At 50.6% G+C, this 109173-nt stretch overlaps 1 protein-coding gene across 3 annotated transcripts; it reads right to left on the bottom strand.

Moving 5' to 3' along the window:
- Positions 1-5611: 5611 nt before the first annotated feature.
- Positions 5612-91118, bottom strand: Parvb (parvin, beta). Of its 3 annotated transcripts, none has more exons than XM_039079611.2 (13): positions 66159-66322; positions 52066-52155; positions 49949-50019; positions 42690-42792; positions 31836-31976; positions 29656-29771; positions 26994-27052; positions 22678-22697; positions 17150-17211; positions 16686-16754; positions 12034-12135; positions 8365-8437; positions 5612-8219 (listed from the first exon to the last, which is right to left on the bottom strand). In XM_039079611.2, coding segments are annotated over exons 1-13 (984 nt in total). In that variant the 5' UTR covers positions 66160-66322; the 3' UTR covers positions 5612-8142. The 3 variants fall into 3 exon arrangements, with proteins under 3 accessions (XP_038935539.1, XP_038935538.1, NP_001128252.1); XM_039079610.2 differs by having other exon boundaries at positions 66053-66204; NM_001134780.1 differs by lacking the exon at positions 66159-66322 and adding an exon at positions 90975-91118 and having other exon boundaries at positions 7273-8219.
- Positions 91119-109173: the final 18055 nt, after the last annotated feature.

Below are 109173 nucleotides of genomic sequence, written 5' to 3'. Positions count from 1 at the left end.
GTCTTCAGGAACAGGTCCTGGGGGTTGGCTTCTCTCTCTGGTGGATTTAAATGCATGAGAACCGAGTAGCCACGAGAGAAGAATTCTGGGTGAGCCCCACAGACATCATCCTTGGGAAGTCACCTACAGCTAAGAGTCTATAGCCTTGGCTCAATTGGGAGCTTCTGCACAAAATACCATGAGTGAGGCTATTCCAACATTGTGTTGGGCATGCTCTTGAGGGCTCCTGGACAGCCTAACACATAGGAAGAAGCAGCCTAGGCTTTGCCTGCTCAGCAGAGCTCTGGTCCGCACACCAAGACTTACGATGGTGCTAACAGTGTCCCTGTGTCAGGGTTGCAGGGCAGATGCAGCTGGAGAAACGGGTGTAGAACCTCAATCTGTGAACTATGGAACTGTGACACAGACTAAAGTCACAGCTCACCAAGTCCCCACAGGAAGACAGGGCAATGTGTACAGAAAGAGAGGACCTAAACATTCCAAATCCCAGGAAAGGTCTTGTAACCATGAGTCACACCCCAGATCAACAGAAAAAGACCCTGCCCACCCTGAAAAGTCCCAGCAGCCATCTGAGGTGTCTTCCCTACAGAGAATGCCTATCTCCTCCCTCCAGGCTCCATAACCCCACACCTCCAGACTCACAATGTCATAGGAACCATTCAGTCTGGGAGCTGATAGAGCCCCTCTTTACTGTACAGTTTTGAGTAAGCTGAGCAGGGCTGGGCTGGCTAGCGCGGCCCTGACTGGCTCTCTCCACAGATGTAGCCAGCTGGCAGCTGATTATAAGAGCTTCTCTTCCAGGCTCCGGTTAAGCAGGGTTTATGGCTGTTGACTGCATGACCTTCATTCCCCAGCAGGGAAGACAGAGCCCAGAGACTCTTCAAATCTCCTTTAGTGTCACTTTTTGTTATTGTCCCTTTGGGCGAAGCAAGCCAGACTGCCAAGGCAAGAGTCCGCACAGGAAGGTGTGTTACCCCAGGGCATGGAATGGGGGTGAGGAATGGGCTAAGATTACACCGGTGGGAGGAAATGAATTTGGGCACTGTGGTAAGGGTCAGGGCTGTGCTCAACAGGGTCTAGCCCAGAGCCATCAGGCTGGGGACAATTGATCCAGCACGGAAACAGATGACCAACCACTGAGGATCGACTCACTCAACAGCAGAGAAAGCTAAGCCAGTCCAGTAGCCTTGAGTGCAGCTACCAGTAACAGAGGATCATATTAAACCAGTCCCAGACCAGGGTCCACAGAATGGCTTGCTCCCCTGGGGGCGGGGTAAAGCATTTGTTTTAAAAAACAAAACAAGGCCAGGCCCTGAGATCTCCATCTTTGCCCAATCTGAAAGACAGATCGAAGCTCCAAGGGTGCATCCACTGCCTCTTCAGAGAAAGATCCAGAGGGAGCCTCGCCAGGAGAACTCCAAGGACATCAGCTGCTTCCATGCGACCTTCTTACCAGACCCTCAGCTCTTCCCCTGAAGCTCAGTCAGCACGTGGGATTCTTGTTTAAATCAGCCCAGAAGACAGGCGCTCTCTCAGGACAGGCAATACACACAGGCGCATGCGTGCATGAACACACACACACACACACACACACACACACACACACACACACACACACACACACGCAGAGGCTGCAGCAGAGAGGGCCTCCTCTACGAGACACCTAGCTCTTCTCTCTTATGACTGCTATCAAGTCAACAGGAGCCCGTGGACAGGTCGTAGCAGGTAAGCTTCCCACGTACGCACGGCTCGCAGTGTGCTAATGCATTGCTCCCCCTGGTGCACAGGGCAGTCAGAGGGTTCAAGCTCGTCATTGAACCTATAAGAGATTATCTATACATCCAGTGTGCTCTGAACTTTCTATTTCTGTTCATAGACCCCCCCTGTCATGGCAACAGTGGGCAGCCCTGTTCTAGATGCCTTGTGGGGACACCTGTACGCTAGTCCATGACCCTCTAGAGATCTACTTGTCTAGAAATCTAAGGACAATCCCTCCCAAATGAAACTGTAGGGGTTGACCCTTCTCTTGCAGCTGAGGAAGAGGCCTTGTGTGCTTGGTGATAGAGGCTCCTTGGACGCCAAGGCCACATATGCCAATGCCTGGACCTCAGTGTTTGCGAGGCTGCCTGCTGGGGAGAGAGGTCTATAACTGACCCTAGCGGTAGTGACCACAGCCCAGGCACCCGGTTCTTCTGAGCCAGTGGGTCCACAGAGGCTCCTGAGCGCAGAGTGCACGAGGATGTTAGTGCAGATGTCTCAGTCCTGTCTTCAGAGCTGTGGGTGCAATGGTGCCCAATTATTTCACAACTTCCTCCTGTTGAGAAACTTGACCCACGCCCCAGACAGCTTGCTAGCAAGTTTTAGGATAGACTAAAACTTGAGCAGGCTGTGGTTTGAACGTGTCCCTCACCAAAAGTTCACAAGTTGAGACTGATCCCCAGTCACATGCTAATGGTGTTTGGAGGTGGGGCTTAAGGGAAAGAGACAGGATTAGATGATATTCTGAAAGTGGGGTTTTCAGGCTTGGTGCTGTAAGAAAAGGGAGGACCTAAGCTAGAACCTTTATTCTACGTCTCCATAAACTGTGCTCTACCCTCTTGTCCTGGAAAGGCCATAACTGATGTCAATTCCACTGGAGAACGCACTCCCCAACCTCTAGGACCAGGAGCCAAACCACCTCCGTGTTTTATAAATTACCATCTTAAGACATTTTGTCATAACAACAGAAAACAAAACTGAGACCGTACCCCAAGCAACCGTGGACGCTGAATTGTTCACCAGGCACTACAAGTCATTTGATATGTCGGTCCACAAAGCCAGTGAGTCAAAATGTTCCATGTGTTCAGTGCAGAGAGATACACACCAGGCCAGACTCCAACCGTCCCTCATCACTGGAGTTCATGAGCAAGTGTGGCACAGCATAGATGTTCAGTAAATAGTTCCTTCTGTGTGGGACCAGCATAGGGGTCCCCACACCTTGCCCAGTGCAAAGACCACCCTTGATGGTGATGAAGCTGAAGCGGGGGCTCTACAACAGGCCTCACCTTCCCAGCTCTAAGAGATTGTCCGAGGTTAGCAGCATCCCGGCTCTAGCCTGGGAAAGGTTGCACAGGTCACAACATGTGTCCCCTTCCTGGTCTGAATTCCCTGTGGTCACAATCCCCAGACTGGTGGTGACAAAGGAAGGAGGGACCCCACACAAGCCCAGAGACTCCTGAACTGGGGAGTCTGACAACAGACAGCCCAGGAGAATGGAATAAAACATTTCTGTGAGGAAAAAAAAAGGGATACAAAAGCCTGGGCAACCTGTGGAGCCCTCAGCTCTGTGTCCTCTTCTGAGCTGGCTTTGAGCTCCTTTACATGCTTAACCACACCGTGCTGCGCTCTGTCACCCTAGTTGACTAGGAGCCATCCATACAGTCTCCTGATCCAGAACTCAGCTGACTCTGATCAATTAGGACACCCCCTACACCCTAGGAAAAGACCCTATGAGAATAACCAATCAGAAGGTCCCTGGAGGATCACATGTCACAGCTGGTCTCAAATCATTAGTGTCTAGCATGTGATCTTTAGAAGTTTTTTTTCCCCCCAACTTGACACATTCTTGAGTCAACTTGGCACATACTAGAGTCATCTGGGATGAGAAAGGCTCAATTGAGAAAACACCTCTATCAGATTGACCTGTGGGACATTTTCTTGATTAATAATTGATGGGACACGGGCCAGCCCACTGTGGGCAGTGTCACCTCTGGACAGGTGTTGCTGGATTTTATAAGAGGGCTGAGCAAGCCATGAAGAGCAAGCCGGTAAGCAGCATTCCTCTACAGCCTCTGCTTCGGTTCCTGCCTCCAGGTTCCTGCCCCGCTTTAGAACCTGCCTTACTTCTTTCAGTGAAAGTGTCAGGTAAATTAGAAGCTGAATTAAATCCTTTTTTTTTCCTCCAGGTTGGCTCTGGTATCTACCACAGCAATAGAAAGCGAACTAAGACATCACACACACACACACACACACACACACACACCCCTACCTATTCCTTAAACAGGGTCTCATGTAGCCCAGGTTAGTTTGAACTCACTGTACAGCAGAGGGTAATTTTGAATTCCTCATCTCCCAGCCTCCATCCCCCTGGTGCTGAGATGATAGACCTACGCCACCGTGTGTGATCTATAGTGTTGGGGCTTGATGTTGTAGTCCGGTCTGCTCTTCAACTCGAGGCTCTCTTCCTGTCTCAGCTTCCTAACAGAGACCTGGAGTATCTAGACAAGGATTCTACCAACTGATCTGTGGCCCCGACTGCTGAGGAAAGATCCCGCCCCCTTCATCAAGAGTAACAGATAATACAAAAGAAGATGAACTGACTACCCCAGGAACTGGCAGTTTACCTCAGGGTGTCCCAGACTGAGCACAGTAACATTTGGGAACACTAATTCTTTCTTGTCCAGTGAACTGTAAGACGCCAGTTGCAAGCCAAGCCTCCCCAACAGGCTGGTAGCTCAGAGTTGTGAGAAGCAAACCATAGCCAGACATTACAACACATCGCCTAGGGACACGGTGTTGGAGATGGCTGGTTTCTCTCCTTCAGAATTGGAAGGCTCTGGCGAATTAACCTACCAGCAGTCACTGAAAAACAATGCTGGGCTGGAGCCCAAGAAACCATCCAACGCCTAAATCCTTCCCAGCCACAGTGTGACATTTTTAGCTAGCCTTTTAAAAGAGTCTACGTGTGTGCACACATGTTCCTTTTTGTTGTGAATCAGGGTGCACAAACGTCATAGCATGTGCGAGCAGTCAGGGATCAGCCTCGGATGTCAGCTCTCAGGGATTCTGATGTTCCGTGCTGTGTTCACCAGGGTAGCTGGCCCTTGAGTTTCCAGAGAGTCTTTCTCATGGACTCCCAATACCTCACCCAATAAATAAAGCTGGAGATTCAAATTCAGGTCTTCCCAATTATACAACATGCACCTTACCCTTGGGCTATCTCCCAACTCTGTCTGTTTAAATAGTATTAGTCGCTTGCTGTCCAGGCCAGCTATGCATTTGTGAGCAGGGGAAAATGTTTTGAGACAGGCTCTCACTCTATAGCTAGGGCTACCCTGAACTATGTAGCCCAGGCTGGCCTTGAACTCTTTGTTTCCCAGTGAGCATCACTCTGTAGAGAAAATGGACCAGAAGCATGGGACTTCTTCAAAGGAGGGGGGAACAAAATGCCAAGTTAAGGTTGCCATCACAGGCTGGCTTCGACTTCCTACTCCTTCCACAGAGAGAGCAGGGGAGCCCATCCCCCATCCCTCCTGCTCCTCACCGATATCTTTTATCAGACTCCGCCTGGGAACATCAGAGGGAGAGTTCAAGCCAGCCTGGCAATGTGAAGTGATGCAGTCCCAGCTCTGGGCAGGGAGAACGGACAGGAAATGTGTGTGAAGCAGCTCTGCAAAGAGCCAGGGGCCAGCTGGTGTATCGGAGCTCATAACTAGAGTAATTCGGAGCACACTGTGACACCCCCCAGCTCCGTCTCCCGCCTGAATGTCTGGCACAGGAAGCCACGAGTTTGAGCTGTCGCAAGCACGCTGTCCCTGCTGTCTGCCAGGAGGGTCTGATCAAAGCACAGCCGGGGGTTTAGTGGTTTTTATTTAATATCCAGAAATCCAAAGGACACGTTGCTTCAAACAATTAAAAAGACAATGAAGTATTACTGCACAGGGGGGCGTCACCGATTTGGCTGCTTGGATATAAGATTCCCCCTTTGTTGGTTGGCCTGCGATGAGGATGCAGGGGCCCGTGAGCTCAGGGCTTGCACGACTGGGTGCAAAGTGGGCACGAGAGCTGCCTGGAGGTCCACAGAGGTCTGGAGAGCTGGAGGGGATGCGCCAATCAGTACAGGACAAAAGGGAGCAGCTCCAGCCTTGGCCTGCAGACCTGGGGGCAGGAATGCAGACCTGCCTGTCCCTTCCTCAAGACCCCAAGGGAGTGACAGATGATGACATTTCTACCAGTTTCATTGACCAGACCTCTCTTCAAACAAACAGTATCAGAAGAGAATGAAGATCCAAGCAGTAGAAAGTTCCAGAACTTCCTTGAATTAGCAGCTCAAAGAGAGGTTTTTGCATTCCAGGGGACCCCAGGGAGAACTGTGGGAAAGTTTGGGGGTGGGCACTGGTTACATGGAGGGGGTACTCCCTTTTTTCTGTCAAGAAAGCCTTGCCTTACATGGGTGACCCTGGAGTTGGCCTAGAAATCTTACTTATTGGTGCCTTTGTCCAGACTATGGTTTGAATGCCAACTCCATAGGAAGAGACAGCGAGGACAGCCCTTCGCTGGTGTGTAAGAACCACACTTCCATGCTCAGTCAATGGGGAAGGTCACGCCTTCATGGAACCCTGGCTTCCCGAGTCCTGCAGACAGGACCAGGCAGAGGAGCCTGCTTGGGTTCCAAGGGGGACATGTGTCCTCCAGATAGGGAATCCCAGAGAACCACCACCCTTCCCAGGACAATCCTTCCCTTCAGCAGCACCAAGCTCCCCGCCCCAAACCACCTGTGAGCAGAACAAACCGGACCCAGCAGCTCCCAGATGCTGCAGTGGTTCCGAGCCTGTGAGGAAAGCGGCACAGAACCTTCCAGTCCCGGATATTTTGTCAGTGTGGCTCTTTAATGTCACCGCATCCCACGGGGAGACACGGTAATGCCGTTTTAATTATCTCTCTCCCCTACTGGGAAGCCTCCTTCACCAGAGCGGCTATTCCAAGCCCTGTCCCCAGCTTAGCAACAGCGGAAGCAAGGGGAGACATTAAACTGTTTTCTGGAACTTCACTGTTGGTGTTCAGTTCAGTATCAACACCTCACCCTACAGCCCCGGTTTGTGGTAAGGTGGGGATCAGGAAAGGAAGGCTCCCTGTAGCTGCACGGATCCTGTCATATGGCAGGTGAGAGGGAGGAGTATCATGAGAGGGGGAGTGAACCATAGAAGCAGGATTCCTGAGACAAGAGCCAGCCCACCTCCAGAGTCAAGGGGAGTGAGTGATGAATGGCTTGAGGAGCAACAGGGTTTTCTCTCATAGGCTGTGTTGCAGAGGATGCCAGCAGCATCTATGAGGGATGTGGGCATTTCGTATGTCCCACTGCCAGTTAAGACACACCCCACAAACCTACTCCTGGCTGGTTGGAGGGAGGCTGCACTTGGAGACGGGGGTCTTGCAGATATCATGGGGTCATCAAGGTCATACAGGGGATGGTTCCACTTCGAAATGAAGAGGAGACTAATACAGGAGGAGGAATGGTGTGAAGGCAGAGAGAGGCAACCTGCCAGCACCTCTGTCTCCTACTCTCAGCCTCCAGAGCTGCCAGACGCACGCCTCTGTAATTCTGGCTGCCGGTAGCCTGTGGTCAGGCAGCCCTCATAATGGATTCCCTCCCTCTTGTAAAGTCTCTAAAAATGTATCCATTCCCTAACAGGGCCTCAGAGATGGAAGGTTCCAACTCCGAGCCGGCTCAAGCTGCATGTTCAGAGCCAGCAAGAGACCCAGACATGCCCTTGTACAAGCTGCCCTGGGGCCCCAAGGCATTCTGGGTCCTGAGAGTTCATGTAAAAGGTCAGTTAAAAATCAGCAAACCGCAAGACAGGATGGGGGTGGAGACACATGTCAGGAGTCTAAATCTTCTGAGATTCAGGAAAGAAAAAAACCCGAGAGGATCTTTTTACTGAGGCGAGACCCTGCTTCCAGGGAGAGCCCAGCCCAGGGGATTCCTGAGGACAAATGGGGCGGAGTCCCTGGAGCCAGGGCTGTTGCTGTAATTGCTCCGTGGGTTGGAGCACAGGTGGACAGCCCTTTCCAGCTGAGGGCTAGGCTGGGCCTTTGTTCTCTTTCATCTTCAGGGGAGGCAGAGAAAAAGAGGAAGTGAGGCCTCAAACTGGAGTGGGTGTTTGAAGCACCAAGTTCTCAATGATCTAATCAGCTAGGGAACCACAAGGGAAAAGGGTTTAAAACCAAACCAGGCAGGGAGCAGAGAGCAGAGGCATTACACAGCTAGACCTGGGAAGCCTGAGGCCTCCCTGAGGAGACGGTTCCTGGGAAATCAGGGACTGTGGATGGACACGACCATTTTTTTCTTGTCTAAAACTTGTCCCTGAAGAACCGGCTGCTCTGTCACTCGACGTCCTTGTACTTGGTGAACAGTGTGTAAAGGACCCGCAGAGTGGACTTGAGGTCCAAGTTCACGACGTCTGCAAAAAGAAATAGAAAGTGTGGACTACACATGCAGCGGGAAGATGCCTGCCATCTATCCACAGGACTTGAAGGCTGCCTGGGGCCACCCTGCCTCCTGCTGTCTCTCTCTCTACGCTCTGAGCTGCTCTGGTGGGCTGTTACCTTCAGGGCGTGCCTTGGGCTTCTTGAGTCCCCCGTCCAGCATCAGTTCAAAGGCAAAGGCCACGTTGTGCACCTGCCAGGGGTAAGACAGGAGCAGGGTCAGTGACATTAAGGTCCACGCCCCCCAACACCCGACCATGTTCACCCAATGCTTCCTTCTACACAGAACTGACTCTTTCTCTTTGTACAAAGCCCGCTAGGACACGGGACGGGACACAGGGAAAAGCACACACAGGGATAACTCAACATTTCCTCTTCCCCTAATCAGAGATCTGGGTTCGATGGAAGAATGGCAGCTCCCAGCCTGCCCTCCCCCCACACAGGATCCTAGCCAAGTGCTCCCTCTGAGCCAGAATCTACAACACGGTGAGAAATGACAGAGAGGGAGACTGAGGCTGAGAGAAGACAAGTCCCTGGCAAAGGCGCTCAGCCCCTCAGGGTGCTCCTCTGAACACAGGGCAGCTTTGTGCTACCTGGTCAGATAACTAAAGAGTTGTGCGATCCGGGCATTCCTGGCTGTGTTTCTGTGGGGTAACCGGCCCTTGAGGTAATTGGGGACCCTGTTGGAATTGAGGTTAGCTCAAGGACCAGCATGGAGGCCCCTGGCCCTGGCCCCTAATCACCCTGCCCTGCCCATCCAATTGGACACTCAACTGAGGCTTCCATTCTGCTAACGTCGGCTGGAGAAGCTCCAAGTGGGAGCCTCTTTGTCTGATTTAAAGGCTACAGGAGTCAAGGCCAACCAGACCTGCCCTGAGCAAAGGAAGATGGAAGACGGACCATCAAACCAGCAAGTGCGTAGCCGCCAGCTGGACAGGCCTCAGGGTTCACAGTGACCAACTGTCTCTCCAATGGTACACTGTCTGTCACTCCACCCTGAGTGAGCCAGGAATGCCAGCCATGTCCGTTATGCATTAACAGAAGGCAGGAACCCACAGGGTTGCCCAGTCTTGTGGTTCACTCCAGCCCCACCCCCCACTCCCACCCCAGTGCTAAGAGTGAATCCTGGGTTTCCTGTGCAGTTGGCAAATGCTCTCTGCCTTGAAGCTACTCCTCCAACCTAACGCTTGCTTTTGCCTTGTGGTTTTTTTTGTTTGTTTGTTTGTTTTGTTTTGTTTTTTTGTTTTTTTCTGAAACATTCTCATTTAGCCCAGGCTATCCTCAAACTAAGTACAGGAAGATAGCTTTTGACCTTCTAATCTTCCTGCTTCTGCCTCTCGAGTGCTGGGATTACCAATGTTTATCACTGTGCCTGTTTATACAATGCCAGGGCGTGTGTTTGCTGGACAGGTACTCTACCAACTGAGCCACACTCCCCAGCCCAAGATCTTTGGTTAATGATTCTGCTATTGCTTGAGGGAGAACCCCTTACACACCCCCACTCTGCTTGCCAAATCTTTGCCTCCTTCAACATTCTTGAGATGCCACCAAGATGCCTGGGGCCAGAACAAAGGACCTTCAGCTTCAGGTCTCAGAGCTGATCAGAGAAACTGCCTGCCTCAGTCCGGTGTACGGTCCTCCCAGCCCTTGGGACCAGGAGACAAAGACAGGTCAAGGTTTATAGAGGTGTGACAATCACTGCCATGGTGGCCCTCACCATGACCCCCAAGAGGAAGAGGTCAGAATAAATATGTGAATGTGTAAGAAAGGGACCCAATCCTCATGCCTGCCTGAGGAGGAGGCCCCATGTGCCTGCACAGTCCAACACCCTGACCTCCCGTCTCCCTGTATGCTCATCACCAGAGGTTTCCTTGACTTGTAGGGCAGGGCAGTGACCTGCATGGCTGTTCATCCTGATTTCAAAGAGAGAAAGCCAAGCTGAGGAACGTGGCTTCTGCCATCTGGACAAAGCCTTGTTTGGACAAAGACCCAGTTCTACTGGTTAAATCCACTGTTCCCAGCAGCCTCCTTAATACAGCCACATAGTGGTCTGAATATGCAAGAACCTGTTCACCAGACAGTCTGACCTCTGGTTTCTACAACTCCAGGAGCTCCGTGGTCCTAACAAGCTCTGTACCGTTCATCCTCACTGTATTCATTCTCCCTCCATCCCCAATATGGACTCCAGCATGCCAAGACCTCTCTAATCTGTCCAATTCTATCTCCACAGGCACGATAGGAACGGCATTTGGCCATGAGCAGACAGACTGCTTGGTGCCAGGAACCGGCAGATTGATAAACACTGGCCCGTTCGTTCTCGGCTGTCACCCTGGCTCCCACTGCGGTTGCCACCGTCTGCCTCCGTACCTCATGGGCCTCGCACTTTGGAAAAATAAAGTGGCAGGTGCCATGAGTCCCAAGCAACCCAGACTAGTCTCTGCCAAGTCCCCAGAAGTGAAGCACTAACTCTTCAGTGACAGACCTCACTGCAGAGAGCCTGGGAAGGACGGAGGGCATGGGAAGAGCAGATACGGGGGCATGCTCAAGGCTGGCTCAAAGCTCAGAAATAAAATATACATGCATACACACAGTCCCACCACACACACATATACACAGACATGTATACACACAAACACATACATACACACACATACACAAACAGGCGTATATGAGGATACATACACACATACATAAATACAGAAACACATATACACACATACATAGACATGCATACTTATAAAATGAATGCACATACATATATATACATACATGAGTATATATACACTCATGAACACAGAGACATATATATACATATGTAGACACACATGCTTATACACAGACACATAAATGTATATACATATACACATATACATACGTACACACATTGACACACACAATCATGTATAGATACACACAGGAACATACACATATATAGACATACAGACACATACACACACATACACACACACACACACACACACGGAGCTTCAGATGACACCAACTTTAGATAGACAGTGTCTGGGGACTCTGCAGCATACTGAACCTCCACCATTGCTCCCTAACAATACAGAATGCAGCTACTTTGCACATCATTTGCATATTTGCATTAAGTATCATAAGCCACCAGACAGGATTTAACATCTACGGGAGGAAGTGCGTAGGCTTTATGCTTTATGCAACACTTCACTTGTGGGACTTGAGCATCTGCCTGCTTCGGTACCCAAGGAGGCCCTGGATCTGGTCCCCAGAAGATTCAGAAGGACTATTGTAAATATTTGAGAAAAAGCCCAGTGTGGCAGGAGGAAAAATAAAAGAAAATTGACATAACAGGAGGCATGTGCTGCAAAGCCACATGTGTCATCCTGGGACATGACATTTGGAGGCTCCCAAAACAGCGAAACCAAGGGGGCTATGACCAGCATCATTAAAAACAATATTAACCTGGGGGAAAGACATGTTAGGGACATGACCAAGCAACACACTTGCATCATATAGTGGCATGCACGCCACAAAGGGGTTTCCCAGTCTGTCTCCAGGGAGCTCAGATTGAATCCCAGATGTTGTGAGGCTTCACATTCTAAAGGATACCGATAAACACACACAGACACACACACACACACACACACAGACACACACACACACACACACACACACACACACACACGGAGCCTCAGATGACACCAACTTTGGATAGACAGTAACACAGTTGTTCATTGTCAGCAAGGGACATTCCTTCTACCTACCCCAGTGAGCATGGCTGGGGCCACTCCCAGGAAACAGGACACTTACCTTCTGGTCAAAGCTGTCAGGAGTCAGGTAGAAGTTGTGGAGGGGGACAAAGTAGTCTTCAAGGAGGCCCAGGAGTAGAACCAGGTACACACCATCTGCAAACTGCAGGCAAAACTCAATGACAATTCTGGGGCATGAGTGAGATGGACAGACACCCTACGTGTGTGCAGGAGAATGCGGGACTACGCTATAGGTTGCAGTGCCCGCTCCAGGACCCCAACTCGACCCAGCAGTCCCACCCTATCCTGTGAACCCTCAACAGAGTTCAAGAAAAGAAGCCACAGGTTGGGGGAACAGGGGGGAAGGGGAGAGGACAGGGTGGGCAGCAATCTGGATGTAAAAATTAATAAATAAATTCATTGAAGAAAAGGAAAGGAAAAAAGGAGAGGAGAGGAGAGGGGAAGGAAAGGGAGGGGAGGGAAGGGGAGAGGAGAGGAGGCCAGTGCCCTAAGACACCACAAGAGGGGACCAGGGGTACAGAACAAAGGACCTCACTCTCGACACCTATGTTCCTCTTTGAGCAAGCCAGGAAGAAGCAACAGCTCCATTTGCAAAGGTAGCAATTAGTGCCTGAGATTTATTACACCAAATTAACCGTTTAAAACAGTTTTTAATACTTTTTAAGATTTACTTTATATGAATGAAAGTTTTTTCCCTGTGTGTACATGTGTATATGTACCACATGTGCCCACAGAGGTCCAAAGAAAGTATTGGATACCCTGGAAATGGAGTTACGTACAGTTGTGAGCTGTGTGGGGACGGGAACTGATAACAGGAATATGAACCATCGGCCTCTGTCTCTAGGGGTTTTATTCTTGGGGGACCTCACACATGTAGGTCACATGGCACCTGTCCTCTCACACCCCAACTTCTGTTGACTTCTTCCCCTGTTTAACCATTTTAACTATGGTGACTTATACATCTTCACTGCTTAAAGTAGACAAGGTTTGTGTATGCTCCGCCCAGAGAGTGGCACTATTGGAAGGTGTGACCCTGTTGGAGTCAGTGTGGCCTTGTTGAAGGAAGCGTGTCACTGTGGGCGTGGGCTTTGAGACCCTCATCCTAGCTGCCTGGAAGTCAGTCTTCTGCAGCAGCCTTCAGATGAAGATGTGGAACTCTCAGCTCCTCCTGCACCATGACTGCCTGGATGCTGCCATGTTCCCACCTTGATGATAATGGACTGAGCCTCTGAACCTGTAAGCCAGCCCTAATTAAATGTTGCCCTTTATAAGACTTGGTCCTGGTGTCTGTTCACAGTGGTAAAACCCTAACTAAGACAGCTGGTAACCTCACTACTGTGCAAGAAATATTCAGAAGTCTTGAGTTTGAATCTATTTTTAAAATTTTTTTAGAATTTTTTTGTGTATGAGTGTTCTATCTATATGTATGTATGTATGTATGTATGTATGTATGTATGTATGTACCTATATGCATGCCTAATGTCCACAAAAATCAGAAGAGGACATTGGATCCCCTGGAAATTAAAAATGGTTGTGAGCCACTGTGTGGGCACTAGGAACCAAACCCAGGTCCTTCCTCTACAAGAACAACAACTTCTCTTGACTGCTGAGGCATCTCTCCATCTCCCTTGATTCTTTTTTATTTATTTGTGCACACACACACACACACACACACACACACACACACACACACACACACACACTATGGTGCACATGTGGAGGTCAGGATCAAACTCAAGTTGTCAGGCTTGGAAACGAGTGTCTTCACTGACCATTTTGATGAACCATTTTGCTGGGCCCTGAATTTGGCCCTTAAAAACCTATTAACATGCAAAAGGCAGCTTCCAATGGGACCGGTACTCATTGCCAGTGACTCCGGGAGAGAATGGCATGCCCACAGAACACCTCCACCAGACTTCCGGGATGCCCAGGCTGAACTCCGGAGAGGTAAGAGGGATGGGAAGCCTTGGAGGCCTTCAGCTTCCAGAGACTCCAAATAGGTAAGTGAGAGCCTGAAGCAGGGCAGGCGTCCCTCTGGAGACACTCACCCGACGGCGTTTACATGGAAAAGGGAACATCACAAATGCCTGATTTTAAAAGCCAGGAGCCTAGGGGGAAATCATCTCTAACAAGCAAAGGGCATCAAGTCATTGGTTAGCAGGTGGCAGGCCTTCTAGGAGACCACTCGGGGACCAGCCACCAAGCACAGATTTAAGTGGATTCCAGGGACAGCTAAAGCAGACTTTACCAACCTTACATTGTATGGTAGCCCGGAAGGAAAAAAAGAAAAGAAAAACAAGCAAAAAATGCAGATTTTTCCCCTGAGCAATGGCACCCTGGCTGTGTGTTCTGCAGGGTCACATAAGAGATGCTGGACGGGCTACAGCAGGCGTGGGTTAGCTGCCCACACAGTGCCAGTTTCCATGACCAGACCTTCGGAGGCCTCATGGTGCGTGCTGCTTTGTGCCTACAACTCCGTGTCTGATTTCATTTCTAGATGTTAACCCCCTGAGGAAACAGACAGGGCACAAATAACTGGGCTGTTCGCCTGCCATGCAGCATCCAATCCCAGGGCTGCTTTACTCCAGTGCAGGCCTCACACCTGAAGGGAAGGGAATTATTTCAACAGGGCTGGGGAGGGAACCAAGGGCCTTGAACACGCTCAGCAAATGCTACCAACTGAGCTGCACTCCCAACCCACGAAGGCTATTGTTGATAAAAAACAGTGCCAGGCATAGTGGTGCGTGTCTATAACCCTGGCACTCAGGAGGCTGAGGCAGGAGGATGACCAAAAGTTTAAGGCCAACCTGAGCTACAAAGTGAACCCAGGGCAAAGGAGAATCCCCTGTCTGGAGGAGACGGAGGGAGGGAGGGAAAGAGGGAGAGGATCAATATAACTGACAGACTGAACAGCAAAATAGCTTCAGACAGAGACATCCATCTCTCGCAAGAAGATGCCCATGTATTTAGGGAGGAAAAAAAAAAAACAACGCATTACACAACAGCTGTCCGGTGTGATCGACTGTTATTAACGGGAGTGTGTTGTTTTATGCATGAGCACTTTGAAACAGACCCAGGCGGAGTTGCGGGTGGGGGGACAGCAGGGAGGGAGGGAGACAGCTTTCCACTTTAGCTTCCCGAGCTTCAGAAAATCTAAAGTGTCACACAGCCAGTGTGCTGCATGAGCAAACAGCCAAGAATAAGTGATGAGCTTGCAAAGCACACACACATACATGCACAGGCAAGGCGTGCACGCACACACACAGACACACACACAGACACACACACACACACACACACACACACAATCTGCACTGTCTTGCAGACCACACGGCCTACACCCAGAATACCCAGGAGAAGTGCTTGGAACAAAGCCAGGGGTGCAGCGCCCTGGGGGTGATAGATGAGGGCAACTTTTGTTTATTTTCTTTATCTTCATTTTCAGACATTTCTACGATGAACCTGAATTACTTTTTTTAATTAGAAAAGCAAATGAGAGAAGTTAAAGAAAGAGGAAGCAATAGAAGAAAATGCCCAGGGGTTTAGGAGGGATCAACAGCATATTAGGGATGTCTGCACCATGGATTCCAGCTCAAAACCCAACCACACAACTAAGCTGGGGAAAATTCAGTTGGGCCTTCCAGGCATGTTGTGTGCTTGGAGACGGTCACCACACCACAAGGGCGCGTCTGACTTGAGGAAGGAGTGTTTGAAGTACAGATAGATGGCAGAAGTGTTTGGTCCCTAGTCCCCAAATGGAGGCTAATTTTATTACTATTCCTGTAACATGTACGACATATGGGGCAGGGCATCAGGTTAGTGTCACAGTCCCTAAGTAATTTGAGGACAGCTTGCAGGAGCCAGTTGTCTCCCTCTACTCTGTGTGTCCCTGGGGATCAAACTCAGGTCATCAGATTTCTTCAGCAATTACTTTTACCAGCTGAGCCATCTTGCTGGCCCCAGGTCGGATGGGGCATTATTTCCACACTGTCACGGGATCAAACGTGAGGCCACCGTGTCTCCCCCACTGAAGCAGAGGGCACAGAACGTTCTAGACTCAGGGACCCTCACAACAAAGGACATGTGACAGGGTTGGATGAATGCTAAAAGTTGAACTGTCTCTCTCCAAAATAAGTTGGAATCCTAATCCCTAGACCCTGTGCCTGTGACATCATTTGGACACAGGGTCTCAGTTTGCCCTTGTGTCCTGAGGGTGGGCTCTATTCAAGCATGACATTTCCTTGCTCTCAGGCATCCATTTCTGGACCCTAACTCGGGGAAGCAGACGGGCACAGACAACCTTGTGCAGCACGCAGACGTGCAGACACAGATGCAGACACAGGAGGAGGCCACAGAAGATGGAGGAAACACATCTATGGATGGGAGAACACGGGACCCTGCCTGCAGAAATGCAGCAGAAGCCGTGGCAAGAGTGGGAAGGAGCTAGCCTGCCCACACTGTGACTCTGGACTCCCAGCCCCTGGCTTTGGCCTTCCATCTCTGGTTGCCACAGCTCCAGAAAGCAGAGGGTCCAAGCATCCAGCTTGCTAGGGCTGGAGCAATACCGTGAGCTACACTCTGGGAGCTCCTCCTGAGAGAAACAAGGTGGTTCCGCCTATTCCCGCACCCCACCTGGGTTGAAAGCTGCTAGAAGCATAGGCCAGAGGGACCCTCCACCGAAGCCCCGCTTACCTGGGTCTCCAGGTCAGTGACCTCCAAGTTTAGCTTGTTCAGGTGTTTGTTCACAAACGTGATGAGAGACTGACGAGGCAGAGAGGTAAGGGCATCAGCAGCCTTCTCCAGACACCCTGACCTGAACCCCCAATATGGCAGGCTGACATACTCCAAACCCTCCCTCCTCTGATGGCTATCACAAAAAAGGTTGTGTCGAGCTCTGTGCTCTAAGCCAGCCCTAGTTTTAATGGCCCAGTGCCAGCCAGCACCAAGCTGTACGTTCCGTCTGGTCTACATGACCCTACTGTAAGAGAGCATGGCCACAGCACACATTGCTGAGAGGGGTCAAGGCAAACTTTAGAGATGTCAAAGGTCTCTCTCATCCCCATATCTGGGCCTGCCTTGGGTCTGCAGAGAGTCTAGACAGAGTCTGCAAAGGCACAGGTCCCATGGGGGGCAGGCTGGGGAGGGAGATAATCTACCTTCTTCACAAGGTTGAGCTTGTCCGGCGCGTGGTCGAAGAGCGTGTCGAAGGCATCCCGCTCTGCGTGACATGCAAGAGAGAACACAGAGAGTTCTAGAAAGGACTCCGCCTGCCCTGATCCCAACCTTCGACTATCGGCTCTAGAAATAGCCACTCTGCTCTCCCCGGATGCTCTGCCTTGGGGTTCCAGCTTGATCCCTCTGGTTTCTGCCAGAGCGGAGGAGCCCTCAGGTTGACCCTGCCCCCGAGCATAAGTGAAGCAGAAGTCGCAAGCTGTCTAGTGAACAAGGGCTGCGTGAGGCTGCCTTGGTAGCAGGAAAGCTTTGGGTATGGGCTACCAGGTCGCACGTGGGCACCCGCATGTTCTCATCACTCGAAGCATCCCTGACTCTCTTTTCCTAAACGCTCACTGTGACCCCCACTTCTTCTCTTGGCCACAGGTCTGCTGCCCCCATGCCTGATCCACCTCTTACCTCTGGATGGCCACAGCCTCTAGCTCCACTGGCCTCCTCTCCCTCCGCAGCCAGAATCTCTAAAAGTGCAGCCGGACAGCTTCTCACCACTGGCCCATCAAAACCCTGCCTCTCATGCTCTTAGACCAAGGCCCGTCCTCTCCCTCATGGGTATAAGGAGATGGCCACGCTCCTACATGTCTCCCAGCCTTTACAAGATGTCCTCTAGGCCCACCTGCATCCCTCAGGCACTAACATGCCCCCAGGGTCTTTGACAGAGCCTCACTGCACCCCCCCACCAGTTTGCTCTCCAAGGTCACCTCCTCTGAGGGACCCAGGCTTGTACTTAGCACATCTTGAAAATACAGTTTCTCCTTGCATGCTGTCTGCTGCACTTTCAGCTCTTAACTCTCCAGGAGAGGTGGATGATTCTCTTACTCCTGGCCCTGCCTCTGACTCCTGCGACAGGGAAAGCTCAGAGAGGGGCTGCAAGGCGGCTCACTTCTCCCTGAGGTACACCATGACCTCCCTCTTCCCCGGTGAACCACGACCTGCTCACTCTAACTGCCACATGTGTGCAAGCTGCCGCCGGAAAAGAATCAGCACAGAAGTCCCCATCCTTCCCTACTTGAGGCCACCCGAGGACAAAATTAGCATCTAAGAAGAACAAGTTGGGGAACAAAGGGGAACACTGGAACCCCAAGACTCCTCCCTAACCACAATGGACACCCCCAGCCCACCAGGGATGACAACAAAAAACAAATTAAATCTGAACATCTGCGTGTGCCTCTGGCTCAGGACACAGGCATTCCAAAGTGTCTTCGGGTGGCCTGGGGCTCATTGTATCAGTGTGGCACGCCCCTGGGGGCAGATTATAATGCTAGTGAGACGTGCTGACACATGAGTTTGTGTGAACTACACGTGACAAACACACACTCAGAAAAGCCTACTCTATGCAAATGAACCAAAATACCCTCGCTATGCAAAGGAGGGGAAAGCCTACTCTACCATAACAGGAAAGCCTCAGTTCTGCACTGGGAGGCGCCACTTTCTCCCTCGGAAGCGGATGTTCCTTAGTCGGCCCTCGGCCCTCGCTGCTGACTGTGTGTCTCGGCTCTACTCTTTGTTCAGGGACACAAGAACCTGGAATCCCTCCAGAGGTGCCCTCTGAACCCAAAGGTCTGCTTAGATAGATGACTGGAGCCCGGGTCAAGCAGAGGCCAGAGGACTCCAGGGCCAAGAGCATGCGGTATCGGGGGAGGGGAGGCACTGAGAGGGACCTGGGCTCTGACTTCTGTCTTCTCGGTTCTTGGGGAACTGTGCTTCTAAGAAGGAGCTAGCAGAGAGGCCTTCCACTTCCAGCTCCAACACAGAGAATTCTGGCGGGAAGGGCACAGGGAGACTTGTCCCACCTCGGGATAGGGGTTGCTGAGGAAGAAGAAGGAGGGGAACAAAGAAGGCTGGGGTGAGCTGAGAAAGCCAGGGTTCCTGGGAGAAGAGCCAAACAGAACAGTCTAAAAGAAGGCCCCTACCAACCTAGCCCCAAGATGGTGTCAGATTCCAGCTCCATCCAATCTGAGGCCTCTTCCTCAGCCTGGGGGAAGGTGAGAAGCTAAGTGAAGAGAAGAGGCCTTTTGAGTCCGCATGTGTTCATGAGCATGTGTCTGTCAGGGGAAGGGAGGCAGTGCCTTGCTCTAAGGGCTGGTGGGGACAAAAAGCCACCCTCAGTTAGCACCAGATGTCATCCATTTCCATAATCAGCTAAGTCAGATTATCCCCCAGAAAACAATCTGTAAAGGGGCAAAAGGAGCTTAGTCCTCTCAAAGCGGTGCAGCCCTGCAAAGCGGCTTAGGCAAAGCCCCAAGAGCTCAGACTCTTGACGTCACTGGTTTATTTAGCAGGGCCACTGCTGGGCAGGCAGAGTGTGTGTGGGAGGCTGCTGGGCGCCTCCCACGCTGGCTGCTTACCTGGGCCTAAAGGACCCACCATGTGACTCCATAGCCAGGAGGAGGGACCAGAGGTTCTAAAAAAAAGGATGGTGGGGACAGGGCAGAGCTGGGTTCAGATCCTCACTGTGTAACTTGAAAGCCCACAGACTTTAAGTCATTTCCCTAGCCAAAGAGCTCTTCCTCTGTAAAGCAGGGACAACTGCGTCTGTTCCCTACTACCCCTGTGAGCATCAAGAGTCAGGGTGGGGCCATTGGGACAAGCCCAACTCCCACGCATGTCTGGGTCCCCATCAACTTCCCTCCTGCACTGGAGAAGTCAGTAACTTAGAAAGTCATAGACAGGAGGGTCCCAGATCTGTACCCGGAGCCTAACTCAGCCTCATTTAGACTAGAAGGTTCTCCCTGATTTATGTTTCTGACTCCTCTTGAAAGCAGAGGCTGGAGCCATAGTGAGCTACATAGCCACCTGGCATCAAGGTGCTGCCCCCAGTACAAGGATGGGGGCACCTGCTTTCTACAGGTCCCCTCCTATAACCTTCAGCTTCTGGGGTTTGGCCAACTGTGTCAGGCTGGTCTCTGGCAGCATCCAAGTTTGCACCCATGGGCAAGAGGTTGGAAGAAAGAGTCTGAGCCAGGCTGGGTGGAGAGATGGGAAGAGGAAGGGCATTGTAGCCAGAGTGAACAGAACATGCAAAGAGAAACACCCAGAGCTAGAGTCGATTCGAGAGCAGGGTGGCCTGGGAGGGAGGCTGACAGGAATCGCATCCTTTAGCAGTGACCAAGGTGTGAACATCAGGTCAGAGGTTTGCTCTGCTGGAGTGGTGAATGGGAAAGACTGGGTCACAGCAAACTGAGCCTGGGATGAGGAGGGAGCCTCAGCCCTTGCCCACCCGATCCTGCCAGCATCAGAAAGGGCTCCCGAGTCGGGGAACCAGGGAGGAAGGGCCACTAGCTAGAGAAAAGGCAACCGGCAAAGGCGTTGCTATGGAGACCAGGCTCTAACCTCCTAGCTCCCAGGAGACTGGTTTCCAGGGAGAGAAAAACCTGATTGTACCTCGGGCAGGACAAGATGCTGATGGGAAGAGGCTGGGCACCCTTTAACCTTACTGGCCTTAGGGCAAAGTGACCAGAGAGGACACACTCCACCTTTGCACAGCACTCGAAGGCCAAGGAGGCTGAGGGAACTTGTTCAAGCAAAGCTCAGCTTAGGGGGATCAGCCTGTTGGCTTGGAACCTCCTCACACCCGACAATGGTTCAGGGAGGGCTGCTGATATGATACAGGCTTGGGGTGAGCGGCTGCCTACAGGGTACTCCAAGAGCCCTGAAGAAGGGAAGATGCGTCTCCATGTGCCCACAAGCATAACACTTGCACCAGAGTCCCAGGGCAAGGGAGCACACACACAAACCCTGAGGCTCCCGGGAGCAGGGCTGGCTCAAAGTTTGTCAAATGACTGTAGACATTACAAAGACAACCCAAGGGTGGTGGGGAGGGTGCATGCTGGTCTGTGTCTGGGGATCCCTGGTGAGCGACAGTTAAGCCAACACAGGAGAGAACCCTGGGTAATTTAGCAGGAAGGCATCTTAGGCTGAGAGGAGTGGGAGTGAGAGAGTCACAGGGTTGGGCCTGGACTCCCAGGAGGTGAGAGAACAAGACCACAGGGGATGTGATATCTGGAACATCCTTAAAGACCGCCATAGGAGACTGTGGACAGGAAACAGACATGACAAGGGGTGCTTTGACCTTCCTCCTCAACACTGTGTTCTGAAGCCAAAAGTAAATGCTGGGTGGAAATAAACAATGCACCAATGGTAGGAGTGTGACCAGACTCTGGCAGAGCAATGAGGCCAGAAGTGACCAGAAATCCTGGGACAGCCATGTGCTACTCCCCCAAGAGGATGCCTGGGAGCCCAGGGACTCACTGTACCAAAACTAAGGCTGTCAGCCGCGTAACCGGGAGACCTCCTTGCGTCAGCACAAGTGCGAGGCGGGGGCGGAACTAATTGCCTGTCACTGGCTAATAGCCTGCTTCATCTTATGCAGAGCCGGCAAGAAGTGAAGTGCGTACAGCCTCAGAGGAGGCTTCTTGTGGCCTCAGATGTCCCCAGCACTGTGACTGAGTCCTGGTGCACCTGGCTCTCCCCTCGGGAGACACACGCTGTGCACCTGACCAGGTGTTCTGACCAGCTGTCCAGCTCCCAAGATACCTGGCCCAGGCTCACCTCCCCCAGGCCAAGCCAACTCTTTTCAAACCCCCTGAACCTGAAACAGGGCCAACCCGAACACAGAAGTGACAACTCCACTCTCAGGTCCTCAGTCGTCATCTTCCAGCCTCTGAGATCCCCCGGGGGGTTCAGAGCCTCCTCTGTGTAGAGGAGGTGACAGGGAGAGACTGATCTCTAAACTAGCCTGCACCTGGACACCAGCAGGGGTCCCACATGACCCATGTCTGCCACCCCCCCACCCCCACCCCCGTCTCCCCTGGGAATTTTCCCAGCAAGCAGAGCACCTGTCCATCGGAAAGGCTCAGGAGCCACATGGCCACAGCTTTCTCTCAAACGCAAGACCTTCCTGACTATCAGAGCTTTCTGAGGAGATGGCTCATCCTTTATCCCTCCTTTACAAGCTCCAGGTCAGAGAAGGGTTTTGGAGGTGACACTTGCACCTCCACACCCAACCCCAAGGATTCCTTAGGGTCAGACACACACACACATCTAGAAATGAGCTGGGAGCTTCTATCTGGCTTCCATTTATTTTTTCCTCTAACAGCCTTTCCCCTTCCTGCCTGGCTGGAGAACACTCTACTGTAGCTTTCAGTCTTAAACTTCTCCCCAGCCTGTGCAGCCAGGCTTCACCTCTGGGAATTTAAATGAAGCCACAGGTTTTTGATCCCTTTGTCTGCCCTCTCTTGCCCAGGAGACAGGGTCAGGTGACTGGGTAATTACCTCCTTTTCTCCCTCCCTCCCTGCGGGTAAGCTAGAGACTTTCTCCAGGCTATCCCCTCCCTCCCTACAATCTCGCTCCTCCCACCCAAGTTCACGTGCACAAACTTGAGAACTCCAGAGCTTTCTGGACTGTGCGTGCCTAGGGGTCTCAGCTTGTCCCACCCCAAGCCAGGGTACTTACCAAACCGGCCCATCATGATCCTGTGAACAAGAGGAAATGGTCAGATGGTGACTTGGACCAAGTCTTATGAGGGGGACCAGTAGAGTCAACCAGACCCTAGCACTCAGCCTCAAGGCCCCCAATAGGAATGGACACCCCACCCCCATCCCGCTCTAGCCTCAAAGAGGTGAAGGGCGTGTGCAGGTGACTGATAATCTGCACAAGAGTGACAGCAAGCTGCCCTCATTCCTGACACAGTGATCACCCTGGATACCATTTGGAGGGGACAAACATAATGGATCATGGGAACCGGGAGCATGTGGACTCTGGCAGCCACGCCCATCAGATAGAGCAGTGTTTCTCAACCTATGAGCTGAAATCCTTCTAGGAGTGGAATGACCACTTCACCAGGATCGCATATCAGATATTCACATTATGATTCATAACAGTAGCAAAATTACAGTTGTGAAGTAGCAACGAAAAATAACTTTATGGTTAGGGGTCACCACAACATGAGGAACTGTATTAAAGTTTGCAGTGTTAGGGAGGTTGAGAACCACTGAGATAGAGGGCGGATGTGGAAGGAACTTGGGGCTAGAAAAAGCCATTTGAATGCTAAAGATGAGCGAGAATTTGTGAGAACTTGGAAAATAGGCTGGGAGACCTGGCTGGTGACGTTTCAGAGGGAATTTTAAGAGTCCTTCAAACACTCTATGGGGGTATTTATGTGATATTTTAAAGATAATCTGTGGCTCTGGTCAGCTGGGACTGAAGGATCAGCCATGATAAACAAGGGACCAGCATCATTAAGGTGAAATTTGGGAAGTGTTTCCTCAGGGCCAGCATTCAGAAGCTGTGTTCCAGAGGCTGCCTCTGGGGCTGGCATCTGACGTTGGTAATGTGTAAGAGGTGGTGCTGGTTTTGAAGGCAGGAAGGGGTCATGGAGAACAGCTGAGGCTTGGCACTGTGAAAGACCAGATGAGGCCATTGATGAAGGGACAGCCTCCACTACAGTAGAAGCCCTAGGATTGAAGGGGTCCTGGGGAAAGGCCGAGGCTTGGCAAAAAGTGGTAGGGTTAGAGTCCCTGAAGAGAGGCCAGAAGGCCATGAAGACCACAGCATTTCAGAAATGCCAGTACATGGGATGAGTACCAAGGACATTGGCAGGGGTGGAATGGAGTCAGAGTGAGCTGAGGAGACAAGCTGTGTATGTTGCAGAGAAGTGAGGTAGAGCTGGCCAGGCTCCTTGGAGCCCAGAAAATAGAGAGTCCCACATGTCAGACACTAAGCTATTTGCACTGCTGGAGTTTAGTTTTCCTTTAGGTTCTCTGTGACTGTGACCTGTATTGTCTGAGAAAGCAGGTTGAACAAGCCAGTGAGCAGCATTCCTCCATGGCCTTGGCCTCCACGTTTCTTCCTTGAGATCCCAACCTGACTTCCCTCAGTGATAGACTTCAACTGTAAACTGAGCTAAACCATGTCCTCTCTAAGTTGCTTTTGGTCATGGTAGTTTAAATAGGTATGGCCCCCATTGACGCATATGTATGCATGGCCCATAGGGAGTGGCACCGTTAAGAGGTGTAGCCTTGTTGGAGGAAGTACATCACTGGGAGGGGGCCTCCTATGCTCAATCTCCATCCAGTGTGGAACACACAGTCTCCTGCTTGCTACATTCTGATCCAGTTGTGGAACTCTGAGCTCGTCCTCCAGCACCATGCCTGTCTGCACACTGTCAGGCTTCCTGCCTTGATGAATGTCTTAGCTCATTATTGAGCTAAACCTCTGAAACCTTAAGCCAGCCCCCAATTAAACGTTTTCCTTTACAAGAGTTGCCATGGTCATGGTGTCTCTTCACAGCAATAAAACCCTAAGACAGTCATGGTGTTTATTTCAATCATGGAAAGTAAACTAAGATCGTTTGGCTACAGCTAACCTAACCATCACTTCTGCATTCCCTGGTCACAAGAATAGGGGTGGGTTAGACAGAACAAACCCTAAACTGGGGGTTGGGGGGGAGAGAGGAGGCTGACAGGCAAACAAAAAATAATCTAAAAACCCTCAGCTACTTCTTTCACTACCTATAACAGTCTTTGTCTACCTAGAACAGTCTTTGTCTACCTAGAACAGTCTTTGACTACCTAGAACAACCTTTGACTGCCTAGAACAGTCATTGTCTACCTAGAACAATCTTTGACTACCTAGAACAGTCATTGTCTACCTAGAACAGTCTTAGACTACCTAGAACAATCTTTGATTGCCTAGAACAGTATGTCATCCAGCAGAAATGGCTCAATAGATGTGTCTCCCTCCCTGACTCCAGGATGCTCCTGCCCCTGAAAAAGCCACTGTGGTTACAGAACTTTCCAAGCCCCCACCCTGGGCCTGATTTTACATTCTTCCCAATCTTCTTCTTGTCAACCTGACCCCCTCTCCCCAGGCCTGGAACAGAGGAACCATAGTTAGCATGCACCCTGCTCCCATGACCAACTCCAACGTGCACACACCAGAGTGCTGGACACAGCTGCTGGGCTGTTAGGACTGCATCAACCAACCCCTGTCTCTCTCTCTTTCTTCAGGTTTTGATGCCCAATGATTGTGGAGCCCCCAGCACCTTTTGCTGCCTTCTCTGGTCTCCCTCTCCCTAAGCAGACTGCAACAGACAGATTTGGCTTCCCACAGTTGTGCAGGTCCCTGGACTACTTGTTCAAAAGGTGGAGTCTGTTTTCTCAAATCTCTGACCCAAGATGACTTAACTCTTACCCACAGAGAAAAAAAGAAATGGTCCAGGAATCCAGGATGAGGGGACTCAACCTCTCAAAACATGACAGGAACTGGAGAGGAAGCTCAACCCATGAGGACAAAAGGCAGTATACAAAGCTACCTTGGTCCACCAGACTCTGGGAAGCCCTCACGGACATATCACAGGACCCGCTACAGCAAGGTTAGCAGGACCGCCTGGCTGAGCCATTCATATGGCTGAGTGCGGGCTTATGAGGAGATGCAATGACTTAGGGGTGGTGTCTCCAGAGACAGGCCAAGTCCCCACCAAGTCCCCACCCCACTCTCCATTCCTGAACTCACACTTCTGCAGCCACAGACACACAGTGCTGTCACAACACACATTGGCCTGCCTCCCTACACAACCCTACCTCCCCAGCTACCTGCCCTTCCCTGGACCAGAACACACACACACACACACAGATGCACACATGCAAGCACGCATGCACTCACACACACAGAGAACATGTCTTCAGCTTATCTGACAGCCCACTTGCCATGCCTGAGTGGATTCTGTACCAGCCAGCTGCTGGAAGGCTATACTGAATACACGGCCTTAGCATCTCTGCGAATGGAACTGGTGAGCTAGCCGACACCGTCCATGTTTTAAACACTGAAAAATATTTCATCAGAAGAAGCAGAGGTGTTGAGTTCCTAGGGTCCATTCTGGGGTACCATGGGGTCGCACACATGGTACGCTATCTGGTTGGCTATGAGAAGGTCAAGTCTCTCTAGGCTTTTGAAAAGTCTGGCTTTCTCAGAGACCAGAGGACTCAATAGTGTCCACCTTAGGACAGTTCTGACTGGTCACACGGTCCCTCCCTCTAAGAGAGCAACTGTTGATAGACAAGAGAAGAGAAAGACCAGGAAAAAGCAGGAAATGACCGGCCTGTGTGAGCTTGAGCCTCCGAGGCCATCCTGAGCTAACACACGTGGCAACCCCTGACATTCTTTCAATTTTTTTACTTGTGTATAATGTTTGTGGTGGTGGTGGTGTGTGTGTGTGTGTGTGTGTGTGTGTGTGTGTGTGTGTGTGTGTGTGCATGTACAGGCCAGAGACTGACTCTTCGCCTTATTTTTGAGACAGGGTCTCTCATTGAACTTGAAACTCACTGTCTGGCTAGAAACACTGACTGATGGGCTCCAAAGATCCCCCTGTCTCTGTCATCCCCATGATGGGGTTATAGATATATAAGCCTGTACCTGAATTGTTTTTTAATTGTTTTTTAATTTGGTGCTGAAGATTGGGTCCTCGTGCTCACACAGTGAGCACTTTTCTGACTAACCCATCCCATCAGCTCACCTCCTAAAATAAGGAAAATTAGGAACGAGAGACTCTCTGAGGTGAGAGACTGACATAGAAAACCTGGGAGAAACTGTGTGGAGAAAGAAGGCAGGCAAGTACTTGCACAAAGAAATCACACACTAAGACTAAAGAGTATGGAGGAATACAAGCTCCCATGTCCCAAGGCTCCCTGGGGCCTTGCAGGAGGCATGGGTCCCTGAGGGTCAGTTGGCATGAGGTACAGAACCCTGAGGAGCAGCCGCCATCCACTTACTCTGTGGTCGTGGTCAGCTCCTCTGAGATGTGGCTGGAGTGCAGCAGGCCTTCCCGCTTCTGAAAACCCCAAAGCAGACAAATCATCAAGACACAAACCACAGGGCAGGAGCAATGTAGAGAACACACATTGATCTCATGGGAAATCCCCTCGTGGGTGACCCTGGGCAGGACGCCAGCTTAGAAAGGACCACACCCCAGTGTACACTCCACACCTGGACAGGTATACTCCAGATGACCACAAGGGAGACCCTTTCAGTGCCTGGGACTACCCCCAAATTGTTCTCCAGGGTATCCTGCGATATGGTCACTAAACGAGACTTGAGAGAAAGATCCCAAGCAAGAAACACCAAATAAAGACCATATCCTGTAGTTGAGGCAGGAGAGATGAGTAGTTCATAAGTCATGCTGGGGAGACTCCAGAGGGGAAAAATTTGGGCAACTGGTCAAACAAGATCCCCCTAACATGTCTACCCAGGACTTCGGAACCTGCTTTTCCTTCGCGCCTTCCGATGCTAGCTAAGAATGGCCACATAGTGATCAGCTCTGCAGCTGGGGTGAATGGGCCACCCCAAAAGAAAAGAACAGAAGCAGAGGGCCATGGCCATGAACCAGGGACACTGAACACAGCCATCCTAGGGAGAAATAGAACAGGGCAAAGAGGGCTGCTTTCCTGAAGCTGGCAGTGCTAGGAAATCCACCTGCCACCCGGAGGCCCTAGTTAGTGGTCCTTCACCCCAGCAACTGTGGCAGGCACACAGGGGCAGCCCACATACATCAGGGGTTCCCAGAGGCTAGCCAAAGTAGCCACAACCACAGCTCCCTACTTGAAACACCTGAGGGACAAGACAGGAACCTGACTCCTAACTAGGCAGTCCTCTCACCCTTCCCTGAGCTGGCCCTAGGGATCTGGTAGTCTGGCCCTTGTTAACAAGTAAATGCAGCTGGAGACTTTGGCGTGGCTCACTCTCAGTCTCATTCCAACTGGCACTCTACAGAGCCCACCAAGGAAGACTCTGGGTATTTGGTTCACTTATTTGCATAAGCATGAATGAGGTGCCTGTTGATTGCTAGGCATTGGCGAAGTCATTGGTAAACTCAGAGACGGATAATTGAAAGGCTAGCAACATCATCCCAAGTCCATAGGCCGATCCTGAAGCCCTGAGAAATCAAGAGGTCTGCCCATTTCTTCCAATGCTGGGGGGCTGGGGTGGTAAACAAGGCTTGGTTCTCATGCCTTCCAGCCGTGAAATGCTACATGCCTGGCCTTGCCCCATCTCAAATAAGCTGGTGGGTCACCCAAGGAAGCACACAGACTGTCCAGAGGACCTCAGGAGAGGCAGAAAGAAGCTCTGAGTAGGGACTGGGGGACTGAGAAGCTGCTATCTAGCTGGACCTCCTTGCCCAGTTTCTTCTACTTTGGGCTCAGTGTAGACAGCCCAGGAAGTGCAGTCAAGGCACGGTATGCTGGAGGGGGCTTGCAGGGGCAGTCAGATTTTCCAAAAACCCAAGCTTGTCTTGGACCAGCGTGTAAGACTGAAAGAAAATACCCAGATGGTGAGGCCGCTCAGTACTCTTGAGGCCTGGGCTGACGTAGGTAGGTTTAGGAACCGTTTTCCCATGTGTCCTTGGGAAGCCTCTCCCGGCCCGCTGCCTATGAGCCAGAAGCCAAGACTAGGGCCGCAGGAATGGTCCCCCTGAGTCTGCGTCACTCTCGCTGACCACAAACATCCTGATTGGGAAGGAAGCAGGGAGAAATGGCAGGTGACCTTCCGCTTAATGTCAGACAGGGCTTTCCCAGCAGGGGACCACTAAGTTCCCAAGGCAGTGGAGAGGTCGGAATGGCTTCAGAAAACACAGGCTCAGCCAGGTCTCCGTGGACCACAGACCACAAAACAGATAAGTTAAAAATTCAGAGAACAGAATGTAGCTGAGTGTCTCCAGACGCATAAACACCGACCTACAGGTCCCAAATGTGACCGCAGCCCTTTGGCAGATAGGATGGTTCTTCCGGGCCAAAACGGGTTATCCTCACTCAGGGTCCCCAGCAGTTCAGGCCCATGTCTGGCATCCAGTAGGTGCTTAATACATGATTCCTGGTGAAACTGTGCCAAGTGTGGCCCACCTGTGTGCTCGAACACTAAAGCACACAACAGTACACACAGCAGATCCACTCCTGCCTCCCACCCCCATTAACAGGACCCCAGGTCCTGGCTCCCTTCTCTGAGTAAATCAAGAGAAATGAACCTTAAAAAAAAGAGATAATGGGAGATGATGGCTTATAATACAGAGCCAATGTGGAGAGCCTTTAATTTGGGCGTCGATTTCATTCTGCCGGTCACAGCCTCCTCCAGTGAGTAATAAGCACATTCAAGGGGATTGAATTCCGACTCGGTGGCTCTGGAGAGAAATGAACGCTGTCTCCAGAAATCTGGGAAATTAAACCTCAACACCCGTGTGCCGCTCTTGAAATCAACGCCATTGTTCCCGCTCCAATCATTTCTCCGAGAACCAGGGTGAGGTATGCATTTTGTCAAGAGCGGAAAATAAAAGGTAGGCTCTCGGGATGCAGGGGAGAAAAAAGCTGAAAAACCGTAAGGAGAAAAAAAGTCAGCTTGCCTCGGCTGGCGGAGATGGGCGACGAGACGGCCCAGCGTACTCACCCGGACGACCACCACCTGCACGGTGACGTGTTCAGGAAGGTGGATGGGGGCCCTGAAGTGCATGGCCAGGGAGACGAGGAGGTGCAGAATGGACACCAGGTTCTTCCCGTGGATAGCTTTGGGATGGAGAGGGAAGGAAACAGAGGCCTCGAGTCAGAAGCTGTAGAGAGCAAGGCACGCATCGCAAGGGTCTCTCTCTCTCTCTCTCTCTCTCTCTCTCTCTCTCTCTTTAAGACTTTATTTATTTATTTATTTATTTATTTATTTATTTATTTATTTATTTATTTTATGAGTACACTGCCATTCTCTTCAGACACACCAGAAGCGGGAGGTTGGATCCCATTACAGATGGTTGTGAGCCACCATGTGGTTGCTGAGAATTGAACTCAGGACCTCTGGAAGAGCAATCAGTGCTCTTTTTTTTTTTCTTTTCTTTTTTTCGGAGCTGGGGACCGAACCCAGGGCCTTGCGCTTCCTAGGCAAGCGCTCTACCACTGAGCTAAATCCCCAACCCCTCAGTCAGTGCTCTTAACTGCTGAGCCACCTCTCCAGCTCCTTAAGGGGACCTCTAGGGAAGGACAAAGAGACTCCAGATACACAGGGATGATAAGGGGCTTCTGCCTGCCGATGCCTGACTTGTCTCTGTCCCATTCTGGTTGCTACAAGGCAACTTGACAACCGTGGTTTTATTTTTTTTGTTTTGTTTGTTTGTTTGTCTGTTTTACAGCAGGGTCTTACTATATAACCCTGGCTGGCCTACATCAGCTGGCCTGAAACTCACAGTGATTCACCTGCCTCAGACTCCTGAGGGCAAAGATTAAAGGTGTGTGACACCATGCCAGGCCCTGAAACCACGTTTAAGAGCACTGCGTCTTTTGAAGAGAATGGCAGGTTACAGAGAGAAGGACACGTCACAGTCACACACCCACCATAATAACACATGTCATTATCATTGACAATGGGCTAACTTCTGCTGCTAGGCAATCGGCAGCCCCCATGGGGATGGGTGACAAGGATAGGGACTGCTCTAGGCTGCAGTCAGTCCTGGCTGTCTGCCCTGACTCCCCGAATGTAAAATTTCAGACTGGGTTGGAGTACACCTTTGGAGGGATTTGCAGCTGGTGGGACATCTCCTACCCACAGCCCCAGCAGCTGGGGAAGAAAGATGGGTCAACCCAAAGTTATGCCAAGAAAGCAGGGGCAGATTTCTTCCATCCCCATAGCCAAGACCTGGGCTCCCTATGCAGTCCCCGGAAACCTGGCCCTGAAAGGGCAGTCTCTGGCATCCTACCACATCATACCTGCTGTGCAAAGCGACAGAGGAGGTAGGGACATAAACAGGACAGAAGCCATCACCTTTTTAGTCATCTCATCCCTTCCTGCTCCCTCTGTGATGACACAACCCCCTCAAGCCAACTGACAAGTGACATTCCTGAGCTATCATGACCTCTTGGGCATCTACCTCAGTGGGCCACCCCCAAATAGGTTCACTTTGTGTAACTGTACTGGGTATTTGGTGGCAAGTCCCAACAAGAATTCCTTGGGCTAGACATAATCCCAGCATTCAGAAGGTAGAGACAGGAGAATCTGGAATTCAGGGCCAGCCTTGGCTACATATTGAGTCCAAGGCTAGCCTGGGCTACATGAGACTCTCAAAATCAAAACAAGGCCTGGGAAGATGACTCAAGTTCATAAAATCCTGCCACGCAAGCATGAGGACTCAAGTTGGAGTTAAAACAAGCCAACTGTGGTGCCACGCCCTAGTAATCCCAGCACTGGAGAGTTGGCAGTGGAAGGATCCTGAGCTTGCTGGCCAGCCCCACCTCACCGCTGGTGAGCTGCAGGTCTCAATGAGAGACCCTGTCTCACAACAAACGAGGTGCATGGTTCTGAGGTTGACCTCTGACCTCCATACACGTGCACTCGGACCCACACAAAATAAATCCTAGAGCTGTACCTCTGAAGGACAGACGGTCGGGGTGGGGAGCACCGTGCGTTGGTATATGATTGTGCCCGTAACTGGGTGCTCCCCAGAATAGCTTCCCCAGACCTCTCTTCTGCCACTGGCCTCTGGCAGAACAGATTGAGAGGGTACATTGATTCTTAATCACAAGACTACCTGGGATGATCAATGACAGATGACGCCTCCAACAGTCCCTCCCCACACAGAGGCCACTCACAGTCCACATTCCAACGCAGCGGCCAGCCGTGGGGCCGGAGCAGGTCTTGCACGGCTTCCAGAACTGTCTGCAACTTCTGCTTCTGCCCGATCTCAGACTGCGTCACCTCTGCCACATTCAGCTTGCAGTGTGCCAGCTTTTCTGTGGAGACAAGGACACTTGTCATTAGGCACAGTGTCAGAGCGGGAGGGGCTGGAGCAGGGGCAGTAGGGATCCAGCCTCTTAGCCCAAACCCCTGGGCCAGTAGTGCTGTGCTGAGCCGGGAAGCTCTGGACTTGGGAGGCCATTTCTACTGAGAGAAAGTTACACTGCAAGTGAAGGGGAAGCAAGGTTGAAGGCAGGGAACAGCTTATGTGCAAGAAATGGAAAAGAATCCTTCAAGATGTAGCTGGGGAGACCAAGTATGGTGACAGCCAAGCACCAGAAGCCTCGGTAGACGGAGAGAGATGGCTCAAAGGTTGGCCTCTGGCCTGCTGTTAGCTGGTACCTTTTAGATTTGCCTGGAAAGCTGGACCTATGAAACCGCAACCTCATGGCTGAGACCTGACCGTGACAGCACCAGCTGACATGACAACACGGATGGAGATGCCTCAACCCCTCCCCCCAGGTGTAGAGCCACAGGCTGCTGAGAGAAGGAATACCAGTCTTCTCCCGGGAGATGGAGCCCCTAACTGGTTATTCAACACCAAGTGGTCAGCCTTGAATGCACACACACATGAACAGCAGAAAATGGAGTCATTATGTTACATGCACGTGCACATGCACATACACACACACACACACACACAAAGAGAGACAGACAGACAGACAGAAAGACAGAGAGACAGACAGACAGACAGAGATAGAGGAGGGATAAAAATAATAAAGAAGTAGTCATGAACTTGAGAGGGACTGGGGGACACGGGAAGGTAGAAATGGTATAAGATAGTACTCATGTATGAAATTCTCAAAAAACAAAACAAAACAAAACAAAACTTACAGAGGTGGATTTCTGTGAGTTCCAGGTCAGCCCGAACAACATAGCCAACTCTGGGTCTGTCAGGGTTACATAGTGAAACCCTGTCTCAAAAGGTTGTCATCGGACCCCTACACATACACACACACTCCCCCTACACCATACAGTACCCCTACTATTGGTAATAATTTTAAAGCAAAAGATGCAGTCGGGGGTGCAGAAGAGGAGGTTCCTGGGGTGACTGATGCCCCGAGGGTGTGAGTAGGGGAAGGTGTCAGTGGTGTCCTACCCTGCGGATTTTCATTAACACAATAAGAAAATCTTAGCGCTGCCTCCCTGCACTCACAGGCGCTCACAGTCTCCCCTTCTCCCGGCTCTAACATTTTCACACCGTATGAAGTTTGATTGGAGATTTGCCGAGTTTGTGACTGTGTCATTTCTAAGAGCAAGCAGGAAGAGCTCTGGTGAGAACTGTCACATTCACTCGGAATTCAATTACCTGGACGAGACCCAGCCGCCTTCAATTCCCTTCGGGAGTGGGGGAGGCAGCAGGTGAGAGCAGGTAGCCACAGATACAGCAGCCAGCGCTCCGGGGGCTCAAGCTCAAAGTAGGGAGCCCTGTTCCCCCTTAGTCTTTAATTCCAAGATGCGATGTTTCCTGACAGGTCTCCTCTGCCAACCAGCAAAGGCTCAGACCCGGGGTGACTGCAGGCAATTTTCTAGAGTGTGATTACAGCGTCCTTAGCCAAGGATGCATGGCTGCCATCAGCCCCATTGTCACTGAGATCGTGAACCCCCCCTGAGGTCACACAAAGCTCTGCCCGACACATTTTAACTGGGCCCAGGACTTCAGCGTTCTTGTCCCCCGATTTCTGGCTCCTGCAGTTGGCAGGGCCAGCTCTTCTGCAGTCCTCAGGGTGAGATGGCACATGACCATCTACCACACACAGGACAGCCTTGCCACCACACACGTTCACTACACAAACAGCTACTGGGCTAGCCTAGGTGCTGGGAAAGCATGAACAAGAGAGGCCCTAACTGGGGAGACAGATGGATGTGACAATTGAGGACAGTAAAGAGACACGTGACAGTTTGGGCAGAGGTGAGCGTGAGGGAGAAAAACACTGGTGATCCCACGCTGCCTCTGGGGATAGGAGTGCCTGCGTCCATGGATTCTCACTACCTGTCACCTGTGTCACAGGGACACCCACAGCTACATGTGGGAACAACAAGAAAATACACAGCAAGCCACGCCCACAGGGGTGCAGCAACCAAAGGGCATCGAGCAAAGCAGAGCATCGGGGAAGGAAACAGGGAAGGAAGGTCAAAGAGAATCCAGAACGCCCTCTTGTCCCTTGCCACCAGCCATGTCACCTGGAATGACCAGGAGGAGGCAGAGAAGGGGAAGAAACTGAGAGCTTTGGGGAAGAGCAGAGCAGTGGCCTACAGGGGCTCCTCCCAGCTCTGAGGTCCGAGGTCTGAGACAAGGCGTTGGCTGTTTTCTTCCCGTGGCTTCTCTCCGTGTCCCCACATGACTGTCCCCACTGTGTACAGCTGTGTCCTAAGCTCCCACCCACACATGTTTTTTATGAGTCAGGGTCTCCCTATGTAGCTGAGGCTGGCCTTGAACTCTGGGTCTTCCTGCCTGAGCATCTCAAGTGCTGGGGTTGGGTGTGCAGCACTTCCCCATCCAGTCTCTTCTCCTAAGGGCCCTAGTCACACTGGCATCATTACCACCTCGTTCCAAATCGATTACTTCCTTGAAATGTGTCTCTAAATGCAGCCACATTCTAAGGTCTGAGAGTTAGGGCGATGTCTTAGTTAAGACTGTTATATTATCGCCGTGGTGAAACACCGCGCCCAAAAGCAGCACCAGAGGAAAAGGTTTATTTCGAGATACATCCCAGTCATAGTCTACCCTCAATGGCAGTCGGGGAAGGAATTCAAACAGGGCAGGAACCTGGAGGCAGGTGCAGATGCAGAGACCATTGAGGGGTGTTCCTTATGGTTTACTCGCCCTTCTTTTTTTCTTTTCTTTTCTCTTCTCTTCTTTTCTCTTCTTCCTTCCTTCTTTTCTTCCTTCCTTCCTTTCCTTCCTTCCTTTCCTTCCTCTCTCTCTCTCTCTCTCTCTCTCTCTCTCTCTCTCTCTCTCTCTCTCCCTCTCTTTCTCTCTTTCTCTCTCTCTCTCTTTCTTTCAAGACATTACATAATCCTGGCTGCTCTAGAACTCACTCTGTAGACCAGGCTGGCCTTAAACGCACAGAGATCTGCCTGTCTCTGCCTCCCGAGTTCTGCTTTCTTATAGAAGCCAGGGCCACCAGCCCAGGGGTGGTCTCACTCACTAATTAAGAAAGTGTCCTAAAGCAGTGGTCCTTACCCTCTCTAATGCTGCAACGTTTTATGCCGTTCCTCCTGTGGTAGTGACTTCCAACCCCCAACCACAACATTATTTTCATGGCTACCTCATAGCTGTGATTTTGCCACTGTTATGAATCACAATGTGAATATTTTTGGAGCTAGACGTTTGCCGGAGGGGTCACAACCCACAGGTTGTGCACCACTGCCCAGTAGTCTTGCCTACAGTCCAATCTTGTAGAAGCACCTTCTCTCAGATGAGTCCAGCCAGAGTCAGTGGACATGAAAACTAGCCAGCACTGACGTCAATATATGAACGTGGGATTAGGGGATATGACCTAGCCCCAGAAAGCTGGCCTTGCACCCCTAAGCGTCCATGATGCAGTAACTCTACAAAGCAGGGAAGAGAGAGTTCTCTGAATATCAACCACACATTGATCTGGTTGGGACGGCGGATGTGTCATCTTCCGACACAGAAGAGACAGAGAAAGGTTAAGGTGACCCTAGAGCACAGCATGCAACTGGGGGTGAAAGCGTACCTCAAAAGGGCTAAAGGTGTTCCAGTGAGTACCAGCTAGCCCAGGAGCTCCTAAGTATCCTACAAGGGCACTCCACCCAGCCCACCGCCTTGAGGTAAAGCCCAGCCCTGCCACAGGGATCCCCAGCTGTCCCCAGCACTCCTTCTCAAGAACAGGAGCTCTTCTCGGTGCTCTGATGGCTCAGCCTTGATGAATGCCACACTTCCAAGTCCAAAGGCCCATGTCCTCCACTTGAAACATCTCCTCAGGCCGGGGACGGGACTCAGCAAGCGACACGCCTGCTCTGTGAAGTGTGGGAAACTGAGTTCCATCCCAAGAATACAAAAGGCCAGATGTGTCCATGCACGTGCGCGTACATCTGTGTCCCAGCATACATCTGTGCATACATCTGTGTCCCAGCATACATCTGTGCACATACATCTGTGTCCCAGTATACATCTGTGCATACATCTGTGTCCCAGCATACATCTGTGCATACATCTGTGTCCCAGCATACATCTGTGCACATACATCTGTGTCCCAGCATACATCTGTGCATACATCTGTGTCCCAGCATACATCTGTGCCCCACCATACATCTGTGTCCCACCATACATCTGTGTCCCACCATACATCTGTGTGCATACATCTGTGTCCCAGCATACATCTGTGTCCCAGCATACATCTGTGTCCCACCATACATCTGTGCCCCACCATACATCTGTGTCCCAGCATACATCTGTGCATACATCTGTGTCCCAGCATACATCTGTGCCCCACCATACATCTGTGTCCCACCATACATCTGTGTCCCAGCATACATCTGTGCGCATACATCTGTGTCCCAGCATACATCTGTGCGCATACATCTGTGTCCCAGCATACATCTGTGCGCATACATCTGTGTCCCAGCATACATCTGTGCATACATCTGTGTCCCAGCATACATCTGTGTCCCACCATACATCTGTGTCCCAGCACACATCTGTGTCCCAGCATACATCTGTGTGCATACATCTGTGTCCCAGCATACATCTGTGTCCCAGCATACATCTGTGCCCCACCATACATCTGTGTCCCAGCACACATCTGTGTCCCACCATACATCTGTGTCCCACCATACATCTGTGTCCCACCATACATCTGTGTCCCAGCACACATCTGTGTCCTACCATACATCTGTGTCCCAGCATACATCTGTGTCCCAGCATACATCTGTGTCCCAGCACACATCTGTGTCCCAGCATAGATCTGTGTCCCAGCATACATCTGTGTCCCAGCATACATCTGTGTCCCAGCATAGATCTGTGTCCCAGCATATATCTGTGTCCCAGCACACATCTGTGTCCCACCATACATCTTTGTCCCACCATACATCTGTGTCCCAGCATACATCTGTGTCCCACCATACATCTGTGTCCCAGCACACATCTGTGTCCCACCATACATCTGTGCGCATACATCTGTGTCCCAGCATACATCTGTGTCCCAGCATACATCTGTGTCCCAGCATACATCTGTGTCCCAGCATACATCTGTGTGCATACATCTGTGTCCCAGCATACATCTGTGTCCCAGCATACATCTGTGTCCCAGCACACATCTGTGTCCCAGCATACATCTGTGTCCCAGCATACATCTGTGTCCCAGCATACATCTGTGTCCCAGCATACATCTGTGCCCCACCATACATCTGTGCCCCACCATACATCTGTGTCCCAGCACACATCTGTGTCCCAGCACACATCTGTGTCCCACCATACATCTGTGTCCCACCATACATCTGTGTCCCACCATACATCTGTGTCCCAGCACACATCTGTGTCCCACCATACATCTGTGCGCATACATCTGTGTCCCAGCATACATCTGTGTCCCACCATACATCTGTGTCCCAGCATACATCTGTGTGCATACATCTGTGTCCCAGCATACATCTGTGTCCCAGCACACATCTGTGTCCCAGCACACATCTGTGTCCCAGCACACATCTGTGTCCCAGCATACATCTGTGTCCCAGCATACATCTGTGTCCCAGCATACATCTGTGTCCCACCATACATCTGTGTCCCAGCACACATCTGTGTCCCAGCATACATCTGTGTCCCAGCATACATCTGTGTCCCAGCATACATCTGTGTCCCAGCATACATCTGTGTCCCAGCATACATCTGTGCCCCACCATACATCTGTGTCCCAGCATACATCTGTGTCCCAGCATACATCTGTGCCCCACCATACATCTGTGTCCCAGCATACATCTGTGTCCCAGCATACATCTGTGCCCCACCATACATCTGTGTCCCAGCATACATCTGTGTCCCAGCATACATCTGTGTGCATACATCTGTGTCCCAGCATACATCTGTGTCCCAACACACATCTGTGTCCCACCATACATCTGTGTCCCACCATACATCTGTGTCCCACCATACATCTGTGTCCCAGCACACATCTGTGTCCCAGCACACATCTGTGCCCCAGCATACATCTGTGTCCCAGCACACATCTGTGTCCCAGCATACATCTGTGTCCCAGCACACATCTGTGTCCCAGCACACATCTGTGTCCCAGCATACATCTGTGTCCCAGCATACATCTGTGCACATACATCTGTGTCCTTTAGGAGCAAGAATCAAGGCGCAAACAGGAGAAGCCCCTAAGGCTGATGAGCCATCTATCCTGGAGGGAGCAAAAGTAAGCGAAGAAACCCTGCCTCACACACAGAGGAAGGAGAAATGACACCTGAGTTGTCTTCTGACCTCCAGGTGTGCACCATGACACACACCTACATTCACATGTAGACACACATGCAAAAAAATATAATTCAAATAAGTAAAGAATGCTTCCTCCTCCTACTCCCACACACTCCTCAGGGTCCCACATGCTGATCTCACCGGACTTCTGGCTGCCCCCATCATCCTGACCAGTCCTGGCTCCACCACTGAAATCAGCTTGGCCCTGTTGTTCAGCCAACGCCACTTTATTTGCTCTGTCTCTGCTTACATCAGAGCCACCAAGAGGTCACTGCTTCCATCAAGGTCACTCCTGGGATCTCTGGTCTCGGGGCCTCGTGAGGTACCACTGTTGCCCACACGGCCGGGCAAAGGATACGCGGACATCCTCTCAGCCTCCAATGCTCTCCCCACTGTCCTTTTCTCTGTCCAACCCACTCCACACAAGAGGCTTACAAGCTGCTTCTTTCAAGTACCGACTGGAGATATTCAAATGAGAGGGAATAACAACCACTTCACAATACAAAGGAAGCAGAGCCCCGGGCAAGCATCGAGCCTCGCAGGACAGGGCCTGGAGGAGCAACTGAATGCGAGTCACAGCGGTTTCGACTTCAGGCCGGGCAAGCAGAAGGTGGAACCAAAAAAGATGAGCCCAAGAGGTCACCAACACCTGCCTGCCTCTCAAAGATGGAGGCTGGTCAATTGATGGCGACCAACCACGGCCAGTAGACGCAAAGCCAGAAGTCGTCCAGCAATGATGAGAGGTGGCACCGCCCGGAGGGATTGCTCCCATGAAACAGCTTTGCTATGGTGAGTGTGTGTGTATGGGGGAGGCAGGGTCAGAGGCTGAGAGTGCTTGCTGCTCAGTCACGAGGACCAAGTTCAGATTCCAGCACCCAAGTCAGGTGGCTCAAAAATATCTGAACTCAGCTCCAAGAGGAAAGTCTGGGTGTGGCAGTGCCCACCTGTATTCCCGGCTGCAAAGGTGGAGACAGGAGGCTCCCTAGAGCTCACTGGCCAGTTAATTTTGCCAAACTGGTGAACTTCAGGTCCAGTGAGAGACCATGTCTCAAGAAATAAGGTGGATGGCAAAGACATCTAACAATGACCTCTGACCTCCACTCATACACACATACATGCATACATGCACCTGTGTACACACATGCAAACACACACACACACACACACACACACACACACACACACACACTCAAGCCTTGCCACCACCATCTCAATCACCAGGTCCAAGAGTCAGAATAGTGCCTCGCTCAAAGCTCTGGAGAAGAAGCGAGTGGACCACCCGGGGTAGCCTCACCATCCATTGTGACCTTGTGACACACCATTCAGAGCTCATCGTGCTGCCTTGGCCTCACTTGGGGGTCCATCATCTCAGATGCTCAATCTGAACATGTGGTAAGCAGCTGGCAGCAGATGGAGCCGAGTATGTGTTTACCAAGGTTTCTGGCACACGAGTGCCCGTAGGAGAATATCAAAGAGCAAAGTTGAGCTCCAACGTTTCACCACAAAACCACAATGGCATCTTCAAAACCATCCTCACGGTCCAGCTGCATCCTTTAAATCTAATTATTAATTGGGCAATAGTTGCACACACCTTTAATCCCAGCACTCTGGAGGCAGAGGCAGGCGGATCTCGGAGTTCCAGGCTAGTCCGGTGTCTAGAGCAAGTTCCAGGACAGTCAGGGCCACACAGAGAAACCATGCCTCAACCTCCCACCTCAAATTAACGAATGTATTAGGTGTGGGAGAGCCTGTGTTTGCAGGCATGCACACAGCAGCATACACGTGAAAACCAAAGGTTAGCTTTCGGAAGTCAGTTCTCCCCTTACACCAGAGAGATCTCAGGTATCAAAGGCCGTCAGCTTAGGGCAAGCACCCTTCAAGCATCTTACTGACCCTCCAGCTTGATTCTTGAACCACAAAACCTTATTTGAAAGTTCTGGATTTGAGGGTTCTTAACCAAACATCCACATTCACTCTTGATCATTCGGTATTCAGCCCACTGAGGAGTTTGGAACCCCTCTCCAGGGAACGGTTGGTTCTGCTGTGCTAAACATCACCTCTGGGTGGCTGCTCTCGGCAGCAGGCTCCACACAGACAGACTCCCCAAATCTTCACCCATCATTCACTAGCTGCTCAGTCCATATCTCTGGCCTCCATGCTCCATTCCTATGGCAGCTTTACTCTCCAAAATACCTGTCTATGTCTGCATTCCACTCGGCTAGAGCCATTTCTGAAGCCTGGTTGCTTGGCAAACAGCTCCCTGAGTCTCGCCCCGCTCCGACCCCAAACCCCCATCCTATCCACTCTGCACCCAGAAACCTAAGTGACCTTTGTAAACACAGATCATGGTATGATCTTGTTCAAACCCCCAGTAGCTCTTGTGATAGACATGGAAGAAAAGCCCGTGTCTACCAGGTCTGACCCTGTCTATCTTCCCAGCCCAGCCAAATTCTAGATCTCATCTCCCTCCCTGCTCCACAAACCTGCCTCAGCCTCTGTGCCCTGCTTGCCTGGCCACAGACCCTCTGCTTCTGAGGTTAGATATGGAACTCTACTGGGCTGTGAGCTCCCCAGAGAGGCTACCTCGGCCACCCAGGCATTCAGCACCCTCTAATATCACTACTCCCTCCTTTGCCAATCATCACCTTGGCTAAGAATCTGACCTTCCCTATCGGCTGACCCTGTGCGTGTACAGCAAGGTGAAGCTATGGGCTCTGCACTGGTCCTGGCAAAAAGGCATACTCGGTAACACTAAGGAAAGCACATCAAGGCTGGAGTGATGACTCAGCCATTAAGAGTGCTGGCTGCTCTTTCAGAAGATCTGGGTTTAATTCCCTGCATCCACAGGGCAGCTGGCAACCGGCCATAAACTACAGTTCTAGGGGGATCTGATGCCCTCTTCTGGCCGCCACAAGTACTGCATGCACGTGGTACCCAAGACACCTGTGCAGGCAAAGCATTCATCACTTAAAATCAAAATAAATAAACTTTTAAAAAAGAAAAATAGACGAGTGATCTACATTGGTCCATCTTCTATAGGACAAGATTCCCAAGACCTTCAAAGATATCATAAGAGACAGAAGAGAAAAGGGGGAGGGATATTAGGGCAAAAGAACAGGGTAAAGTGATCGGTATTCACTGGATGGAAAGGCATTTGGAGAGGCTGGGTCCCTGGGCCTGCCCTTGTGCTGCTGTGGTAAGGAAAAACAGGACCTGTATGAACAGGACCTGTGCCCAAGGCACCCGATAAACAGCTGAGAAAGAGAAGCCAGTGGAACCTCAAGAGCCTCACCCCCGACCCCAGCCACCAAGGCGGCCAGAGATGACATCATAGCCCACAAGACATGCTCACGACAGGCCCAGCCCTGTAAGAGCCAGTCCTGGGACTGTGTCGTCCACTGTTTTTCTTTTTGAGAGAAGCTTTGGTATGAGGGCTAGGCTAGTCTTAAACTAGCAATCCTCCTGCCTCAGCATCCCAGGTGCTAGGACGACAGGCATGAATCACCGAGCTAGGGTGAGGCATCGTGAATTTAGGGCACTGCCGTTCCTCAGCCCCGACTTCGTTCTCCATTCTGGCCACTCTGCCCTCATTTCCCCCTGAGGCTCAGACCCCAGTGCTTCACATGGCCACCCACTTTAGCCAAATGGCACCCATATGGCCTTTAAATACCCTGGAGACCCACAGCATCTGTCACTGTCTGCTCAGACAGACCGAGTGCCCCAGAAGGGTAGGGTGGATCAATGTCTGCTTCATGACTCGCTGACCTAGAAGCCAGTGTTCAGCAAGGCTCAGGAACATTTGATGGTGAGGCTGTCTTCCTGACCATCCTTCCTTCCGCCCATCTCTCCTGAGAACGCACTCAATCATCCTCAGACAGAACTTGGGGGGACAGCAAAGCTGGGAGCACGAGTCAGGACAGTGGCATGTTCTCTCACACGGGTTTGTTGGAGACCAGCCCTCTGCTCCCCTCCCCCATCCTGATGGTGTTTATAACTAAATGAAACGCCAGTGGCCTGAGAGATGACATAAGGGACCTGACTTCTCTCTCTCCTCTCTGAACCCCATTTCTTTATCCGTGATGGCATGAGCATCCGAGAGGACCTACTGCAGCCCCAGGGCTGGGTACACAGGTCCAGCAGAGAAACCATGGAGACAGAGAGCAGTGAACCCACAGAGGGGCCACTAGGAGGTATAAGCCAAGCTTTGGGTCTGTTCCTAAGAGCCCAGGGCATGAAGGATGGTGTTACATGGCGGGGTCCTGGCACTCACCCAGAAGTTTCTGTAGCACCTGGCCATCGTACAGGTCCTCCTCCAGCTGCTTCACAATGATGCGCTCCTCTGCCAGCACGTCGTTGATCCAGTCCAGAAGCACCTGGGAGAGGAGAGAGGCGCTGTCAGAGTTGCTAGATAAAGCCAGGGTCAGGGCAGGTTCAGGTGGGCAGCGGACCAAACACACTAGGGCTACAAGACACCTGCCTGGTGACCTCGGAAGACAACAGGTGTCTCTTGGTCCACGGCCAAGGTAGGAGTAGAGAGCTAGACCCACACATGGAGCTAGGACTTCCTAACAGCTCCCAGCAGACCCTGGCAGGACCAGGCAGGCTGGGAACCTGCAGAGACCGTGGGTAGAAGATGACACCTATCTCCCAGCAGAAGAGCTCACAAGTCCACCTTCAAGGACGGAGCGCTTGAAGGCGTAATGTTTTTGTACACTGTGTGAAGTTTACCCTTGGGTTATTCAAATACTGAGTTCTCTGCCCTCGGATCTTGTTTCAGTCTGGACACGGCACTGTAAATGCTTACACCAAGAATCTCCTGTCTCACGTTTATGTAAACAACTCTTACCATTTATTCTCTGCCTTGTCAATAAATGCTGATCACCCAATGGCTGGGCAGAATAAGGAATAGGGTGGGACGTCCGCCAACCAGAGGAGGGAGAGAAGGAGAGAGGGAGAGAGGGAGGCTCAGATCAGCGAGGAGGGTGTAGGATTTGGAGCCGTGAGGAAAGGGTCTGGTAAGAGATCATGGAAACACACCTGAAGCCCAAAGAGCCAGATCAATAGTAATCTGCAAGTGTCATGGGATGTGTCTGGGAGTTAGCAGGCTAGCATAGAAGTTTAAATTACATCATTTAACTGCTCAGCTATGGAGGCGCAGTTTTAAATAAATAATTGGTTTTTCTGTGTGGTTATTGGGGAATAGTGTGAGGTAAAGAAATACAGACACCAGACTCATGAACTGCTACGTTTATATTGAAGACGTTCTACTTGCAGGCGCTAAATGAGCAAGTGCTGGGAAGAGAGAGGAAAGGGGGCCGTGAGCCATTACCCCCACCTGTCCCCTCCTAGCCTGCACTTCAGCAGCCCTGAGTCCAGAGTCCCGGCATGGCTTCTGTTCACCACACCCTGTAGACTGTTTGGCCAATGGAGAACCAACAGACTGCACCGCTCAGATCCCAGAGCTGTGTGATGGTCACCCCAATCCACTTTAGAATGTCTCCTGTCCCTGTAGAGAGACCAGGCCTGCCCCCTACCCCAATCTCCCGTAGTCAATGAGATTACACAGTATGCAACTCCTCCCTCATGCCCGGCTTCTCCCTCAGCGCAGTGTTTGAAACCCGTCCCCATTACAACCCCTATCTCTCCCCAACTTCTGCCCGAACCCTTTACCACCGCATGACACAAATGTAGGTACATTTTAGTTGTCTTCCCCACCGGCGGACCATTGGGGTTGTGTAACTTTCTGCGAACCCTCACAGTCAAGGTTTCCATTTTTCCAGACCTGACTCCACTCAGTGCATTGGGAGACATGCTACGGTAGCAAGCCACCTGCACTGTTGAGTGTCTCTTGGGCAGGGGGCTTCTCAAGGACAGCACTCATTCACTGTCAACTCCCAGAATAAAGCAGATGCCTGCCCAGGTTGCAGCCACGACTCTCAGACTGTGGCTTTTCCATGCCAGCCAAATGAATTAAGCTATCTAGTCGGACACCTTAGCCTCTAAGAGGGGGAGGTCTGTGACCACTCTCAGAAATATCAAAGTGCTCAAGATCCAAACGCAGTGTCTCATTACTCCCCGACACAGCAGTGATCTGAAAAACTCATCACAAAGTCCTGACCCATCAAGTCCTGACTAGCTTCCGAGTGACCACTGAAGACTAGCCCAGACCGATGCTCACAGGGAGCACAGAGCCTATGACACACGAGTGTCTAGGGTAAAAGGTCACACAGCCTTGTAGCCCCTGTGTCCAAGCACGAGGGGGAGGGGACAGAGTCGGAGCCCTCTCCAGCTCTCTGGCTGAGTGGACTCCAGTCTGGCTTGTGTTCTTTGGCCACTGGGCTGTCTCCTCTGGGCAAGGAAAGCTAGGAGGTAGGGCCTGGCTGGAGGAAACAGGTTGCAAAGGGTCATATCCTGGATGCCTACTTGTCCTCATGCTCAAGAGTCTAAGGTTTGCTCTCACACTGAGGGCTGCAAACCACAGCAAGGATTCCTGTTACAAAATGGTAAGATCTCAACTTCACAAGGAATGAAAAAGTGATGGCGTGACGAGGTCACCGTGGTTACTGTGGCGGCTTTCATCAACTGTGCACAGCCAGAGTCGCCTGGAAGAGAAAATGCCTCCACTAGCTTAGCCTGTAAGCAAACCTGTGGTAGATTTTCTTGATTGGTGATTGACATGGGAGGGCCCCGCCCACAGTGAATAATGCTACACCTGGGCAGGTGGCCCTAGGTGCAGTAGGAAAGCAGGCTGGGCAAGTCAGTGGAGCAGCACCCCTCCACGGCCTCTGCATCAGTTCCTGCCTCCAGGTTCCTGCTTTGAGTTCCTGCCCTGATCTCCCTAGACAATGACGGACGAGCTGTAAGTCTTCCCTCTCCAAGGTGTTGTTGGTCATGGTGTCCAGCACAGCAACAGAAACCCTCAGAGGACAGGAAAGGGTGAGTCTTCTCTGCCTGCTGTCAAGAAGGGAAAGGAAGCATGTGCCCGACTTCCTTCCCACCTCCATCTGGGAAAGCTGCTAAGCCCTTATTTCTAGGGTCTCCCCTGAGGATAAAACACGAGTTAGTGTCCACGCCAGGTGCCACCCTGGGCAGTGAGGATGAAGAGAGATGCAGTGCAGTCCCTGCCCACAAGGGCAGTTACCTGTCCTGGGTGTTAGGCTGAGAAGGGTGCAGGCATGGAAGGTGGACCTCTGTCGCTGTGTCTCTCTGGTCACTGCCCGACATGCTCACGAGGCTCTTGTCACTCTGCCCATCTCAACAATCACCAGAACATGCTGAACCCCTGTGTGCCACAGGACCTTTGCACCTGATGTTGGGCGGTGGGCTATGATGTTTGCCTAGGTACTGATTAAGTCTGCTTAAACACCACCTCCCTGACTTCTTTGCAGGGAATGGCAGAAGGGAGTGAGGGTTGGAGGTGCCCCCTTGCTGCCTAATTGCATTGCATATTCACTTGGCTCTCGTCATGCCTGTCTCCCAGGTACACTGCATGAGCTTGGTGAGTGAGCCATTTTGCTCAGCACTTGTCCCCAGAGGCTACGACAGGAGCAGACTCAAGGTCTCGAACAAACCAAAGAACCGCCTGGGGAAATTCACATCTAGAAAGGGCGTAGACCTTTCTATAGGACTTTGCTTCCGGATGCTTCCTTCTTCAAACGCAGTCCTGCTAGGAAATCTCGAGAGAATGCTTCCTCTACGCGCAAATCGAAAAGTTAGGGAAGGAAAACTAAAACGAACAAAAACCCCATATTTAGATCTCTGACCTGCCCCAAGCCCAAAAGCAAGAACAAAAGGCCAAAAGCTCAAAGAAAAAGAAGAAAAAAGTCTACACAATGGCCCAGGCTTTCAGGTCCAGGAGGCAAAAAAAATCCTCTCTGGTCTCACCGCCACCCCAGAAGAGGTGGAACTGACTTGGGGACACCACCCATCACCCCATCATTCTGCTCCCGGCCATCCTTCTTAATCTTTCGTTTTACAAAAGAGCTGTTAAAGATAGCATCAGCCATTCTTTTGGGGGAGGCGCTCGTCTGCGAGCTCCAAGTCCTGAGGGCGAATGAGGAGGACATATATTAATTACATCTTTACGCAGCATTCGATCACGGCCAGCTCTAAGAGCTTTGCTCTAACCAGAATAAAAAATTACTTTCCCCTTAGTTCCCTCTGAATTATAATCGGGTCTGCAGTCTGTCTTCCCCAGAGCCATGACAGTTACGGTTTAATCACTTCCAAACAGAGTCCTGGCTGTGTTGTCCCCCGGGGTATGGGGATGCGGACACCTTACAGAAAGGGGTGGGAGTCCGTGCGCCCTGACTATGGCAGAGCAACTTCACAGGACCCTAAGGGGAGAAAACAGCCACATGACAAGGGTAAACCTTTCCCAGTAACTGAACAGCGAGATATGAAATCTGCTTTTGGAAGGAGGCACAGTCCAGCGTGAGGTATCTTGATGCTTCTGGCTAGCGTGCTTAATAAAGGACTGCGTAATTGTGTTGGGTTTTTTCTTTCCAACACCAAAAGGCATCACCCCAACAGTAATTCTCTGACCTCAGGGGTCTGTGGTCAGCGTGCTATGACTCACTGCCCAAAGTCAAGCACCCCAGGTTACTGGCTCAGTCATTGATCATCAGAAAAAGAAAAAAAAAAAAAAAAAAAAAAACACCCTCCAAACGGCTTCCCTCCCAGAGATCAACAGTGCTAAGCCCTTGACCTCATGCATGCATGGGTCCCCTTAGGATCATCCTGCATCGGAAGCTAACTGGGGACTCTCCAAATGCCCTCATTAGCAGTGACCTGGGTGTGACCAAGAGTGTGTGCTGCAGAGATCTCACACTCAGGCAACTCTGAGGGTTCCCGAGCTCTGTGTCAGGCCCTAGGGACAAGGTCCAAATCAGACACTGAGCACAGAGGCCTAGCAGAAAAGTGCAGGACACTTTTAACAGAACAGTTAATGCCATGAAGTATCTCAGCCATAAGCCTCCAACACTGTCTACCTACAGGGAATCTGGTTGGTTCCAGCAGCACTAGAATAAACGGCCACAGGAAGAAACGCCAGCAGAGGACACCAGGGTCTTTGAGGCTCCTGGGCCCACAGAATACAGACAGGTCCATTTCTAAAGAGATGCCCATGACCAGCTCCCCATCAGACCTGGCCCCTCTCCGTACCCATCATCAGATAATGAATGGCACTCCACTTTCCTCTGAGTTGGGACTGGACCTTCACCCTTTAATAACCCAACAAGCACGACAGATGCTCAAAATAGTTTTTAATAGTCAACCTCATTCCAGCGCCTGCCCAGCCAGGGCCAGGGACTTCAGACAAAAGGCAGAGGGCAGCTCGCAGCACTGCAAACATGATAGTCGTAAAGTAGTGGGCGACAGAGAAGGCCACCGAGACACCAGAGGGAAGTCAGGGAGGGCAGACACCAGGAGAGGGAGAAACAAAGCCAGCCAGGCTTCCTCAGAAACTCAGCCCTGGTCCCAAAGACTCCGAGGGTCTGTGAAGGACAGACGGCCACAATGACCATGTCCAGCAGGACAAGACTGTCAGCCAGATTGTCCTCTGACCTGCTCAGACCAACATACCAGAGAGGTTTTAAGTTTTAAAATACCTCCATGGGGGTGGGGGCAGGCGTATGGGTCAGCAATGGAGCAGAGTCCTGGGTGCCTGGGTAGGAGATGGCAAAAGGCAAAAAACTGAACAGCACCCCCACAGTGGGTACCCATGGAGGTATGGCTGTCTGAGAACTCGCTCTGTAAACAAGGCTGGCCTCAGACTCAGAGATCCACCTGCCTCTGCCTCCAGACTGCTGGGATTAAAGAGGTGTGCCACCACTGCCCAATGCAATGGTTAATATTAATTGTCAACTTGATACAATCAAGAATCAACTGAGAGGAATGCTTACATCGGTTTGGCCTGCCGGCATGTCTGTGAAGGACTGTCTTAATTAGTAAGTTGATGTGAGAAGATCGAGCCCACCGTGGGCGGCACCAACCCCTAGACCTAAGGGGTCCAAATAGGATAAGAGTAAAGAAACCAGCTGAGCACATCAGGCAAGCAAGTAAGCATGCCTACATTCATCCTCTCCGCTCTCACTGTGGATGGGACTAGCTGCTTCAAGCTCCTGCCACCTTGGCTTGCCCACAGTGTTGGACTATAATCCAGAACTACAAACTAAATAAACTCCTTGTCTCCTACATAGTGAGACCCTGTCCAAAGGGGGAAAAAAGGAAAAAGAAAAAGAAATCACCATCTTTGGATAGCTGTAACAGACATTTCCAGTTCATGTTTCTACAAGGGCATAGCTGGCACGCAACCTTGATTCCCCTGAATCAGCCCTTATGAAAGCTCAGTCACAAGCGGTGGCCTGAGCAGGCTCTCTGCTACAGTGAAGGTGGGACAGCCAATAGAGAGCCATCTATTTCAGGACACTGTCTGTCACATGCAGCATTTCAAAGCACCTGGTCACCCAAGCCAATTCTGGATCTCCAAGGCAGGACACCATCTGCTTGCCTCTGTCTCTGGTGGGTGGCCTTCAGGAGCCCTACTATGGCTTAGATCTGAGCAATCAAAGCCTCAGGCTGTCCCTGGACGGGATCAGCCATGTGCTAGAGAAGAGCAGGCAGATGTCCCTGGCAGCCACGGAGACACAAAGCCACCTGCCTGTTACTGTGACCTTTGTGAACAAAGCCTTTTGCTGTCCCACCTGGCTCCTATTCACACTACCACACATGGTCCCCAAGTGTTTCAGTTTCATTCTGTCACTGTGTGAAAACATTCTGGTTAAAGGCAGTTGAGGGGAGGAAAGAATTTATTGACTCACTCTACCAGCTCAATCCATCTGAGGGAACTCAGAGCAGAATTCAGCTCATGAAGGAGCCTGAAGCAGAAACCATGGAGGGACACTGCTTGTTGGGTCACTCACAGGCTCATGCATAGCTAGCATTCTAATATAATCTAGGACTGCCTGCTGAGGGAATGGTGCCACCCACAGTGGGCTATGTCTACTGATATCAATTAACAACCAAGACCATCTCCCACCAACTACAGGTCAAGTCTGATCTTTGAAATCCCTCAATTGAGACTCCCTTTTCATGTAACTCCAAGGCTGAGTTAAGTTGACCATTAACTAGCTAACTTGGACACCAAGGCCTCTTCAGATGAGACTCCAATAGGGGGAGACAACAACCTGTTCCCCAAAACAACTTAAATCCACACCTCATGAAGCTACAGACAACCAAGTATGTAGGTAGGATATATTGGCTCAAAACAGACTCAACACAGTTCTTATGAGGACCATGTGACAGCCTGTAAAGGCCCTGGTCAGCATGCCCTAGCATGGGAGCACCTAGAAGACTCAAGTTCCATCCATTCTTCAGCCCACACTCTATTCCTCACCACCCCTTTCTAATGTAGCCTCGAAGACACTTTCAGGAGGCTCAAGTCTTTCTTGTATCCACAGGAGTCCGGATCCCCCAGAAGAAGGCCCAGAACCAACAGGGATGGTCCAACCACATCAGACTATGACTCACCTTGACCAACTCCTTGAACTTGGGGTCTTCTCTAGAGGTGGGATCGATCATGGTGCGCTCCTCATTCTCCTCTGCCGAAGACAGAAAGGACCAGAGTGAATGGGGGTTGGGGGAAGGGTTGACAGGGATGCCAGGGGTGAACTCCCTGCTCACCCACATGAATCAGGAGGCTGGTGGAAAAGCAGAGACCATCATGTTCTCTGTGAGAACAACTCACATGGCTCTGTCAGCCAGACAAGATCGGAGATAAATCATACGGGACAGCTGGTGGAGATGAAGCCAGACTCTAGCTCCTCAGTCTTGGGCTCCAATTGCTCTGGCAGCAAGTCTGAGCCACGACGGCATGAGTAGAGAAAAGACAGAGTAGCCTCAAAAATGCTCTACCGGAACCAGAGAGCTGAAGAGAGCTTTGAGCATCAGTACCTGGGTCACTGTTCAACTAGTCATACAGGAGGCTGCGTGGTGCCTCGGAACACAAGGAAACAGACGGGCAGGCAGTAACATATACAAAACAGTATTGCACAGAAGTACTAGAAACAGCCAAAACACGCAGAAAGATGACATTTTACCCCTTTCCCCTGTGCGTTCCCCCTCCATGCCTGGCTCTGACAGACAAAAGTCCGGTGGAGTTCACGGGGAGAGCAGGACAGGAAGGTGGGGAGGGAATGAAGGCAGAGTAGCCAGAACAGAAAAGACCAGTGTCCCACAGAAGCCAGGGTGCCGTGGGCTCGCTGACCACAGTGGGGGCTGGGAGGAAGTCCAGCTTCCCAGGCAAATAGCCCGGAAGCACCTGCTGCAACAAGCAGCTGCAGAAGCCGTGACAGAGGCATGCCCTTCTGTGGGGAGAGACATCACGAGCCAGTGGTCTTGGGTACCAAGCCATCTCTGGGCCACACCTGCTTCCGCCATGAGACCCTAAACGGCCTTGTCATGGAAAATCTGACTAGACGGGGATCTCCCTCTGAACCAACGTTTAGAAATAAGCAGTGTCCCAAACCTGCCGTCCACAGTGACTTGCTGCCAGAACAGCAAAGTCAGGAAAGAGTACCTTGGCTGACGCCCTATCAGCAAGCTGCAAGGACCCAAGGTTCTTCCACAATCACAGTTCCCACATGGCCAGCCACAGGTCCAGCATGGATGGATGGCTCTTTGTGGTAGCCAAGGAGATGTATAGGGAGTTTGGGATATGTGCCTAGTTTTTTAATTTCTTCGTGCTTTGAGACCTCATTGTCCTGAACTGTCTGGTTTTGTGTGTCAGCTTGACACAAGTTGGAGTTATCACAGAGAAAGGCGCCTCCCTTGAGGAAATGCCACCATAAGATCCAGCTGTAAGGCATTTTCTCAAGTAGTGATCAAGTGGGGAGGGCCCAGCCCATTGTGGGTGGTGCCATCCCTGTGCTGGTGGTCTTGGGTTCTATAAAACAAACTGAGCCAGCCAGGGGAAGCAAGCCAGTAAGCAGCATTCCTCCATGGCCTCTGCATCAGCTCCTGCCTCCAGGTTCCTGCCCTGTGTGAGTTCCTGTCCTGACTTCCTTTGGTGATGAACAGCAATGTAGAAATGTAAGCTGAATAAACCCTTTCCTCCTCAACTTGCTTCTTGGTCATGATGTTTTGTGCGGAATAGAAACTGTGACTAAGACAGACCCACTCATCCCAGGGAGACTGTCCTCCAAGGGTGACTGTCCCCTAGCCTCCTCTAGGGGATCATTGGGTTCCACACCCTGAGCCAATCAAGACTCATCTTTTCTCATCTCCTAGATCAGCTATCCGCTATCTCAAGCCAGAACCTTGGGCCTGGCGCTCCTAGAGTTACACTATCCAGTCCTCAGCTCAGTAACCAATATAACTCTTCCTCCCTCTCCTCCACTGCTTACCCAACCATGCCTAACCACCCCCCACCTCCCAACCCCCTGGGATCTGTGACCGTAAACAGTCATGTTCCCAATGCTAAGTCATCTACACCTGCATGCCAATAAAATCTTCCCCGGAAGACTGGGGTGGAAGCCTGCTTCTCCCTAGAGATCTAGGAATTAAGACTCCAGTTCTCAAGCATCACCCACCCACATAGGGTCTCACACCAGGGATGGACACCGAAGGAGGCCAAGTGGCCATGTTACCTAGCTGGGTGTCTTCAGGGTGAATGTCCACCAAAGCCGGGGCCATTGGAGAATTGATGGCGCTCTTGCCTTCTTCCTGCAAGTCGGTCACTGTGGGACAAAGAGAGACCAGGTCAGTATGCAGGGAGCCCAAGAGAAAAGTCCCATGCTTCTAACCTGCTGCTGACATGGGCATCCCTTCCTGTTGGGAAGCCCAGAGCGGCTGGGGAAAATACTCCCAGCCCAGACACCTGCCATTTTGCTTGACATCGAGCGGTTCTTGTTGCCTCCCAAGCATGACCAGTCTGTCCACACTGTTCTTTGAAACATGGGAGCTTCTAATGGTTCCCAGACCTGCCTGAGGCTGCTTTGATAGACAAAGCTTAGACACCCCCCCACACACACCCAGCAAGACCAGAGAAAATGGATGGAAGTTCTTTCTCTCTCTGGATCTGGGGTTCTAGACTCGAGGTGCCAACAGGCCTACTTGCACTCCGGGTGGTCAGAATTTAAAGTGTGCCACGTCCTTTAGGATGGACGTCTGATGAAGGTGCCGTGAACTCTTACATCCTGTACTTTCCTTAGAGGCTGGCATCTCAGATCAGAAGCTGCCTCAGCTGGACACAGCTCTCTGCTCTGGGAACAGTTAACCTCCTAGAGGGTATCCACCCACAGTCAGCCTGTGATGTCCCCTCTCACCTCCTCACTTCCCACCTTGACTCTGCAGTCATAACAGCCAGCCCTCAGTTGCTGATACTTGGGCCTGCATGGAAATCTGCTTGGACGATGTCCTGAACCCAGGGAAGGCACGTCCACACCCCTTTTTCTCCCCAGACACCCCACAAATTCTGCAGGTGCACGCACACATGTGCTCCAGGTGATAAGTTACTAAATCTTTATTACCGTCTCAGTCTCTCCTGGCCCCTGGATGGGCACGCTTCCTCCTAACATCTTAAATCTCTATAGAAGGTCATAGGATTGGGATCAGGGCCAGTGGGCAAAAGAAGAGACTAAGGAAGTGAGCCCAGAGTCTATGTTGGCAGTTTATGGGCCCTGAGGCTGCTATCTGCTCATAAGCAGTAGGTATACAGGCTGGGGGAGGGAGCAGTTGTAGGGTTCAGACTGTGCACCCCAGTTCTATGGCAACACACAGGATCCTTCATCTCCCCAGAAATTCCAATGGCCCTTGGTCACAGCTATGAGGTATGTGTGTGCCCAGGGAGACACAATATGACACAGGAGCCTGTACAGATGCAGGGCTTGGCCCTCAGATCCAGAGGTGACAGCCACAGCACCGCCTGCCACTTTTTATAGCCCTGAGAGAGGCACGAATCACTTGCTGGCCACACATCCTGCCTGAGATCTCTGGGAGCAGGTGTCCCACCATTTTGTACCTCCATAGTGGAACTCATATAGAGACAACCCCTCTAAATTCTAAAAGGAGACCCTCTTGTAAACCCATGTTCAAGGCCATGTTATTCACAACAGCCAAAAGCAAAATCAGCACAACTGTTCATGGATTTAAAAAACAAATACCAGTCACCTCAACACTTCAGCACCTTACGTGCTGGTCACCCAGCACCTACAACAGCAGGGGACGGGGACAATATCATGTATACCACAAAGGCCTGTAGGAGCAGGGGGCCCTACCCTGATGGCTGGGAGACCCCAAGCCAGTCCTGTTCACCCCTCTGACCCTACTGCCTCAGGTGGAGTTTCCTGTTTGCTCTGTTAGGTCTCCAGGCAGGCTGACAAACACCAATCCCCAGCTTGGAACAGGACACACGACAGGCTCTTGGGACGTGGCTGTGGATGCAGCTCTGGGGATAACCCATCCTCTGCCTCCAAAGGACAGATGTCAGCTCTAACATCATCAAAGACCCTGACGTTCAGGATTTTTTTTTTTGAAAAGGAGACCCTCTTGTAAACCCATGTTCAAGGCCATGTTATTCACAACAGCCAAAAGCAAAATCAGCACAACTGTTCATGGATTTAAAAAACAAAACAAAACAAAACAAAACAAAACAACAACAACAACAACAAAAAAACAGGAAAAATCATGATGGCCACACCCATGGGGATCCATAAATGTGACTCAGTCTTGAGAAAGCTCTTCATTGTTGAGCCATCCCTCCAGTCCCTACTAATCATTTCTTAATCCCCCAATCCTCACTGTGTGTGCGTGTGTGTGACTCTAGAGGGAAGCGTGCAAACATCAAACAGCTCCGTGAGTCAGTGACCACCAAGGGGTGTGGACTCCCCTTGCCCCACCTCCCAAAGATCCATCCTGGGGCACCAGAAAGCAGACCCAATTCCAGCAAAGCCCTGCACTTCGTAGGTGAGATAGAGAGTACCAGAAAGAGGCAACCACAGCACCCTGGTGACCAGCGGTTCCACCCCGCTAACTTCTCAGAGAAGAGAACAGCAGGTCCCCTATGCTGAGGCCACGTGCAGTGGCTAGAGTAACAGTCAAAGAAGAATAAGAGTTTTGGTTGAGAATAAAGTTCTCCAGGGAGACTTCAGTGAACCACACAGGAGAATCACACGAAGGAGCCACCATTCCTCTCAGAAAGACCCCAGAGCATGGGGCTAGAAAGACAGCTTGGTGGGCAAAGTGTTTGCTGAGAAACCATAAGGGGCCGAGCCTGAGCCCAACAGTAAAAATCTAGCTGGCACTGGTGGTTCAAGCCTTTGATCCCAGCATTGAGGAAGCAGAAGCAGGTGATCTCTGTGTTCAAGTCCAGGCTTGGTCTACAGAGTGAGTTCCAGGACAGACAGCCAGGGCTACACAGAGAAACCCTGTCTCAAGACAAAAACAGGTAAACAAAGTCCCCACAAAAAAAATTCAGGCATGATGGCCCCTGTAATCCCAGGACTAGGGAGGCTAAAATGGGTGGCTCCTACCTAGGCAGGGGCATGAAGCCTAGGGCTGGGGGAGAAGGATGCAGGGTTGGGGGGTAGAGGGGTGAGGGGTGAGGTCGGAAATCTCAGTTGGTGACGTGCAGTGGAATGCCATTATCAAAGCACAGAAACTAGGTCACATAAAACAAAAATTTCCGTGCTGCCCTTGAACATCAAAAACAACGCTAAACAGGGCCAGGCACTGCGTGACCTTAATAAACAAGAAGTGCACACCAGAGCCTGCCAGGCTGTGAGCCACACGTTCTCCCTGGGGTGGTCCTTCCTGTTCAAGGCCTTGGGGAAACAGACTCAGAACCTAGGAAAAGTACTGAGAACTTGGCCAAAGCCACCAAGTCCCAACTCAAACCTTACTCTGCCTCAGGCAAGCCCCCTGCATCTCACTGTGCCTCAGTTTCCCCACTATAGCACAAAGGTGGGAAGGAGTCCCTGCTTTCTCTTCAGAGGAAGGTCTGGAGCCCTCTGCACCTGGCCTGGGTTGCACACATGGTGTATATTAAAACCTACGTAGGAGATAGGAGGGAGATGGAGGTCAGAGAGGGATGGAGTGTGGAGGCCAGCGAAGGCAGAGGAGTTGGAGGTCAGGGAAGAGGGAGGGGAGGACAGAGAAGAAAAAGCACAGAGTGTGACTGAGACAAGCCTCTTGCCTACTTATGGATCTCCAAAGCCATAGAGGGTCTTCTGTGACTGATGGTGGCTCCCTGAGGAGGCTCAGGAGAGACACTGTTGTAGAAGAACAAGGTGAACCATGGGAGACTCCCTGGGGAGGCATCCAATAAATTGGTCTTGAAGGAAGTTCAGACTTGGGAGCAGCTTTAAAGACTACAGAGCAGGGGCTGGAGAGATGGCTCAGTGGTTAAGAGCACTGACTGCTCTTCCAGAGGTCATGAGTTCAATTCCCAGCAACCACATGGTGGCTCACAACCATCTGTATTGAGATCTGGTGCCCTCTTCTGGCCTGCAGTCACATATGTAGGCAGGATGCTGTACCTAAAATAAATAAAATAAATCTTAAAAAAAAAAAAAAAGACTACAGAGCAATGTATGGTGGGAGGGACCCAGTCCAGGGACCCACAGAAACCAAGGGTAGACAGACTCCCAGTCCATTGCCCCGGCTTGGTTCGTCGAGGTCTCCCACTCTGCACTGAATGGTTTCCAGTGTTAATCCAATGGGCAGCTTCAGAGGACCCACCAGTTTTCAGAGGATTTTTCTTTTTAAAGAGTCAGTACCTTTTACCCGACCAGTAACCACCTCAACAAGCTAATGGGTTTCATCGAATCTCAGGAATGCTGAGATTTTTAAAGTTATGGTCCAGGTGCCCAAAAGGATTCACACTTCAAAGATGCCACTGGCCGTGCCCAGTCCCAGTCCTGAGGTAGGTTAATGATGGCACTCACAGGAACCTGCCGGCTGGCTTTCCCAAGCATCCTCACTGTTCTGAGGTGAGTGCCTTTCCACAGGCAACTCGGCAGCCAGACCTGAGGAGTGGGCGTCAACCCGGTCCTTCTGGCCAAGGGGCCCTCTTACTGCACCGAGTCTCCAGGACCCTCGGAGAGCCAGCTGTACAGAAATACCATCTGAGGACAAAGAGGAGGAAGCTAGGAGGGAGATGGAGGCCAGAGAGGGGTGGAGTGTGGAGGCCAGGGAAGGCAGAGGAGTTGGAGGTCAGGGAAAGGGAAGGGGAAGACAGAGAAGAAAGAGAGCGCAGAGCGTGACTGTGACGAGCCTCTTGTCTACTCACGGGTCTCCAAAGACTTGGCAAGGCTTAAAAGGCAAAAAGTTAGATGTGGGGACGCATGCCTTTAATCCTGACGTGGAGGAAAATGGCGGCAGAAGGGTCAGCTCAAGGTCGCTCTCAGACCCACAGTGAGTTGGGGGCTAGCCTGGCCTACTGAAGACCCTGTCTCAAATTTTTCTTAACCAAGATTTAAAAGAAAGCAACCTGGAGAAGAAAAGAAGAAAAAAAAAGCCACCTTTCCTGACTTACAGTCACAGAGGGAAGCTATGACTTCAGAAGCTCACCCGGGCACCTCCTAAGAGTAAGCTATTTATACCTCGGGCCAAGCCCGGTGCTCACAGCTTTGATTTTGTTTTTTTTTTTTATCCTTTTTCTTTGTATGGCTCCATTTATATATTTATTATTTATACCCAGGCTCTTAAGGAAAAAAAAAGGGGTTTTTTTGGCAGCCTTTTTTTTGTTGTTGCTTCCTTTTGACATTATTAGGAAAGCAGGGCTTTGAAAGCGGGCTGGGTGACAAACAAGCCTCCCTCTAGGTGGAGGAGCAAGGCCGGCCAGCACCTGCAGCCTGCCTCAGCTTCTCATTCCAAGGGATAGAGCACGTCTTCTGGAAAAGTGGGGCGCAAGACCCTCATAGTGGAAGGATACGAGAGCCTAAAGGGGGCTCGGGGATGCAGGCTCTGGGAACCAGAGCAACAGTGACCCCTTTTACTGATGTCCACATAGCAACTGCATCACACTGACCCCAGAGTACCATACATACTCTTCTTGGTGTTCACAGAGAACAAAGGACCATGGCGGGGGTGGGGGTGGGGGGCTCGGGGGTGGAAATCTCAGCAAACCCACTCTGAACCAGGATCAAAGCAAAAATCTCACAAAAGGGGCCATGCCACACCTGCTGCACATCAAAAGAAGAATTTGAAACCAGTAGGAAGCTGCCTCAATTTGGGCCACTTAACCAGCCCGCCACAGGCTGGTGCCCAGCAGTGCCCTGCCCAGATCTACTCAAAGACAGAGCACTCTACGGAGCCTCAGAAGAATGGAGGGGACAAAGAGTCCATTGCCTATCTCTCCCATCTCTGCTCTCAGCAAAGGACGAGCAGGGGCCCCACCCCGTGAGCCGGCAGCGAGACCCCAGGACACCTCTGATAAACAAGTCCAGGAAACAAGAGTTTTCCGTGAATTTTCTAACTCCGAAGACGTTCTAATTCACCGTCCACGAAGGGCTTCTTCAAAGCGGCTCTGAAAAGCAATCACACTGCTGTGTGTGAGGCTCTTCCAGCTCAGACAAGTCAAGATCTGACCTAAATAAGATCTAAGTGAGAGTGAAAATATCATCAGCCTGGGAGTTGGGACTGACTGCTGCCGGCGACATTTCCGACATCCACGGACACGCAAAAGGCAAGGGACAGAACTCAAGGAGGGGAATTATTCCTGACGGAAGACCCTGATGTAGAAGTCTGGTCCATGACACCCACCAAGTTCAGCACCAAATATGAGGACAGCAGGCAGGACAGACAAGGCCACACCCTTGAAGTGGGGCAAGGCTAGGAACCCAGGGAGAGAGTGTCTGACTCAGACAGGGCAAAGAAGGAATGATGTTCAAACATTGTGCAGTAAACATCAGAGAAATGGCCTCTTCACCATCAAGAGGCCCAGCTGGATGGCTGTTCATGAGAGATGGGTTTGGTCTTCTCACACGGACCATGATGGAGGGTATTGAGCACAGGACAACACTCTGGTGTGTTAAGTCAGTAATTTCTAAGACAGGGCAATTTCGGAACTGTGTTGGCAAGGCCTAGGAATAGGATGCAACGGGGACTTGAACCATTGATTTATGAGCTTGTTCTGCTGGGGCATAAGGTTCCATTCTACTTCACAAGGCACAATAGGTTCGGACACTAAAAATAAAAGTGTGTGCATTTTAATAAGGTACATTAAAAAGGAGGCCATCGGCCCACATCTGAAGCCACTGCGGAAGACGTGTCTGGTTGAGACTGTCTAAGTAAGATCCCTAGAGCCTTTGGGATCCAGGAAGGCTGTTAGAGGGTGGGGCCTACCTCCAGCCCACCTGCTGATGGCCACTGTCTGCCATCATGCTCTGGCTCCAATAGCCAAGCTTACACTGGCTTACTCCACAGGTACCAGCATGATGCAACTGCCTGTGAGAGCTGTACCTGACACGGGGACACTCTGGGCCTTTGGGTCATTTTAAATAGAGGGGATGCCATCAGACTCAGCCATTTTCCCAGCACCCCAAGGTGTCCCTGCATTGCTCAGGGTGGAGATCTCCTGAGTAAAGCCCGTGGGGGTTTCTAATGATTCCTGATAAGAGGTTGGCCTCCCACAAATCCAGCAGTGCCCTCTCCTTCCCCACCCCTGTACCTTCCTCAAAGCCTGTTGGAGTCAGGTCCTGTAGATCACACACCCTACACTTCCTGATAATGGGAGAGCCCTCCTCTTATGTCTTTAGAAGTGCCTAGGATATACTCTGAGTGCACCTACCACCCTGGAAGGTGCTAGGGCCACTCTTCCAGGTTCCCACAGTTCACCATTCTCGTGACAGAGGCAAACTCTTAGCTTGAGGTCTCAGATTATCACCATGGTCATGCATCCAGCACAAAACCAGGCCCAGGATTCATGTACAGAGGACACATGGGAGATAGAGAGCAAAGGACTTCAGCCGGGGACAGCTACCCAGAACGCAGTTGGTGGCTGTCACCTACAGTTCACCTCCGGCCACTTCACTGATGGAAAAGTGGTGTCCCATTAAGGCTCACATTAGCCCAGCAGTCGTGGGTCACCAAGAACCCAATTACTACAATGCAGCCTTGATGAGGCAAGGAGAAGAAGGATGTCGCCTGGAGATTGGGGGGGTTGATTGGGGCAGCCAGTCTCGAGTCACCCTCAGCCTCTTCTACTTTGAAGGGCAGACCAACTATTCACACAGGCTTCTCTGACACAAGAGACGCCCATGGCAGGCAGAATGCATCTGTCTCAGGAACTAGGTCTAAACTAGGTCTGATGACCGCACGCTGCCTGATATCGCGTGTGTGTGTGTGTGTGTGTGTGTGTGTGTGTGTGTGTGTGTGTGCGTGCGCGCGTGCGCGCGCGCGCGCGCGTGCAGCTGAAGCTCAGAGCTAGAGTTAAACAGGCAATTCCTTCAGCCCCAAAACAGAGTCCTTTTCTTCCCCTCTGTCCCCCAGGGTGATCAGAAAAATGTTAGAACTACAGAAAAATGACTTGAATAGGAAGAAGGTTTCCAGGTTCACAATAAAATGTCAAACTTGGCATATAGGCCCCCTGGGCAGGCTGAATCAGGAGGGGGGGGCAGGGCAGCTCACTCACAGAGAACATGGTCCTTGAAGAATAAAAGGCAGCCTAGCTGTCTCCTCACATGCAAAGCATCATGGGTTTCTTCAACCCACCCTCTAGCCCAGCTGTCCTCAACCCGAGGGTCCAGACCCCTTTTGGGGTTGCACTGTCAGATATCCTGCATATCAGATATTATTTACATTGTGACTCATAACAGTAGCAAAATTACAGTTATGAAGTAGCAGTGAAAAATTTTTATGGTTAGGGGTGGGGGGTCACCACAGAATGAAGAACTGTATTAAAGGGTCATGGCATTAAAAAGGTTGAGAACCACTGCTCTAAACACAGCAGGGAGAATTCTGGAGGCTAGCCCATTGTCAGCCAGATGTGAGCTGCTACTGGTCTCTAACACCTTGGGTATGCCCTCCTCTAATCCAGTCCACTGTGCTCCCTAACCACTGACCCATCCAGTCCTTCCTCCAGCACAGTCCTCTACTGCCTCCAGAATCCATTCCACGGACCTGCCACAGTGTCACCAACCACCTGGCCCAGCTGACTTTTCCAGCACCTTTTCCTCTGCTCCCTCCGGTGGAAGCTGCCTCCCCTAAAGAGCTCAGAACACAGTGCCTTTACTTAGCCTGTGCACCCTCCCTGGTGCTACATCCCCAGGCTACCACTGGAACTGCATCCAGAACTTTCTCTCTGCCTGTGTGTGCCAGGAAGTCATCTCCCAGTTCTGAGCCCCGAGCTGAAGGTCCCTACAATCCAGACAGAGAAACAGGGAGGAAAGCTCCCCCTCCCCCATCACAGAACAGCCATGGACACAGCATCCCTCACCACAGGAGATGGATAATAGGTGGGCAAGATCGCAGGGCTGTTGTGACAACCGTCTGCTATATGGAGAGTGGCTAAGGATGAGATTTATCTCTCTCTGCCTCCTCCTCGCCCCATCCCAGAGCTGGCCATATCCAGCACTTCCTAGACTCACTCCACCTGAGCTCACCTGAAGAGAACCGAGTCAAATCCACGCTCTGGAAGGCTCAGCTCTCTGCCAGTGCCTAGGGCAGAGGGCCTCACCAAACGATGCTCAGGGGACTTAGAGGGTAGGTGCCAAGGTCACCAATTCTCAAAGGACCCAGATGTCAAATGCCACCCTAAAGATGAGGCTCAACCTATTCAGAAGCTCCTGGATTCTCTGCCCAGGCACCTGAGGTACAGGTAGTAAGGTCTCTCACAGACGCCCACCAGGCTAGAGGGATAAGCAGGATGAAGGATGACTCCTCCTGGCCGCTGACAACTCCGCAGAGGCACAGGCCCTCCAATTTCCCTGCAAAGAGCAGGTGTCAGACTCCAGCAAGCACAGCGTCTATGGGAGGCTCAGGGTCACCTAGGCTCAAAAGGCTGTGGTAAAGTTGAAAATGCAGGCCCAGGGGGAAAGGAAGACTGGAGGCACAACCATGGAGTGATGAGGGCAAGCAAACAGTGCAGGCCTCTGGGGAAGATCAGAGACCTCTGGAACATCAACTTCAGGTGCCCAGGTCACTACTAGGGTCAAACCCAGGGACTCACACATGCTAGGCAAGTTCTCTGTCATTGAATTACATCCCTAGCCCTTCTTTTTTGAAGCTGTCTTAGTTAGGGTTGCTATTGCTATGATGCAAGGGTTAATTTGGTTTACAATTCCACACCATAGTCCACCACTGAAGGAAGCCAGACAGGAACTCAGGCTGCAGAGGCAGGAGCTGATGTGGAGGCCATAGAAGGGTGCTGCTTACTGGCTTGCTCCCCATGGCTTGCTCAGCCTGCTTTCTTATAGAACCAAGGACCACCAGCCCAGGGACAGCTCCTCCCACAATAGGTTGGGTCCTCCTCCCTCAGTCACTAATTAAGAAAATACCCTAGAGACTTGCCCATAGCCCAACCTTATGGAGATATTTTCCCAATTGAGGTTCCTTACTCTCAGATGGCTATAGCTTGGGTCAAGTTGCAATAAAACTAGCCAGCCCAGTGGCTCAGGCTGTCCCGGAACTCTCAATCCTCCTACCTCAGCCTCTTGAGTGCTGGGACTACAGTATGTGATACCATGTCCAGCCAGGGTCACACTGCAGGGTCACCAGTGCATAGCGGCTAGTCTAGAGGACTTCAGCATCATGACTTGATTCCCCACCTCTGACGAACAGCTAAAGTTGCACCCTGCACCCCATCCCTGCACATATGGGCTCCCCAGCTCCATTCTCTTGGCCCTGACCCTAGGCTCAGGTGCTGATGACCAATGACTCTAAACCCCAGGCCACAGCAGGCCTTTGCTGTAAGCCTCGGAGTCCCTGGCTTATGACTTTTGATCCCACTTCCTTGCAAATCAATCACACTGCCTTTTTGACAAGTGATTTTAATTATGGTTGGAGGGTGGAGTGTGTGCAGAAGAACCGGGGGGAGGGGGAGTGCAAAAATCCAAAAGAAACAAACAACAGAAAAACAGAACTCAGATTTCACTGCCCACAGTGGTCACACATCACACTGTCCCTCTGAGAAAGTTGCACAGGGTGCTCACCAAAGCATGCTGGGAATGAAATCTGCTGGTCGCTCGAAGCAGCAGAGCAAGCCTGGGCAAGCTCAACACAGATAGAGAAATTCACTGTATAGAAAGAAAGCAGAAATGATAGCGAGAGAGTAACTCCTCAGCAGAGCTGGCTTCCCAGCTGTGGAACTAGCATTAATTAATCTGATCGGTAATGTCCCCACATACCCAGAAGTCCAAAGCGGTTCTGCTGAGAAAATAAGAAGATTAAATCATTAAGCCATTAACAACAACAACAAAAGGGCTCTACTGTACACCTGCCACGGGGAGACCCCCTCACTGGGCTGAGAGCGGGAACGCTATGTGCATGGCGCCCTCTAGTGGTCATCTGTACTATAGCTATCTGATGAGCCGCGGTTTGGGGGGCGGGTCCAGTTCATCTTCTTTGGCAGAGATAAAAGCTATGACCTGGATTGGGGGTGGGAGGTGGGCGGGACACTAGCACTGGACTCTGCAAGCTTGGCAGATGAGGAACCAGGGCTGAGAGCCTATGTAGACACGCTCCCTGCCCCTGACACTCTTGGGACTAACACACACACCCCACATGCTTCCCCAACACATTCTGTTCCCTTGCCATCTCCTTTCTTCCGAGGCATTGTCACAGTTTGGTACATCTGTGCCAAAGGTTTAGCTGCCATCACTTCTGTAAAGGGTAAGCATGTCACCTGCTTGTCTCCTGGCTCATGGCGTCACGCAGAGAGCACACAAACTGCTCAGAGAAAGCTGGCCGGTCCTCGGTGAGTTCAGGAGCCACTGGGCCAGCCCTCCTCAGCTTTAACCAGCTTTTTATTTGTTTTTATTTTCCCCATCTAGGTCTTTGGAGAAGGATCTTGAAACATAGCCCAGGCTAGCCTCAGACTCACAATCCTCCCAGCTCATTGGTCCAAATGCCGATATTACAGGCATCTACCACCATACCTGACTTAGCATTCCTTCCTAGGGACACTCATTGTAGCTCCCTGGACCTCTTTTCTCCTGCATCTTTTATGACTGCATGGTGCTTCCCCTTCTGTGATGAAGAAAAGGCCTTTGAATGCAGACTGGAGCTAACTCGGGAGTACAAGTGACCCGAGGAAAGAGAAACCACCATGAGCCTAGACAGTCTGGGAGATGCAGTGTGTTGATAGCTGGGGAGTTGGTGGGACAGCACGGGTCCTTCCCAGAACTGGAAGAGGTCAGAGATGAGAAGTAGATGAGGTCACTGAAGCCTCCAGAAGGCTGGAAGGCCCGGCCCTACTCTTGACTGATCATGACTTTCAGGACTGCAAGGTAACAAATGGACTCCCATTCTACAAACAGACTCCCATTCTAACTAAGGAGGCTCTGGTTCCTTGTTGCCACAGCCCTACAGAAACAAACAAGGGTGTGGTTGCACATTGCATTAATCCCAGCACTCGGAAGACAGGCAGGTCTCTGTGAGTTCAAGGCCAGTGTGGTCTACAGGGTGAATTCCAAGATAGCCAGGGCTACATAGGGAGACCCTGTCCCAAAAAGAAGGAAAGGAAGAAAACAAGAAGAGTAGCTACCAGCAGCCTTGCACTGCCTGATAGACTCTCTCTCGCTGGCCATTCAAGAGCTATTGAAACAGAGAGGCCTGGGTCGCACAGCAGAAAGACTTAAAAAAAGGAAGAGCAGTTTGACCTCAGTGTAGATAACGCCGCCCTGATCCTCACAGCAAGGCAGCCACTGGTCCTACTCCTTGACACTGAGGTCTGGGGAAGTTGATCTAGAAAACAGATTTCCCAACAAGCATTGACTTTTATGTGCAGAGACCCACATGATGGGACCCTCAGCACCTGAAGCCACCTCCCCCGAGCTAGCCTTTCAGAAGGCTTAGCCCAGCAGCCTTGGGCTAAAAGGTGGTTGGGCCCAGCTACCTCTAGCTTTCCTCCCTGCCTGGCCATTTAATAGTTCCCAGGAGTAGTCGGAGGGGTGCTAATTGCTTGCCCTTTGCAGTCACAGCTGTGCCCCATAAGCCTCCCTCCTCCTGAAGCTTCATGTTCTCTTTGTCCCCGAGGCCACCTCCTTGGCCTCTAACCAGCAGGGCAAGCATATTCTCTACCCTGCTCCAGTCCCTGGGTAACAAGTTATTGAGAACTGTGCAGACATTTTCAAACCCACACACAGGCCCCCAGCTTCCTTGAGGCCCTGGAGGAGGTGGCCCCAGAGCTGTGTTTTGAAGGTGGCTGGCCTGCCAGGAAGATGAATTCCATCCTCCTATTCCTGGTACGTGGGGGACTCATGAACAAACAGGGAAATATATCCTTTGCTGTAAGGGCCTGTGACCTGCTCAGGTGTCATAATCCAGGGGCAGGAAGTGTTGCTCTGCCAAGGTCCCTATCAGAAAGCTGGCCCCTCTATATTCTCCCTTTTCCTCATCTGGTCCCATTCTGCATCCAACTGGAAGTCCCCAGCCCAGAGGAATAAGAGAGATGCCAGGGGAGGGGTCAGAGACTTCAGGGATAGCTCCATGGAGCGGGAAGCAGACCCCCACCCAAGCCTGCCACCCACTTCCTCCCTGTAGTTGACTGCAGCAGGCTGGAAGGGTGTGGCCACTTGACCGGGGCAGGAACGTGGCCAGGGAAAGGCAGGAAAGTGCTGGGTCTCATTTCAGCCGAGTCAATTCTGAAGTCCTTTTGCACGCACACACACACACACCCACGCACAAATAAGAGCTGAGTACCCAGCATTGACTTCTCTCTGCTTCCTGCCTGTGGGGTGTCCTCCTGCCGCCATGGAGTGAAGCAGCAGCTCACTGAGCACTTCACATGCCAAAAAGGCATCATACGGTCACTTAACAAACAGGTTAACAGCCTGGGGGGAGAGGGAAGGGGGAGTTTGGAGCCCCTACTGAGAGCCAGTTAGCTTGACCAGCTCCTACCTCCCATTCCCACTTGCTGAGTGACCAGAGTCCAGTTGTTTAACCTCTCCGGGCTCCAGTGAAAGAAAAACTGTTACACGGACTCAGAGCTTGGTGCACATCAACTGTTCCAATGCTCCCACATTAAAAAACAAACAAACAAACAAACAAACAAACGAGCAAATGGATGCTGGGACACCCTACAATGGGAGGGCTTCTCCTCAGACCTGCCCCATGCTAAATGCCTCCCACTGGATGCTCCAATGACAAGGCAGAACTGGAGAGATGGCTCAGCAGTGAAATGTGGTACCCACCAAGTCTGAGTTCCTTCTATAGGACCCCTGTGGTAGACAGAATAGAGTCCCCTCTGACTGCCTCATGCTTGTGGTGGCATGTGTGCACACAAGCACACAACACACATACACACACTCACACAAATCCTAGCCATGGCTTGTCCCTGACAATGTCCCAAGTCCCATTCTTCTCGCCCCCAAGATCCCCATGGCCCACCAGAGTGACAAAAGCTTCAGCCGACAAACCAGGTCCTCATCTCCCTTGACTGCCACAAGATAGCCAAGGGCCCTCCTTTCCCATCACCTTTCCATGGAAAGGTTGGCCCAAGCTCCATTCTTGCAAAGCAACCCCCATAGACCAGGACCACAGCAGGGCTGGCTGAGCCTGGCCTCTGCTGAGGACGACTCACTGTCAGGAGCTTGCAGCTTCCAGGGGGTGTCAGTGCTCTCCAGGCCCACAGCAAGCAGCTACTGGCACTGCCCAGGCAGGGGGACGCTCATGTACCATATAAGGATCCCAGGGACATCACCATGACTTGCAACTGTGCAGCCCCTGAGGAAGCCACAGAGGCCAGGGCTGCTTGACAAGATAGCGCCACTGGCTGCATCATGTGTAGCTTCAGAACCACTGGAGCAATTCCACCTACCAGCTACTCCCCCATGAGCCCGGGTGGCACTGAGAATGGGGAGGACTCTGTGAGGAAGTGAATAGGAAATTCTCAACTCCGAGTATCTCCAGGGGTCTGGGCTGGAGGCTGGGGAAGGGCAGAGGTCTGCCGTATCTCGGGACAGCTCTATGAGGCCCCAGTGGAAGGTGATGTGACACAGGCACAGAGGGCCAGGGAGCAAGCATCTCCTGGTTGTCAAGTACACAGAAGACCAAACTTGAGGGTGCTGAGCGCCTGTCACTCGTTACCACGACAACAGAAATCAAATCTGAGCAGCAGTTTAAGCCAAGCAGAACTGCCTGTTTTGTGTTTTGCTTTTGTGGGGACAGATCTCTATACGAACTCCGAATGGCCTGAAACTCTAATCCCACTGCCTCAGCCTGGGATTACTGGTGTGTACCAGCAGTCTTGACTTCTTGGTTCTGCTTTTGTTTTTTTTGCAAAAGAAGGTTCTGGAAGTGGGGAAGAGGAAGCCACAGTAGAACTCCACGGGCTCTGCCTACAATATATCCGCTTTTCTGCAGTCACAGAACACTCTGCCTGGGCTCTGAGCCCTTCCTGCCACTCTGCAGTCAACTGTAAAGTGAGGACGGTAACCCTGACGTACCTCTCAGGTGCTCTGTGACCGATGAACTCCTATAAGGCCTGGCATCTCAGAAGATGTCCAGCTGCTATTGCTTATAAGTGTGACTGCAACTGTGTGTAATCCCGGTTGGGCAGTTTCAGACTGAGGACCATGCTTCAGAAACACCTAGACATCATAGATCCATTACTCCACACGATCTCCCAAAGCCACCGAAGGAGGCTAGAAACACAGACTGGACAGGACTGCTGTGCCCCACCAGAAGTTCAGAGTCAACTGTCCCTGATCAGCAGTCACACTCGGCACTAATGACCCAAGTGCAGCACAACAGAACCTCAACCACATCACACGTGACCACGTGCTGCGTGGGGACCACGTACTGTGTGGGGCACACGCACTGCACTTTCATCCCTCAGGAGTTGCTCACATGGTGTGTGCCCAGACAAAGAGTGCTTGCTGTGCTCTGACGCCATGATGACCACTGTAAGAGCAGCAAGATCTTCCTGCCGCATCAGTCTTACTGGTCTATCAGCCTATAGCGGGTTACCAATGCTTCACAGACATTCCACAGCCCAGGTAGGTTCAGCAAGGAGAGGGGGAGCCACCCCGCAGGGAGGTCAACATCCCTCAGCTTTGGGACAGGCAGTCAAAGCAGCACCACAGTAGATCAGGGCCAGGAGGGAGGACCCACCAAGATGTGCAAGGTAGCAGTTGCAACTTCCCTCATCCATGGACCCTCTGCACCACCGGCCCACATAAACCTCTCCTCCCTTAAGCTGCCTGTCAGGTGTTTGTTGATGCAATGAGAACATTAACGCAGCATCCAGAGGAGGAAGGCGGGAGTGGGGGTTGTTTACAGTGTCCTTAGCCTGTACAAGAGCAGTGTCTCAGACGCTGCAGAGCCTGGAGGGGATGTGCTCTGAGGCCATGAGGAAACACCTTTTGCCTGAAGGCAAACCTGCACCTGGGTTCCTGACCCACGTTCCTAAAACTCTTGGCATTCCCCAAGCAACAGGAGCATTTGTTTTTTAATTTATTTATTGTTTGTTTGTTCTAAGGAGGCAACTTGTGGAAGTTCTTGGTCCTAGAAAGACTAGAGCAGCATGAGAAGCTTGGAAACACCAGCTCCTCCAGTCTTCTGGAGAGGAGAGGAACTGGGGGCCAAGGTCCTCATCTGCCCCACCTTTGTGTGCTGCCTCTGTAAGATCCCTGACCTAGGGCAGTTTGTGAGGGCTCCCTCGTTGACAAGATGCACCCTGATGCTAGGACAGTGGCCTGTCTTAACAGATGCTCCTCTGGTCAGTCACTCAATATGGCCCTCCTCATCCCACTGCTTATCCTGATCAGTTTCCCAGGGTTCTGCAAATGAACCAAACCAAGGAGGGCATAGAAATCCCAGCAGCCCTGTCACAAGCTACAGCCTGCGCTTATGCCTGAAGTGGAAGTGGGGTGGTCTTGCGGGCTGAGCCTCAACCCGCAGCTCTGACGCTCTTTGGGTGAGCAGGAGGGCACCCCGCTGGTATGTCCAGAGAACTGCTTGGCGTGACAAGATATCCCCACATGCCTCCCTGCGGTGCACAGAGCCACATGTGGCCACCTGTCCGTGCAGCATCTGTCTGTCTCCTGCAGTTCCCAACAAACTAGCCAAATGCTGTCCAAATCGTTCTGTGAGTTTTGAGTTTACAAACCCACTTGCTAAAAAAAAAATCCGTAAGGCCAATGAAGCGTGTTCAGTCACTTGGGAACAAGCTCCGTGAAGCGGGAAGTTTAAGTTCCTGGGGTACAAGCACCCCACTACAGTCAAACAGACATCCTCTGCCTCCCTGGCTTCAGCCTTTACCTCTGAGAAGTACCCACGTCGTATTCTTTCAACACCTTGTGCTTTGGGTTGGCGACTGCTGTTTATAACAGACCTGGTGCAGTGGCCAGGGCTCCCAAACACAAGCCAACAGTGGTCTGATGGAGAAACCTGTCACAGAAACCTTAGGCAGCAGCCTCAGTGACAACTGGGATCTGAGGTTTCCATGGTAATGGAACAACAGAAAGAGAGTGGGAGACAGACTTCAGTTTTTGAAGAAACGTGTTATATCTCCTGAGAACCAAACTTGAATTCTTGACATGTAGCCAAGAATGGCCTTGAACTCCCTATCCTTCTGGCCACTACCTCCCCAGCGATTTGATCCGAGGTGTGTACCCCAACGCTAGGCTCTCAACAGGCTCGGTGCACGAAGATGTCTTTTAACAGTAGCACACATGAAGCCTGGTTATACGGTGATCTGCCCAACTCAAGCTCAGAGCCTCATAAGTAGCTGCTTCATAGATGGCGAACGCTGTGCTTGTGGTATCTTCATAGCATCCTGAGAGCAGATACACACATGTGCATGCACACTCGCGAATGCGCACATACACGCACACATACACACACATCTTCTAGCTCATCCCTAGTTTCTCCTGCCTGGCTATTTCAAGGGTCACCTGTTGAAATCATTCTGCAGGGAACCATGATGCATGCCCATGTTCCCAGCACTTGGGGGTGGGGGGGGGGGAAGCAGGAGGGTCTCAAGTTCAAATCCAGCCTGGACTTCAAGTGAAATAGGGAGGGGAAGGGAGGGAGAATAAAAGGAAGGAGGAAGGGAAGGAGGAAGGAAGGAAGGAAGGAAGGAAGGAAGGGGAAGGGAAGGGAAGGGAAGGGAAGGGAAGGGAAGGGAAGGGAAGGGAAGGGAAGGGGAGGGGAGGGAAGGGAAGGGAAGGGAAGGGAAGGGAAGGGGACTAGTTCCTCTTGGCCTGATATTGAGGTTAATGATGCTTCCATGACCCTCAGCCACGAAGTCCTAACACTGAGCTCCCCGAATCTCTGGCCACTCTTCCCGCCTCTGTGACTCAGGGAAGAACAGAGCATCCAACAGGATAAGCAGAAGAAGGTTAGAAAGGAAGAAAGTGTGTCATGGGATGTCACATCTACTCTCCCCTCCACTCTGCTCAGCATGCATGCCACGGGCAGAATGTCAAGCGCTATTTAAAGCCACATGACAGCAGGTCTCGCCTGTGTTTAATGACACACAGCCTGCGCCTGTCAAACAACCTCTCAGAAGTTCAGCGAGACTTCTGAGAGGAAGCTGTTCACGAAGCCGTAAGCTGAGGCCGTCTGCATGCGAGGCACGGCCCTCAACCCTCAACAGGGAGCACCCTCACGTCAGGGCCAGGGGTATCCCTGCATCCCTACGAGCATATCTGGGTGCTGTGCCAGCTCGTTCAGGTCCCCGAGGCGGGTGATGGACGGTCTTCATTTTAACAGCGTGTATGTCAGAAAAGATTATTTATGCGGGCTGAAATCATATCCCACAAAACAACACAGCAGACGGAGTTAACAGAACCCAACAGCATCTGGAGTTGGGTACTGTGGACGCAAGCGGGGTCTCTCAGTCTTCCTCACTGGACAAGGGCAAATCCCCTTGGAGATCCAGGGTCTGAAAAGAACTACTGGGTGCAGAACCCAGATCATTCTACACTTGATCTTAGCCAAAAGGCCGAGAAGCGATAACCCAGATCATTCATCAGTCATTTTGACTATCTCTACCCCCATCATCCCCTCACCTCTGGGAAATAATAGCCAGAAGACCGATAAAAAGGCAGCGGCGTGGCAATGCATGCCTGTCAACCGGCACCAGGCAGGAGGAGCAGGAGTTCGATGTCATTCTTGGTCGTGTAGTGAGTTTAAGGCCATCCCGGCTACACTAGAGTTGATTTGATTCAGTCACTAACAGAACCCTGATGACTGTGGGTTGAGTAAATGCCCTTTGGAACTCTCGTCCACTTGGGGCCTGAGAATCTACTCACTTGAAAGTAAGGCATTCGAAGATAGGCTCAAGATGAGGTGACAGTAGATAAAACAGGAGGCTGCTGTTTGTCCCAGTCAGCAGACGCACAGAGAGAACGTCATGGCAGAGGCAGATACCCGGGAGGACGCCAAGAGATACGGGAAAGGCGTGTCACAAAGGGCAGACTTCAGGCAACGGCTGCAGCTGGAACGGACAGCAAGGATTCTCCCTGGCTGGCTGGGATGGCTGGGCTGTGGTCACCGCAGAACAGGGTGGAGCGAACCCCACTTACAGTACTAGGTGCTAACACAGAGCTAACCGTGTCTTGACGTCTTTCTAATTATTGTTATTTTCTTGTGGATTTTTTTTTAAAGCGGTGGTTCTCAGCCTTCCTAATGCTGCGACCCTTCAATACAGTTCCTCGTGGTGCCGTGGCGACCCCAACCATAAAATTATTCTCTTTTTTTTAAAGATTTATTTATTATATATATGAGTACACTGTTGCTGTCTTCAAACACACCAGAAGAGGGCATCAGATCTCATTACAGATGGTTGTGAGCCATCATGTGGTTGCTGGGAATTGAACTCACGACCTCTGGAAGAGCAGTCAGTGCTCTTAACCGCTGAGCCATCTCTCCAGTCCCATAAAATTATTCTCATTACTACTGTGATTTGCTCCCGTTCTGGACTGCAATGGAAATATCTGGGGGGGTGGGGGTGGAAGTTTGTCAAAGGAGTCACAACCCCACAGGTTGAGAAACACTGTTTTAAAGACTTGTTTTAGTTTTAATTATGTGTTTGTGGGGGGAGGGGTTTGCACACATGAGTATCGGCACCTGCAGAGGCCAGAGGCTTTGATCCCTCTGGAAATGAAATGAAAGGAGGCCGTGAGACACCCAACATGGGTGCCGGAAACTGAACCCAGGTCCTTTGTGAGAACAACGCATGCTCTTAAGCTCTGGGCCGTCTCTCCAGCCTGTACGTCAGTGGGTTTTTGAGACAAACTCTCCCTACCTGGTCCAGACTGACTTGGAAATCCCTACGTAGACAAGCCTGGCCTCGAACTTTCTCCACTCCCTTGTCTCCGCCTCCCAGGCTGGCTCTGTGGCTGCTGTTGGATTTTTGAGACAGGCTCTCACTGTGTAGCTCAGACTGCCTTGGACTTGCTGTGTCGTGAGCGCAGGCTGGCTTTGACTTGTGATGATCCTCAGCCTCAGTCCCCTTCCCTGGGATGGGCTCCAATTATTATTTTCAAGATCCCAGTTAGCTGAAATATAGTGGCTTACTATATAACTAAGAATGACCCCCTTCCCTAGACAAAGGGGCAGTAAAATTGGGAGAGATTCTGTCAAAGCAAAGTACCTGCCCAGAGAGGCTGGATAGAAGGGTCACCATTCTGGATCCTACTTCACACCACATGTCTGACCGAACTGTGACTCCCTAGAACCTGAGCCTATGGTCTCAGAGCTCTCAGGCCCCAAACCCAGGCTCTCTGGCCTCGGGCCTCACTCCTCCACCAGGCAGGCCTTGATTCTGAATGACTGTTTTAACCACCTCCTCCCTCCAGAGCACCCAACTTTATCCACCAGCTCCCTCCTGGAGTGGCCAAGTGAGGCCCACTGTGCAGGGCTAAGTCTGCTCCTAGCTCTGACAAATGCCCAAGGACTGCAAGGACAGCCCCAACCAAGGTCACAAAGCCTCTTGGATGACACATGGGCTCAGTGCGCCACCTGTCCCCCGACTTCTCCCTTGGCCAAGATCCAGCATGGAGTGCTGTCTTTGGAGGCTTTATAAACACAAAGGGTATTTTTAGTAGCCGTTACTGCCCCTCAGCGATTCCATTAGTTTCAGAGGCAAATAATTCCCTCCCGTGCAACTTGATAGGCTCATGCGACAATCACTCCCACCAACGAATACTTATTGAGCATGCCACCGCACGCTGTACCCTGCCTGGCTCATTACTTTAAAAAATAAATAATTTGCTTAGCTAATGATCATGAATCCTCTAATTTAATTTGCTCTTAAATGTGTTTAATTTTCCCATAATAGAACCGCACACTCGGAAACCAAGCATTTCTTCTGTGGTGAAACAGGCGGCAAAGAAGTGAAGAGAGATAAGGTCGGAGGGAAAGCCTCTGACCCTAGCACTCAGAGGCAGAGGTGAGAGGGTTGTGTGTTCAAGGCCAGCCTGGGCACCAAGGTGAGACTGTCTCAAAATACAAGGACGCAGGCAAGGGAATGAGGTTGAGCCCCACCCAGATCACTGAGCCACCAGGCTGGAATATGTGAGGCCTTGGAGAACAGTGTGGGGGAGCTGTCAGAACTTACTGAAATACTAGGTAAGCAGAATAGAGGTGGCTGTGAAGTGGACCGGAGGATTGAGTGGTACCCAGCTTTTACATGGGTGCTGGAGATTCGAACTCAGGTCCTTGTGCTTGCATGCCCTACATGTTTCAAACGTCTAACCATGCTTGTAGCAGACAGGCGACTCACACAGAAGACAATCCACAGTAAGTACCCACACTCTGGGAGCATGCTCAGTTGATAAAAGGCTTGCTGTCAAGCCTACAGACCTGAGTTCGGATCTCCGGTACCCGCATGAAAGTGGATGCTGGCTCACATGTAGCACGTCATCTCTGGGGAAGGATACGGGCAGATCTTGGGGTTTCAGTGGTCAACCAGCCCAGCCTAAATACCCAGCTCCAGATTCAGTCTCAAAACATAAGGTGGAGGGCTGGAGAGATGGCCAGGGGTTAAGAGTGCTAACTGCTCTTCCGGAAGAGCCAGGTTTGACTCCCACCACCTGTAACTTCAGTCCCCCCGGGATCAGATGCTTTTTTTTTCTGACATCTGATCACCAGGCACATATGTGTTGCAAAGACATACATGGAGGGGGCTGGAGAGCTGGCTCAGCGGTTAAGAGCACTGACTGCTCTTCCAGAGGTCCTGAGTTCAATTCCCAGCAACCACATGATGGCTCATAACCATCTGTAATGGGATCTGATGCCCTCTTCTGGTGTGTCTGAAGACAGCTACAGTGTACTCATATAAATAAAATTAAAAAAAAAAAAGACATACATGGAGACAATACACTCATTTGTTTAAAAATGAATTAGTTAATTAATTAACTAATACTGTGGAAAGCAATAAAGGAAAAAAAAATTGAAGTTAATCTCTGGCCACACACAGAAAGGTTTATTAAACACACACACAGAAACACACACAGACTCACAGAGACAGAGATACACACAAACACAGGCGAGTACATCAAACACATAGACACACAGAGAGAGATGCACACACACACACAGGCTCACACAGAGAGACATAAACACACATACACTCACACACACTCACACACACTCACACACACACACACACACACACACACACACACACACACACACACACATGCATGCACGAGCCCACGCACACACACTAAAAAGGAGAGGGGACTAACTAGAGCGTCTGATCTATGGCATCAAACTGTAGCACAGACCAAGACTTGGCTGATAACAGTTCAGGGCAGCTGTCTCTCAGCCAGTGTTTGTCAATAAAGCTTTATTGAAACAGAGCAAGCCTCATCTGTTTCCACACCATCTATGACTACCACACAGCACAGTTCAGTGGCCCCCACAGGCTTTTGAAGTTGCACCTTTTACAAAAGACCCCAGCTATAGATAAAGACTGAAAATAAAGAAGAGAAACTAGGCTCAAACTAGGCCAGTATCTACAGCAACATAAACTCAAGAAGTCATAACAAGGCGTGGCCTTGAGACCATCTCTTGATTAGCCCCACCCGGGCCAGAAGGAAGTCCAGTGAGATTGACTGTCCCCACACTGATAACAACAGACATTGAGTCAGGGAGTCCAGAAGCAGGCAGGTTCCTAGGGCCTTGTGTGTAACCTAGAAGTCAAAGCAGACATGAAATAGAACCCCAAAGGCCCAATGAGCTGGTTCTTGGTGGGACAGGTGGAGAGGCAAACTTCCTGACTGCTCTGCCCACTCCCTCAGCTCAGGAGGCTGGCACACATCTGCAATGGCAGCATACCGGAGGTTGAGGCAGAGGATAGACACATTAAAGGACAGCTTGGCCTACATGGTGAGACCCTGTCTCAAAATAAAGTGTGGGAGGCAGCTCAATGGTGCAATGCTCACCTAACTTGCACTAGAGCCCCATGCATGATCTCTGGTGTAGGAAAAACAACAGCAACACCCACCCGCCCTTCTGTGTTGTGCACGGCTATGCCCCTGACGAGCCACCTCCCAGGCAGCCACCTGTCTCCACTCACAGTTACAAGGTGCCACTTTGAATTTGATTTCCAGTTCCTTCTCTAGGGCTGTTGTGGGCCCCTTGGGCTCCCTACAACGTGCTCTGAAATGGTGTTTAAAATTAGATCACTCCGACACAAGGAAAATAATAACCAGTAAACAGGGCTGATGATTCGGGGACACGGCCTCAGAGGGCTCTTTACTGCTAGAGGAATCCAATATCTCCCATCGACCTCAGCACACGCTCACCCTGTGTGGCCTTCACCACCGTCACACCATGGGTAAATACCCCTGTTAAAAAGTCGAGCCCGTGGGGTGGGCACACACCTCAGTGTCCCGGTGCTTGACTTGCCTGAGTGAAGCCCTCATTCAGTCACCCCCTCAAAAGGGTAGAACAATAGCAGGTTTATTAGACAGAGGCTAAATTTGGGCTCAGAGACTGAGTGCCCATGCTGGTCATGGTTGTTTGCCTTTCACTGTCACTGCCAATCCCTCACAGAAGTCTCCCGTGGGGACCAAGGCTCTGTGAGACCACTCAACGAGAGACAGTGATTCTTGCCTCTCTCAAGACCTCAGTTTACCTATCTGAAAAATGAGTCATTTCAGGCTAAGGAAGGCAGCAAACTACTTGGACCAGAAGCCTAGCCTGGCAGCTGGGATCTACAACAGTGATGAGGGGGAGGGGGAGGGGGAGGAGGAGAGGAAGAGGGTGGGGGGAGGGGAGTGCTTAAGATTCCCACAACCCCTTAAACACATCATCGGTTTTCTGAGATTTTTCAAATAGCCAGACTCATATTTAGATAGGAGTTAGCGTCCTGTAGGAAGGACAGGCCAAGGGCCCACGGGAGATCATGAGTTAGTCACACAGCACATGTGACCCCATCCCCAGTGTGACACCAGTCCCCTGCTGGTCTCAGAGAGAATGTGCAGGACACGTGGACTCCTCACTCATTCAACCTGTGATGTGCTCCAGAATGACCAATCTCCATAAAGATGGCCTTGGTCTCAGTCCAATCCCTGCTGCAAACTCTTAAAAGCCAAGGTCGGGTCAGTCGCTCAGCATTCTAGGAGCCCCTCCTACTCCTGGGGTCTCCTCACTTTAATAAATCTCACTCTGATCACTGATCACTCTTTAACCCTGTTGGGTTTTTTGTCCTTTTCAGGACACCACTGGCTTGGAGCATCGTCGGTGACTGTCAGGTGACTGTCATCATCCAGCACCTAGCTCCCTGGGTTGAGGTCACCAAAACCAAGAAAGGCTCCATTGCCCTAGCCCCTCACCCCTCCATCCCCACCCCCATCCCCAGCAGTGACTGGAGAGATGGCTCCATAGCTAAGAGCAATGGCTGTTTTTCCATAGGACCTGGGTTCAAATCCTACCACCTATAGGGCAGCTCACAACTGTTCGTGACTTCAGTGACTTCAGTCTCAAAGGATCCTGTGCCCTCTTATGGCCTCCACAGGCACTGCACACAAATACACATGGCACACAGACAGACATACAGATAAATCACCTATACACATAAAAAACTAAATTTCCAGAGGATCAAGAGAGCTGGCATACCCAGCCAGGAAGGCCTACCCACCCACCCAGGAAGGCCATTCTGCCTCATTCTACCCACCCAGGGAGGCAGGCTCTTCTGGAGTATTCTTCAGAGAATTGGATACCCTATCCAGTGAGGACATAGACGTGCCTTTTCTCCTCTCTGGTCAGCCTCTCCCAAGGATCATTCCAGATTCTACGTGACTCCTATCTGTCTCATGGGCAAGACCTGTACCCACCACAGCTGGGGCACAGTCCCCACCTTCCCCTGGCCTGAGGGAAACTTCCAGGCCCAGCTTGCTGCCTTCTGAATACTGGGATTAAAGGTATGTAATGTGCCTCTGCACTTGGCCATTTTATGCTCAGGCAGACAGACTTAGATTAAATAAATGATTGGAACAGGATTGGGGGGGGATTTATTTATTTATTTATTTATTTACTTTAAAGAAAAGAGAAAAAAGAAAAAGGCTAGGTCCCTGGACAGGGACCCAGCTCATGGTCTGGTGTTTGCCTCGCATGCAAAATGTCCTGTGTTCAGTGGTAAGCTCTAAAGAGAGGGAAGTCAGCCGGGAAAGAGGTGACAGTCAATGTCTACATTTGATCGAGCACTGAACCAACATTTTCTGACCATCAACACGGGGTCGAAGAACCATGCCATGTCTGGGGTTTGCCTGTTCTGAGACCCCAGCGAGAAGATCGTGTCTGCTTAAAGTCGCACACTAAGTGCATATCATCATCCACTCCCAGTGTCAAGCCTAGCATCCAGCCAGCATGAAACGAGTGCCAACCCGGGGATGGGGTGAGGGTGGGGTGGAGACAGAAGGATTCATGGGGCTTGCCTAATGCGATCAGTGCATTCCAGAGAAACCCTGTCTCAAAATGGAAGAAAGAAAGAAAGAAAGAAAGAAAGAAAGAAAGAAAGAAAGAAAGAAAGACAGACATGTACAGCACCTGAGGGACACCAACTGAGGTTACCCTATGACCTCTGTTCACATGTGCCTATGTGTGCGTGCGCGCGCGCGCGCGCGCACACACACACACACACACACACACACACACACACACACAGCTGAAGGAAGGTAGATGTTGGCAACCCAGAACTCCATGTCTGTAGAGTTCTGCATCTTCCTTGCTCCATAGTGACAGAATTCAGTGTGTGTAATTCCCCTATTTAAAGAGCCGAGTCAGTGACTTTCAGAATATTCAGAGTGTGTGACCATCACCACCATCAACTTAAAAAAAAAATCTCCTCAACCCCAAAGCACTAGCACTCACTCTCTAACCCCCGGCCTCTAATGACCACTTGGCTACCTTTGGAACCTATGAATTTGGCTACTCTGGATTTTTCTCATCACACAATATTCGTCCTTCTGTGAACAGATTCTTAGCACCTTCCAGGTTCATCCATGTTGTAGCCCATACCAATGCTTCCTCTCTTTTCACTGCTGTAGACTACTCTATTTTGTGATTGTACCATGTTTTGTTTCCTCGTTATCAGTTACTGGCTCTGGGGTTGTTTTCACTCTGTGGCCATTATGAATATGGAACAGAAATTGAAACTCTCACATCCCAGTTCTGGTCACGCCAGCTCCCAGTTTTAAAAAGAATATATATAATTTTATATATGTTTTATACATAACATAAACTATACACTGTTGCTGTCTTCAGACACACCAGAAGAGGGCATCAGATCTCATTACAGACAGTTGCAAGCCACCATGTGGTTGCTGGGATTTGAACTCAGGACCCCTGGAAGAGCAGTCAGTGCTCTTAACCACTGAGCCATCTCTCCAGCCATATATATATATATACTTTTAAAGTATATCCTCCCCACACCCAAGGTTCTCTCAACATGAACATTGAGAGTGGCATAAAAGCAGATCTCTGGGAGAGCGAACTAAATAATAATTGTAGAAACGCATCCTCCCAATAAGGCCCGAGCAAACAAATAAAACAAAAACAACAGCAGCTGCATAGAATAAGATTGAAATTCCATGTGTGCTGCTCCAACAAAATCTCAAATCATTAAAATCTCATTATACTAATAACAAGTCTCCTGCATACATTTCGGGACAACACTCTCTCCCCCCTGGCAAAGGGCTTTCAAACAGCCACACAGGAAGTTGAAGAACGTCCTCATGTCCCCAAGAGGGGCACATCTTCCCGCCTTGTCTCTGTGGAAGTATACGCATGCCTGGAGCAGGTTATCCTGGGAAACAGAAGGCAGAGATGAGCCCCAGGCACCCAGCTCCTGCTCTCAGCCCTCACACTCAAGCCTTCCCATAGGAAAGCAGCTACAGAATGTGCCATGCTGGGTGGTCCCATTGTATCTTTTTGGCTTCCCCGCATGGACCTATCCTCTCTCCTGGCATCTCTTCTCTGTTTGATGGGAAGGGGTGGCACCTGGCTGACTGAGGTGAAACGCTAACAGAATGATGTTGGCACCTGTGTGACTCATGTGACACCCCCCCAGCCCCCGCCCTGCACTGCCTTATGTTAATATCCGCACGCCTGTAGGAGCACAAAGATCTCCTCACCCTATGCAGGAGGCCATGGTAGAGGTTGACTTATTCACCTCCCATCTCTAGATCCACCTAGCAGTCTGTCATCAGCCACTAGTGTCCAATGACTGTAGAAAAATGATCAGAGACTTAAAACCACTCAGACCTGCAAACTTAGAGTTCTGGGTGTCAGAAGACTAAACATGATTTGTCTACAGAGCCTTCTAGGCTGGGGGTGGGGGGTGGGACAGGGGGTATGGGACAGGGTATGGAACAGGCACAGGACACTGCTAGGTACTCTGGCTTCTCACTTCCTTATCCAGCTCCTAGGCTCCCTCTCCAGATCCCTCTCTGGTTGCCACCTCTCACTCTCCTCCAACAAGACCCTTCTTGTGGGCCTGGGGACGCACCTAGCATATGAGAGGCCCTGGGTCCAATCCCTATTCGTGAAAAAGAAAAGAAAAAGAAAAGCAAGAAGAAAGGGGGTGGGGAGGAAGGAAGGGACCAATGGCCAATGAGAGGGCTCAGCAGTTTCAGCATGGTAGCCTCAGTGGGGTGGGGAGAGAGGAGGGAGCAGGTGGATGTCAGCAGGTGAGGAATGGGGACATGTGTGCGGTGGTTTCTAGAATGTTCTGGTGGAAAGAGGAACAGGGAACTTTGAGGCCCTAGTCAACAAAGAGAACCTGCTCCACAGAGCCTTTCTCCAAACCCACACCTGGGTAGTGGGGATGGAGTCAGGGCTGTGTCAGGCTAAGCCCTTGCAGTACCACAGAGCTGAGGCCCAGCCCCTTTCTTCCCTGATGATCATCAAGGAGGCCATCCTGCTGAGGAGAAAGCAGCTCTTGGTTCATGAAGGAAGGTCCAGTTAGGTGGACCGGGCTCTCACGCCTGTGTCCTCAGGCACTCTGGCCATCCCTTTTCTGAGCTGAGGTACCCAGTACACAGCCAGCTGTCTGTCACCTGTTTTCCTGATGCTGTCAGGTCTAGGAGCCCTGCTCCTCCTGGGGGGTTCTGGGAAACAACGCTTGGGCTTGATAAGTACAAATGATGGATGAGTATCCTCCATCATGGCCTCCCTGTGACCCAGCTAACCCAGAACCTTGGCTAGTGGGAAGATGGGTCTCAAGCCAACCTTCATGAAGGCAGACACTGTCAGGATGCTATCACAGTGCCCCATGTTGCAGAAGATGTGACATGAAAATGACAAGACACTGGAGAGAGAGACGGGACAGTCAGAGCTCCATGACAGAAGACTGTGGGGCCTGCAGGACTGAGCCAGGCCCTCTCGGGCAGCAGCCTATAGCAGAATGAGACCTCCAGGGTCCAGTCCTCCACATCCCTCAGCACAGAATGCAGTCAGTCTCCTGTGCAGTGTCTCTCTGACTCTGGAGCTAAGTGTCACCCAAATGCCAGGGTCAGAGTTAGTAAAGGAGAGGATACATTCCCAGCTGGCCATGCCAAGAGACCCTCACCTCACCCAGCCTCTGCTACCCCACAAGGCAGGAATCCTACGTGGTGTCACTTCCCAGCTCATGTAGAATAACCCCAGGCACCATGCATGAGGTGAGCATGGGCTATGAATGTCAGGAGACCCAGAGTCTCAGTGGCCCTGTCACTGTCACCATCCACTTGGTTTCTGTCCTGGCTTGCTTTGTCTTTAATTTATGTGCTGCTTCTCTCATGGTTTAGGTAGTTTTCTATCAAGAATAAACACAAACCAGGTAGTGGTGGCACCAATAATTCTAGCACTCGAGAGACAGAGACAGGTGGATGTCTGTGAGTTCGAGGCCAGTCTGGTCTACAGAGTGAGTTGCAGGACAGTCAAGGCTACAGAGAGAAACCCTGTCTCAATAAATAAATGAATTAATAAACAATCAAATAAAATTAAGCACACATGCATGTGTGCATACACATAAGCATAAATCCACACGCTTATACACATGTACACTGTGACCATGGTTTGTAATGGCTGATATAAGGAGACACAGTCCACTGTGAGTGGCATCATGCCCTAGGCTGGGCCCTGGAGCATATGAGAGTAGAGAATTTGAGCTGAGCATGAAGTGTGCACACATTTACTCTCTCTCTGCTCTCACCTGTGTGTGTGATATGTTGTGATGTGACCAGCTATCCTGGCTGCCACACAATTATGAACTTCATAGAATTATAAGCCAATAAACCTTTGAGTTGTTTCTGGTCATGGTATTTTTATCACAGTGACAGAAATGAAACTAACACACACACATACATACATACATACATACACACACAAATACACAGGCACACACGTGTGTACACACACACACACTTTGAATGTGGACACCTATAATCCTTTCTTTGAAAGACAATGTTGAAGAAGAGAAGAAAGTAAAGTACAAATTAAACTTTGGGCAAGATTCCCTCGAATCTGATACTAAAACAGTTAACCCACAGCACAGGGGCTGAGCTGGAGGCCACTCCGTTTGCACACTTAAAGCTAAGGCCTGGGGGTTCCAGTTCCCTGTAGTAACCTGAGCCTTGGCAACGGAGCAGGCAGCTCTGGGTGGCTGAACCAGACAGCTGCTTCCAGAAGCCTCGAGACTCAAGCTTGCGGTGCACACAAGTCCTAAGAGATATAAAAATTTTTGTGGCCTCTTTAACTTTTCAACAACTTGATATTAAAGCCTAGATTGTTGGGATCTGTACATTTTTAAAGGAGAAGAAGTCAACGCTCCCTGGCCCTCTGGCTGGGCTGACACGCAATGGAGAGGCAGGCTGGAGCAAAGGCTTTCCCCTCACTGGCCGCAGGTTTAGGTATCTGCTGCTTGTGGCACAAACCACAGGCGCAGAGCAAGGGCTTCCAAGGGAGTGCTTTCAGGTCATAGCAGCTGGGGCTTCCGGGTCACAGGGGGGTGGGGGGGGGTTGCCATGTGTTTAGAGTTCACTGTCAATTTGACACACTCTAAATTGTCTCATTGTCAGTGAGGGACTCTGTAGATGGCATTGGCCTGTGGGTGTGTCTGTAGGGGACGGACGTTTTGGGGGGTAGTGCTGCATGTTTGTAAGTGTGCTGGTACTCATGGATATCAGAAGAGGGTGTCAGATCCTCTGGAACTGGTGGTACTGACGGTTATACGCTACCATGAGGACACTGAGAACCAACCTAGTCCTCTTCGGGAGCAGTCTATGGTCTTAACCACTGAGCCATCATGCTAGGCCCACAGAACAGTGGTTCTCAACCTATGGGTCTTGACCCCTTGGAGGGGGGTCAGAAAGACCCTTTCACAGGGCTCCTCTAAGACCGTTGGGAAAGTACAGACATTTACATCCTGGTTCATAACAGTAGCAAAAGTAGAGTTATGAAGTAGCAACGAAAATAATTTTATGGTTGGCGGTCACCATAGCACGAGGAGCTGTGTTAAAGGGTTGCAGCATGAGGAAGGTGGAGAACCATTGCTGTAGGGGATTGTCTTGGTTGCCTTAAATGATGTGGAAACACCCAGCTTGAAAGTGGGCAGTGCCATCACTCCCTGGTGGGGGCTCTTAACAAGAGAAAGCTGAGGACTAAGCCTGCTGCCATTCCCTCTCAGAGCATAACTGCTGTGCCTAGCTGCTTCAAGTCCCTGCCTTGACTCCCAACCATGAAGGCTGTAACTTAACTGTGACCTAGAATGGATGCTTGTATTATGTTTGCCAGGGTGGTCACCAGAGCAACAGGAATGCAATTAGCATAGAGTTAGGGTCCGGGCACAACTCTGTCACCAGCATCCAGTCACCTGCAGTGGGGTGGAGCTCTGAAGGACAGTGCAGCCAGGGCTACTGAAAAGATCCGAGCCCAGGAAGGTTTCTGTCCCAACAATCCCACTCACACAGGTGGGGAGGCCCTGGGTTTCCAGCACCCTTTTCTGGAGGGCTCCAGCACACCCTCAGAATTCTGTTATCTAGCCAAGCTTGCTCCCAAGCAGAAATCCACTTGACCCCTTGCTATACCACCACTTATCGGCATTCTTCGGTAAATAACACTTCTTAGCAGCCACCCCTGCTGACAAGGCTTTTGGCTCCTTCCTCCATTCCTAAGGAAGTAGCTGCTATGTTCAGGACGGCAGACACAGAGTCTGGTAGAGATGAAGCCTCGGATCTACGCAGCCAGGCTGTGTACCCCCACAGTGATACCCTTGATGCCCAGTCAGCTACATCTCTACAGACTAGAACCAACTCAGCAGAATCCATCTACCTCCATTGGCCTGGCCGCCCCGCCCTCCACCCGGTAAGAAGGAGGGCGAGATCCCACAGCATGGAGTGTGTGTGGGTATCCTTGACACAGTCATGCTCGGCCAGGGCTGGTGGCGCACGGCTGACGGTACATGCTCTAGATGCAAACTCTCGCTCAGCCTGTGTTTACTTCTCTCTTTTGAATATGTGTTACTAAGAATTAATGATGCAGACGCCTGCGATGGATTGCTCATGTCTGCACTCTCTTACCCCAACAGCCATTTGCATAGACAAGATTAACACCATTAAGCCAAGCTGAGTTTATATTCCACTTCATAAGACTGGGATGTTTTCCAGCCCAAACGCACTCATTAGGCGTTTACTTTCCTAAAAAGTGAAACACGCAGCCAATGCAAAGAGAAGAAAACGTTTTCTTCAAGTGAGGGCAGGCTCTTTTTTTTTTTTTTTCCTTTCCTGTGATGAATCATGTATTTGCCAAGAAGAAAATAGCTAGGTACACGGAGTTGACCTGGGCCAGCCACGGCGGGGCGGAATCAATCAGAGGAGCACTTTAGAACCAGCGCGGCAGGTGTTGGCCCATTACACTGTCTAAACACCCGTTAATTATTCTGAGGAGAGCAACCCGGTGAGCCGCTCCGGAGTGTTCAGTAAATACTAATTCCAGTGAGATGAGATGGGAATTCAAGGCAGGGTGCCTCTCAGGATCACTGGGTTGGATGGCTGGTTGACTGGATCTTTCTGGGAAAGCTATGACCGGCAGGCAGCAGAATCTTGGCATTGCGATAGAAGAAAAGGCTCGGAGAAGCAGAGATTGAAAGAGGTGAAGTTCTCAGGGCCAAGATGCACCTTTTTCTCTGCTGAAGCCTGGTTTCTTGAAATCTCAGGAGACTGCCAAGAAAAGCAGCCATTACAAATCAAGATGCTCCCTGGGGACCATAGAACGCACCAGGACATTTGAAGGAATGCCTAGGTTTGACGTTATGGTCAGAAAAATGATGACAAGAAACTTAATGAAGCCATACACAGCCCCCATGAAAGACCCTTCATGTTCTCTCTGGAGATGCCCAAGCCCCAGGGGGAGCAGTGCTCCTGGACCTGACAGCGTCAGGAAAACAGGTGACAGACAGCTGGCTGTGTCCTGGGGACCTCAGCTCAGAAAAGGGATGGCCAGAGTGCCTGAGGACACAGGCGTGAGAGCCCGGTCCACCTAACTGGACCTTCCTTCATGAACCAAGAGTGGTCTCCTCAGTAGGATGGCCTCCTTGATGATCATAAGGGAAGAAAGGGGCTGGGCCTCAGCTCTGTGGTACTGCAAGGGCTTAGCCTGACACAGCCCTGACTCCATCCCCAGTACTCAGGTGTGGGTTTGGAGAAAGGCTCTGTGGAGCAGATTCTCCTTGTTGACTAGGTCTGTAGAGCCTCAAAGTTCCCTGTTCCTCTTTCCACCAGAACATTCTAGAAACCCCAACGCAATGCCCCCATTCCTCAGAGCTGACATCCACCTGCTCCCTCCTCTCTCCCCACCCTACTGAACCTACCGTGCTGAAACTGACTCCTCCATCCACATCAGTCAGCCTCCCAACCATGACCTTCAAGGCCTCTAATGGATGTCACCCCCAAATAGGTCATTCTTGCTGCACCCCCAGGATCTCCCTCTGTGGCTGACCGTTTTCCCCCACGCCAAACCACAGCCCAGACCCAAGGCACCCCCTGCACTTTCCTAAAAGGGCCTTGTTGAGGGGTCTTCTCTGGGCACTCTCCTCCTCCTCTGCCTAATCACAGTCGTCTTTTATTCTCAGCTTAAGACATGCCCTGGTTAGGTTTCTCTGTCAGCCTTGATGCTCTTGGGAAGAGAGAGCCTTAATTGAAGAACTGCCTCGATCAGATTGACCTGTGGCGCTGTCTGTGAGAGGTCTGGACTGTTGATTGATGCAGGAGGGCTCAAGCCACTGTGACAGGCGGCCCAGGGCTCTATGAGCTAGCTGATTATAAGCCGCCTTCCTCTGTGGCTCCCTCCTCAGTCAATGGTGGATTGTGACCTGGAAGGGTGTCTTCGTTAGGGTTTCCATTGCTCTGAAGAATCACCATGACCAACTCTTACAAAAGCAAACATGTAGCATAATGCAAACCTCTATAGCCTCAGAGGTTCAGTCCATCATCACTGTGGTGCGAAGCAGGGCAACTTCCAGGCAGACATGGTACTGGAAGAGCCAAGAGTTCTCCATTCTGATCCAAAGGCTGCTGCAACAAGGGACTCTTGTAGGCAGCCATGAGGAGGGTCTCTTCCACACTGAGCTGTGCTTGAGCACTAGGAACCCTCAAAGCCCACCTCCACAGTGACGCATGTCCTCCAACAAGGCCTCACCTATTCCAGCAAGGCCACCCCTGACAGTGCCACTTCCCATGGTCAAGCATAGTCAAACCACCACAAAGTGTAAACCAAATAAAATCTTCCCTCGAGTTGGTTTTGGTCTCGAGTTGGTTTTGGTCAAGGTTTTATCACAGTACAATACTACAACAGGTCGTTAGCTCCAGCCGGAACCTCAGCCCCTCAAATCTAGCTGTGTACCCCCAAGATGTAGGGTGTGTGAGTCCCCACATCTACTCACCCCTTCCCCAACCAGACCTTGCTGTCCTGAGTAGGAGACCTGAGCCAGATTGGCTCCTGTGGTCCCCAGTCCCCAACCCGCTGTCTGCTACCTGTTTCCTGATGCCCTCAGATCTAGGATCATCACTTCCCCTAGGGGGACACTGGCTTCCCCTCCCCCTTTCCTATCTACTAGGACACCCCTAGGACATCCGACAAGTTGGTTGCATTATGTTTTCTTCTTTCACAGCATGAGTAAATTTCAGATGTTTGGGGCTGGGGGTATAGCCCAATGGGTAGCGTGCTCAGCTAGCATACACCAGTCCTCAGGTTGGACTCTTAGCCAGGCATAGTGGCCCATAGACACGGGGAGGAAACTTAGCTGGGCAGTGAGTGAAGGCAGTCAGTATGAAAAGCCTCGAGTCAAGCACTAAGATTCCAGTTCATGACTCTAAAAAAGGCAAAACTGTGAGATGGTTAAAAATTAAAAAAAAAAAAAAATCCAAGAGTTGCCAGGCACGGGGGTGGGGGTAGGGGGTGGGGGAGACCCAGCACTCAGGAGGTGGAGGCAGTCGGATCTCCATGAGTTTGAGGCCAGCCTGATCCACAGAGTTCTAGGATGGCCAATGCTACACAGTGAAACCCTGTCTCAAAAAAAAAAAAAAAAAAACAAATCCAGGGCTGAAGAGACTGCTCTTCCAGAAGTCCTGAGTTCAATTCTCAGCACCACATGGTGGCTCCCAACCACTGTAATGAGATCTGGTGCCCTCTCCTGGTGTGTCTGAAGACAGCTACAGTGTACTCATATAAATAAATTAGTAAATAAATCTTTTTTTTTTAAATCCAAGAGTTTTGGGACCTTGGGGAAGGGAGGGCAAGACAGGCAGTGCAGTGGCAGGGATCTTTCCTTATACACTGTGAGAGCAGCCCTACTGTGAGAATAGCCCTACTGTCAACTATGGGCTTTGAGATGAAAACCTCTCAAGCTAGTTTAGAACTGAAATGAAGTTCCACACTGCCTGGAAGAATTGAGGTAGAGGGGGCATCTTCAGTCTTCACTCCATTATACTGGGAAACAAAAGTACATGCCGATAAATAGATAGGTAGGGTACATATGTAGATTAGACAGATAGATGGTAGACAGATAGATGGCAGATGGATGGATGGATGGATGGATGGATGGATGGATAGATAGATTAGACAGACAGATTATTGATAGATGATAGACAGATAGATAGATGATAGATAGATAGATAGATAAGACAGACAGATTATTGATAGATGATAGACAGATAGATAGATGATAAATGGATAGATAGATAGATTAGACAGACAGATTATTGATAGATGATAGACAGATAGGTAAATGATAAATGGATAGATAGATAGATTAGACAGACAGACAGATAGATGATTGATAGATGATAGATAGATAGATGATAGGTAGATGATAGATAGATTAGACAAATAGACATGATAGATAGATGATAGATAGATAGATAGATAGATAATAGACAGGTAGATAGATGATAGAGTAGATAGATGATAGATAGACAAGATACAGACAGACACAATTGATAGAACAGATCCCATATGGGGCATCTTTCCTTAGCACCTAGCATACCCTAATACACACACATACACCCTGACCTCCAGAGGTTAAATTGGCTCCTGATCTCTCAGGACTCCAACTCAGACTCCCCATAGGGAGGCCTGAGTGTTGTAGGCGTTCCCTTCCGTTTTCCGACAAGCAGAGTTAGTCACACTTCCCTTTTCTGACTGGGCCACCCCATGACACCGAAATGTCTGGGCTGAATCACGCCCTGTTCATTCTTAGACACTTCCTGTGCTGGGTATCCTAGCTCGCCCCTTATCTTACCCACACCTCCTGGAATAGGACAAAGCATTTGTCCCAGTGGGTTCCTCCCCTCTCTGCCACTCTGTAAGGCAGGGTGGGGTCGAATGCCCATACGACCCCAAACCATGAATTTCACCGGCCATTCATCCCTTCACCCCTTCCAATGTCCTCAACTCAGGAAATGTCCAGAGTCCGCCCTGGACTTTCTAACAAAGGAGGAAATCAACTAAGTGGTCTGACTGGCAGGCTGGGAAGCCCTGTGCCCTCCCACTGGTCATTCCCTAGTAGGCATCGGTCCATAAGCTCCCATGGCCCAAAGTCAAGGCCAAGAGCAGTCAGGAGGGCCAGTTGCCAAGGCAACAAACAGGTCTGCAGAACTATTGGCAGCTCTCAGAGCTCAATTATTCAAGACCTCATTACACAGTATTCACATTAGCCCCTCCATTCCTTCTCCACTCCCCAGAGGACCACAAGGAAGCTACTCAGCCCTTCCAAGGCTAAGCCTTCCCTCCATGCCTGCCTCAGAGACCAATTAGGATTTGTGGCTTTCTGGTTATAGGGGTGACAGGTACTCCAACCTTGAGAACCAAGGCAGAGGGCCAAGCTAACTCATGGAATGGCAATACCAGAAGCAGCAGGCAGGAGAAGGTGTTGCTGGGTTGCAGATGCATTTAAACTAGGTCAGGCCCTCCCTCCTTCTGGACACACAAGATCTCACAAAAGCAAAGCAGAGAAGCACTTACAATTGGAAACTCAGGCCAGCCCCATTACCTCACTGGTGCGGCCCTTGTGTTCCAATCGTGTAAGCACCACTTTGGGAAAACTGTAGCAGGGGTGCGGAAGGCAGCTCAGTTGGCAAAGGGTTTGTGAGGACCAGAGTTCCGTCCCCAGCACTGGTGATTTTTAAAAGCCAGGTGTTGCTCTCCTGGAATCTCAAGTCAGTGGAGGTGAAGACAGAGGACCCCAGGGCTTGCTAATCCCAGTCAAAGAGCCCCAGGTTCAGTGAGTGAGTGACTTTGCCTCAAAAAATACAAGAAAATGCAGTGCTAATACCAGCACGCTGAAGGCAAGCCCAGGCAGGTCTCTTAAGTGCCAAGCCAGTCTGGTTGGTATCTATTTAGAAAGATAGATGAGATAGATAGATAGATAGATAGATAGATAGATAGATAGATAGATAGATAGATACATACATACATACATACATACGTATGTACTAGATACATAGAGACATCGATTATAGATACATAAATGATAGATGGTAGACACATAGATGCATAGATGATAGATACACAGGTGGTAGATACATAGATAGATACATAGATGATAGATACATAAAAACATAGACAGTAGTAAGAAACTGACTTCCGCCCTGTACCTGTGTGTGCACAGCCCTGTGCTGTGTGTTACAGCATCTGTAACCATCCATGCTCTTACACACGCTTTTCTATACAAGATTTTCTTTCTTTGGTTTTATCCCCAACATTGCCGCTCCCATTCCCTGGCCCTCTGACAGTTACTGCTTAGGATCATGGGACTGCCATAGGCTTACATTCCAGGGCCCTGGAAGATTGAGCCTCTCTTCTACTTCCCAAAGGCCTTGGTATCTGAAGGACATCAGATTCACATAGATGGTGGGCCACAAAAGGGTGGCACACACCTGCAGTTCCTGATACAGGCAAGGCTGAGGCAGGAGGATCAGTTGAATCCAGGACTGAGTCCGGGACTTGGTGACACAGCAAAACACCAGCTCAAAAACAAAAACCAAACAGGGTGATGGAAAGAACTCGGGTCAGCCACTGTCCTCACTCGTGAGAAGAAGAAAATGGATTTCTAGGCAGGATCACAATGTTGACACTGAGAAACCAAAGACAGCAGTGGGTGACCAAGGGAGACAATGACGTAAGTCTCATTTAGGCGACCTGATGGAGACGCAGGCCAACCTGAAGGGTCTGCAGTGGAAGACTCGAGAAGGCAGGAGCCCATTTGCTTAGAAATAAGCCATAGGATAAACCCTAGGGAAGAAGACCAGGCCCGCCTGCCCGCAAGGAACTGGACAATCTAGTTTGGTAAAGGGGCATTCTGGGGTTGAAGGCCTGGGAAGACAAGTCCGGGCAGGGTGTGGGGGTCACAGTATCTTCACGGGTTCTATCAAAGTGTAGGTTGTACCAAACTTCCAGACAAGCTCTGCACTTCCCTACATGCCCTGCCTTTCAAGATACTTTGAACGGCCAGAGTGAGTCTGCCCCTAATTTAGGGCCTGGAAGCTCTTTTAAGAGTAAACATATCTCCCCACCCCACCTCACCCGGCCCACCCGGTCCTTCGGGGCCACGGGATGATTATCAGTCACCTCCTAGGCAGGGATTGTCTCTGGAGGCCCAGGCAGGCTTTCCAGGAGTTAGTCTGGCTCCAGTGGCTGGAGGAGACCCTCAGCGCGCCCTAACTAGGTGGTCCCTAGCAGGTGATCCCCAGGAAGTCAGTCTTTGAAGCTGCTTTCTACCTGTCCCGTCTCAGCAAGCCCCTCCCATTCCTGGTGAACGCCGGGAATCTCAGCCCAAGGGCAAGAGCCTGCAGGTCAAAAACAATAGAAACTTCAGGAGTGTTTCGGCAAGGAGGGGGAGGGCCGGGAACTGCAGTACCTTAGGGCACTGGCCAGGGCGCAGAAGTTACATCCCTTGCAGTTTTGTTTTTTAAAAGTTTAACAAGTAAAAATCGTCTTTAAATTACTTTCCAGAACAGGGGACATGACCTCCCCCCACGCCCCTCCCCCATCCCAACCCCCTGTGGCACTGGCTCCAGGCTTCCCTGGCTCCTGGACTATGTGTTCTGGGCCCTTTCGCTGACTCGCAGCTTAGGGACCGAGCCATGCTTGCAGACATCACGCAGTCAGCAGCCCTTCCTCTCAACCAGCATGTGTCCAATCACTGTGACGAGAGTGTCACACGACAAGGATGGGCACAGGAACCGTAGCTTGCTAGGCCTGTGTCCAGAGCAGGACGCAAGTCCTGGGCACCGGGCCAGTACCGCAAAGGTCGTAGGGACAGGGACCGGCCTGCCCCAAAGGTCGCTCAGCCTGAACGCGACGGGAGGGCTCATTGGCGCCGCCGAGGCGGGCTGAGAGCGGACGCATGGGGGACACCGCTGGCACCCCGCTGGCGCCAAAGGGACGCGGGGACCACACTCACCCTCCCTGGTCTTCTTCTTCCTTGCCAGTGTGCCGCCCAACTTGCCCAAGAAAGACTCGTCCTTCTTCATCTTGGGGGCCCGCGGGGTGGGCGATCGTGGTAGCGCGGAGGACATAAGCGAGTGCGCACCACCCACCGCCGGCCGGGGAGTGGCCAGGAGGGCGCGGCCGCGGCTTCCCCGCCCCTGCCTACTGACCCCGAGGTCCCGGTGCTGCAGCTGAGCTCCCCGCCGGCCAAACAGCGGGACCCTGCGCGTAGTGCCAGGCACGACCGGCCCCCTTTTGTGCGGCCTCACCGTGCTGGAAGCCCAGAATCAATTAGTCCCTCAAACATGTACGGTCTGATGTTGAGTCTCTGCCAGGATCTTGGCGCAGGACTAGGGCATCCCTTGAGTCGATGCTTGGGGGGTGTAGTGGGTGCCTTTGCAGGACAATAGCTTCATACAAGGCAAACTCAGCCAAAGGCTTCCATGGGAGCCAAGGGCTGGAAGAATCAGGGAGGGACAGTATAGGTACCTGGAGGAAGAGCACAGGCCCAGGGAAGGACACCAGACTCACAGTCATGATGGTCAGCTTTGTGTTGCACAAAATTGATTGCTGCTGATTTGGGAACAGTAGGTGCTGAACAAGGGTGGGACCAGACAGGGGGGTTTACTAGGTGCGAAGTAATTGGGTTTCTAGAGACGCTGCGGGGTAGAGGCAGTATGAGAACTGAGGTGTAGGCAGAGGAAAAGCCAAATGGCCTGTGGCTCCAGGCGAAGGGTGGATGCATGGCTCAACAGAGATAGGAGCTATCAGGGCCCGGGCGAGGGTAAAGCTGTATGCAGCACCTAATCATGGGGAGTCAGGGTGGGGGCGGGGGCGGGGGGAAGGCGCGGAGGGCGAGTGTTTCTTCCTTCTCCCTTTGTACTGGCTCAGAGCCTCACTCCCTCTGCTGAGCGATTTCGGTTCAACGCAGGAAATATTCACTTTACGTTGGCCGAAAGGATGTAGCCAAGCTGGCCCATCAGCTGAGATGCCCCTGGTCTCACCTTGGAATTTGTCCTGGAGAATGGGGTGCCCAAGGGTGGGTTGGGGCCAGTGGGGATCCCAGGAGGAGAAGAAGGGTCGGAGAGGGCCAAGGTTTAGGAAGAAATAGGGAAGAGAGAGTTGTGAGGGAGGAACAGTTTCCACAGACCAAGATAAAAGAGTCACCTCCCTCCAGTAGGATAGGAAGAAAACTCACACCCTGGCCCAGTTCCTGGCTTCCCTTATCTCTACGAAGCCACCCTCCTCCTGGCAGCACAGGCTTTCCCTGGCCTACTCCTCAGTGCTAAGGTTGCCTTCCCTCTTAACCATGGGGGAGCCGGAGACCCCAGGATGCCGGAAATCTCAGAAATGCAAACTCCTGCACCCCACGCGATGGTTGATTGTCAACCTGATGAGAACTCCCATCACCTTGGAAACAGAGCTCTGGGTGTGCCCAGAGGATGATCTATCTCTTTTAGGTTGAGGAGGGAGGGACAGACAACACCCTGTCTCGATGGTGGGCAGCAGCACCCCAGGAGCCAGGCTCCAAAGTGAATAAAAAGGTGTGATGGCTATTCTCGGTTGTTAATCTGACTACATCTAGAGTTAATAACTAAAACCTAGCTGGCCGCTGGGAACACCTGTGAGGAATTAAATCATCTGAGGAGGGACAACCCCCATCCTAAATCCAGATCTTTTGTGGTGGGAAGATCCACCTTTAATCTGGACCAGACCTTCTGCTGGCAGCCTATACAATGGACGGAGAAGGAAGTTTTTGCTCTTTGCCTGCTTGCCCTGGCTCTCGATGGCAAAGCCCACTTCTTCCAGATTCCGGTCTATATTGAAAAGCAACTGAGACATCCAGCCTCAGGGACTGAACAAGTGCTGGATTCTTGCACTTGGTAGACAGCCATTGTTGGACTAGCTGGACCACAGCCTGCAAGCCACTCCAGTAAATTTCACACACACACACACACACACACACACACACACACACACACACACACACACACAGAGAGAGAGAGAGAGAGAGAGAGAGAGAGAGAGAGAGAGGAGAAAGTGACCTGAGTAGACCCATGCCTTCCCCAATCCGATTTGCACCCTCAAATTGCAAGCCAAAATGAATCCTTCCTTAAGGTGCATTTGTAACAGGGAAAGCAGCTAACATAGATGACAAGGGCATGTCAGAGGGAAGGGGGACAGGGAGAAGGGAACTTCAGAGAATACTGGCAAATCCCCACAGAATGTATGTCAGGGTTAGGGACAGGAAGGTCTTGAAAGTTTCTCCAACTCAAGATAGAATTTGGATGTTGCTAACAAGCTGGGAGAACACTGAATGATCAAAATGGAGTTACCTGTGAGATGGAGACACATATGATCAGGACAGAGACTTTGGGACTGAGAGCTGGAAGCAAGCCGCCATGTATCCCCAGCTCCCATGGCTTCTAGGAATCCACTAGAGCAGCTCCCACAAGACATGCATGCTGTTTTGGGAGGCCCCAGAACTCTAAATGGAGGATCACTGACCAGGACGGAACGAAGGAGAAGGAACTGGGAACCAGAAAGAAAATGGAAGAGAGCTGTCTTGATCCTGGTAGGGTAAAGCCGAGGTACTGAACTCAGGCATCAGATGCTGTCCTGGGCACCTGTGGGGCCGTGGGCACAGGGCGGGGGTGGGGAGGTATTGACTCAGAAATTCATGTGACTATTTAATCCGAGATCAGCAAGCACACAGAAGTCTCAAATTCCTTTGTTAGTTTCTACTCTGAATACTGTAGAGGCAAATCAAATCCTGCCTTTAAAAAAGATTTATTTTACTCTTAATTACATCTATGTGTGAGTGTCTGTGTAGGCTTGTACACATGTGCTCAGGTGCCTCAGAACCCAGGAGTATGGATTCCCCGTAGCTGGAGTTATCGCTGGTGTGAGTACTGGGAACCAAACTCAGGTCTCTACAACAACAGCGTGGTGGTTCAAATAAAAATGGCCCCCACGGGACTCACATATTTGAATGCTTGGACCTCAGTTGGAACTGTTTGGGAAGGATGAGGAGGTGTGGCCTTGTTAAAAGAAGTGTATCACTAGAATCTGACTTTGAACTCCCATGTCATTACACTTAGTTGTCTTCCTCTCCTCCTTCTCCTCTTCCTCTTCTCCTCCTCCTCCTATTTCTCTCTCTCTCTGTCTCTCTCTGTCTCTCTGTCTTTCTCTCTGTCTCTGTCTCTCCCTGTGTCTGTCTCATGCTTGCAAATCAGATGCCTGGACATCATGCCTGTCTGTATGCTGCCATGCTCCTCTGAACTATAAGCCCTAAATTATGTTTTCTTTTATAAGTTGCCTTAGTCAGAAATGGCTCAGCAGTTAAGTGCATTGGCTGCTCTTCCAGAGGACCCAGGTTCAATTCCCAGCATCCACATGATAGCTCACAGCTGTCTGTAACTCCAGTTCTAGGGGACCCCAACACCCTCACACAGACATACATGCAGGCAAAACACCAATGCACATAAAATATAGATAAATAAATAAATAAATAAATAAATAATAAATAATAAATAAATAAATATGTTGCCTTGGTCGTAGTGTTTTGTTCTAGCAATAGAAAAGTAACTAAGAGAAGCAGTATGCACTCTCAGCAGCTGAGCCATCTCTCCAACCCTACTCCTGATTTTTAAAATGCCATACATCACAAAGGAGCTTCAGACTCTGAGCTCCTGACAGGGGCCCCTGTTTTTCAAGAAGAGAAGCCACAGACAGGGGATATTTGTTGTCAGGAAAACTGACACATGCTATACAGGACAGTAGAAACCAGAGTTTGAGTTGCATCTGAGTTGCAGAAACCAGAATCCAATGTTAAAGGCAAGTCTGTAATACCTGCTTCTTGGTGAAGTTTGTAGTATCCTTCCCTGGTGAGGGACACCTTTCCTGGTCTCAGGCTGAGAGCTGTGCGCTCACCCAATTCTTCATGCACCGCTTGCACAGGATAAGGTGGTGTTCTAGTCAGTGCAGTTTGGAAGATGATTTGAGAGTCCTGCAGTGGTTAAAAATGGATTTTCAGCCCATAAATGCCACTGACAGCATTAGAAATCAGTCTTGGAGGCTGAGGAGATGGCTTGCTACAGGAACATGAGGACCTGAGTTCAACTCCCCCACCCGCCACATCCGTATCCAAAGCTGTGTGTGGAGGTGCACATTTGTAATCCCAGCCCTGAGGAGGCAAAGACACTTCAGCCCCACAGGCTCACTGCCCAGCCTGTCTAGAGGAATCAGCAAGCCCTCGTGCCAGTGGGAGACCCTCCTTTAACAAACAAAACAGACAGATGGATGGGCTACAGAGACAGTGCAGTGGTTAAGAGCACTTGCTGTATCCCTTTCATCCCAGCATGTGGAAGGCAGAGGCAGATGGATCTCTATGAGTTCAAGGACAGACGGGGCTAAACAGAGAAACCCTGTCTCAAAACACAAAACAAAAACAAAAACAACAACATTACCAAAAAAGAGCACCTTGCAGAAGATCTAAGTTGGTTCCCAGCATCCACAAGGCAGCTTATAATCTCTTAAGGCGATGTGTGTGTGTGTGTGTGTGTGTGTGTGTGTGTGTGTGTGTGTGAGTGTAAGAAAAAAAATTAAATGTTTTAAAAGATGGATGGGGCCCTGAGGAATGGTACCTGAGGTTCTCTGGCCTCCACATGTACATGCACACACACACACACACACACACACACACACACATGTTCCACACACAAGTGCACACACACACACACACACACATGTTCCACACACAAGTGCACACACACACACACACACACTCATGCACACTTTGATGGCTAGAGTTTAATCTGCATTTTCTTTATAGAGAGAAAGGAAAAGTGTTGGCCTAACTTCCCCCTCTTGACCCTCAAGCTCTCCCTCCTGGCTGGTTTGTCTATCTGTGTGGTGTGGTCCAAGGAAGACTTTCCAAAATGCCAGACTTCAGCCAACATAAACACTAATCTTGCCTAAAGAGAGGACCTAAAGGGAAGCAGAAATAAGGACCTCGCTCCCATCTCCGCAGACACGATCTTCGGCTTCTTAGTATGCAGCACGCACAGCCCTCGTGGCTCCGAGGATGCACCCCATTTAGAGGATAATTAGGAAAATCGGGTTAGGCACAGCTGCTCCTGTCATAGAATCCACTTGACTGGCTTTTGATCTGTGGTTTCCAGAGATGCCGGGTCCCTATCCATAAGTGGAGCGAAGGACAGGAACACACACTTTCGGAGCTCTGACTGCACAGTGGCCCCGCGCTGGGCTCCACACTGTGTGGTCTCTACCAAACCTCAGCCACCTACCTTCCTGATACCTTCCCCATAAACCCAGAGTCGCAGAGCAATACACACAGATGGCCCACGGTCTGGAGTGCTCTCTCTGGAGTCAGAAGAGAGCTTGGCTATAAGAAAAGGAATCCCAGGATGTTTCGAACACTAGCACCTCTCACCCAGCCCCAAACTTCAGCATAAGCAGAACACATAGCGATTGGAGGTCAGGGGGGATGGGCAGCCAGCCAATGTTTGCACACCGTGCTATATCACTGAACAATATGCCAAGACTGGGCTGGGGCCGGGGCTCAGTGACAGGATATATTAGCTGCTTTTCTGTTGCTGTAAAAAAAACAGCATGACCAAAGCAACTTAGAAAAGAGTTTATCTGGGCTTCTGGTTCCAGAGGGTTAGAGTCCACAGTGGTGGAGCCATACTTCTTACATCAGGCCACATTTGTATCCTGATAGACAACAAGAAGCTAAGTGCATACAAAAGAGCTCTGCCTGCATGAACACCTCACTAGCAAGTAAAAGCAGGTTGTCTCCATTCTCCACTAAGGTGGTGACAGGGCACGGCGGTGAGGGTGGGGTGCGGGTGGGAGCGCCAGTGAGCTCTGCTGGACACACATTCCCTAGCTTGGCCCAGGAGAGAATCTCACAGGTGTATACACACAAGGGAGAAGTCACCCAGGTATGTCCCACTGTTGGCATGTCTTTTTTTCTTCTTTCCTTTTTTTTTTTTTTAAGATTTATTCATTTATTATATATAAGTACACTGTAGCTGTTTTCAGTCACACCAGAAGAGGGCATCAGATCCCACTACAGATGGTTGTGAGCCACCATGTGGTGGCTGGGAATTGAACTCAGGACCTCTGGAAGAGCAGTCAGTGCTCTTAACCACTGAGCCATCTCTCTCTAGGCCCATGGGAGGGGGCTTAAGGATCACCATTAATGTGGGAAGACTGCACATCCAAACCATCGCACCCCACCACACCTTCGAAGTTCATCGTGTTTCTGTTTCCTGTGACTAAAATGTTCCAAAAATATATGCATTTTATACAAACAGCTTTTAAAGGTTTGGGGAGAGGGAAGGAACCTCTAGTGGTGGAAATCTGACACCCTGAGATGTTCACATTGCTTACCTCCAAGCCTCCAAGCAATTCTGGCAGCATGAGAAGTGTGTCGAGAGGGGACAGGCAGAGCCAATGGATTTGCTGATGAGGAAAATGCTTGACTCCCCAGATTACACCGTGGAAGCAACCTCTCTGCACCTCGGGGTGGCATTCCGGAGCCTCCTGTAATCAGAACCTCTAAACTTGGCGTTCCGAGCCATGTTATTTAATCTGTTTGCTAATTTAGCGATTTGGCAGGAGAGCCGTCTGTGATTTTTCACTGGAAAGGCTAAGTGCATGAGAAGATAACCAAGACAGCCTGGGATCTTCAAACTGCCTCAGCACTCTCCCACCGTGAGCGAGCCGTGGGGGGACTTCTCAGGAGCGAGCGGTAGAGACCAACAGCCTCTCATCGAAACTACTCTAGAAGCATCTGAGACAGCCCACATTTGCATTTAGCAGCAAAGCCCTCTGCATTTTCCTCTTGCAAACCAGGCAATTGAAGCCGCGAATACACTTCATGCTTTTTTGAATATTTTATAGGTGAGCAATGAGTCACTAACTTGGCACATGGTCTTCTGTGGCAATCCCTGAAGAGACTCTCCCCTGGCTTTTAAAGGATCTACAAGCAGGCTCCTTTAATTGTGCCTCCCTGACTCTCAGAACCCCCTCCACCAATAAAGAAAGTGAAAAAGACAAGTGCTTTTGCCCTGCCCGATAAATACTCTCACGTAGGTATCTGAATTTGTTTGCCCTTCTCCTGCTACATACATATCACTTGCCTGCAAAATGAGAGGCTCTGCTCTCCCCTCCCACCGATCTTGAGAACAGTGTTTTGGTGGAAGGAGGGATGATGAATGGTTGTGGAGAGAATTGAGGGGTGCTGAGCTTTGGGGTGTAAGCTTGCTCTGGACTGCTGAAGGTCGGGCAACCAAAGCACCTAGGAAACCACCACTGGAGGCAAGTGTGGTCTAGAGCAGGGCCTATGAGGGCAGCCTAGGGCAGCCTGGTACAGCATTTATCTTCACAGTGATAAATGGGAGGCCCAAGCAAAGCCACGTGGCCATCTACACAGATGGCCATACACAGGGCTGGGTACAGAGAAACTACTCATGAAGTTTCTCTTCATGGAGGTCATCTGAGCTTCCTTCCTGTGCCTCACAAGCTTTCCATGTGTTTGTCCCAGAGGTTACACGTAAGCAGTAATAGGAACACGTGTAATAGGAACACGTGAGCAGTGGTGGCACACATTAAATCCTAGCACTCGAAAAGGCAGAAGGTGGTGGATCTCTGTGAGTTCAAGGCTAGCCTGGTCTACAGAGGACAGCCAGGGCTATACAGAGAAAATGTCTCAAAAACAAACAAACAAACAAACAAAAAGAAAGAGGAATGCTAACCTGCAGGATGGCACTGAGGAAAGATAACCCCCAAGATAGCCTCATTTCCTGGTCTGCCTCATGGAGGTGAGAAGGAGGCTCTCCAAGATTCAGTGCAGGGGCTGTGGTGTGGCTCAATGGCCGAGCCCTTGTCTGGTGCGTTAGCTCAGGTTCTCCACAGGTGCCAGAACCAGCAGCATAGATACACATCAAAAGGGGAGACACTAGATTGGCTTACATGGCATAGGCTGGGTAGTCCAATAGTGGCTGTCCCTCACTGAACAGGCTGAGGACCTGGAGCTGCTCCATCCACAGGATGTGGCAGTCTGTTGTCGAACACCTGGAGGCAGTGGACAGCCAAGCAGATCGATGGTCTAGCCAGCCCTGAGGCTCGGTGAATGTGTCCTGCAAGCTTGACATGTGTCTCCAGCAGTGACCAACTCCAACAGTTCCAACAGGACCTGCCATGGGGGATCCAAGGATGGTAGGTCACACCTGCACAACAGCAATCTGAGGCAGGAGAATCACTGAAGGCTCCAGGCCATTTGGTGCTACAGAATGAGACCCTGTAGACAGACAGACAGCCTCACTCACAGATATAGGGAGAGGGAAGGGGAGGGAGGGAGAAAAGGAGAAAGGGAGGGAAGAACCTATGTGTTTGTGAATTTCACAGAGACATTCGAGATAGGTGTGCTTGTGTGTGTGTGTGTGTGTGTGTGTGTGTGTGTGTGTGTGTGTGTGTGTGGTTGCCAGATGGCCCAGCAGGTTAGACTGACCTCCAGAACCCTGAAAAGTTCCCTTTGACCTCTACAGACTGACTGACACGTGTGCACCCCCAATAATAATTTTTTAAAATATTTATTTATGTGTAAGGGCATTTTGTATGCATGTATGTCTGTGTACTACATGTATGCTTGATGTCCTCAGAGGTCAGAAGAGGGCACTCAACTCCTGGAAAGAAGAGTTACAGATGGTTGTGAGCCGCCATGTGGGTGCTGCAGATCATGCCTGGGTCCTCTGACAGAGCAGCCAGTGCCCTTAACCACTGAGCCATCTCTCTGGCTTGTAACAACAAGTTTTAAACACAAATGTGTATTTTGATGGAAGCCTGAATTCTGGAGGGACTGCTAGGGGTTTAGTCCAGGGCACCCTGCATGCTAAGCTCCCCCTGGGTCTGAAAGCACTATCCTTAACCTTGAAATGGTTTGTCTAGGTGACACAGCTGGCTTGAGCCCTTTTCATCTGCTGATGCAAAAAAGAACTCTAAGAAACACATTTATGAAGAGTAAACAGGCCTGATTTCAAAACCAATTAGAATGCGTCTTGATTGGGAAAATGAATACCCAGACAAGCACAGCACAACCATGGCTAAAAGCGCAGCCTGACTGAAGGGATTGGGCTTCATCCCCAGTGTCAGCGTTTCCTCCCCAGACACACACAGACACACACACACACACACACACACACAACACACACATACACACACAACACACGTACACCCACAACACAGACACACACAGACACACACAACACAGACACACACAGGTACACACAGACACACACATACACACACAACACAGACACACACAGACACACATGGACACACAGACACACTGACACATACACACACAACACACACACAGACACACACATACAAACACAACACACAGGCACATACAGACACACACACACTCATACACAGACACACACATACTCATACACACTCACACAACATACATACAGACACACACAGAGAGAGACACACTCAGACACACACAGACATACATACAAACACATAAACATACATACACACACAGACACACACACAAACACATACACATATAGACACACACAGACACACACATACAAACACAACACACAGGCACACACAGACACACACACACTCATACACAGACACACACATACTCATACGCACTCACACAACATACATACAGACACACACAGAGAGAGACACACTCGGACACACATAGACATACATACAAACACATAAACATACATACACACACACAAACACATACACATACAGACACACACAGACACATACACATGGACACACACAAACACGACACACACACACAAACACAGTATAAACACACACACACATTCATGAACACACATACACACACAGACACGCCACAGCAGACCATTGGTAGAGGCCAATTGCCGAGCAGCTGTGAGCGGGTGACACTCTTGAATCACAAGTGTGTGGCATAGCTCAACTCGGTGCCAGGAATTTTCCCAGTACTATCAATATTAGTACTAGCAATCAGTAAAATGCAAGGTTTAGAAAGACTATTCAAACATCAGTGGTTTTTGAATATTTATTATCTAGCGTTTGACATATGAAGATTAGTGTTTCCTTCAAGAAACAGTGGACAGAGCAGCTTTAGGGAAGGAGACCATGCAAATCTCAGCAGTATGGTTCCCAACTGTGTGGCTGAAGATGACCAAAGTGTGCCACAGCCCAAACCACCTCATGACACAGAGGTCTAGCTCTCTATGACCTAGAGGAAGAACGCCAAGGAAAGACTTCCGCTCAGAGCTTTATGGCTCACTCAAGTAGGGACGCAGGTACACCTGACAGATCATAAAACTGCCTGAGGGACAGCTAACTCAAACATCCCAGCCCAAAGAGGGACAAACTAGCTGTGACACCCATGCTGTGTGACTTGGGATCAGTTTGGTTTTAGTTTGTTTGTTCTTATGTTTTTAGATTTAAAATTTTTTTTATGTGTGTGAGTGCCTAAATGTCTGTGTAGTATGTGCCTGCATTGCTCTCTGGGGCCAGAAGAGGGCATCAGCTCCCCAGAGACTGGAGTTACAGATGGTTTTAAGCTGCCATGTGGGTGCTGGGAATCAAACTGAGGTCCACTGGTGGGGGTGTGCAGGGGTGTTGGGGGGAGCTAGTGGAGGAGGTATGTCAAGACGGGATTTCTCTGCATAGCCCTGATTGTCCTGGAACTCAATTGGTAGACCAGTTTGGCCTCGAACTTGAGATCTGCCTGCCTCTACCTCTCAAGTACTGGGTTTAAGGGTGTAGCTACCAAACTCTTAGCCAGTGCTCCTAACTACTGAGCGGGGCTCAGTTTTTTAAAAACAAGAACAAAAAGGTTGTCATAGAAAGACAAATTGCTACTTTACTATGACAGGAAAGGGAAGTAGCAAGTGGGGGTGTTTGGGGCTATTGTCCAGTGAGTGTGAGGTTCTGCAGGTGAGGACTGGAGAGATGGTTAAATGGTTAAGAGCCCTCGCTGTTCTTCCAGAGGACCTGCATTCTGAACCTAGCCCCATGTCAGGTGGTTCACAACTATCTGTAAATGCAGCTCTGGGGTATCTGACTCTCCTTCCTGGCTCCCTGAAGGCACCTGCACACACATACGGACACATAAAAAGTTCTAAAAAGGGTGAGCCAGTATTTAAGACCCCAAATGGAAGGCTACTGGGTGAACTCTAAGAAGTACTCACCAGGGTGTAAGCAAAGAGCTAGGGAGGAAGGAAGACAGCACAGTCATCATTCAGGACTCCGGTTCAAACATCCTCAGATCAAAAGCATCTTTTTAAATCCAGTCTTGGTAGCACAGCCTATAAATCCTAGATGTCAGAAACAGATAAATATCTTTCTATACTTCAGGTTTTATTAAATAACAATAAATCGCACAGCTACAGCAGTAGCAATTTACCAACTAGTCCCAAGTTCCCTTGACAGCTGGCCATTGGCCAAGTCTCAACTAGTAATGCTGGCAGAGCACATATTACACGTTACATGGTAATGCACACATGTGACAGAATGACAACAAAGGGTTAAAGATGTCCTCCTGGTGGGAGAGCAGCTACTAATGCAGAGTCCTGAATCAGGCAGGTAAGATACTTACAACCCAGAGGTGGCTGTGCTCAGAGCTGCTGTGGGGTCACAATGTCAAGGTGGGCTGCAGAAGTCCAGGATCATTGAGATGAGGTGGAGAACTAGGTCAAGACAAATGGATGGATGATGAATTGGTGATGGATGAGTAAAGGAATGGTGAATGGATGATGAATTGATGAAGAATGGATGGATGACAGATGGACAGATGGATGAACAAATGCTACTTTATGATGAGTGGATGATGGATTAAAAGATAGATGGATGACAGATGACCAATAGATGATGAATGGACTGATGGATGATAGACGGATGGATGGGTAAGTGGGTGGACAGATGGATGGATAGATGGACAGATGGGTGGATGGATAGACAGATGAATGAATGGATGGATGGATAGATGGATAGATGGATGGATGGACAGATGGATGGATAGATGGACAAGCAGGTGGATGATGGGTGGATGGATGGGTGGGTGGATGGATAGATGGATAGATGGACAAGTGATGGAAAGATGGATGGATGGACAGATGAATGAATGGGTGAATGAATGAATGATGGCTGAGTAGATGGATGGATGGACAGATGACCAATAGATGATGAATAGACTAATGAATGGATGGATGAACAGACAGATGACCAATAGATGATGGATGGATGGATGGATGGATGGATGGATGGATGGATGGATGGACGGGTGAATGGATGGATGGATGAATGGATGGACAGAAAGGTGGATTGATGAATGGACAGATGGATGAATGGATAGATGGACAGATGGATAGATGGGTAGAAAAATGGATGGACAGGTGGATAGATGGATGGACAGACAGATGGATGATGGATGGGTGGGTGGATGGATGGATGGATGGATGGATGAATGAACAGATAGAGGGATGATGAATGGATGGGTAGATGGATGGATGGACTGATGGATGGATGGGTGGATGATGGATTGGTGGGTGGATGAATGATGGATGGGTGGGTATATGAGTGGACAGATGGATGGATGGATAGATGGATGGATGGATAACAGAAAGATGGATGGATGGCAGTTGTAGCTGGAGTGTCAGTAGATCTTGCCATGCTTAACTGAAGCCCCTGGGACAGTTAGTTGGGAGTTCCTGCCTATCAGTCCCTTCACATAGGTGGTGACAGTTCGGTAGGGAAATCTCTAGGACAGTATCTTCAGTGTCTTCATTAAGGAAGGCTGGAGATGATCACTGCTCAGTTGGTAGGGTTTGCAGCATGCACAGGTTTGATGTCCAGCTCATAAACCAGGTATGGTGGTGCACACCTGTAGCCCTAGCACTCTGGAGGGGAGGCTGAAGGGTCAGAACATAAGGCCATCCTCTGCTATATAGTGAGTTGCAGACTAGCCTGAGACCCTGTCTCCAACACACATAGACGCGCACACAGACACACACACACATACACAAACACACACATACACACACAGACGCACACACACAGACACACACACAGACACAAACACAGACACACACACATACACACACATACACACACATACAAACACAAACATAAACACACACAGAGACACACATACACACACACAAACACAAATACACACAGACACACATACACACAAACACAAACACACACACAGATACACACACAGACACACACACAGACATACATACAGAGAGAGAAAGAGAGAGAGAGAGAGAGAGAGAGAGAGAGAGAGAACAATAACAACAAAAACTCTAAGGAGATTGGAATAAATCGTGCTCTTTGGGTAATGCCAACGTTCTCGGGATAAATATACAGAGCTGGTGCTTGGATGCAGGGCTTGTTTGTGCCAGGAAAACACTGTATCCCTAGGCCACACCCTAATAGCCTCATTGAGAATGACTGCAGAGAGGGGCACTGGGGAAAGAAAAGATATGCACGCGGCCCTTTGTGCTACTGGAGGGAGGCCCCTCTGCTCTGGAATTAGGGAGGAAGCCACAAGCACATCCTACAGGCCAGTGTCTGGTCTGTGTAGAATAGAAATGTTAACAAAAGACGCCCAAGTTCAGTAGCTCTGGTGCCCACGCACCTGATCATCCCCTTCCACGGGGCTTCTACTTCCTGCCCCAGAGGAGCTGTAAGGGAGCTTTTGCAGACAGACAGGAAACACTGAGGGCCCTGGTTGGGGACTGTGGAAATTCACAGGAAGGGTCGAATTTGAGATGACACAGCTCTAGTGTGGCTGCCTAAAGCAGTGGGTTAATGTTTCTGCTTTAATATCAGGTGGCAGTCGGCCCACCCAACCAGGCGGGTGTCATGCCAAACCCTGCCAAGTTTGGCTTCACCTTTTCGGAGTCAGGCAACGCATCTGTTTTCAAGCCCACGTCCAGACTCAAGGCCGCAGGGTCACTACACTGTGTTCTAATATGTCCAACGGTCGCTCTGCTGGCTTGGTATTTCAGGGAAATGAGGTTCGGAGCAGTAATTTCTGGCTATGATAATGAGCCGTAGAGATTGCTTTCGGGGGCCCTGACTCAATAGAGGGAGGTCACATTCCTGTCCACGGTGATGGATGGGTCTAGGCCTGTTATTATCTTCACTAGGCGAGGCACACTACTCTAATTGACCAGCCCATCTCCACCAAGACAGACACAGGAAGGCTTCCTCCATTAGGGACTGCTGGATCGAAGCAGGGCGTGGGGGAAGAGGCTGTAATTTTCTCAGTGGGTCAAATTTATCGAATGTACTTCCTTTTCAACAACGATTGCTGTTTATCTCCTAGCACGAGGATGGTGCATCTCCTTCTGCCCGCTCCCTCTTTGTTCTTAAAAGTTATCTAATGATTTGTTCGGGGAATCCTGCAATTTACGTGTCAGGGAAAGTGCCACATTTGAAGCCACACTCTGGCACTGAGACAAGTTGCCAGTGATTACCATGAGCCCCACTCCTCTCCGGGGCAGAGCATCCATCTATCCAGCACAGCTCCCCATCCCCACCCCCCGGAAAGCTGGGTTTGAGACAGCCTCCCATGGTTCCTCAAACCAAAATCTGCCCTGGAGAGGTGACATGACAACCTTTAACTCAAAGTGGAACGTCAGCTTTTAACATTGAACGTTGGGGCTCATCAGAATGGGGGAAGCCAGTTCCTTTCTCACATCTTCTACCCCCCCTCAGTCCCACCAGATGCCTGAGGCCTCCTGTCTATACCATGGGCCTCACCAATCAGCCCCGGAGCTTCTAGGTTCCCACTGGGTACCCTGCCTCCTGCCTACCCTGCAATCATTTCCTGCTATAAAGGTACCTACCCCCACTCCCCATTTCACAGGACTGGGAGGTAAAGAGAGAAGCAACACTAGCTGATAAAAGGCTTTTGCTCTGTTGTAGTGCCGGGAATCAAATGTAAGGCCTCCTACAAGCCAGAAAAAGAGGGGTTGTTTCTTTGCTTTTTTTGGAGACAGGGTTTCACTATGTAGACCTTAACCCTGCCTCTCTAGACCTATGCCTACTGAATGCTGGGATGAAAGGTGTGTACCACCACACTTGGCTGGAAAAAGAGGCTCGATAACAAGACCCCTGCAAGCCTTGGAGCTCGGCCTGGGAGAATCAGGTCTCGCCTGGTCTTCATGGTGAGATTCTTTCTCAAATACAAAACACAAAACAATTATTTCAGGGGGCCCACGAGGTGGAGACTTCCGGGATACTTCCCAGGTGTTACTGGTTTCAGGGGCTGCCCTGGGGCAAGTCACTGGCATTTGTGACTCGCTCAATAGAAGAGACCCTCTGCTCAAATCCTCCTGCATTCGGAATGCACATAGGACAGAACAGCCTCATCCCACCCTCACCTCACCCCACCCCAGGGTCCTAAGCCTGTTCTCTCACACCTGTGTTTAGGGGAGCTGAACCCTTGCCTTCTTGCCAGGGCCTTGGTGTCAGGGTGCCCTGCTGGCACCTGGCACTGGGGTTTCAGGGACCTGGGGACCTGGCAGTCATTTCCTTGAAAATAGGAGCTTTAATCAATGAGCATCAAGGAAAGCAAATGACTGCATTTGGTGCCAACAGAAATGTGAGCTTTCAAGAAAAATTGGGTTGGGGCATTTATATCTCACAGACACTGGCAGTCTCCCAGTCTCCAAGGAGTTTTATGACACAATCAGCGATGGGATTAATGTCATCTTTTTATTCTGGGTAATTGTGACATGTCAGCATTGAAAGACTGGGATCACTCAGGAACCCTGTGCCCCAATGACCACGGCAATGCCCAGAACTGTGCTTGGGAGACCAGAGCGTCAGAGGGGCTTTCCATGGAGATCAGAATGGAGGCAAGTTCGGGACAGAAAGTGAAGGGTCAAGGCTGGCAGCTCCTGAGTAGTCTTGGCTCAGACACTAGGGGATGGGCACCCGCACCACGGCCTCTTCCCTTAGTATCAAGACAAGGTTCAGGACAAACAGCCTTGCTCAGGATGCACAGATGACTGAGTCAACACGCTCCAGGCAAGGACTTTGGTGCCCTTGTAGAGCAGGCAAGTTGGCTCCCAGACTGATCCCTTACAGAGTGGAGCAGAGGTTAATTAAACACATCTCAAACTCTCTCCCTGCCTACATCTCTCCGCATGCTGAGGAGAAATGAGGCATTAAGCTGCAAAGAATCTGGGCCAAGGCCTTCTCAGGACTTGCCTGCCTTCCTTAGCTTTCTACCCAAGCTCCCTAAAGCCTTTTGAGAATCCCTGGCAGCTGGCTCTGGTCTGCCCACCATACCCCTCTGAAAAGGGACAGAATTCACCTCTACCCTGGCCTTCTGGCTTCCACTTTGCCCCACCTCCTTCACCCAAGAGCAGCCTGCAGGGAAGCCTGAAGATCAAACAGGGCGGGCCACACTGGAGACAGCCAGACTGCTTTCATTAATGAACCAGAGGCAGCTCCCGGGGGCAGCCCAGTCCTGATTAAAACCAGACTTTCTCAAGTGCCTTCCCTAGGTTCTCAAAGGTCACTGGGTCTGCAAATCCATGTCAGTTTCTGCAGCTCCCAATTTGCATTCTGAACACACCAGGTCCTAAGTGGATTCCAATCATCAATGGGAAACTGCAAACTGACATTTCCAACCATTGAAATGTTTGTGTGTGTGTGTGTGTGTGTGTGTGTGTGTGTGTACACACTCGTGTGTGTAAGCTGTTCCCCAAGACACAAAGTCATTAGCAAAGATATAAACAGAAGGCCACAGGGAGGACAGGAGCTGATCAGCATGCGACCATGGGGGTGGAGGGGGGCAGCAGACTCCATGGAACTGAGGTCCCAGGCACATCCTGTTTTCAAAGACTTCAGAGGAGACTTAACTCTTAAAATACATATATTATTTTTGTTGTATGTTCTGTTTTTTCAAGATGGGGTTTCTGTGTGTAGCCCTGGCTGTCCTGGAACTGGTTCTGTAGACCAGGCTGGCCTCTGCCTGCTGTGCACCACCCCACTGTCCAGCTTGTGTTGATTCTGTAAAGCTAAGAATAGCCCCAAGGGCTGCAGTAGTTAAGCACACTGGCTGCTTGGTCAGAGAACCTGGGTTCACTTCCCAGCATCCACAGGGTGGACTTCAATCATTTGTAACTCCAATTCTGGGGCATCCAACACCTTCTTTCTGACCTCCACAGGCACAAGGTACCCATGTGGCACACACAGATACATGAAGGCAAAAATACCCATGTACATAAATAAATCTTGTAAGGAAACAGAAAACTAGCCCCCAGTTACCACTTACAAAGACCTTAATCAGAGTAGGCAGACGCCCATGTCCCAGCGCTGGAACTCAGGACACAGCTAACCAACACACCCTCAGGCTCCACCTCCCAGCGTTCGGCCTGTGGCGGTGACAATACCCAGGAGCTGTTAGGGACATGCCTCAGTTGTTGAGTGCCCGCCCAATAGGCACGAAACTCTGGGTTCAATCCCCAGCGGTGCATAAATCCAACATGGTGTACTTGGGAGGGGAATGCAGGAGGACTGGATCAAGGTCATCCTTGGCTACATTGTACATTCACAAAAACTGCATCTATCCTAAACACATCCAGACTTACCAACATCCCGAAACAATTTAGTACAACTATTTTAGTATGTTTTTGAGATGAAGTCTTAGCTCAAGTTGTACTTGAACTCATGGTGATCCTCCTTCTCAGGTTCCTGAGTGCTGAGATCACAGATATGAATCACCCCTCTGGCCCAAGCCTCTACATTATAACCTATGTGTAACTCATGTCCTGAGGCAGCTGTGTGCACACGCTGTCCCATCGCCCTGATGTGGTGTGCACACAGGTGATCCCAGCACTGGAGGAGCTGAGGATCCCTGAAAGTTCAAGGCCAGCCTGGGTCTGCAACACAATCCTGTAACATTTTATGTGACAGCCCTGAGTATCTGTGGATTCTGGTATCCAAGCAGGGGGGATGGGTGTCTTGCAAAGGATCCCCGTTTAAAGACTGAGGGATCACAAACATCAAGTCCGAGCGAGAAAGGAGCAGGTGGCAGACAGAGCTGAGTGTGCTCATCAGCCTTGAAATACGGTGATCAGGCCCAT

This window comes from Rattus norvegicus, chromosome 7 (assembly GCF_036323735.1).
Source record: "Rattus norvegicus strain BN/NHsdMcwi chromosome 7, GRCr8, whole genome shotgun sequence".
NCBI classification, from domain to species: Eukaryota; Metazoa; Chordata; class Mammalia; order Rodentia; family Muridae; genus Rattus; species Rattus norvegicus.
The sequence above is the reverse complement of the archived record's forward strand: the minus strand, read 5'-3'. Positions and strand labels throughout refer to the sequence as shown.

Excerpts from the sequence above, each read along its gene's own strand:
- Parvb (NM_001134780.1), bottom strand. The coding sequence starts at position 91,089 with ATGTCCTCCGCGCTACCACGATCGCCCACCCCGCGGGCCCCCAAGATG. Across the intron at positions 42,793-49,948 it reads AGTTCAAGGAGTTGGTCAAG|GTGCTTCTGGACTGGATCAA; the intron begins GTGAGTCATAGT and ends CTCCTCTCCCAG. Across the intron at positions 22,698-26,993 it reads GAGCTGACCACGACCACAGA|GATCATGATGGGCCGGTTTG; the intron begins GTAAGTGGATGG and ends TCTTGTTCACAG.